This window comes from Gopherus evgoodei, chromosome 21 (assembly GCF_007399415.2).
Source record: "Gopherus evgoodei ecotype Sinaloan lineage chromosome 21, rGopEvg1_v1.p, whole genome shotgun sequence".
NCBI classification, from domain to species: Eukaryota; Metazoa; Chordata; order Testudines; family Testudinidae; genus Gopherus; species Gopherus evgoodei.
The window spans coordinates 12,737,433-12,881,611 of NC_044342.1; the positions used below are offsets into that span (position 1 = coordinate 12,737,433).

At 43.7% G+C, this 144,179-nt stretch overlaps 5 protein-coding genes and 1 pseudogene across 5 annotated transcripts; 4 read left to right on the plus strand and 2 right to left on the minus strand.

The window, feature by feature from the left end:
• The first annotated feature begins 1,836 nt into the window (after positions 1 to 1,836).
• LOC115638281 (cytosolic phospholipase A2 gamma-like) lies at positions 1,837 to 60,529 on the plus strand. The gene is given in 17 exon segments (XM_030539867.1): positions 1,837 to 1,932; positions 12,978 to 13,132; positions 13,453 to 13,569; positions 16,349 to 16,381; positions 16,384 to 16,496; positions 18,146 to 18,344; positions 29,579 to 29,696; positions 30,380 to 30,517; positions 34,045 to 34,098; positions 41,679 to 41,738; positions 44,508 to 44,546; positions 45,218 to 45,340; positions 45,732 to 45,857; positions 49,579 to 49,674; positions 51,328 to 51,482; positions 52,545 to 52,713; positions 60,035 to 60,529. Coding segments are annotated over 16 exon segments (1,728 nt in total). The 5' UTR covers positions 1,837 to 1,932; positions 12,978 to 13,108; the 3' UTR covers positions 60,199 to 60,529.
• A 10,238-nt stretch (positions 60,530 to 70,767) lies between these two features.
• On the plus strand, positions 70,768 to 71,848 carry LOC115638084 (annotated as a pseudogene).
• Positions 71,849 to 73,385: 1,537 nt separating this feature from the next.
• Positions 73,386 to 82,924, plus strand: LOC115638085 (olfactory receptor 10A4-like). Its single transcript, XM_030539672.1, has 2 exons — positions 73,386 to 73,586; positions 81,977 to 82,924. Exons 1-2 carry the CDS (start codon positions 73,386 to 73,388, stop codon positions 82,922 to 82,924), a joined length of 1,149 nt encoding a protein of 382 aa, XP_030395532.1.
• A 16,534-nt stretch (positions 82,925 to 99,458) lies between these two features.
• LOC115638086 (olfactory receptor 11A1-like) lies at positions 99,459 to 100,418 on the plus strand. Its single transcript, XM_030539673.1, has one exon. It carries the CDS (start codon positions 99,459 to 99,461, stop codon positions 100,416 to 100,418), a length of 960 nt encoding a protein of 319 aa, XP_030395533.1.
• A 4,687-nt stretch (positions 100,419 to 105,105) lies between these two features.
• On the minus strand, positions 105,106 to 106,059 carry LOC115638088 (olfactory receptor 11L1-like). The gene has a single exon (XM_030539674.1). It carries the CDS (start codon positions 106,057 to 106,059, stop codon positions 105,106 to 105,108), a length of 954 nt encoding a protein of 317 aa, XP_030395534.1.
• Positions 106,060 to 121,594: 15,535 nt separating this feature from the next.
• LOC115638089 (olfactory receptor 5V1-like) lies at positions 121,595 to 122,557 on the minus strand. Its single transcript, XM_030539675.1, has one exon. The coding sequence runs from the start codon at positions 122,555 to 122,557 to the stop codon at positions 121,595 to 121,597; it is 963 nt and encodes a 320-aa protein (XP_030395535.1).
• Between the last annotated feature and the right edge of the window lie 21,622 nt (positions 122,558 to 144,179).

Below are 144,179 nucleotides of genomic sequence, written 5' to 3' on the forward strand. Positions count from 1 at the left end.
AACCTTTATAACTTACTCTAGATTAATATAACCAAATTTACAGGAAATAGAATGGAATGATACTGTGACAAAGCGGCACTCACCACGGGCTGCTCAATCTAAGATCCTGTTGCTGTTACCCTGGGCTCTTTCCTATTTGACCTTTCTGTCTCCTGGCCCACCTCCAAGTTCACCAGCCTGAGCTTCCTCTACTCCCTGTGTTTATTTCAGCCACCTCTTTCTCACCAGACCCTAGACCTCCTCTTTGTCCTTAGACAACTCCCTTTCTCTCTGGGGAGTGACTGCAGATCTCCTCCTAAAGACCCCACTTGCTCTCAACTTCCTGTCTTACTAGAAACCCAGCCTGGCTCCGTCCAGCTCGGCTTCCTCTTCATTTACACTTTATCAGGCTCCAACTCTCCTCCAGGTGCAGTGTATGAGGTTAATTGACCCTTTTCAAGGTGCTCAGGCCTGCTGGGGCTTGGAGAAGTGAAACATTCAGTGAGAGATGTGGTAAATCTGGATTCCTCACAGTTAGAGCTGTTGAGGGGGATTTTTCTGTGAAAATTTTTGAAAGAAAACAACTGATTTTGTCTGAATTTTTCCACTTGTTTCTCTATTTTTGTTGAAAAAAAATGTTTTCAGTTTTGAGGTATTCCCCCATCCACTTTCACATTTCAGCTTTGCCCGCCTTTTGCCCCTGTCTTTAGGATGGGTCAGCTTGTTCCTTGTTATCTGTGTGGAATGTTCCAGTATCAGAGTGTCCTGGTACCATGTTTATATTTCTAGTATCCAATACACTATATGTTTATGCAACATCAGCCCTATCCTTGCCAGATTCTGTGAGCAGGTCCTGCTTCTGGCTCGCAGCTTCACTTTGCTTTATGCTAGCAAAGTCTTGACTATTACTTTAGATCAGGCCCTGGGCCTCATACCAGGTCTCAGATACCAAGGTTGAGATCTCAGGGCCTCCTCTTACCACAAGTGCTTTGGCTTGCAGAGAGTGCTTCCTCCTTGCAGTCATGGCTTATGACCATTACCTAGCCATATGAAACCCACTCAACTATACGATTATGATGAGTTTCAGGATTTGCCTTCAGCTGGTATATATCTCCTGGGTAACTGGTTTCTCAGCCACTGCTTTAGTAGCGGGGATGGTTCCCCAGCTAAGCTTCTGCAGCCCCAATGTTATTAACAATTTCTTCTGGTGGAAATGATCATTCTGGTCTCCTGCTCCCCGATGTGCCTTGCCCCTTTCCTCTTCATTGTTGTGTCTTACATTCTTATCCACTTGGCCATCCTGCAAATTGCCTCCTCTGCCAGGAGTCAGAAGGCCTTTTCCCCCTGCGCCTCTCACCTGCTGGTGGTCTATAAAACCATGTGTGGAGAAAGTGAATAAGGAACTGTTATTTACCCATTCACATAACACAAGAACCAAGAGTCACCCAATTAAATTAATAGGCAGCAGGTTGAAAACAAACAAAAGGAAGTATTTCTTCACACAACGCACAGTCAACCTGTAGAACTCATTGTCTGGGGATGTTGTGCAGGCCAAAAGTATAACAGGGTTCAAAAAAGAATCAGATCAGTTGATGGAAAATGCTGACGAAAAACAAGACTTACTGTATTTTCAAACTTTTACCACTATTAACCAGTAGTGTGCAGATCATATGGATATCAAGTTGGGGCAGAAAAAATTGTGCAAAAATAGACAGTTGCGGTAAAGCAGCAGATTATGACACTGAGTGCAGCAGCAAGTGCTTAACCACAGTGTTGGCGCATGTCCAAAATCTTAACTATAAAAATAACAAGAGCAAGGAAACCACAGAGCTAAGGAGAGTGTGAGAGAGAAAATACTGCCTGAGAATTGCTAGCAAAACTTTCTCCCCAGAGGACCCGCAGACGACTGGCCATTGGAAGCAGGACATTGCCAATTCAGCTTCACCTCTGATTGTATGTAATTGCGATTCATGGTGTTTCTAGCTAACTGCAATTGGATTTTTTGTGTTAATAAAAAGTGTTGTGTGTTTGAACTCTGATCACCCTACTATAGTGAAACTCTTGGAAGGGTAACAAAGAATATGTCTATCAGTGGCTATTAACCAGGATGATTAGGGATGCAACCGCAAGCTCTGAGTGTCCCTAAACCTCTGTCTGCCAGACGCTGGGAATGGATGACAGGGGATGGATCACTTGATGATTGCCTGTTCCGTTCATTCCCTCTGAAGCACCTGGCATTAGCCACTGTCAGCAGACTGGATACTGGGCTAGATGGACCATTGGTCTGACCCAAATAATGTGAATGGCTGTTCAGATGTCCTTATGTCTCACTACACCTGCAACAGGTGTTAGTCTTGGAGGGAGGGGTTAAGAGGGGAAAGACCAGCTCAACTGGGAGCTCAAAGTGGCGTGCAGATCTCCAGCTCTCACCCTATGAGAGAGATCTAGCTGGGAGCAGGAACTGACTATAGATGGGTTCTGGCCACATCCTCCCTGGGAGAGGTGGGAATGACATGGGCAGAGCTGGCCTAAGGGAAAATGGCACCCTAGGTGAACTTATACTTTGGTGTCCCTGGCCCCTGTAGGTGTTGCCCCATCACCCTTGGCCCTTGTGGCCTCCCTGGGCTCCCTACACCCCATCAACTATGGGCCACACTTCATCCCTGCACCAGTGGTTAATTTGTATTGAAAGGGGTACTGGGGCTCAGCCCCAGCACAAATTGAGCCCTAGCTGGGCAGCTGGAGAGCGGCAGCTGATGGCCAGATGCCCAGCTCTGAGGCGACACTGCTGTCAGCAGCAGCAGCAGCAGCAGCACAGAAGTAAGGGTGGCATGGTATATGTTGTATTGCCACCCTTACTTCTGTGCTGCAGCTGCAGCACATGATGCCTGGTGCTTGGTCTGCCACTCAAGTTGGGCTCCACACTGTCACATACGGGCTGCATCTTGCTGGCAGATGCCAGAGCCATTCCTCAGCATTCCGGCCACTTCTGGCTTACCAGAGGTGCCATTTCAGATTCTGGGAGTTGGGGGCAATTTTAACCATGATTCCAGGGGCTACTTAGGCACCTGAAAACTCTAGTGGTGTTTTTGAAGAAAATAACTTAGAAATTAGTTGAATGGGGCACTGTATCCAATTCCTCATATTTTAAATGTATATGTAAGTTTAGAAGAATCAGGAGATAACATAGCAAGATATTCCCAATCCCAAACCTTGAGGTATCAGTTCTGGAGTTTTATCACAGGGATCAGAAACACAAGTTTGATACCTTATACACTATCTTTAGTAGAGATACATAAAATAAATGAAATCTGCTTAAAATCTGCTTACTTTTTCTAACAGACACACTCTGTGTTACTGTCATTATCTACTCTATATTAGTCACTTGTTTTTTACTCCACTAAAAAGTATTTACTTAATTTTAACATACACAAAGTTTTTTTTCCTCTTTTTTAAGAACAGACATTTATTTTTCTAATTATTTTGACATTTATATTTACCAATCACAATCATGTACATGACTCACTAACATTTGACTCCATCATTACTATTACTATTAGACTTGGAACCACATTTATTTTTGTATGAATTTTAAGCTATTTTACAGATATAACTAAAAATACAATTTGAAAATAAGCAACCTTAATCTGCACAGTGTTGAAAGTTATGTGTTTAGCTATTTTTTTCTTTTTTCAAACTGGCACTGCTAAAGTGAGTACAAGCAAAAGTTACTTTCTAAAAGATAGTTATTTGATTGTACCACTTTAAATAATGAATGACAAAGCACAATAGGATGATAAAAGTAAAAATGATAATTACTCCATCCAGGACAGGTCAGGCATTTTAGAACTCAGAGAATTAAATTTAAGCATAAGAGAGAAACAAAACTATGATATGCCCAGATCAGTCAAAAAACTAAAATAATAGGATCGTAATCCCTAATGAACTCTGAAAGAATACAATTGAAGGGAATGCATTGCACATTTCATAGAATCACAGAATCATAGGGTTAGCCCACGTCCACACTACAGGGTAAAATCGATGTTATTAAAATCGATTTTATAAAGCAGGCTTTATAAAATCGATTTTGCGCGTCCACACTAGGGCTACTTACATCGATGTTGAGCGTCCATGTTCCCTGGCGTCCATCTTTTCCCTGAGCGTTGCACTCTGGGTACCTATCCCACAGTTCCTGCACGGGTCCCTGGCCTTTGGAATTATGGGTTACTACCCCAGTGCATGATGGGATCAAAGTCCCCGTCCTGGGTGGTTCTGGGTACAGCCTCCCCCCCCCCTCCTGTAAACGGCACACAGTCAGTTCGCGCAGTTTTTACTGGCTGCAGTGAGGGAAACGCCATTTTGCAGCAAGCATGGATCCAGGTCTGCTCTTGTCCTTGATCGCGAATACTGTAAATACTTCACGCATTGTCGTTCTATCACTGCTGACCCATGATGCAGAAATGCAAGAGAGAATGCTTGAATGCGGGGACGACAGCGATGACGAACTGGAGAACGATTTTTCTGACACCCTGGGCCCCTGCACGTTGGAGCTCCTGACAGTTATGGGTGAGGTTCTACCTGTTCCGCGCCGCTTTTGGGCACGGGAAACAAGCACTGACTGGTGGGACCGCATAGTCCTGCAGGTGTGGGACGATTCGCAGTGGCTGCGGAACTTTCGCATGCGTAAGAGCACTTTCTTTGAACTTTGTGACTCGCTTTCTCCTGTCCTGAAGCAGCATAATACCAGGATGAGACCAGCCCTCACAGTGGAAAAGCGAGTGGCAATAGCCATATGGAAGCTTGCAACGCCAGACAGCTACCGGTCAGTCGGGAATCAATTTGGAGTGGGCAAATCTACTGTGGGGGCTGCTGTGCTGGAAGTATCCAAAGCAATCATTAAGCTGCTGCTTCGAAAGGTTGTGACTCTGGGAAACGTGCAGGCCATTGTGGATGGCTTTGCTGCAATGGGATTCCCTAACTGTGGGGGGGGCCATAGATGGAACCCATATCCCTATTTTGGCACCGGAACACCAGGGTGCCCAGTACATAAACCGCAAGAGGTACTTTTCGATGGTTCTGCAAGCCCTGGTGGATCACAAGGGACGTTTCACCAACATCCACGTGGGATGGCCAGGAAGGGTTCATGACGCACGTGTCTTCAGGAGCACTACACTGTTTAAACGGCTGCAGCAAGAGACCTACTTCCCTGACCAGAGAATAACAGTTGGAGATGTCCAAATGCCTATAGTTATCCTTGGGGACCCAGCCTACCCCTTGATGCCCTGGCTAATGAAGCCATACACAGGCAGCCTTGACAATGCTCAGGAGTTGTTTAATTACAGGCTGAGCAAGTGCAGAATGGTGGTAGAATGTGCATTTGGCAGGCTGAAGGCGAGATGGCAAACGCTTCTTACTCGTTCAGATCTTAGCCAAACCAATATCCCCTTTGTCATTGCTGCTTGCTGTGTGCTCCACAATCTCTGTGAGAGCAAGGGGAAGGCCTTTATAGCGGGGTGGGAGACTGAGGTAAACCACCTGGTCGCTGATTATGCGCAGCCAGACACCAGGGCAATTAGAAGATCACACCAGGATGCTGTGCGCATCAGAGAAGCACTGAAAAGTAGCTTCCTCATGGGCCAGGGTACAGTTTGAATGCTGATTTTCCTTTCAATTGATTGCTGCCCTCCCCGTCTATGCGGTGTTGCTGCTGCAAGATACTTTCCCTGCAGCATTACTCAATTGTGTGCTTAGGTTACTTGCGAGAGCTGTCCATTGGAAAACATATAATTCTATATTTCCCAATTATTACCTACCTCCACCATTAGCTGCTTCCGTCTGCTGCTAGGCACTGTACCTGCAACCTTCCTTAACTGCTTTTTTATTGAAAAATAAAGTCGCTATTATTTGTTAAAAGAATTGTGCTCTTTATTTAAATCAGACCCTTTCATCAATCAAGCATCATGCTTGTTGTTACAATACTGTGCATGAAATTTCATAACTCAGCGTTCTATGGGGGACGGAGCGAGGGAGGTTTGGAGGAAGGGCAAGGGAGGTTGGAAAGAAGAAAGTGCATCAGAGAAGACAGAACAGGAATTCTCATGGACCAGGGTACGGTATGGCTGCTTTCTTTGTTTTCCCTTTATTACCCATATCCCCAACTGTCAAATCCTGATGCTGATAACTAGCTTCCGTGCAGCTTTCCAAAGCTGCTTGCTTTACTTCATTACCAAGCTACAGTCACACTGCCTTAATAGCATGACCTGAGAGTAAAAAGAGGCAAAGGTGCCATGGGAGAAGTTTGGATCATTAGAGGAGGGAAAAAACAGGACACAAAGGCCTTTTCAATTTAATGAAAGCCTTCTGGTTGGAGTGTCCACAGCGGTGGAGGGGGCTGGTGCAGAGAGCCTTCCCCCACGCGTTCTTACACGCCTGGTTCTGGAAGGTGTGGGACAGGGTGAGTACTGAGGGAGGTTATACACGGGCTGTAGGGGCATTCTGAAACCACGGAGCTCTTGCAGCTTTTGGCGGAGGATGTCAGTCTGATCACGAAGAAGATCCACAGTTGCTGCTCACCAGCGCTGATCTTCCTGCCACCTGACATCATTTTTGGCGTCCCTCCTGTCTTCGCGTTGACTGGCAGCCTCCCTGTACTTTGCGACCAATTGTTTCCAGTCCCCCTGCTGAGCTCTCTCTGTACGGGTTACTGCCATAATTTCTGTGAACATGTCCTCACGCGTCCTCCTTTTCCTCAGTCTTCTTATGATACCCCCCCCACGTAGAGGAGAAGCAAGAGGGAGGCTGGAGAAAAGTGCAGCTGTGTGTGTGGGGGGTGGGGATTGGAAAGAGTGATAAAAGAATCATAAGAGACACATTTCACACAACAATGCATACAGTCTTTCTCCTCACTGACCTCTGCCTGTTATCGAACCTTGAACATTTTACTTTACCACAAGGTCGCCTTAGGATTCCTTTAATACTTATTGCTTGTGGGTGAGGACAAAGATTTCTGCTCAGACGCAGGTCAGGGGAGCACACAGACCGTGTCCCGAGAAAATGGTAAGTTAATAATGGCTAGTAATCCCTGTAGTAGATTGTACTGGTAATCAAGCTGGTCTCCTTCCCTGGTTTGCTCTCGCGTTCCCCGAACAAGCAGGTCTCCTTCCCTGCGGTTTGCTGGGTGGTTCGGGGAACGCGAGAGCAAACCGCGGCGAAGCTGGTCTCCTTTCCCGGTTTGCTCTCGCGTTCCCCGAACAAGCAGGTCTCCTTCCCTGCGGTTTGCTAGGTGGTTCGGGGAACGCGAGAGCAAACTGCGGCGAAGCTGGTCTCCTTTCCCGGTTTGCTCTCGCGTTCCCCGAACAAGCAGGATGAATCCGCCCTGTTACAATGGAGACGTTTCTAAAAACCACCTCATGGGTCACTGTTTTAGGAAAGGTTTTTAATCTACTTGGTCAGTGACTCATAGTACAGGTAGTGATTTGAATCACCCAGTAAAAAAGGCTTACATTAAACCAAAACTTTTATTAAAAGAAATTACACTCACCAGAGGACGGTCCCTCAGCTTCATTTTCTGGAGTACTGCCTTGAGATGGCTGGCAGGGAACCTCAGTAAGGGTGAGGAAAAAATCCTGGCTGTTTGGGGGGATAAAATGCTCTGTGCTCTCTGCTGGAGCCTCCTCCTCTTGGTCCTCATCATACTGATCATCGCCATCAATTAAATCTTCCGTAGTGGCAGGAATCACGACGCCCACCTCTGAATCCACAGACAAGGGGGGGTTCGTCGTTGCGCTGTTCCCCAATATTGCGTTAAGCTCGTCGTAGAACCGGCATGTTTTGGGGGCAGAGCCTGACCTGCCCTTTGCTGCTTTGGTCTTCTGATACGCCTGTCTGAGCTCTTTCACTTTCACTCGGCACTGTAACGAGTCCCTGGTATGTTCCCTCTCCCGCATGGCATTAGAAATTTTTTCAAAGGTTTTCTCATTTCGTCTGCTCGAGCGCAGTTCTGAAAGCACCGACTCTTCGCCCCATACAGCTATCAGATCCTGTAACTCCTGTGTGCTCCATGCTGGAGCTCTTTTCCTATTTTCAGGAGACTGCATTCTTCTCTCTGCTGCTGAGAGCTCCACACTGTGCAAGCAGGAAATGGAATTTCAAAGTTCCCGGGGCTTTTCCTGTTTACCTGGCCAGCAGTAGAGTACCTTTACCTGTGTAGAGCGGCCACTAGAGCACTGTGGGATACGTCCCGGAGGCCATTAACTTCGATGGCCGTCCACACTATCATAAAATCGATTTTAAGAAATCGATTTTGGGTTTACTCCTCTCGTTTAGATGGAGTTCCAAAATCGATTTTAGGGACCCTTAAAATCGATTTTATGCACTCTGTAGTGTGGACGGTTACAGCTTTAAATCGATTTAAAGCTGTTTAAATCGATTTAAAGCTGTAGTCTGGACCTGCCCTTAGAAGGGACCGCTCTCTATACCTACATCCGGGTCATTAATAAAGATGTTAAACGACACAGGACCCAGAACAGATCCCTGTCGAACCTCACTTGAGTCCTCCCTCCAGTCTGACAAAATTCCATTAATAATTACTTTTTGTTTGTGGTGGTTTAACCAATTATGTGTCCACTTAATGGTAGGTCCACCAAGCCCACATGTCTCTAGCTTACTTATCTATGCCAAAATCTTTGCTGAAGTCCAGGTATATTATATCCACTGCATTCCCCCTATCCACCAAATCAGTTATCCTGTCAAAGAGGGAAATCAAGCTGATTTGGCATGACTGGTTCCTGGTAAATCCATGCTGGTTGCTAGCACTCACCCCTTCATCCTCCAGGTATCCACAAATTGAATGTTTTATATGTTGCTCTAGGAACATCCCAGGTACTGAGGTCAGTGTGACTGGTCTCTATTCCCTAGCTTCTCCTTTTCCCCCTTTAAAGTTGGGCACTATGTTAGCCCTTTTGCAGTCTTCTGGGAACTTTCCTTCCATCCATGAGTTTGTAAATATTTTTTGCCAGTGACTCTGAGATTTCTTCAGCTACTTCCTTTAGAATAGTATCCAGCCCCTGTGATTTGAATTCATTGTTTTTATTTTTTTGCAATATAGATGTATCCCCGGAGTCCTTTAAACGTATCAGCCTGTGATGAGTGTGGGAACGATCTGTATAATTTTTAATCTGTATCTTAAAAGGTGGCTTATGTATTCGATTTCTGTGAGGCTATCAGAGGGCAGCAGATAGTTACAGCACACTCATCCACAGGGAGACACAATAATGAATGACAAGTCATTACGGCCAAATGGGTCTAATTAACCAAAAAAGCAAAGCTTTAGATATGGTCTCCCACAGTATTCTTGCCAGCTAGTTAAAGAAGTATGGGTTGGATGAATGGACCATAAGATGGATAGAAAGCTGGCTAAATTGTCAGGCTCAATGGGTAATGATCAACGACTCAGTGTCTAGTTGGCAGCTGGTATCAAGTGAAGTGCCCCAGGGGTCGATCCTGGGGCCAGTTTTGTTCAACATCTTTATTAATGAACTGGATGATGGGATGAATTGCACCTTCTGCAAGTTTGCAGATGACGCTAAACTGGGGGGAGAGGTAGATATGCTGGAGGGTAGGAATAGGATCCAGAGTGACCTAAACAAAAGAACAAGAAGCAATCATCTCAATTTGCAATGGGAGAATTCTAGGTTGGGTATTAGGAAACACTATTTCACTAGGAGGATGGTGAAGCACTGGAATGGGTTACCTAGGGAGGTGGTGAAATGTCCATCCTTAGAGGTTTTTAAGGCCCAGCTTGACAAAGCCCTGGCTGAGATGATTTAGTTGGTGTTGGTCCTGCTTTGAGCAAGGGGTTGGACTAGATGACCTCCTGAGATGTCCTCCAACCCTAAAATTCTATGATCCTATAAACAACTGTCAGAAAGGTTTCCTTACAAAATCTCCACAGCCAAAGAGAAAAGGAACAAAGAATGTTATTAAACTAAAGATCTTAGTATTTTATATTTTAAATGCATAGTGTTTTCTCTTTCTTATTCTGTATCTTTGATAAACGGTTCTAACAATTTTTAATGGTCTGTTTGCCATGGAACTAACCAAGCTGAGGTCTCTGTACTCAAAACTCATACCATGTTTAGCTATTTAGTATCATGCAGCAACAGGATCATGTGAACACCTTTTACTCTCTTGTTCCATTTATTCCAAACAACATTTGTTTCTGGACCATCCTCTTAAGTGTGTCTAACTTAGCGTCTCCCACCACACCTGCAGGGTGATCAGTGATTCCTGTACACAGGGTAGTGTACCTACTCTTGCACCAGGAGGGGAAGAATTGCGCAAGATTCCACCCCAAAACAGGGAAGGGCAAGGGGCCCAACATAGGAGAAATGTGCTTTTGCAGGGTGACAAATGTCATTGCCTTGTTGTGAGACTCATGTGAGGCTTCTTCATCTTGGAAGAAGCCTCACATGAGCCACCTCCCACTATCCATGCTAGTTTTCTACTCTCCTCGTTTCAAACATGTCCCATGCCATTCACCTGGTGTGTACCTTTCTGCAGTACCATGAGCTGGGTAGAGGGAGGTAATTCTGTGTGGCAGAGGATTTAGATACTTCACAATGAGGAACAAACCTACAACATTTCAAAATATTCCAAGGGAGAGAATGGAGTCTAGCTCAGGAGCAGTCTGCGGGGAGGGCTGCCCAAGACCTGCCTACTCTCAGAATCCCGGACCCCCTGCTCCCAGGGGAATCTGCATGGTAGGGTGCCAAGAACCTGGGCCACTGAAGAATGGTGAGCCAGGACTTCCAGGCTGTCATCTCCCTGCTTTCCAACCAGGCAGGATACCTGTGGAGCCAGGACTGTGAAAGGCTGGCCACACAGGTGCCAAATGCTAGGTTGCTACACCACTTTCTGAAATTAGGCCTGGCTGCCACTTTGTCTGTACAAAAGGGTGGCCGAATCAAATTTCAGTGGCATTGCACCCATGCCACCAGAACAGCTGTACTGATTTACTATAGAACCATTGCTTAAAAGTAGTTGGGACATGACCCTTCCCCGACGACCCTGTGGACTATGCAACATTGACCAAATGCAAAAACTTTTTTGGAGGGATCACCATCCCCATTCCCCCCGGTTGGCACACTGGCCCAAATCCCAGATGTAGACCTCACTGAGATTCATAAATCTTCTGCTCAGCACCTACATTTTTGTAGCAGAAGTTCCCTTAGTGCATATATTTCTGCCTCTGGGCATGTGCACAGCTACCTCACTCTGGGTATCAGATGCATATGCCCCAGAGTGATGCAAAACCCTGTGGAAGACAGGTGTTCCTCTGCTTAACTCACTTGAAGGGGAAAATCCAGCAGGTGCACTCTGAGCTTGCCAAACACCACACAAAATATCCCCTAGGGGTAGGAACTCAACTGCTTCCCTCCTCACTTTTAGTCCAGTGGTTCAGGGAGGCACCTGGGATGTGAGAGAGCCCTGTTTAAGTGCCTGCTCCGCCTGAGGGAGAAGGGATTTGCACAGGGCTCTGCTACCTCTTGTCCTAACCACTATAGCACGGGCTGATCTAGGGAATCCTCAATCTCACCTGTTGAAGCTGTTTTACTTTGGATAAATAAAGCAGGTGAGGGGGAAGTAGAGTGAGAGAGAATAACTCTATAGCCTGGTGGCTTGAAAGCGTACCCCTTGCTTTCCGGACAACGTATTCATCCAGAGTGGAACCACTTTAGGCAGGGACCCCCTGCTTCATAATGTCCCATAGCTCAGCAGTTATGGCACTCATGCAGATCCCTTCTTCTCCTCTGGCAGAGGCATTCCTATATCTGAGGTGAGTACCCTAGCTGTGGGGCTAACAAGTATGAGTGAGGCTCATCTCCTCCCCACTTCAACAGCTAGCATGAAATGCCTTAGGCAGAGGACTCCAGGCGAGGGCTCACAGCCGACAGTCTTAAGCTGAAGTGGGCACCGAACTCCTCAGCTTAAGGGGGGGCAGTGTTTCAGATATGATCTCCTATTGGCTATCTTAATGGGCTGGCTTTTGGGGATCCCATTCTGAGGCCTCTCGCTCTCCCCATTCAGGCTTTGTGAATCCCAGTGATTTGTCAGGTGCCTAAAATTGAGGTGTGGTGATGCTCAGTCTCAAGATGACTATGTCCCTTTGTCAAATCTAGCTCCAGGAGCCTCAAGGCCCAGCTCACTCAGCACCATGTTGAGGAGGTGGGTTGGCAAGCTGGCAGGAAGCCAGGAAATTCTAAAAGTTGCGGGCTTTCCCCACGCGTTTATTTTGACAACAGTGGCAAACTTCAGCAAAACACATCTCTCATCACAATTTTAACAACCAGCTCTAGCAGTTCCCCATGCGCTGTGGATGCCATTGCTTGCTCATTATGACTTGCAGTCTTGTATCGTTGGGTTAATAACAATATAAGAGCTACCTAATAGATAACGGACTGGCCCAACCACTACTCAGCATGATATATACTGTGACTCAGCATCTACTCGGGGCTAGAGGGGAACATTCACAAGTGCATCCTCAATGCTGTTAACCACAACCTTGCAACCGTACTGTCTCCAGCTGGTAGACACTGATGAATCTGAGAGTCTGCTTTTCCAATGGCATCTTTTGAAAAGCATCTTAACCACAACAACTGTTTCCATGTTTGGTTATAACTAACTGTATCAGAAGGGCAGGCTGGGGAACCTGAGCCATCATCACATTTGGTTGTAGCAGGAAAGAAATGTTATTTCTAGGTTTTGCCTTTATTTTTTTTTAAATCTGAACCTGATACACCAACCATACTCCCTCTCTTCTTCTTTATATTTGGAATGTGGAATCTCTGAACCACCAAGCTCCATGTTAGCTTACTTTCTTTTACATTTCCAGGCTGATATTCTGTAGGATTTGGGCTCCTAACTCCCTTAGACTCCTTTGCAATTTTCACTCGATATCCCAATGGGGCTATACTAAATGTTCCTTTTCTCTGAAACAGATACAGAAAGAAAAAAAAACTATTAGAGATGACTTGATCCTCCCATCTGTGCGCTCCCTGAAGAGTCCATTTGCCACTGAAGAAAGAATTCCACACCACCAGGAGCTCTACGGGGAAACCTGGGAGAAACTATGGAGAGATCTCAACTGAAACAGGTAATTTATTTGTCATACAGAAACTTGTTTTGTTTGACCCAGTGTGGATTTCTTTCAGTTTAACAGAGTTCATCACAATTTTTGGATTTATTTTGACTCAGTTTCTCAGAACTTCCAGTGAGACAAAAAAATAAGACATTCATCCAGCTCTACTTCTGACTTTGGCTGAGGTTTCTAGGTACAGCCACCATACACATATAAAGAGTGAATCCTGGGTAACCTCTGAGGGACCTGTGATATCTGCACCCAGACCCTACGTCTCCACTCCCTGGCAGCCTTTGGAGAAATGAGATATTTTATTGGCATTTTATTTTTGGCAGGATGATGTACGTGTCCGGCTTTCCCATGAGCTCTCAGAGGGTGAGAAAGAAGCCACTGGGAACAGAAAGGCAAAAGTTCTGGAGTGCCTCAAGAGCCTTGGCATTGCCTGTGATGAGGTAGGGGCCTATGCTGCCCATAGTGCTAAGGAGAACAATCTAGCATGTTAGCCACGTGGATGGTGACTGAGATGCCTGGTACAGTGGGAGGAAATGCCTCCAAAATCCTGCCCATGGAGATAGTCCCCTTGAAATACAACATTCCCAAAGCACCAGAGGGAAACCAATGGACACAGACATACAAACCTTATGACTTTTGACAGGACTCAGACTTGGGGGCCTTCTGTTCTAGAAGCACAAGCTCCCTACCTCTCCGGCTAAAGGAGTAACACCCTTAGAATGCAGTAAGGGACTTGCTGGGGCTAATCTTTAGAGGTCTCTATGCGCACGTGAATTCAGTCAGTGCTTACTACAGCCACTTTGCAGTGTGTCTGTATATACTGCTGTGATTCTGAAGCCAGACAAAGCCTGCAGCAGAGAACAGAGAGGAAGGGGGTATTAGAGCTGTCACTGTAGTGCACAGTTTGCATTCAAACAGTGGTTCTCAACCCCCAACCCAGATAACACATAGAGAGCTGCATATGTGGCCCACAATGGTAAATAGGTTGAGAAACAATGCCTTAGAGGGATAGAGAATTGAGTGAGTTATTGATACTTGTCTGACTTAGTATTAATATCAGTCATGAATAGTGACTGTATAACATACTTCCTACATGTACCACAGCCCCATCTGCTTGTTGAACTGCACAGAAGGTAAAAGCCAACTACTGCTACTCATCCCCTGTGGTTACTCTGTTAACTAGCATGGTGGAGATATGTGAGGAATTTCCCAGGATCGTTGCCCATCATTGAAAAGTGATGGTCCTTGGAGGGATGCAAACTCCTGTAGACGTGACATATTTGGGAACATCTCCCCTCTGAGGGCTTTGCAAATGTCAGTCTCAGAGTCTACCCGTTGCTTCCTCCTGTCATAAACAGATAGCTAAGGGTTAATGTCTCTTTCACCTGAAAAAAAAGTAACCTGAAGCACCTGACCAGAGGACCAATCAGGAAACCGGATTTTTTCAACTCTGGGTGGAGGGAAGTTTGTGTCTGAGTTCTTTGTCTTCTGCCTGAATCTCTCTCAGCTAGAGAAGGATTTTTCTGTTTCCTGCTTTCTAATCTTCTGTTTCCCAGTTGTAAGTACCAAAGATCAGATAGGGGATTTTTATGTTCTTTTGTATTTACATGTCTATAGTTGCTGGAGTGCTTTAAATTGTATTATTTTTAATAAGGCTGTTTATTCATATTTCTTTTAAGCAATTGACCCTGTATTTGTCACCTTAATACAGAGAGACCATTTGTATGTATTTTTCTTTCTTTTTATATAAAGCTTTCTTTTAAGACCTGTTGGAGTTTTTCTTTAGTGAGGAACTTCAGGAAATTGAGTCTGCAGCTCACCAGGGAATTGGTGGGAGGAAGAAGTCAGGGGGGAAATCTGGGTGTGTTAGATTTACTAGCCTGACTTTGCATTCCCTCTGGGTGAAGAGGGAAGTGCTTTTTGTTCCAGGACTGAAATTAAAGAGGGTGGACTCCCTCTGCTTAAATTCACGGAGGTTGCTTCTGTGTATCTCTCCAGGAGCACCTGGAGGGGGGGGAAGGGAAAAGGATTATTTCCCTTTGTTGTGAGACTCAAGGGATTTGGGTCTTGGGAAGGTTTTTGTGGGGATCAGAGTGCCCCAAAACACTCTAAATTTTTGGGTGGTGGCAGCAGTACCAGGTCCAAGCTGGTAACTAAGCTTGGAGGTTTTCATGCTAACCCCCATATTTTGGATGCTAAGGTCCAAATCTGGGACTAGGTTATTGACATGGTGGCAGCGTTTATCCCTTAGCTATCTGTTTATGACACCTCCTCACAATATTCTTCCTTCAGCACTAGGGAGAGTGACATGGGTTTTTTGGTGCTCAAAGTTCAGTCTCCATTGGTGACTCACTTGTCACTAATCTTGTTAGTGCATTAGTACTACAGCGGGCTCAGGTTGCATTCAACGCATTTTAATAAAAAATTGCTATTTTGTGAACACAGAAATGTCCATTCTTAACAAAAAACTCAAAACTTTTTGAAATAAAGAGCACCTAAAAATCTACTGGGGAGTAGACAGGTGATGGGGTGATCATTTTGTGGGGTTTCATGTTTTGGACAGCCCCCACCCCTTAAATTTTTGATGAACAATTTGGTGTCTCCAAAAAAAGAAAGCAATTTTGTATAGGAATAAAAATCATTTCTTGAGCAGCTGCATTTCATAAGTTATGTTTCAGACACAAAGACTAGTCCTCCTACATTACACACATTTGTTCAGACAAACAAACTCACGCCCTTTAATCATGGAGAGTAAGGGGCATGAACACGGAGCACAGTACAGAGCACTAGTAAGTTAAAGTCCTATTTCAAGTCCAATGGAAATTAAAGGGAGTTAGCCACCTAAATTGCTTAGGTGCTTTTGAAATGCCCTCTAGTCCCTTGCCTGCATCTCTTTGAAAATTCTGGTCCTGGTCTCTATGTTGGTGCATAGGATTTTAAGCAAAAAGGCCCAGAGGTTCAAAGAGCCCTAAGGGATTACTGTGCTGCTACTGTGTGATTATGGCTGAAAATGAAGATAAGATGCATTTGCTCTTGGCTCAGGATGGGACTCAGGTCATTGGGCACCCGATAAGGATGCTTCCTAACATCAGGCAAACCAGCCTTGGAACTTGAGGCTTTCTCTCTGAATTTCTTGAATGGACCTGTACCAAGAGCTGCATAACAGAGAGCACTCATCATTCCTAGTTCATTTGTCATTTCCTCTTTTCTCTCCCCCAGGATAACATGCCCAATATCGCTGTCCTAGGATCAGCGGAGGCGGAGGTCTGCGGGCCATGATAGCCCTTCTGGGAACCTCGGTGGAGCTGAAGAATCAGGGCCTGTTGGACGCTGTCATGTACCTGTGTGGGGTATCGGGTTCCACCTGGTAGGTGCATGTCACTAGAAGGGAAAATATTCCAATTTTTCCCAGCTTGTGGTCACTGGGGCATTCTTATTATCAATTAGGTACATTTTGAAGGCATTATGAGTGAGATTTTAAGAAGCACCTAGTTGTATGCCTGCACTGCAATCGGGGGCATGATGTAACAAGCATAGACATACCTGAGCTAGCTTTAACCTTGCTAGCTTGGGAACCAATAGCAGTGAAGCTCTGGTGCTACAACACGGGCTGTACCAGCCTGCTTTGAATCCTGAGTATGTACCCACGCATCTCACCCACATGACATCCATGCTGCTGCAGCTTCACTACAGTTGGCACTTGAGCTAGCTTGATCAAAGCTAGCAAAGGTCTGTCTACACATGCTGCTGTCACACCTCTGAGTGCAGCGCAGACACACCCTCAATGACTCACCCTTTGATTTGCAATGGGATTTGTGTTCGTAAGTCATTTTTGGAAATCCCACCTTTAAGTAGGCAGGAAATGGGTGAGAAATGAAACAGAGGTAAAGTGACACATGCAAGGTCACACAGCAGGTCAGTGGCAGAGCTGGGGCTAGAATGCAGGTGTCTTGAGCCTTAACCCAGTGCCTGCTCGCTGGGCATCTGCCTCCTGGCCAGGCATGGAGATCTGATCCTAGGGACTCAAGGTGCTGGATTACATGGTTAGAAGATGCAGGGACATTCTGGGCAGACTCAAGAGCTGGAGAAGCTCAGTGGAGACTAGAGAAGCAATGTTTACAGCAACCAAGGTGACAGAGGATAGGCTTCCAGCAGTGGGAACAGTGAGAAAAGAGCAATCTGTGGGGGGGTATTAAGGGTTTGGGGTTCTTTGAGGTTTACCAAGAGACGGGGAATGCACAGAGGAAAGGACAGGGAAGAGTGAAACAGATCTCCTGCATTGGGGCTTGGGAGGAAGGAAGAAGAGTGGAGTTGACCATGGAGGAAGAGATGGGAAAGAAAAATCTTCCGACACTTCTAGCTGATCAACCAGGGCCAGAATCAGTTTCTATGCCTGCTGTGTAGCACCTTGTTCTGAGAGTCACCCCATCGAGGTGAGTGAGGGGGGCGGAAAATGGGATAGATGAGTGAGGGTGGCCTAGTGAAATGGGCAGTGTGTGTGTGTGTGTGTGCGTGTGTGTGTGTGTGTGTGTGTGTGTGTTACCATTGTCCTTTTCTGGCTGAGATCTTAACTGCTTCTCTCCATGTCATACACTCTGTACTGCTATGTAGTTTCCCCATTGGCTCAAGAAGGGCCCTGGTGTCTCGTCATACCTATTATGGCTGGATTAGTGCACTCACCACTGCTCTCTGTTAGGTCAAATCAGAATTGCTTAGCTGGATCGCAGGTCCTGGAGAAGCAGATAATGGAGTTTCTCCATAGCTCAGAGTGGCAGGGATCTTGGCTTTCAGCAGACAATCTTAGCTCTATCCCTGTTATTGCCATAAATTTCCCAGTGGACATGGTGACAGACAGCCGTGGATGAAGTCCTTGTTAAGTCACAGATTTGTTACAATGCCAGGATGATAATTAGAATACCTGGCATGAAAAATAAAAGGTGTGAAGATTAAAGGGGAGGGGGAACTCCCCATCCTATTCCCTCAGTCTCAGCCATATCTGTTCTGGTTCATTGAAAGGTGCATGTCTTTCCTCTACCAAGAGAAGGACTGGACAGAGAAAGTGCAGGTCTTGGAAGAATGCCTGTGTGATACACTTTCCAAACCTCCATGTCATATTCAAGAGGAATTTACTATTGCGACACAGGCGGCTGAAGATGAATTCTTCTCTCTGACTGATGTCTGGGCATCTTTCTTTGTCTATCCCGCATTGAAGCTGGTGGGTTGCTGTGTAAATCCAGAGTGGTTCCAGTGAAAAAAAATCACCTCAGGAGCAAAAGAGTGGAAGCATATTAACTCCTGCTAATATTGTAAAGAATGAGGAGTACTTGTGGCACCTTAGAAACTAACAAATGTATTTGGGCATAGCTTTTGTGGGCTAAAACCCACTTCATTGGATGCATGCAGTGGAAAATACAGTAGGAAGATGTATTTACACAGAGAACATGAAAAAATGGGTGTTGCCATACCAACTATAATAAGACTAATCAATTAAGGTGGGCCATTATCAGTAGGAGAAAAAAAAACTTTTGTAGTGATAATTAGGATGGCCCATTTCCAACAGTTAACAAGAAGGTGTGAGTAACAGTAGGGGAAAAATTAGCATAGGAAAATAATTTTTACTTTGTGTAATGACCCATCCTCTTCCAGCCTTTAATCAAGTCTAATTTAATGGTGTCCAGTTTGCAAATTAATTCAAATTATTCAGTTAGTAAGCTTATCAGAATCTGATGAATACCCAGAAGTCACCTACTGCACGACAAACCCAACAAAGAAAGTAACAGAAGGCCACAAGCCATCACCTTCAGGCCCCAACTAAAACCTCTCTAGCACATCATCAAGGATCTACAACCTATCCTGAAGGATGATCTCTCACTCTCACAGATCTTGGGAGACAGACTTGTCCTCACTTACAGACAGCCCCCAAACCTGAAGAAAATACTTACCAGCAACAACACACCACACAACAAAAACACTAACCCAGGAACTATCCTTGCAACAAAGTCTGTTGCCATCTCTGTCCACATATCTATTCAAGGGACCATCATAGGATCTAATCACATCAGCCACACTATCAGAGGCTCGTTCACCTACACATCTACCACTGTGAAATATGCCATGATATGCCAGCAATGCCCCTCTGCCATGAACACTGACCAAACCAGACAGCCTCTACACAAAAGAATAAATGGACACAAATCAGGCGTCAAGAATTATAACATTCAAAAACCAGTCAGAGAACACTTCAACCTCCCTGGTCACTCAATTACAACATAAAAGTTGCAATTCTCCAAGAAAAAAAAACCAGACAAAAACCTCCAAACAGAAACTGCAGATTTGTATCATTTTTCCATGTTCTCTTTGTATATATATCTTCCTACTGTATTTTCCACTGAATGCATCCAATGAAGTGGGTTTTAGCCTGTCAAGGTTCCTTCTCCCCTCTGAACTTTAGGGTACAGATGTGGGGGACCTGCATGAGAAGCTCTAAGCTCAATTAACAGCTTAGATCTGGTCTGGCTGCCAGCACTCCTAACCACTACTTTCCTTCCCTGGGTAGCCTTCAGAGACTTCAACAATTTCCTGGTGAACACAGATCCAAACCCCTTGGATCTTAAAACAAGGAGAAATTAACCATCCCCTCTCCTTTCTTCCACCAACTCCTGGTGGATCCAGATCCAACTCCCTTGGATCTAAAAACAAGGCAAAATCAATCAGGTTATTTAAAAAAGGCTTTTAATTAAAGAAAAGAAAGGTAAAAGAAAACCCTCTAGGAGAGATTAGCATATCAGCTACTCTCACAGACAACAGATTCCAAACACAGAGGATGTTCCCCTGGGCAAAACCTTAGTTACACCAAAAAAAAAATACCCAAATACCCAGTTTGATTCTTCCTCTAATTGCACAAGACAGGTTACAAAGAAATAAACATACACCTATTTATTCCTTTCTAAAACTTACTACTCTGATAAAAGGCTGGTTCCTTGATCTTTTTTTCCTCAGGGTGAAACTGAAACTGATTAAACAAAGGAAAAAACCTTCCTTCCTTTTGAAACATTTTGTTCCCCCATTGGTTCCTCTGGTCAGGTGTCAGCTAGACTTGGTGAACTTCTTAACCCTTTACAGGTAAAAGAGACATTAACCCTTAACTATCTGTTTATGACATAGCCCACAAAAGCTTATGCCCAAATAAATGTGGTAATCTCTAAGATGCTGTCATAAACAGATAGCTAAGGGTTAATGTCTCTTTCACCCGAAACACCTGACCAGAGAACCAATCAGGAAACCGGATGTTTTCAACTTTGGGTGGAGGGAATTGTGTGTGTGAGGTCTTTGTTTTCTCTCTGCCTGCTGTCTCTGAGCTTTGGAGAAGTAGTTCTGCTTTCTAATCTTTTGTTTCTAAGTGTAAGGACAAAGAGATCAGATAGTAAGTTCTATGGTTTTCTTTTCTTTGGTATTTGCATGAATATAAGTGCTGGAGTGCTTTGATTTGTCTTCTTTTTGAATAAGGCTGTTTATTCAATATTCTTTTAAGCAATTGACCCTGTGTTGTATCATCTTAATACAGAGAGCACATTTGTATGTATTTTTCTTTCTTTTTATATAAAACTTTCTTTTAAGATCTGTTGGAGTTTTTCTTTACTTCAGGGAAATTGAGTCTGTACTCACCAGGGAATTGGTGGGAGGAAGAGATCGGGGAGATCTGTGTGTGTGTTGAATTGGCTAGCCTGATTTTGCATTCCCTCTGGGTGAAGAGGAAAGTACTTTTTTGTTCCAGAACTGGGAACAGAGAGGGGAAGTCACTCTGTGTAGTTTCACAGAGCTTGTGTCTGGGTATCTCTCCAGGAGTACCTGGAGGGGGGAAGGGAAAAAGGATTATTTCCCTTTGTTGTGAGACTCAAGGGATTTGGGTCTTGGGGTCCCCAGGGAAGGTTCTTCAGGGGGACCAGAGTGCCCCAAAACACTCTAAATTTTTGGGTGGTGGCAGCAAGTACCAGGTCCAAGCTGGTAGCTAAGCTTGGAGGTTTTCATGCTAACCCCCATATTTTGGACGCTAAGGTCCAGATCTGGGAATAAGGTTATAACATGAGTGGCAGCCGGTGGGATATAGACAGAATCCAGAAGCCAGTAGGAATATTATATTTTTCTTTTCTCTGCTAAGGGCTTTTTAGCAGAGAGAGAAACAGTTGGTTTTAAAAGGGAACCAGAGAGAATTTTTTTTCTGCTCTCTCTGGCAGTTTGTGGCTTGCATAATAAGCAAGAAGCCATTACCAAACTGTTAAGGGTCTTTTGTCATGCAATAGCCCTCCCATTAGGAGGCAAGTACCAGCACTTATATGCATGCAAATAAAGTGGTTTTTCTGGTTTCCCTTCATTGAACATTAGCTAGAGAGAGAAAAGGAAAAAAGCACTGTTCCTAGGCAGACTTCAGGAGGCAACAGAGCCTGCAGTGCAGAAGATAAACACCGGAGGGCACCCCAACACAAGAAAACAGGAACCATGTCTACCAAGACAAAAATGGAGGCCGAAGACCAATTCAAAGAAGCTGAACACAGGCGACAACTGGAAATAAAACAAAAAGAGATGGAGATGAAAGAAAGAGAAGAACAAATCAAACAGGCAGCACACAAAAGAAAACTAGAAGAAGAAGAGGTGGCCTACCGAAGGAAACAAGCAGACGATGAGTTGGCCCACAGAAGACAGATAGAACTCCAGAGGGAAGCCCACCAACAGGCCATGGAATTAGAAAAGGCTAAGCAACAGACTCCAGCCAACCCTAACAACCCGGCGCCAACTATTGCTCCACAGCACAGGAAATATCCCACCTACAAGGCAGGTGATGACACCGAGGCCTTCTTGGAAAATTTTGAAAGAGCCTGTCTTGGGTACAGCATCCCCGAAGACCAGTACATGGTAGAATTAAGGCCACACCTCAGTGGTCCTTTAGCAGAGGTGGCAGCTGAAATGCCTAAGCAGCAAATGAATGACTATAAACTTTTTCAAACCAAGGCCAGATACAGGATTGGGATAACCCCAGATCATGCCCGTCGGCGCTTCAGAACCCAAAAGTGGAAACCAGAGGTGTCATTTCCCAAACACGCCTACTACATTGCAAAAAACTATGAGGCCTGGCTAACAGGAAACAACATTCAAACCTTGGAAGAACTGCACCTCCTCATACAAATGGAGCAGTTCTTGGATGGTGTTCCTGAAGACATCACACGGTACATACAAGATGGAAAACCCAAAGATATCGCTGAGGCGGGGGAGATTGGAGCCAAATGGATGGAACTGGCAGAAAGCAAGAAAGCTACTGTCAAGGGGAACGATTACCACAGGGGGCACACAGACCATAAACCCTACAACCGAGGACAGCCAAAGACCCCACATACCACCCAAGTAAAGCCACAGATACCCTACCCTTCAACCTCACCAGTCTCCAGTAACTCACCTCGGCCCAGTGACCCATCAGATGGAAGATGCTTTAAGTGTAATGAACCGGGACATATCAAGGCCAACTGTCCCAAGAACACCATGCGAGTGCAATTCATTACACCACCATCACACCAAAGATCCCCAGGCCCGGATGCCTCTCAAATACCCTTGGAGCGAAGGGAAAATTTGAGAGTGGGCGGAAAGAAGGTTACTGCGTGGAGAGACACGGGGGCACAAGTGTCAGCTATCCACCAATCCTTCGTTGACCCCAAATTCATCAACCCAAAGGCCAAAGTTACAATTTACCCCTTCATGTCACAAGCTGTAGACTTGCCTACAGCTCAACTGCCTGTCCAGTACAAAGGCTGGTCAGGAATGTGGACTTTTGCAGTCTATGACAATTATCCTATCCCCATGCTACTGGGGGAAGACTTGGCCAACCAGGTGAGGCGGGCCAAGAGAGTGGGAATGGTTACACGTAGCCAAACCAGGCAAGCTTCCAGACCCATTCCTGTTCCTGAGCCGTCCACAGAGGCCCCGTCTGTGTTACCAGAGACCCAGACAGAGGCAGTGGACCCGGATTCCATGCCTACCACTGAAACAGCCACAGCATCTCCAGTCCCAGGCCCGGAACTGGAACAGCAACCAGCACCAGCAAGTGCAACCACATCTTCAAACTCAACGCCAGAGGGCGCCAGCAAGCCAGAACTGGCAGAAGCAAAAGACAGCCATACCCAAAAGGCTCAGCCAGAGCCTGAAATACCCTCAGGTGCACCAGCGGAGAGCGGTTCACCAGCAACGGAAACAACCCCATCACCTACATCGCTTCCAGAGGGACCAAGCCCAAGTCCACAGTCTGAGGAAGAACTGGTGACCCCAGCCTCAAGGGAACAGTTCCAGGCTGAGCAGGAAGCAGATGACAGCCTTCAGAAAGCGTGGGCGGTGGCACGGAGCACCCCACCGCCTCTCAGCTCTCCTAATCGATCCCGGTTTGTTATAGACCAAGGACTTTTATACAAGGAAATTCTTTCTGGTGGACACCGGGAAGAATGGCAGCCGCAAAAACAGTTGGTGGTTCCAACTAAGTACCGGGGGAAGCTCTTAAGCTTAGCCCATGATCATCCCAGTGGCCATGCTGGGGTGAACCGAACCAAGGACCGGTTGGGGAAGTCCTTCCACTGGGAGGGGATGGGCAAGGATGTTGCCAAGTATGTCCGGTCTTGTGAGGTATGCCAAAAAGTGGGTAAGCCTCAAGACCAGGTCAAGGCCCCTATCATAACCTTATTCCCAGATTCTGGACCTTAGCGTCCAAAATTTGGGGGTTAGCATGAAAACCTCCAAGCTTAGTTACCAGCTTGGACCTGGTACTGCTGCCACCACCCAAAAAATTAGAGTGTTTTGGGGCACTCTGGTCCCCCTGAAAAACCTTCCCTGGGGACCACAAGACCCAAATCCCTTGAGTCTCACAACAAAGGGAGATAATCCTGATTCCCTTCCCCCCTCCAGGTGCTCCTGGAGAGATACACAGACACAAGCTCTGTGAAACTACGCAGAGTGAGTCCCCCTCTCCGTTCCCAATCCTGGAACAAAAAGCACTTTCCTCTTCACCCAGAGGAAATGCAAAATCAGGCTAGCAATCCAACACACAGCTTTCCCCTGATTTCTTCCTCCCACCAATTCCCTGGTGAGTACAGACTTAATTTCCCTGAAGTAAAGAAAAACTCCAACAGGTCTTAAAAGAAAACTTTATATAAAAAAGAAAGAAAAAATACAAATGTTCTCTCTGTATTAAGATGATACAACACAGGGTCAATTGCTTAAAAGAATATTGAATAAACAGCCTTATTCAAAAAGAATACAAATCAAAGCATTCCAGCACTTATATTCATGCAAATACCAAAGAAAAGACACCATATACCTTACTATCTGATCTCTTTGTCCTTACTCTTAGAAACAGAAGACTAGAAAGTAGAAAGTACTTCTCCAAAGCTCAGAGAAGCAGGCAGGCAGACAAAAGACTCAGAGACACACTTCCCTCCACCCAAAGTTGAAAAAATCCGGTTTCCTGATTGGTTTTCTGGTCAGGTGTTTCAGGTGAAAGAGACATTAACCCTTAGCTATCTGTTTATGACAATGTCCGGTCTTGTGAGGTATGCCAAAGAGTGGGTAAGCCTCAAGACCAGGTCAAGGCCCCTCTCCAGCCACTCCCCATAATTGAGGTCCCATTTCAGCGAGTAGCTGTGGATATTCTGGGCCCTTTCCCAGAAAAGACGCCCAGAGGAAAGCAGTACGTACTGACTTTAGTGGACTTTGCTACCCGATGGCCAGAAGCAGTAGCTCTAGGCAACACCAGGGCTAACACTGTGTGCCTGGCCCTAACAGACATCTTTGCCAGGGTAGGTTGGCCCTCTGACATCCTTACAGATTCAGGGTCTAATTTCCTGGCAGGGACCATGAAAAAACTGTGGGAAACTCATGGGGTGAATCACTTGGTTGCCACCCCATACCACCATCAAACCAATGGCCTGGTGGAAAGGTTCAATGGAACTTTGGGGGCCATGATACGAAAATTCATCAACGAATTCTCCAATAATTGGGACCTAGTGTTGCAGCAGTTGCTGTTTGCCTACAGGGCTGTACCACATCCCAGTTTAGGGTTTTCACCATTTGAACTTGTGTATGGTCATGAGGTTAAGGGGCCATTACAGTTGGTGAAGCAGCAATGGGAGGGGTTTACGCCTTCTCCAGGAACTAACATTCTGGACTTTGTAAGCAACCTACAAAGCACCCTCCAACACTCTTTAGCCCTTGCTAGAGAGAACCTAAAGGATGCTCAGGAAGAGCAAAAGGCCTGGTATGACAGACATGCCAGAGATCGGTCCTTCAAGGTAGGAGACCAGGTTATGGTCTTGAAGGCGCAACAGGCCCATAAGATGGAAGCATCATGGGAAGGGCCATTCACGGTCCAAGAGCGCCTGGGAACTGTAAACTACCTCATAGCATTTCCCAATTCCCCACTAAAGCCTAAAGTGTACCATGTTAATTCTCTCAAGCCTTTCTATTCCAGAGACTTACAGGTTTGTCAGTTTACAGTCCAGGGAGATGATGCTGAGTGGCCTGACGGTGTCTACTACGACGGGAAAAAAGATGGTGGCGTGGAAGAGGTGAACCTCTCAACCACCCTGGAACGTCTGCAGCGGCAACAAATTAAGGAGCTGTGCACTAGCTTCGCCCCATTGTTCTCAGCCACCCCAGGACGGACTGAACGGGCATACCACTCCATTGATACAGGTAATGCTCACCCAATCAGAACCCCACCCTACCGAGTGTCTCCTCATGCCCAAGCTGCTATAGAACGGGAGATCCAGAACATGCTACAGATGGGTATAATCCGCTCATCTACCAGTGCATGGGCATCTCCAGTGGTTCTGGTACCCAAACCAGATGGGGAAATACGCTTTTGCGTGGACTACCGTAAGCTAAACGCTGTAACTCGTCCGGACAACTATCCAATGCCACGCACCAATGAGCTATTGGAGAAGTTGGGACGTGCCCAGTTCATCTCTACAATAGACTTAACCAAGGGGTACTGGCAAGTACCGCTAGATGAACCTGCCAAGGAGAGGTCAGCATTCGTCACCCATGCGGGGGCGTATGAATTCAATGTCCTTCCTTTCGGCCTTCGAAATGCACCCGCCACCTTCCAGAAGCTGGTAGATGGTCTACTAGCTGGACTGGGAGAATTTGCAGTTGCCTACCTCGATGATGTGGCCATTTTTTCAGACTCCTGGCCCGAACACCTACTCCACCTGGAAAAGGTCTTTGAGCGCATCAGGCAGGCAGGACTAACTGTTAAGGCCAAAAAGTGTCAAATAGGCCAAAACAGAGTGACTTACCTGGGGCACCAGGTGGGTCGAGGAACCATAAACCCCCTACAGGCCAAGGTGGATGCTATCCAAAAGTGCCCTGTCCCAAGGTCAAAGAAACAGGTCCAATCCTTCTTAGGGTTGGCCGAATACTACAGGCGATTTGTACCACACTACAGCCAAATCGCTGCCCCATTGACCGACCTGACCAAAAAGACCCAGCCAAATGCAGTTAAGTGGACTGATGAGTGTCAAAAGGCCTTTACCCAACTTAAGGCAACACTCATGTCTGACCCTGTACTCAGGGCCCCGGATTTTGACAAGCCATTCCTAGTAACCACAGATGCATCTGAGCGTGGTATAGGAGCAGTGCTCATGCAGGAAGCAACAGATCACAACTTCCATCCTGTCGTGTTCCTCAGCAAGAAACTGTCTGACAGGGAAAGTCACTGGTCAGTCAGTGAAAAGGAATGCTATGCCATTGTGTACGCCCTGGAAAAGCTAAGCCCATATGTTTGGGGACGGCGGTTCCAACTACAAACTGACCATGCTGCACTAAAGTGGCTTCATACTGCCAAGGGGAACAACAAGAAACTTCTTCGTTGGAGTTTAGCTCTCCAAGATTTTGATTTTGAAATTCAACACATCACAGGAGCTTCTAACAAAGTTGCTGATGCACTCTCCCGTGAGAGTTTCCCAGAATCCAGTAGTTAAAAAGTGTTCTTAAAATGTAAAAGTCTGTTAGTTATATACTTAGTAGTATATGTAAAGGTGCATGTGTTGTATTAATCTGTTTATTTTCAAGTTCTAGAAGGAAATTGCCGCCAGTGAGCTTCCCCACTGTCTGCAATTTGGGGGGCGTGTCATAAACAGATAGCTAAGGGTTAATGTCTCTTTCACCCGAAACACCTGACCAGAGAACCAATCAGGAAACCGGATGTTTTCAACTTTGGGTGGAGGGAATTGTGTGTGTGAGGTCTTTGTTTTCTCTCTGCCTGCTGTCTCTGAGCTTTGGAGAAGTAGTTCTGCTTTCTAATCTTTTGTTTCTAAGTGTAAGGACAAAGAGATCAGATAGTAAGTTCTATGGTTTTCTTTTCTTTGGTATTTGCATGAATATAAGTGCTGGAGTGCTTTGATTTGTCTTCTTTTTGAATAAGGCTGTTTATTCAATATTCTTTTAAGCAATTGACCCTGTGTTGTATCATCTTAATACAGAGAGCACATTTGTATGTATTTTTCTTTCTTTTTATATAAAACTTTCTTTTAAGATCTGTTGGAGTTTTTCTTTACTTCAGGGAAATTGAGTCTGTACTCACCAGGGAATTGGTGGGAGGAAGAGATCGGGGAGATCTGTGTGTGTGTTGAATTGGCTAGCCTGATTTTGCATTCCCTCTGGGTGAAGAGGAAAGTACTTTTTTGTTCCAGAACTGGGAACAGAGAGGGGAAGTCACTCTGTGTAGTTTCACAGAGCTTGTGTCTGGGTATCTCTCCAGGAGTACCTGGAGGGGGGAAGGGAAAAAGGATTATTTCCCTTTGTTGTGAGACTCAAGGGATTTGGGTCTTGGGATCCCCAGGGAAGGTTCTTCAGGGGGACCAGAGTGCCCCAAAACACTCTAAATTTTTGGGTGGTGGCAGCAAGTACCAGGTCCAAGCTGGTAGCTAAGCTTGGAGGTTTTCATGCTAACCCCCATATTTTGGACGCTAAGGTCCAGATCTGGGAATAAGGTTATAACAGATACCACAAGTACTCCTCGTTCTTTTTGCTGATACAGACTCACCTGGCTACCACTCTAAAATATTTTAAAGCTATCTAAACCTTTTGACAACTTTATATATTTCAACCTCTTACCATGAGCTCTCAAAGACCACTGTGGTATCTGAACATTTCTAAAGTGAGGATTTCAAGGCTGTTTAAGGGTTTTGGATACCCCTTTTCTCTTAAAATTAGTCGGAATTTGGCCTCCAAATCACTTAGGTTGTTTTGAAAATCTCAACCTAGCATCTGATTCCAAAATCCTCCACTCTCCAGAATATGAATTGATAACAGGGAGCTCAAAGGTATGAAAATTTCAATCATGGTCTTGAATTTTTAATAATGGGCTCTTTAATCTAGCACAGAAAAGGTTTAACATGATTCAATGGCTGGAAGTTGAAGTGAGAGAAATTCAGACTGGAAAGAGGTGTATTTTTGCGTATTTTTGACAGTGAGAGTAATTAACTATTGATACAATTTACCAAGGATTGCGGTAGAGTCTTCATTGCTGATAATTTTTAAATAAGTATTGGATGTTTCTCTAAAAGATTATTCAATCCAAAACTATTTTTGGTAGGTTTCAGGTCATTTTCAAGGTTTTATTTGTTTTGGGTTTTTTGTTTTTGTTTTTTTACTTTTTTCAAATGACATACCATTTCAAAACAAAAAAAAGTTAAAATGTTTAATTTCAAAGCAGCTGAAATAAACAATTTAAACTTTTCACAATTTTTTTCTCAGATGAAAGAATTCACCAAATTTGACCTGAATTCACAAATAATTTCAATGCTCTTAAAATGCATTTTTCATTGAATTTACTATTCACTAAAAGCTTTTTGCCTGGCTTTGCTGCTCTCTAATTGCTATTAATTTTGATGGAACTGAGGCTCTGTCTCCACTGGAGCTGGAAGTGTAATTCCCAGCTGGAGGAGACACACCCACGTGAGTTCTGATGGAGACCTAGGTACGACTCAGTGGGGTTACCCCTCCCTCTGCTCCTGCTGCTGCAGTACACCAATATTCATACTGTGCTAATGCGGCTATGTCTCCTCGAGCTGGTAATCTGACCTTCCTTCTCCAAGATAGAAGGCTCTTACCTTGCTTAGTTGCTTTTGAAAAGCCCTTTATGTGTTATCTGCATCTTTAGGTGCCTAAATATTTTTTTAAATCTGTGCCTAATTCCTTTAGGCGCATTTGAAAGTCTCCACCATGGACTGTAAATACTCTGTTGTTTGTCCATACAGTGCACACTAGAATGAGGGAACAATGACAAAGATGATGATGGTCTCAACAAAAATAGTCTTTGTAATTCCTGGCCTGAACTAATTAGTCAGGGACAAATTGCTGGGAACATCACCAAAACTTGTGTCTTTCTGCGCTAATCAATTCTTACCTTTGCAGTATGATGAGACCAAACTATCTGAACATGATGATTCCTCCAAAAATGGGAAAAATCCTTACCCCATCTATGCGGCAATAGAAGCAAACCAATTGGGTAAAGCAAGTGAAAACAGCCCAGGTAAAAAAAAAAAAAGTGTTTTTTTTGGTTTTTTTTTTGCATAAACCTGTCAGCTCTCTTTCTCTTGCTCTCTCTATTTTTCAATCGATTTTTTTATCAATGACTTTACCAAAATGGTTATTGATGTTCATTTTCCAAAAAAAGCCTAGGTTTGTCAATAAATGAAAAAATCCCATAATTGTTTCAGTAGTGACTTTGAAAACGTTTTCAATACAAATGTCTATCAAAAAAGTTTGTGATAGATTGCTCAATAAATTTTAAAAAGGATCAGTTTTGAAAATGAAAAGAACCTGGAAAACTTCAGAAAATGTTGTGAAATTGTTTGCCTTTTTATTTAGCTCTACAGTTAAATTTATTACTTTAGATTTGACTAATTTTTCCTTTATACCTTTGGTCCAAGTTAGGGATGGGTGGTTGGAGGGTGGGTGGAGAGGGGCTGTGGTTGTCACAAGAGGAATTCTGGGTTATCCAAGGACAGCACATGCTGACTTAGGAGTGAAACACCAGATAGAGGAGGTCACTATAAAAAATGGCATGAAAATGACTGTGGATGAAGGTAAAGACTGCAAAATTAGGTGAGATTCACTGGTGGAGCAAACAAATTGAGGGGGTGGGGATTGAGAAGTTATTGCTATCAGCCAAGAAAGGGACAACAAGGAACTGGCTCTATCTATATTTCACAGGAACCTGGTTTGAATTCACCCCCCATGAATCTGGCTTTCCCGGCCTGGGGGCATTTGTGTGCACCGAAGACTTGGGAAAGAAAATCAAGGATGGGAATTCGCAAAGGAGGGATGAGAAAAATATCTGCTACCTGCAAGGTAAGCTTTGAAGCCCCTTCTTCTTAGCTGATTGATATTTATGTATGTAATCCTTCTGCCAGGTGGAGTTGGCAGTAGCAAGGGCTGGGTTCAATATCCAGGGGTCCCTCTTAAAAATATAACACAGAAACTGGCTCAAGCCCCACCCAACAATCTGGGAAAATTACAAACCACTCCTGGGTGCTTCTAAGAGGCAAAATTTCCCCTCCTGCTGGCACCGAGCCTGTATATAGTAGAGAAAACTTTTAGTAAAAGGGGAAAGGATCCCAGCATTAATTTGGGAAAACACCACCACTGTGATTCGAACACATCTGACCATGAGCTAAACTCCCACTCCAGAGTAAATTGGGCAGTGTCCTGAGCCACCGTTTCTCACTTTGCCGTGAACAACAAACAGATGTTCCTTTAACACACCACTGCCCTCTCCCTCCACCTCACACTGCTCACAGCTGCTGTCCTTGGTCCCTGGAGACCCAGACTTCAGAGGTGTGTTCACATGAGCTCACCTCCCAGCCAGGGAGAGAGCAGGGTGGGGAATGTGGAGCAATACCTCAGTTGCTGCTGTCACTGCAACTGACTCACAGTTGCTGCCCTTCACTCTGTGCCCCTGCTGTCATTTCTCATGCCACAGTTCACTGCACCCCTGCCATTGTCTCCTCTGTTGCCGATGGCCCTGCGTCCTCACCTTCTGCCTCCCCACTGTGACCTCTGTGAGTCGGTCTCTTGGGGTTCCACCTGGCTCCCAGTGACTTCAGCAGCTAGTGGGGGAACTTCCCTGCTAGTGCAGACTGGGCCGTCTCTTCCCCCAAACACTGTCCCCTAGCAGCTCTAAGGCTGAGCACTTGACCTGATTATCAGTGATTTAGCTCTAGTGATCACTTACCAAAACAAAACGCTCTCAACTGAGCCTAATCAGCTCTACATTTAAAAAGGGGAGAGGGGCAGGTCAAGTGTTGCCTAGGACTTTTAGACAGAGCCCACCCCTCTAAAGAGAACCACCTGTCCCCCTCCCACACCCTCTCCCCACTGGGATCTGGCATTGGAACTTCTGCTTAGCAAGTGCAGTTCAGTTCATTTGGGCTTGACCCCCGTAATAAGGGCAGGCTAAGCACAGTTCTGCTGCCCTTTACTCATACAATCACGATAACAACATTTCATGACACCTGCATTCAATACTGAAGTGATTTGTAACCCAATACCAAACAAAATTGATCACTTGGGCAGGATACCTTGGCAGATTAGGTGTGTTTATGTCCTGGAACCTTTTCCCTCCAGCTTATCACTTGCTGTCAGGGGAGAGCTCATTCAGACCTTGCTGATAGATAGATAGATAGATAGATAGATAGATAGATAGATAGATAGATAGATAGATAGATATTGCAGGTCCACCCTGTTATTCAAATGCAGCATATTATAGACCTACTTGGAATGTTTCAACCCTGTAGGTCTCATCCCAGTCTCAGAGCTCTCTTCCCAGCTGCTTGTATCTACCCAGCTTTTCTTCCCCTCCATTTTCTTTCTGTACCCTCACCCCTATTTCCACCTCACTCATGACATTCACTCACATGTAACCGCCTTTGCTCACCCTTAGCTTATCTTTTCTTCAACCCAGTTAGCTTCTCCTGAAACATGGTTAGTTTTTGTATAGATAACGTATCCCATCCACAGATCTAAACACACTTTTCAAAAGTTTTGTGAGCATCAACATACCCACTTTACAGAGAAGGAGACTGAGTCATCGAGAGGGGAAATGGCTTTTCTAAGGTCATAAAGTTTGGGAATGGAAGGTAAAGGAATAGAAGTCAGGTTTCCTATGTCTAAGCTACTGTCCTGTCACTAGAGCTGGGATTTTCTAAGATCCCTAGGATAATTAGGAAGCCCAACTTGCATTGAATTCCACTAGAATTTGGACACCTAACTCCCACAGTTTCCTTTGAAAATCCCAGCGAGGAACATTCACCTTCCTATTAGTTAATATCCCTTGTTTGCATGTCTTGGACTTTTATATTTATTTATTTGGATTGGGAATTTCCAAAAGGTTTAAAAGGATTAGGCAATTGTGTTGAGGGGAAGGGGAATTTTCAAAGGGAGAAAGGATAGTTATGTACCCAACTCCTAAACAAATTCCATGGGCTTTGAATTTGTGATTTGCTGAAAGGAGGTAAGTGTTTTAGGAGTATAAGGATCATTTGAAGTCAATGGGTGATGTGTGCTTCTAAGTCAGCTAGGTACTTTTTAAAATCACCTCCCTTATTCACTTTGAAAATTCCAGCTTCATTCATTCATTCATACAAATTTGTACTACACCAATCAAACACAGCCCATCATAGACTCTGCGTACTTTTGACAGTACTTCAAAATGCATCTCCTAATGGAAGACAAATCCAGCAATTAATTATTCTTAGAAAACAAACAAACAGACAAACAAACAAATGACAAACATTCTAACTCTAAGGATAGTGAAGCTCTGGAACAAGTTTCCAAGGGAGTTTGTGGAGCCCCCGTTACTGGAGGTTTTTAAAGAAGTTGGACAAACATCTGTTAGGAATAGTCCAGATTTACTCGGTCATGCCTCAGTGAGGGAGGGTGGACTAGATGACAACTCAAGGTTTCTTCCAGCCCTACATTTCTATGATCCTGAAATAACAGTAAGCCTAGCAGGATTTAATACACCCACTGTCAAGACCACCACTGCCTCTTGAGGCTGCCCTGTCTCACCTAGTTCTCAACTCACTACTGGGCAGGAATGTTCCAAAAATTATCAAAAGCTCTGGGCAAGGACTGTCTTTCTGTCTTGTGTCTGTCCAGCGCCTAGCACAATGGGGTCCTGCTTCATGGCTAGGTCACCTAGGCAGTGTGATACTGCAAATACCAATACTCATAATTAGGATTGGTCAAATGTTGGCATTACCATTCCGCAGGAAATCTGAACATTAGTTTCTATTCCAAATCAGGACTAAAACACACAGTTTCAACCTTTCCCACAAAATGATTTCCATTTCAGGTCAATCGAAATGTTCCATTTCTGTAAAAAATATCAAAATGTTGCCTTCCTATTTCTACTCTTTAAATTTTGTCTGTTATAGTTTCATTTACATTGTATTATACAATCCAATTAATTTGGAAATGAAAGATTATTTCAAAATGAAACATTGAAATGTTCTGTTTTGATAAGGTCAACTTGCCTCATTTCACATTTATTTTTTAAATGAAATTTTGTTAAAAATCAACAAATTCACATAGAAAGTTCAAATTTTGACAAAAGAATGTTTGCTGATACGAAGAATATTACATTTGAAATTTTTGACCACCTCTACTCACAATAAACTTTTTCAGTTATGGATCAATATGTGAACAAAGTTGCAAAAACACATAACCTATGAGAGACTGGCCTGCGAGTGCCTCATTGACTTTTCTGCTAATGGGGCTCCTATCCAGGCAACTCCTTACATTATATTGAAGGGGAAGGCTTTGATGCTTTCTTAGCTGTGCTATGGTAAATAAGGTCTTTTCCTTCTTGTTTTCAGGCTTATGGGGAAGCGCCCTTGGAAGTATGGATGCAAACAGGAAATATTTAATAGGTACTGACATTTCTGTGTGTTGAAGGTAGGGTCATCATTGGAATCGGAACAGGTCCCCAATGGAGGCATCACCACACCATTCTATAGCAATGATTCCAATGCCCGACTCTTTATCACAATGATACTGTCGTGTGTCAAACAGCCACTGTGTTAGCAGTAGCCTAAAGTAGCTCATAGGTGTCTGCCAGTTGTGGGTGGGTTGGATTTTCAAGGGTGCTAAAGGAAGACCGAGCACCCAACTTTCATTTTTTCCTTTCATAATCTCCAGCATTCCAGATAATTGCCAGATTATTATAGCTAGGGCTGAGATTTTCTTAATTGATGAGGGGATTTGGATCCTAATTTCCATTAACGTTGATAAGAGTTGAACATCATCTAATCTCATGCTTTGGGGCTTCAGCCAGCCACTGGCAGCAATCAGGAAGGAATTTCTTCCCTTACGAACAATTGTAATCGGTTTTATTATTTATTTATTTATTTATTTTCCCACCACTAAAGATGCGATACAGGTGAGGTAGATCAATGCTCTGATGTGGTACTGAGAATCCTCTTTTTAAATGCCTGGTTGGTGAGTCGTGTTCAGAGTCCAATTGATCACCAGATTTGGGGTCAGGAAGGAATTTCCCCCCAGGTTACACTGGCAGGACCCATGGGGTTTTCTTAACATTTCTCAGCAACATGGGCTGTGGGTTGCCTGCTGAGGTTATATGAGCACATCTCACCTAATCATTCCCTGCCATTACCAGGACCCCTGCTTCAGGTGCGCCTCAATCTTTCCTGTTCTCTCCCTGTGGCACACAACAGCTCAGTGCCTGAGCAGTGCCTTACTTTAACTGAAATTTCTATGTGAAATTTCATGGCCTCCTGATCTCAAACTATACGAATCCATGGCATTATGAAATTCTTCTTCAAGTGATTGCTCATATCCATTCCAGTTAGGTGTGTGCGCCGCGTGTGCACATTCGTTGGAAAACTTTTACCCTAGCAACTCAGTGGGCCGGCAGGTCGCCCCCTAGAGTGGCGCCGTCATGGTGCTCAATATATACCCCTGCCGGCCCACCCGCTCCTCAGTTCCTTCTTACCACCCGTGTCGGTCGTTGGAACAGTGGAGCGTGGCTTAGCTGACCTCCACTTCCCTAGCTACTCGTAGTTCTCGTATATAGTTACGTTATAATCCTTTTATATATATATATTTGTATAGTTATACGTTTTTTCTTTGCTAACATAGTTAGTTTAGTATAGTTAGCGGGGTTCAGGAAGTAGCCCCTTCCCTGCACCCGGTGCCGGAGCCCATGCACGGCTCACCGGGTTTTAAAATGGGCTCGGCATGCCAGAAGCCGATGCCGACGGGAGATCCACATGACTCCTGTTTGAAGTGCCTCAGGGAATCACACTTGACAGCTAAGTGCCCCATTTGCAAGGCTTTTAAGCCGAGAAAAAGAAGGAGCGGGACTTTCACTTACCCCTCCACCTTTGGCACCGAGCGATGATCAAGCGGCTGGCAGAAGTGCCTCCTCGGCACCGGACCCCGCCGGTACTACTCAGCACCGCTCCCTTCCTCCGAGGTTGAGAAAGCCTACAATTCCCGCTGGTGCCTGACGGCTCCCCGGCACGCACCGTGGTTGAGCCCCCTGCTCCTGCTGCTTCCGTGCCACCCGCATCGCAGCCAGAGAGCTCGTCTAAGTCGGATCGCCCGGCACCGACACCTGCAGAGGCACCGATGACATCGGCACCATCGATCCCGGTCCCACAAGGGCCGTCGAATCCGGTGCCTGACAGCTCCCCGTCACGCGCCATGGTTGAGGCCCCTGCTCCTGCTACTTCCATGCCAACGGCACCGCAGCCAGAGAGCTCGTCTAAGTCGGATCGCCCGGCACCGACACCTGCAGAGGCACCGATGACATCGGCACCATCGATCCCGGTCCCACAAGGGCCGTCGAATCCGGTGCCTGACAGCTCCCCGGCACGCGCCGTGGTTGAGCTTACTGCTCCTGCTGCTTCCGTGCCAACTGCACCGCAGCCAGAGAGCTCGTCTAAGTCGGATCGCCTGGCACCGACACCTGCAGAGGCACCGAAGACATCGGCACCGTCGATTCCAGTCCTACAGGGCCATTGAATCCGGTGCCTGACGGCTCCCCGGCACGCGCCGTGGTTGAGCCCCTGCTCCTGCTGCTTCCGTGCCAACGGCACCGCAGCCAGAGAGCTCGTCTAAGTCGGATCGCCCGGCACCGACACCTGCTGAGGCACCGACGACGTCGGCACCGTTGATCCCGGTCCCACAAGGGCCGTCGAATCCGGTGCCTGACAGCTCCCCAGTAGGCACTGTGGTTGAGCCTGCTGTTCCCTCCACGCCGGAGACATTACCAACGGCGAGGGATCTCATTGCCATGACAGAGTCGATGCTACCTGAGCCCGGCACCGCCGGTGCGGGTAATACAGTCTCTTCATATGACCGTCCTCTGTCAGCACAGCAGAGCGGCACCGTTCATGATCACGGTCCCGCAGACGCTCCAGATCCTGTCGGCACGCCCGACACCACTTGCAGTCCCGGTGCTGTTTTCCTCATCGGTACTGGTCGCACTCGCCGCACCGGTCGGTATCCCGTTCGCCGACCCGCTACTATCGGCACTGTTCCGACTCCCGGCACCGAGACAGGTACCGTGATTCCCGTAGCCTCTCCCCGAGCCTCGAGATCTTGGTCGACCTCCCGGCACCGTTCTGGTTGCAGGTCTGGATCTCGTTCCAGGTACCGGTGCCGGTCCCCGGTGCCAGTCCCCGGTGCCGAGTTGGGCAAGGTCAGATAGAGTCAGAGACTCTGCCAATGCCTTTTTTTAGTACCTCCATGGCCATCTAGACACGCATCCGTGTCATCCCACATGCGCAGATCTTATGCTCAGGACCACGATTCTGATACGCCCCCCGACAACCTGAGGTGGAGGAGGTCCCAGAGATAGAGGACCCGGTATGGTGCCCTCTAAGGGATACGACTACTCATCTGTCTGCTCTCCTCTCTGCTCACTAGTCTTTCAGTCTGTTAAGGAGAGGTAGTGGTATGGCCAGCGGACGCCAGCCCCGAAACCGAAGGAGGCTTGGCGAATGAACCTACTTGGGCGCCAGGTGTGCTCTGCAGAGGCCCTGCAGCTCTGGGTAGCAAAGCAACAAGCCTTGCTTAGCTGCTATAATTATAGCACCTGGGTGAAGGTAGTTTAGTTTCTGGAGTTTCTCCCTCAAAACTCCCGCCAAGAGTTCACTGCCATCTTGGAGGACGGGGGAAAAAGATACCCAGAGCATCCCTCCAGGCCTCGTTGGACGCAGCAGACTCAGCAGCCAGGACTCTGGCCTTTGGTGTCGCCATGAGGTGCATCTCATGGCTTCAGGTTTCAAACCTCCGGCCGGAGCTGCAGTATGCCATTCAGGACTTACCCTTTGTTGGTAAAGGCCTCTTCGCGGCAAAGACAGCCCCAGGCTGCGAAGCCTGATGGACAACAGGGTCCTAATGCGCTCTCTCAGCATGCATATGCCAGCGACCAAACGCAGGCCTTTCTGTCCCCAGCCGCCATGCTCTGTGCCTAGCCAGAGACAGGACTTTGGCAAAAGGCGAGGCCAAGGTGGTCGCAGACAAACGTCAGGACCCCTAAAGAGCCAAGGTCAAGGTCCCTCGCAATTACCACTGGGACCAAAGACGAACCTTCCAAGGTGCGCCTGAGGGCGGTGTACCAGTCACAGGCCGGGATCCCAATTCCGCTTTCTCCTGGCGTGGCCCCAGTTAATTTCAGATCGCTGGGTCCTGCGCACGGTGGAGCATGGATACCACCTCTAATTTGTTCCAACCCTGTCCCTCTTCAGGGACCCCTCTCACGAGCATTTCCTCCTACAAGAGGTGCAGACGCCGATGGACGAAAGGGGCAAGGGGTTTTAGTCCCGTTATGCCCTAGTCCCCCACTCGAACGGAGGTCTCAGACCTTCCTAGTCCTGCGCGGTCTCAACCAGTTTAGGATAAGGTTGGAGTTCCGCATGGTATCCCTGGGAACCATTATCCCATCCTTGCCTCCTGGGGACTGCTATGCTGCCCTCGATATGAAGGACGCGTACTTTCACATCGCCATCTTCCCTCCGCACGGGAGATACCTCCGCTTTCTAGCCAACCGTCAGTACTTCTCGTTTACGATCCTGCTGTTTGGCCTTTCTACAGCCCCACGGGTATTGTCCAAGTGTATGGCCATAGTCGCCGCCTACCTTCGCTGATGTCAGATATGCGTTTTCCATATCTGGATGATTCGCTTATCCAAGGAGACTCCGAGACACAAACCACTCAGCACGTGGTCATCGTCATGGTCTTATTCACAGGTCTAGGCCTGATGATTACTATAGAGCAATCCACTCTGGTTCCCACGCAGATGTTGGACTTCCTAGGCGCTATCCTGGTCTCCGATCTAGCCGGAGCCTGCTTACCACAGCCGCGGTTTTAGGCGATGGCAACAATCATCCGAGGTCTGCAGACTTTCCCAATGACCTCGGCTCGCACTTGTCTCAGTCTCCTGGGTCCATGGCTGCCCGCAAGTTTGTAACCAAACACGCCAAGCTCCGCCTCCGTCCTCTCCAAGTCCGGCTCACCTCGGCGTACTGCCCGGACAGGGAACCAATGGTCATGGTAGTCACCGTTCCCTCGAGCACCTTAGGCTCCCTAGAGTGGTGGCTAACTCCCTCCCTCGTGTGGGCAGGGATGCGGTTCCATCCGCCCCAGCCCTCACTGCCCCTGACGACGGACGCGTCATCTCTCTGCTCGAGTGCTCATGGTCACCTCCAAGCTTAAGGCCTTTGGTCTTCTCGGGAGCTGGCATTCCACATCAATGCCCCAAAAATGAGAGTAGTCCTCCTGGCGTGCCAGGTGTTCCAGCGGCAGCTGCAAGGCTGTGGTATCTCGGTGTTTACAGCCAACGCAACGGCCATGTGCTCCATAAATAACCAGGGAGGGACATGGTCCTCCCCCGCTTTTTGTCAGGATGTCATCCATTTCTGGGACTTTTGCATGGCCCACTCGATGGAGCTGGTGACGTCCTTTCTCCCAGGCATTCGTAACGCCTTGGCGCTTTGACTCAGCAGGTCTTTCCTGTCTTACGAGTGGTGACTCTGCCCCATGTGAGGCGTTCTGCTTTCCGGAAGTGGAAATTTTTCCTCACATAGACCTGTTCGCTCACCGCGAGAGCAGAAAATGCCAGATGTTCTGCTCCTTCCAAGGTCTCTCCTGGGGATCGATCTTGGATGCATTCCTGATGCCGTGGAAAGGCCAACTTCTTTATGCCTTCCCACTGTTCCCACTGGTTCATTAGGTCATACTCAAACTCTGCAGGGGCAGAGCGCGCATCATCATGATCACTCCAGCGTGGTCCAGGAAGCACTGATATATCACGTTGCTCGGCCTGTCAATAACCAACCCAATTACCCTGCCACCCCACCCAGACCTCATCACTCAGGGCCACGACAGGCTTCATCACCCGGACCTGCAGCCTCTTCGCCTCATGGTGTGGCTGCTGCGTAACTGAGCCGGGATGGCAGGAAGCCTTCCACCTGGTCAACGTACCTGGCCGAGTGGACGCGTTTCTTCTACAGGTGCAATACGCTCGATCTTGCTCCTACTGAGGTCTCTATCCCCTCTATTTGGCCTGCCTCTGGCCTTCAGCGGCAGGACCTGGCAGTATCATCGCTGCGGGTACACTTGGCAGCCATCTCTACCTTCCAGCCAGGCTAAGGTGGATGTTCCGTGTTCTCACACTCTATGGGTTTGAGGTCCCTCAAGGGCTTGGAGCGCTTGCACCCTCGGGTGCGCTGCCCAGCCCCGACCTGGGACCTCAACCTAGTTTTAACCAGACTTATGTCTCCCCCATTCGAGCCGTTCGCGACCGGCCCTCTGCTATACCTGTCTTGGATGACAACTTTCCTCGTAGCTGTTACATCGGCCAGACGAGTCTCCGAGCTCAGAGCTCTTACGGTGGTTCCGCCGTACACTAGGTTTCACAAAGACAAGGTGCAGTTATGACCACACCCGGCTTTCCTCCCTAAGGTGGTTTCGGCCTTTCATGTTACCCACAGCTCAATGCAATGGGCGCAACAATTGCACTCCCTGGACATCTGTAGAGTGCTCGCATTTATATTGCGCTGACAGAACCATTTCGTAAGGTGCCCCAGCTCTGTCACGGTAGCGGACCAAAGGGAAGGCTTGCTTGTTTTCCTCTCAGAGGATCTCATCTTGGGTGATGGCATACATCCGCACGTGTTATGATTTGGCTCATATTTCCCCAAGCCACATCCGTGCATTCTACCAGGGCTCAGGCTTCATCTGCCGCCTTGCTGGCTCGTGTTCCTACCCATGAGATCTGTCGTGCAGCTCCATTGGTCCTCGGTCCATACCTTTGCTTCGAGGTTCAACAGTCAAGAGATGCTGTAACCTCTGGCTCAGCAGTTTTCATTCTGCCACATTTCACTCCGACCCCACCGCCTACGTAAGGCTTGGGATTCACCTAACTGGAATGGATATGAGCAATCACTCGAAGAAGAAAAGACGGTTACTCACCTTTGTAACTGTTGTTCTTCTAGATGTGTTGCTCATATCCATTCCACACCCGCCCTCCTTCCCCACTGTCGGAGTAGCCGGCAAGAAGGAACTAAGGAGTGGGTGGGCCGGCAGGGGTATATATCGAGCACCATGACGGCGCCACTCTAGGGGGCGACCTGCCGGCCCACTGAGTTGTTAGGGTAAAAGTTTTCCGACGAATGTGCACGCGCGGCGCACACACCTAACTGGAATGGATATGAGCAACACATCTCGAAGAAAAACAGTTACAAAGGTGAGTAACCGTCTTTTCAACTCCTTTAGGCATCCTTGAAACTCTCAGTTTAGATCAAATCCTGATTTCAAACTTCAATCTGATTTTGCAAAGATTTAGCTTTAGGGCAAATTCTGCCAGTGAAGTCAGCAGAGTTACTTCTGAATACAGCCACATCAAACATTTTGATTAAACAGTTTTCCACCAGAAAATCATATTAAAAAATTTTGTGGGAATGTGTCAATTCCGAGATAACTTTTGATGGAAAATATTCAAAATGCTTCAAAAACCAAAATAGAGTATTTTGTTCTGACCTTATCATTTTATTCAACTTTATCTTTTCATTTGCTTTTAACTTTTATTTATTTTTTTAGCTAGGTAGCTAAAAAATATCATATATTACCTTATATTTTGTATTATATATGTATATCATTTTCTATTACCTTATAATGGTTCACTGTTGTTGAAAGAAAATATTTTAGTAGGGTCATTTTGATAATTCTGAATTGAAATATTTCACAATTTCACTTCTTCAAGATATTTAGATGTTTTGACTTTTCTAAACCAATTTGAGATGAAAACAAATCCCAGAGGTTAGAAATTCTGTTTTCTTACCCACTCTCCTTCTGAGTTACACCAGTTCAAATCATAACAAAATCAGCTTTACATTTTGTAACCCAAATGTGATTTCCTATGGTTAGTGTCCTTAGCTGTGAGAAAAGACTTATAACACGTGTTCTGTTTTCCATTGGCAAGACCATCTTAAGGAAAAATTCCGAAAACTAAGAGAACATCAGTATGCAGTAGGTAAAGCAGGTGGGTCATTGTATTTCTGGAATCATGGGCTGTTTTTTTAAGAACTCACTTTGACTTTATCTTGACATGACTCCAATGATGTGAAAAGAGATAGTTCTGATCTGCACCTCTCTGAGAGGCTACGTCTTCACTACAGCCTCCCTGCCCCCCGCAGTGTGGACACAGCATACACTGACAGAAGGAGTTTTTCTGCCAGTATATGATTAATAGTTCCCCCAACAACATTAGCTACATTGACAAAAGCACTCTTCCATCTTCATAACTGCATCTACACTGAGGTTTTTTTGAGGGGGCGGAATGGAGATGGCATAGCGAAATGTGTGTTTTTTCACTCCCAGGACCAACATAGGTGTGATTTATAAGCTTAGATCAAGCCAGAGGGGAATCAAGCCATATCCATTAATGACATATGTGATTTTCATGGGTCTCATTCCCCCTTTGTAATGAATGTTAACACTCATAGTTTCTGTTTGACAAATGCTTGCTCGGAACAAAATGGCCCTGAAAGCTCATATGTGACCTTCTCTACATGGGAAATTTTACCTGTTACCCAGCTATAGGTATATCAGAATAACCCTCATGTGGACACTCTTGTTCTGGTGTAAGTGTGGTTTTCTCACATTAGCTTAGAGCATTTTCAGTGAGATATAAGCTAAACAAAAAAAAAAGGCAGAAATAAATATCTACAAGAAAGTCATAGACTACATGTCCAGAAGGGACCATTGAGCCCCAGTAATCTGACCTCCAGCATAACAAAGGCAAAAGAAGGTCCCTAAAATAATTACTAGAGCAGTTCTTTTTAGAAAAAAAAATCCAATCTTGATTTAAAAATTTCCAGAGATTGAGAATCCACCGTGACCCTTGGGAAGTTTTTCCTATGGTTACTTACTCTCGCTATTAAAAAATATATATATATGTATTCCTTATTTCCAATGTGAATTTGTCTAGCTTCTATGTCCACCCATTGGATCTTGTTATGCTGTTATAAATATCTATAAGTAACTACATGGGGAGCAATCCCAGATGATTCCCAAAGTTCTCTTATGGCCTGTATTATACTGGAGGTCAGAACAGGTGATCACAATGATCCTTCTGGCCTGAGAAGCTATGAATAGTAATGAAAGAGACCTGCTCTCCTTCAGATACTATCTCGCCCACCTAGTCTCTCTCATATCCTGGGGCCAATGCGGATATAACAATACTGCCAACAACAATGAAGTCTAATGAACATTAATTAATTTATTTGTTTAAATCACACTAGGCACCTATTTTCAAATTTAGGCGTATCAATACCTTAAAAATCCTGGCCAAATGTCCAGTTCCCATTGGTGCCTTTGAAAGTCTTCACCTTAAGTCATTTGGATGTGATTTTCAAACAAGATAAAGAGAGTTAGGTGCCCAAATGCCACTGATTTCCATGGGTACCTAACTCCCTTAGTATTTGTTCTAAATCTCAGCCTATGGTCCAGATTTTTAAAGATATTGTGGCACCAAATGGGATTTTCAAAAGCACCTAGGTGATTATCTTACATTGAAACCCATGATTTTGAGGCAACTAGGTACTTCTGAAAATATCACTAGGTACCTAAATACCTCTATAAATCTGACCCTAACTGACTACCCCAGGGCCAGACAGGGAGTCAGTGGGGAGCCAGGAGAAGAGCCCAAATGTTTTTTCTGATCTCCCTGTGGTGAGAGGTTTGCAAGCAGAAGGCATTCCAAAGATGTCCCTGTGAAGTCCAGCTGGTTAAAACTTTTGCAGAAGGAAAATTCTGACATTTCAAAATTTAATCAGAATGAAACCAAACAATTTCAAAATGTTTGGAAAAAGTATTTTCAGATCAATCAAAGCTTTCCCTTTTGATAAAGTGGACACGATTTGTTTTGGTTTAGACTTTTAAAAAATGTGACCTTATATCCTATATAAAATAAATATTGAGGGCTAAAATTGAAACACTCTATTCTGATAAGGTACATTTTGACCTATCAAAACACTTTGTTTCAATTATCTTTTCACCAAAAAGAAATGTCATCAAAAGCAATATGTTCCAAATTTCAACCAAAATTGATACGTTCCAATTTGTCAAAAATCAACATGTTCTCATGGAAAGTATAAATTTTGACTAAATGGCCATTTTTAATGCAGAATGTGCTGTTAGGAAATTTGTAACCAAGTCTACTGTGAAGTCATGAAGTTCAGGCTTCCTTCCCAGCCCTCATCACCAGCCCTAATCCCAAAATTGAATTTATTAACTTCTACTTTACACACAGCTTGCTGTATTCAATGGAAGACATTTCCTTAGATACACCAAGTGTCCAGAACAGGTGTCTATTGTTCTAAAGGGGGTTCTGGGTGTCTCCTTAGCATGCCCCAGTCCCAAGCAGTTATACCCTGAAGCACAGAGCACTGGAACATGAATAGGAATAACCATTCACTAGCGAGATCCAGCAATTGCAGAACTGGCAGTGTAGTCTGAGCTGTGACTTCTTATGGGCTCCATCCACCATTGCAACCCAACTCCACATGGAGTTTCTTGAACTGGGATCCTGAAACTCTTCTAGGAGTTGGCCAGAGTAGAGTTATGGGCGAGGAAGAGAAATTTAAACTTAATGCAAGGGAGAGCTAAGGGAATTCAAACAGGGTGTTGAACTAATCAGGTGGACAGGTGAGGATGCCTGAATTTTTGATGGGCTGGAGTGTGTGTGAGGTGGTAATCAGAGAGATGGGAATTCAACAATACTAATGGGCTCTTTGTTTGCTTCTTATAGGAGTTCTACAAGGAGTGTTAGCTTCTGTGCCTTTTGGTGGTAGGTGGACTTATCCCAGTAGACAAAGATTGCCTCCTCAGAGCTTAGTCAGTCATAGAACCTTAAACCAGCTAACACTTGTGCATGGGGGAAATTCCCCCTACCCTTCTCTGCTTGTACCTCTGGAGAAGCCAATGACTGCAGGTTTGGCAGCGTGGTTGTAGTTACTTTTCCACCTCCAGTGCCTGACAGATGGAGCTGAACTTTCCTTGAGAGCTGTAGGCCCAGGACCAGATGGGATGATGCTTAGTAGTGGTGGGTGCATTTATCCCAGGAGGCCCAAATGACCTCTTCAGAGCTTAGTCGGCACCAAGCAGCTGAAACCCCAAACCAGTTGCCAATTTGGTTGAACAACCATTTTTCATTCAATAAATTTAAAAAAATTGTGAGAAGCCCACATCAGCCCCAAGTAGCTCACACGGTAAGCCAGGTGTCATTGGGAGGTGAGTTCTAACCACTACCCTCCTCCTTCCACTGGCGTAGGGCCTGACATTCTAGGACAACAGGTACAGACAGATTCCACAGCCAGGTGTCTGACCCTACACTGGCTGTTGCATCTCTGCTCTCAAGAGACTTTGGGCACTGGGGACAAGTCTTTCCTCCTTTCATCCCCAGGGGCTTACAGGACAAACAGCTGCCAGCTGGCCACATTATATTCTTTTTCCTCCAAGGTACCGATTACACTAGTGTACTTCATCGAGGTATCCTCCTCCTGCTCCAGGAGCTTCATGTTCGTGCCTCAGCTGGGGAAGATTGCAAGAGAATCTTAAGGCAGCTGAAGGAAGTCCTGAAAGGCAAGTGAACCAGCAGGATTAAATTTACCTCCTCTCCCTGTGTCTAGTCATTTAGAATGAGATTTTCAAAAGGGGTCCAAAGTCTATTTCCTTTGGTGCCTTCGGTAATGCCAGCTCCCATGAATTGCTGTGAATGAATTGTGGCATGCTCATTTCCATGACAACATCCATGTATTTGCCAATATTTTTACAAATCCTGAGGGCTGTTCCAACACACACAGGCTGGGGAAAAAGAGCCTGCGGGAATTAGGACCCCAAATCCTATTGCTTTTAAATGGACCAGGGCACCAAAACTGCCTTAGGCCCCATTGAACATTCCTGCAACCCTAAACATATCTAATAAACCTTCCACTGCTTGTCCCAAACCTCGTTTCATCCATTATTTATGCAGAGGAGAATAGCAAGTATTCCTACCTGAAGTGCTATGAAGTGAGTGAGACCTTGGATTTGAAGAGCTGGGAAGAGAGAATGTTGGAGTTCGCTGAACTCATCTGTATTTTTGAAAAGGAACTTGGAGGCAAGTTTTATAGAAAATTTCTCAGTTAGATGGGGCCTTCTCAAAGCCTTCCAGCTCATTGACTTTCCAAATTATTGCTCAGATGTGGGAGCAAAGAATCAGATGTGCCCTAAAAGGAAGAAAATCGGTCATTTAACTATTTCCCTCCATAATTCATTATTTCAAGTGTGTCATCTCTTTCTTCTACTATTTCTCCCCTCACATTAAGAGGGAAAACAAAAAATTTATGATAACCAGTATCTGATTAAAGGTTAGGAAACAAAGACTAGGAATAAATAGTCACTTTTCACAATGGAGACAGATAAATAGTGGTGTCCCCCAAGGATCTGTGCTGGGACCAGGGCTGTTGAACATATTCATAAATGATCTGGAGAAAGGGAAAAAAAGTTTAATGGCAAAACTTGCAGATGATACAAATTACTCAAGATAGTTAAGTCCAAATCAGACTTACAAAGGGACCTCACAAAACCAAGTGATAGGACAAGAAAATTACAGATGAAATTCAATGTTGATAAATGCAAAGTAATGCACATTGGAAACATGTTATTCCAACTCTATATGATGGGGTCTAAATTAGCTGTTACCACTCAAGAAAGAGATCTTGGAGTCATTGTGGATAGTTCTCTGAAATCATCCACTCAATGTGCACCGGCACTCAAAAAACAACAACAAAAAAAACAAACAACCCCCCCCCCCCGAGTGTTGGGAATCATTAGGAAAGGGATAGACAATAAGAAAGAAAATATCATATTGCCTCTACATAAATCCATGGTACGCCCACATCTTGAATACTGCATGCAGTTCTGATTGCCCCATCTCAGAAAAGATATATTAGAATTGGAAAAGGTTCAGAAAAGGGCAACATAAATGATTAGGGGTATGGAACAGCTTCCGTATGAAGAGAGATTAAAAAGAGGGGGAAAGTTCCACTTGAAAAAGAGACAAATGAGGGGAGATATGACAGCTCTATAAAGTCATAATTTGTGGGGGACAAAATGGATAGGGAAGTGTTATTTACCATTTCACATAGCACATGAACCAGGCGTCACCCAATGAAATTAATAGGCAGTTGAGTTCAAAAAAGAATTAGAACAGTTCATGGAGGCTAGGTCCATCAATGGCTATTAGGCAAGATGGTCAGGAATACAACCCAATAATCTGGGCATCCCTAAAGCTCTGACTACTAGAAGCTGGGACTGCATGACAGGGGATAGATCAGTCAATAAATTGCCCTGTTCTGTTCATTCCCTCTGTCCATTCATATGCTCTTATGTAAAGACCTCAGGTCCTTTGCCAGTGTCTCCTAACACTGACATTCTAAAAGTTCAAGCTTTGTAGCCATTAACACTAGTTGTCACACCACACGTCAAAATATATAAAGTAAATATACTTAAATCAAACTGGGAATTCCCAGAGTGTTCTTGCCAGCAAGTTAAAGAAGTATGGGCTAGATGAATGGACTATAAGGTGGATAGAAAGCTGGCTAGATTGTTGAGCTTAAAAGGAGTGCTCAGTGGCTCCAAGTCTATTTGGCAGATGGTATCAAGTGGAGTGCCCCAAGGATCGGTCCTGGGGCCAGTTTCGTTCAATATCTTCATTAATGATCTGGAGGATGGCGTGGACTGCATCTCAGCAAGTTTTCAGATGACACTAAACTGGGAGGAGTGGTAGATATGCTGGAGAGTAGGGATAGGATACACAGGGACCTAGACAAATTAGAGGATTTGGCCAAAATAAATCTGATGAGGTTCAACAAGGACAAGTGCAGAGTCCTGCACTTAGGATGAAAGAACCCCATGCATTGCTACAGATTAGGGTCCAAGTGGCTAGGCAGCAGTTCTGCAGAAAACGACCTAGGGGTTACAGTGGATGAGAAGCTGGATATGACTCAACAGTGTGCCTTTGTTGCCAAGAAGGCTAATAGCATTTTGGACTGTATAAATAGGGGTTTTGCCAGCAGATGAAGGGACGTGATCATTCCCCTTTACTAGACATTAGTGAGGCCTCATCTGGAGTACTGTGTCTGGTTTTGGGCCCCACACTACAAGAAGAGTGTGGAAAAATTGGAAAGAATCCAATGGAGGGCAACAAAAATGATTAGGGGCTGGAGCACATGACTTATGAGGAGAGGCAGAGGGAACTGGGATTGTTTAGTCAGCAGAAGAGGAGAATGAGTGGGGATTTGATAGCTGCTTTCAGCTACCTGAAAGGGGGTTCCAAAGAGGATGGATCTAGGCTGTTCTCAGAGGTAGCAGATGACAGAACAAGGAGTAATGATCTCAAGTTGCAGTGAGGGAGGTTTAGGTTGGATATTAGGAAAAACTTTTGCACTAGGAGGGTGGTGATGCACTGGAATGGCTTACCTAGGGAGGTGGTTGAATCTCCCTCCTTAGAGGTTTTTAAGGCCCTGCTTGACAAAGCCCTGTCTGGGATGATTTAGCTGGGAATTGGTCCTGCTTTGAGCAGGGGATTGGACTAGATGACCTCCTGAAGTCCCTTCCAAACATCATATTCTATGATTCTATGAAACTCAAATGAGTTCTCAAGCAGTATTCTTCATGTTTTTGCCTCTCTGTAAATTTCTGTTATCGTAGATGGGATTTTTTGTATTCACGTGAGTGTCCTATGAAATTGACATTTATTGATAAAAATCCAATCCTTCCAAGCCTAATAATAGTTTAGAAATAAGTAATCCCACAAAAGACATAGAGACGTTGAATAAGAGTGCTTAACAGTTTCAGGGCCAAATTTTTAAAGGCATTTAAGCCTGGAGTGGGATGTCTAAAAGTGTCTAGGCACCTAACTCCCACTGATTTAAAAATCCCACTAGGTGCTTAAATATTACTTTTAAAATCTGGCCTGGAGGGACTTTGCTGTAATTTAAGAGAACATAAGGGCATTTAGAACTTATCCTGAAGTCATACAATATTGAAGGAGTGTGGCCCTTAAGTATCTAGCAGCCTTAGAGGTCTTTGAGTAAACAAAAGCTAGTCCTACTTTTGGAGAAAGTAAATTCAGTTACCAACTTTTTATTAATGATCAACAGAATTGTTGACAGTACAATTTATTTTTTTATTTATTTTTTACAAGCATAGTAAGAAGCACAATGTCAGGTGTTCTAGGTCTGGTAATTCAACCAAGTTAAAGAGTTATTTCTAAAAGAGAATATTTGTCATCAGTTAATCCATTTTGTTCTTGATTCAGAACAAACCCCAACATTTCAAATTTCTCTGTGAAAAGACCTTGGAGTTGTGGGTTCCCCTGATCCCAAGCAGTCTTCTGGCCAGCCTGTTCACTCCCAACCCACTGCTCTCTCCTCAAACCCCAGCCCCATTCCAAGTCCTGTCATACCAAAACTAGTCCTCAGTAATGCCTGCGAAAATGCAAAGAAACATCCATTGTCAGTGGGGGCTGCACCTACTCCTAACAGCCCAGCAAGTGAGAGTCCCTGCATCCTGGCAGCATAGTGTCAGTCAGTTGGTCTGGGAGCTAGAAAATCAGACAGGCTGAGTCCAGCTGCCCCGAAGCAGAATAACGTCTGTGTGTATTGCCCTGCAAGGAGCACTATGCTACCTGAGTCCCTTTTTATTAACAAATATCTGTCTCTGCCCCTACTCACACCTACTAGCAACTGAGAGGAAGAAAGAAATTCAGTCTGCAGACTATTTCATTGTATTTATTTTCAGCTTTGATTTTTATTGTGATTTTTCTTGCCTAATAGAATATGTATGGAGTGTATGGCAATTGTTATGGAAAACCGTGACCTGTATCTGCTACTGGATATGGGGATACACCAACAATTTTCTGTACACAGATAGTAAGCAAAATCCATTTGAATTCCACTTTCCCCATTTGTTTCAACATCTGCAGTATGAATTTTCCTGTTTTTCAAGGTTCTGGTTTGACAGAGAATAGATTAAATAGAAAGTAATGAGAAAAAGGCAGCCGTGTTGTATAATGGGAATAGAAGGCAGCAGAGCGTGAGAGACAGGAAAGGGACAGCTATACTGTGTAATGGGTTGCAAGGGGCAGCAGAGAGTTGTGGAATGAAACAATTTTAAAATTTCAACTCTTTTTTTTGTGGCAGGGGGGCAGATATTTTTCATTTTATGACCAACTCCAATTGCCTTTTTGAGTGTTCATGGGAAGTAAATAAAGGAGACTTCATATGAAACCTGAAGGGAATGTGGGGCTTTTGTTTGACAGATAATTGTCAGTGGGCTGTTGCTGTGTTTGCTCCACTCTGTTGTGAGCTAGTGTATTTTACTCTTGTAAAGTAAAAAAAATCAAACAGTAGAAGTGCTGGGTATTAATATGATTTGGAATTTGCCCTGAGTCAGAACTTCTTTGTAAGGCAGCCGGGATTCTCCTAAAATGGAGACTTACCAAACACTGGCTCAAATATGTGTTTGTTGTTGATGCCCATGTGTCACTGAGCTGGTTTAGATACTAATTTCACAAAAGTAGAGCTGAGGTTTTTCAAGGAGCCTGAGGGCAAGGTTTTGGTGCCTAAAGATATTGATAGACATCTGGGGTTAATGAGATTCAGACACCGAGGCCCAGATTGTTAAAGGTATTTAGGCATTGATGTGGTCAGCACTGCAACACCAAACTGATTTAGGACTATAGACGGCCAATGGGATTTTGGCTCCTAAGTACTCAAATCCCTTTGAAAATCTCCAAAATCTGTTAAGTGCTGAGGGCAGAAGTACATAAATACCTTTATCAATCTGGGCCCTCGGAGCTTCTGAATACCCACTAGGCCTCCCTCTGTATCTTTAGGCAGCAGCCCACCTTTGCAAGTCTGGCCCTTTGTGGTAATTACAGAAGCACGCATGCAGGGTAACTCCCACTAGTTTCAAATGGAATTCGGTGCCTGACAGTGACCATGATGGGGGACTTCATGCCTAACAGCTAGAGCAGGAGTCATACCAAGTGGTGACAGAAGGCATCAGTAGCCAGGAATTGGAGCCAAAGGTCAGTGCCAGAGTCAAATGCAGGGAGCCAGTGCCGAGGGTCAAATGCAAAGTCAGAAGCCAGGAACCAGAGCCAGTTACCTGGAGCAAGGCAAGGTGGGAGCAAGGCTGGGCACAGGACAGGAGCAAGTGCTCTCCCAGCCAGGGGTGAATGCTTTGAGCTGCCAGCACCCTGCCACTGGTCATAAGAGCAAGTCTGCAGATCCACACAGCCAGTTGGGTGCTTGGGCTAATCAGGCGACTCAGCGAGGGCCCAGTTGTGCTGGTTAGACTGCTGTGGGGGAGAGAGGGGGCATTAAGCTAGCTTGTAAGCAGGCTAGCTCTGGGTCCTTACTCTTGACAGAAGTGCATTAGAAAATCCCACTAGGAGTTTATCTGCCAGCTTAGGTGCCTTTGAAAATGCACATGGAATTCAGGGGGATTTGGGTACCTCACTAATTGTGACCCCTTGGAAAAATCACAGCCTAAAACAATATGTGGATGCACTTTTGCAGGTAAAGCCCAATCTACTGGATTGACCAACAAAGAATTCATCCACTTGATCGATGCCGGCATTGCCATAAATTCCGCCTACCCCCTCGTTCTGCGCCCAGAGAGGAAAGTGAAACTGATCCTCTCCTTCGACTTCAGCGACGGGGATCCTTTCGAGGTAACTTTTGTTATTTATTGTGTTGTCTCCCAACACCACAATCAGGATCAATCACTGCACAAATACCCAGGACTTGGCCTATGACCCAGTGAGGTTACACTGTTGTTAGCAGCAGTCATTTGGATTCCCGGAAGGTGCTGTGGGGATCACAATTTGAGATGTGTGGGCGTATAGGAACCACTGGGAATATTTACCTTATTCTCTGCAAGATCGCTTGGGTTTGGGATAAGGGCATGTGACCAGTCATGACCTCTCTTTCCCTTTGTATATCAAGGAAGAAGAGGAAATTCCCTGAAGTTCAGTTTTACTCTGTGTAAAAATGGCAACTGCTTACTCCACAGATACGCTCCTGTGTGTATCACAGTCCTAGCTGATGTGCTAAGTGACAGTCATTAGATCTGACCAATTTTTATTTCTGTTAGCACCAAAGAGCCAAGAGCACTCTAGCAGGAAGAGACAGGGTCAGTAAAAGTGTGAACTAAGTTCCAATAACTCAGTTAGAACTCTGCAAACTCGCTCACCTCAGCCTCACATATCGCCAATGCTCCATAGGTGATATTGTCTCCCTCTAGTGGCTGCAGCTACTATAACACTTTGCTACTTTGATTACATGAAACAAGAGTTTTCCTATAGGTGAATTTGTAAAAAACAAAACAAAACAAAACAAAAATCAAACTTGTACTTTTGGAGCTGAAGTTCTGGGTTTTGATTTCTGTTCATTACCATGGGCTGAAGTTTTCAAAGCCACCTAAAGGATTAACTTTAATGGGAACTGGACATCCAGATCCCTTAGGAGCTTTTGAAAACCTCAGCCACAATATATGCTTTGCTATACAAAGATTCTCATTACAGAGATATGGCAACAGGGTCCCGTCTGGTTTCCATGGAGGCCCTCGATTAGTCAGTTCCTTAGAGACTCCTTGGAATGTTTGTACACTGTAGGTTAGGGGTATTTTTAAAACTCTAGCCTGGCCATATTAGTGACATCATGTTTTATTAGTGGGAATGATCATTTCATTTATTTATTTATTTATTTTAAAATCACTTTCCCCTCCTTCCCAGACCATTGAGAAAACTGCCAAGTACTGTGAGGCAAATAACATCCCATTTCCCGAGATAAACACAGAAGAGATTAAGGACATTGATAACCCCTCTGACTGCTACATCTTCAAAGGAAAAGATGTTCCTACCATCATGCACTTCCCTCTCTTCAACAATAAAAATTGTCCAGGTACTTTAATTGTACACCTCTCTTCTAAAACTCTATGGGCTAGATTCACAAAGGGACTTTGGTGCCTCATTGCTGGTTTAGCTACCTAAATGTCAGGATCAGGCCTCAGCGGGAATCACAAAACTGCTGCTTAGCTGCCACCAGACTCTGTAGGAATCTACACTTGTTCAAGGCCTAAGATTTGCAGAAAAGTTCTCTCAGTGTATGTGTTTCTGTCTCTGGGCATGTCCACTGCTGCCCCATCCCAGGCTTCCAGATGCACAAAGAACAGCATTTCTCTGCCTCACTTGGCTGTGGCAGACATGCTGAGGCATGGCTTGCAGGATCAGGCCCCTGTGTGCTCTCTCTCAGGTGAATGCCAAAACCACTGGGCAGGGGGATATTGTGATGTGGGAATCCCTCAGTATCTCCTGTTGTAGCTGTTCCAGTTTGGATAAATAATTGGAGAGTCAGTGGAGCAGGGGGACTGGATGCTGGGGCCCCCACAACCCGTGTAAGTGTTGTAACCACCAGACTATAGAGTGTCTTTCATCACAGCTGAGAACCCCAAGCAGAGACAAGCGCCTTCCTCCAGCCTGGACTTGAGTGCTGAGTTTGTGGATCACTTTCCCAGGAACCTGTCGTTCTTTGTTCTTTGCACCAGGAGCCTGGGCACCTAACTCAGCCTGTCTGAATCCCAGTGATTTTATAGGGGTCTAAAATTTTATAGGCACCATGACTCTCAGTAACTCAACACCTGAGTTCTGCTGTGAACCTCATCCCATGTGTCTGGTCGGAGCTCACTGACTGAAATGGAGTTTCTCCTGGCTGACACTAGTGGACATGAGCAGAGGAGCTCAGGTATTGCCACTGTCTACCAGAGCAGGGTCCATCTAGCTCTCTGTCCTGACTCTGACAGTGTCCAACATGACATGAGTCACAAGGAAGGGCACAAAACCCCATAATAAAAAATTACAAATAAACCTTTCCCAGGGAAATAGTTTTCGTATGGGCTAATGCAGGCAGGTTTATACCTTTTGCATTCTCTTTTAATCCATGGATGTTTGCATAATATCCAACACTTCCTACAATCCTATTGTGACCGGCCATGGTAATCCCTGCAACAATGAGTTCCACAAGTCACTTGTGTGTTCAGCAAAATAATCCCACCTGTTTTAAATGTGCTGCTTTTTAATTCATTGAGTTACCCTGTGGTCATAAACTAGGCCTGCTGGTTCATGCTAATCAAGACAAAGGTGCAAGTTCTTACTGATCAATGTTTTAAATTTTTTTATATATATTTTACTGAAATAGAATGGATTTCTCTAGATTTCCACTCTCTGTAACTGAGAGGAGATGTGGCAGAACAGGCCACCTTCAGTGGGGAGTGGAAAGGGGACCTAACTGGTATCACTTAGACTTCCTCTTGCCTGTCAACATGTGCATTACATGAGATACAGACTCCCTTGTACTCATTGGACAGATTCAGCTTTGACCTGCTACACTGGTCATGTAATTGCAGATCCTCACAAGGACTTGGGCACCTAACTCCCATCAATATTCCAGCTGCCCAGCAAACAAAAGTGTCTGGAAAATCTTTGTTTTTTCCTGTTTTGCAAAGGGAAGGGAAATAAAATAGACAAACTGAGGAGGGTAGAATCATTGAATATCAGGGTTGGAAGAGATCTCAGGAGGTCATCTAGTCCAAAACCCTGCTCAAAGCAGGACCAATTCCCAACTAAATCATCCCAGCCAGGGCTTTGTCAAGCAGGGCCTAAAAAACCTCTAAGGAAGGAGATTCCACCACCTCCCTAGGTAACCCATTCCAGTGCTTCACCACTCTCCGAGTGAAAAAGTTTTTCCTAATATCCAACCTAGACCTCTCCCACTGAAACTTGAGACCATTACTCCTTGTTCTGTCATCAGGTACCACTGAGAACAGTCTAGATCCATCCTCTTCAGAACCCCCTTTCAGGTAGTTGAAAGCAGCTATCAAATCCCCCCCTCATTCTTCTCTTCTGCAGACTAAACAATCCCAGTTCCCTCAGCCTCTCCTTATAAGACATGTGCTCCAGCCCCCTAATCATTTTTGTTGCCCTCCGCTGGACTCTTTCCAATTTTTCCACCGCCTTCTTGTAGTGTGACGAATAGAGGGGAATGATCACGTCCCTCGATCTGCTGGCATTGCCCCTACTTATGCAGCCCAAAATGTAGGGAAGATGGGGACAAGAACTCATCTGTAGAGCATCTTCTTATGGCCAGGTGTGAGCATAATGTCTCTTTCCCCATCTGGAGCCCCCAGCGGATGGTCACCTTGGTGGACCACCTTTCTCAGGGCTCAGCCTTTGGGTTAGGTCATAATTTAAATCCCCCCATTCCAGTGTACCAGGGTCCCAGAAAAAAAGTCTAGTGTCCTTATATCAGGTCTCTGGCAACAACTCTAGTCCTAGGGAGCTTGAGCAACTTTACCACATGGCTTCCAGTCATCCTTGGCCCTTTTCAAGGAATTCATGCCCTTCTCCTGTGGCTGGTAGGGGAACCCTGGCCCACACACTGCACCGGTTTGCAGCCTAGGGGCCCTATAACCAACAATCACGGTCTGATCCTTTCACAGGCCTTCTTCTTCCAAACCTCTCTAGGTTCAGCCTTCTTTCAGGGGCAGGCTCTCCCCTGGAATCCCTTAACAAAAATCCCAAGACAAAAGGATGAACTGAAGCCGATTTCTACCCTCCTCAGGCTTGGCCTCTCATCCTTCCCTGCTGCTTTGTTCCTCTGCTGAGCAGCTCCCAGGGCTCTTTCCCTGATTCTCCAAATCCTGCCCTTTGTTCAGGGCTTAGTACTGGAGCCAGCTTTGTTCCAGTAGTTGCTATCTCTCACTGCCTCTTGCCAGATTTCCAATCTCAGGAGACCATCCCTGGGGCCAAATCTCTTCCATATCTCTCCACTCCCTAACTCAGAGAGAGGTGCTTCTTGCAGCCCCCTTCTTCGCTGAAACTCCTGCCTTCATGGAGCTCACCTAGCACCTTCCTCAGCTGGCACTCACCTTCAGTTAAGTCTGGTTCTCTCTTCACATGCAGCCAGGTAACATAATTGGCCCAAGTTAACCCTTTCAGGACCTTTTTGGGCTACATAGTCAATCACACCAGTGTAGATAGATAGATAGATAGATAGATAGATAGATAGATAGATAGATAGATAGATAGGCTATCCCAATACAATCTATCTATCTTTCTGGCTAGCTAGCTAGCTAAGCTTTCTTAAAAGCATGAGATGGGCTTAAAATCATGAAATTGTTAAGAAAACACTAAATGCCTGGTTATTTGTATTTGTTTTCTGGTTTCTGCACCTTTACGGTACATTAGTGTCACATTTTCAGGTTTTTCTCTGAAACCTAAGGACTGGAAACTTACTTTTGAAAATATAAAGAACAGCTGCGATCCTCATCTAATCCTGATAACAGTCTTCAAATATGTTAAGGGCTTTATAAAGAGATTGGGATCAACTATTCTCAATGTCCATTGAAGAAAGGACAAGAAGTCATGGGCTTAATATGGCCCATGACTTCTATAAGGTTAGAAGGGACCACAAGGGTCATCTAGTCTAACCCCAGCCAAGATTCAGGATTTATTCTATCTAAACCATCCTGGACAGATGGCTACCCAGCCTCCTTTTGAAAATCTCCAGTGAAGGAGATTCCATGACCTCCCTAAGCAGTTTATTCCATTGTCCTACCATTCTTACAGTTAGGATTTTTTCCTGAGATTCAATCTAAATCTTTTGTGCTGTAGTTTTAACCCATTGCCTCTTATCCAGCCCTCTGTGGCAAGAGAGAACAACTTTGCTCCATCTTTTTTCATGGCAGCTGCTAGGGTTCCCTCCCCACTCTGAACTCTGGGTACAGATGTGGGGACCAGCCTGAAAGACCCCCTTAGTTTATATTCCAACAGCTTAGGTTAAAAACTTCCCCAAGGCAAAAATTCCTTTTCTTGTACTTGGACAGTATTGCTGCCACCACCAAGTGATTTAAACAAACATTTAGAGAGGGTCCAGTTGGAGCCCTACCTTCTCCAAATATCCCACCAAGCCCCTTCACCCCTTTTCCTAGGGAGGCTTGAGTATTATATACTAACCAAATAGGTAAACAAAATGAGCACAGACTAAATCCCTGGTTTTTAGGACACTGAAAATTAATCAGGTTCGTAAACAAAGAATTTTATTAAAAAAAATAATAAAAGAATCACACCTGCAAAATCAGGATGGAAGATACCTTTACAGGTTAAATAAAAAGATTTAAACCACAGAGGATTCCCCTCTGACTCTGCTTCTCAGTTACAAAACAGGAATAAAATTACCTCTTAGCATAGGGAAAATTCACAAGCTAAAACAAAAGCTAATCTAATGCATTTCCTTGCTATTACTTACAATTTCTGTAATTTTAGATGTATAATTTCAGGATCTTGTTAGGAGCTGGTTTTCCTATTTGGTCTCTCTCTTTGTCCCAAGAGGGAACCAACACAGAGAGCACAATAAAACCCTCCCCCAGACCATTTGAAAGTATCTTTTTTTCCACATTGTTCCTTCTGGTCAGGTGCCAACTAAGTTAAATGACCTGATTAACCCCTTACAGGTAAGGGGATTCTGTACCTCTGGCCAGGAAGGAGGTTATGTTACTGCATACATAAGGGTTGTTACCCTTCCCTTTATATTTATGACAGCAGCCTTTTAAGTATTTGAAGACTGATATCATGCCCCACTCAATCTCCTCTTTTCCAAACTAAACATACCCAGTTCCTTCAGCCTTTGCTCATAGGGATTGCATTCCATCCTGTACCTATTGGGTTTCTGGGAACTGGGAAGGCGGAAGCCCACCCATTGCTCATAGATCCCCCCTCCACCCCCCGCCTAAGGGGAGGATCTACAGGACCTCAGAACCCCACTGATTCTGGGGGACAACTAATAAAAGAACAGACACAGGAGTGAGGTCAAAGGGTCATAAGAAGGGAGCCTGATGGGAACACCGAGAAGAGAACCCCGGACAGCATCCAGTGCTCCTCGAAGGGGTCAAGGGCCTTCTATCGTGTAGCAGAGTGGATCCATGCTCCTGCCCTGAAGGGATTAAACACAGCCCTGGGAAGGGGCTGTGGCTGGAGAAAGCAGCCTTTAGGCTGGGCTGATTTGGGGAAGTGGCTGCAGCTGGGGCCATGACCCAAACTGAGCAACAAGACCTTATAAGAAGGCCAGGGAAGCCAGAAGCCAAGGGGAAGTCTCTGTCTGTTTGTAGATGGAGAAGGGCCTGGCTGCAGGGAGCTAGACACAAGATACCTGAGTGAAGCAGGGCTGGGGAAAGGCAGAGGAGCTGGGGAGCTCCAGCCTGGAAAGCCCCAGGCTGCAGTCTAGCATTCGGCTAATAGGTACTGGGGGTTGCAGAGGGCAGCCCAGGGGTAGACCAAGGCAGCAGGTCCAAACCTTCCTTGCCAGTGAAGAGTAGGTTGATACTGCAGTCTGCCCCAGGGCGTGGGGCTAGACAATGACTGGCAATAGCCATATACTGAAGCAAGGTGGGGATAGAGGGTAGGGGTTCCTGAGGAGGGGAGACCTTGAGAGAAAGGGGTTACTGCCAGGGGCAGTACCCCGTGTAAAAGGGCACTGGGGTCTAGAGAGGGACACGAGGGCCAGAGGACAGATGGATCACTGGCCTGCAGAGGGCACTCTGGAGCTGGAACCAAACTAATTCCAGAAGTCACCAGCAGGAGGCGCTGCAGGGGCGAGTCCACCCTTCTACACATCCCTTTGATCATCTTTGTTGCTCACCTCTGGAGCCTTTCCAGTTTCTGTATATCCTTTCTATATATTAGTGACCAAAATTAGTACTCCAGATGAGGTCTATCCAGCGCTGAGTACAGTGGTACTATCACCTCCTGTGACTTGCATACTATGCCTCTGTTAATTCAGCCTAAAATTGCATTTGCTTTCTTTGCAACAACATCACATTGCTGACTCATATTGAGGTTGTGATCCACCACAACTCCCACATCCTTCTCAGAAGTGCTGCTGCCAAGCCAGTTACCCCTTATTCTGTATTTGTGTATTTGGTTTTTCTTCCCTAAGTGCAGAACTTTACATTTGTCTTTGTTGAATTTCATTTTGTTGTCTATAGCCCAGTGCTCCAATTTATGAAGATCCCTTTGAATGTTAGCTCTATCCCCCAAAGTGTTGGCAACCCCTCAGCTTTGTGTCATCTGAAAACTAGATAAATATATTCTCTAGTTCTACATCCAGGTCATTAATTAAGATGTTAAACAACATTTAACACAGAACAGATCCCTGTGGAACCCCACTTGAGAACTCCCTCCAATCTACAACATTCCATTAATAGTTACTCTTTTTTTTGAGGTTCTTTAACCAATTATATATCTGCTTAATGATAGTTCTACCAAGTCTGCATTTCTCCAGCTTACTTATCTGAATGTCATGTAGGACTGTGTCAAAACCCTTGCTGATGTCCAGCTATATCATGTCCACTGCATTCCCCCTATCCACCAAATCAGTTACTCTTCCAAAGAAGGAAATCAAGCTGGTTTGGCATGATTTCTTCTTGGTAAATCCATGCAGGCTGTTAGTGATCACCTCTTTGTCTTCCAGGTATTTGTAAATTTAATGTTTTAGACATTGTTCTAGTAGGTTCTCAAGTTCTGTGGCTCTCCCTTTCCCCTCTTTTTAAAGATGAGCTTGTCTCCAGCCTTCCAGGACCTCTCCTATCATCCATGAGTTCATAAATATTATTGCCAGTGACTCCGAGATTTCTTCAGCTAATTCCTTCAGTACCATTGGGTAAATAGCATCAGGCCCTGATGATTTGAATTCATTCAAACTGGTCAGAAAATCTTTGATGTGTTTTTTACTTATGCAGATTTCCATCCTTCCCCTTTATTGTCTATGTTGCTAGTCATCTGGTCATAGTTTTTTTTTAGTGTGTGTGTCTGGGGGTGGGGAACTAGGAAAAACTTTCTAATTCTCAGGGTAGTTACACTCTGGAATAGGCTTCTATGGGACATGGTAGAATCCTCAATTGAAGATTTTAGGAGCAGCTTGGGCAAACAAATGTCAGGGATGGTCTATATTCACTTGGTCCTGCCTCAGCACAGGAAATTGGACTTAGTGACATCTTGAGATCCCTTTCAGCCCCTCATTTCTGTGATTCTACGTAAACCTCAGGAGTTGGCCATGTTGTTCCCCTGCCTCTTTCGGTACCTGGATTCTATGGTTCTGGGAGCAGTCAAATTGTAAAAGCAGAACCATTGTTTCCCTATATTTGGCACTTATGCACCTATTTTATTCCTAGATAAAATAAAGGACTTCAGAGACACGTTTACCACCTTTACTTCATCCTACTCAGAAGACAATGTCAAAGTACTCCTCAAAAAAGCCAAGATGAATGTATCCAACAACAAGGATAGGATTCTGAAGGAGATCCAGCAGATTGTGTCCTCTCCCAAGGAGTTTTAAAACCACATTTCTGTTTGGTTACTGATCATGAAGATCAGAAATTCTGTGCCTGGCTCTGACTTACATTTCCCGAGAGGCTGTTCACTGTGACCACTTAGAACCTAAGTGCAGCAGGGAGGAGTTAGTTTCACTGTGTTGGGGTTTGTCTACATTACCCACTGGATCCATGGGTAGCAATTAATCCAGTGGGGGGGTCGATTTATTGTGTCTAGTCTCGAAGCGATAAATCAACTGCCGAATGCTTTCCTGTCGACTCCGGTACTCTACCAGGGCAAGAGGCACAGTCGGAGTCAACGACAGACTGTCAGCCATCAACTTACCACAGTGAAGACACCATGACAAATAGATCTAAGTACGCCAACTTCAGCTACGTTATTCACGTAGCTGAAGTTGCATAACTTAGATCGACCCCCTCCCTAGTATGGACCAGGCCTTCAATTCACAAAGGGATTTAGGCACCTAAATGCCCCTGTAGGTGCCTGATTCCTAGATTTCATCATCCCTGAGATTCACAAAACTCTTGCTCAACTGCCGCAGAACCCTGTAGTGTCTATACTCTCTCAGCACCTAGTTGTTTCAGTGACATTTCCCTGTGTGTCCATGTTTCAGCCTTGGGGCATGTGCACTGCAGCTGCCATCTTTTGTCCAAAACATGGGTGTTAACTGAGATAAGACATCTACAGGATTCAGCAACATCTGAGTGGGGGTCTGGTGACCCCTAGTGGGGCCTGATGCTGGACTTCTGGTGTGTAATATAGCAGCTAGGAGCCAACTCCTTTTGTGAATGTAGCCCTGGCTACAGGATGATGAATTTGGCTAAATGTTCCTAGAAAGATAGATAGAAAGCTAGATAGTGATGCTTATTAGACACATAAGTAGATATACAGTAGATAATGACGTAGCTAGATAGATTTATATACAATAGCTTGTGATGATAGATAATTCATATACAATAGGTTATGATAGATAGAATTTGAAGACACATCCATACATGTTGGTTTGCCAGTGCTCACATGGCACCATTCTAGGTTGACCAGACATCCCAATATTATTGGGACTATTCCAATATTAGGGACTTTGTCTTATATACAGAACTATACCCCCTCCCCACCAAAAAAAAATGTTCCAATTTTTCACACTTGCTATCTGGTCACTCTACACAGTATCACACAGAACTTACACTGTGCAGAATGATATTACAGCTTCCTGGCACACAAATGTGTCTGCAAGTTTTCTTTGTCAGTTCTGCTAGTTTAGAAAAGGAATGGAAGTAAGAAAGGAATTTTCTCCTGAGCTGTGATCCATGATACAATCTCATTTACACCTCTGATAAGAGTGGAGTAACTTTACTGAAGCTGATGATGTTACTTCACTTTTACACGGACGTTAAAATATGGCCCGTTATTTATAATGGTGAATTTCTTATTGCTTCTTAATTTCCAAATGTTTCTTGTGCTGTGTGTGACAATACATTTTACAACCCTCTTTCCTTCTGTGATGAATATTACATAAACAAACAATAATTTCCCATCATTTTTCATCTCGTGTGCCTCAGTACTAGAAATAGCCTGGCTTTGTTTCACCATTCTGATTGTTCCACAGTAAGTGAGAGTGCAAAGGACTAAATTCACAAAGGGACGTAAGATATGTCAGCACTTACAATGCTACGGCAGCACAGCTGTAGCTCTTTAGTGTGGATGCTCACTGCAGTGGTGGGAGGGGTTCTGTAGGTAATTCCCCCACCCGCACCCCGAGGCAGTAGCTACGTCACTGGAGGAATTCTTCTGTTGACCTATAGCTGTTTGCACTAGGGGTTAGCTTGGCTACACCTGAGAGTCATAGTGCTGCCGATGTATGTTTTCAGTGTAGACCACCCATTAGGCGCTGAGCATCCCCACTCCTAACTCTTAGGTGCCTAGAAAATCATTGAGTTCCACAAAGCCTGAGTGAGGTGCTCAGGCTTCTATGCAATAAATGAGGAGGTATGGATGCCTAAGAATGGGATCCATAAAAGCCAGCCCTTGCTGGGAGGTGACCAAGCTAGCCCATGGGAGATGCCAAGGAAGGGGCTGTGTGCTAAGCCCTGCCCCTCTTGCCTCTTTGTGAGAAAAAATTACTTGCCTGAGTAAGGGCCAGCTTTGGATTCTCTTGCTCACACTGAGTTGTACTTTACACCGTAAGTCATTTCAATGCACTCTATGTAGAGCAGCATGCTGCTCAATGACAGCAAGGGGATCAGATGTCTGTTGGAACTGTAACAAACAAACAAGGGTCCAGCACTCATGCAGCTGTTGAAAGAGGTGGACACTTCTTTTTTATTACTCCCCTCACTCCCCGCCCCAGATATGCTATGTCTATGTAGCATTGTCTGCCTTTGTATTGTCTCACCTGGCTGCTTCGAAACGTTGTAAAATTGTGTAATCCCATAGTTCTACAGGAGTAGAGCCCTTTGCCTGACCCAAACCTGATGGGACACGACTACAGGTATTGGATTCGGGATGCTTTGGGTACAGTACCCAAGGATAAGTGTCAGGTTTGGGTTGGGGATGAAAATCACACTCATGAGATCTGCACCTCCTCCAGTCCTGCTCAGTATTGGGGAGAGGGGTGCCAGGACGTGGGGTCTGGAGCTGGGTTGGGTGGCAAAAGGGTGGCCTGGCAGGGCCATGTCATTTTGGACAAGGGTAAGAGAGCTGTTTCTCCTCCAGGAAACAAAATGCTATTGGTTATGTAAAAGTAGCTGCAGACACAGGCAGGGAGTCAGGCTGCTGGTTTTGTTGGGCAGGGTGCAGGAGCAGCTTCCCTGACCATGCTGCTCACTCAGTCTATCATGTGTCTCTGAGGCTAAGGTGGGGCGATCATCCCTCTCACCTCCTCCACATCCACTGCCCAACCTCCCTCTGCACCCCAGACTCCTCAGCACACACCCACAGTCCCAAACTGCAGTGCACCATTCAAGGCAACCTGAACCCGTTATTAGGACAGTGCCTTTTAAGTGCCTATCTGCAGTCACCAAGGCTGGTGACTGCAGATAGGAGGGCTGACAGGTGGCAAACTGCTTTGGGAGTGTTTGAAAATCTAAGCTGCTGGAGCTCAGAAGCTGCAGGGATACAGACTGTTCCTCCCAGAGCAAGAAGTGGGATCTCTGGATAAGTTAATCCAACTCAACTTCAAGTAAAGCAGCTGAATATTGGCTGTTTGCTTTGGGAACAAAACCCCATTGTTGTGGTGTGCTTTGATTCCTACTGTTGAGATTAAATGATACTTGCTTTCAAAAAGTCTGGTTTGGGGGCAATATGTTCACGCCTGGTCACAGCTCCCTGTCATAAACAGATAGCTAAGGGTTAATGTTCTTTTACCTGTAAAGGGTTTAAAAAAAGGGAACCTGAAACACCTGACCAGAGGACCAATCAGGAAACAAGACTTTTTCAAATCTGGGTGGATGGAAGTTTTGGGTGTGAGTTCTTTGTCCTTTGTCTTGTGTCTGGCCCTCTTGGCTCTGAGAGTGATCTTTCTGTCTCCTGGCTTTCTAATCTTCTGTTTCCAAGTTGTAAGTACAAGGATAGTAAGACGATAGGTTTATATTGGTTTTTTTGTATTTACATGTGTGTAGTTGCTGGAGTGTATTCTTTTTGGATAAGGCTGTTTATTCATTTTTCTTTTAAGCAATTGACCCTGTATATTGTCACCTGGATACAGAGACTATGTTTAATGTCTTTTTCTTTCCTTTTTATATAAAGCTTTCTTTTTAAGACCTGTTGGAGTTTTTCTTTAGTGGGGACTCCAGGGAATTGAGTCTGCAGCTCACCAGGGAATTGGCGGGAGGAAGAAGTCAGGGGGAAAATCTCTTTGTGTTAGATTTACTAAGCCTGACTTTGCATACCCTCTGGGTGAGGGGTGGGGAGAGAGATTAGCTCTCTTGGTACTTGTGTTTCCAGGACTGGAAGCAGGGAATCTCTTAGGGTCATCCAGGGAGGGGACTGGGAGGAAGTAACCAGGAAACAAGGGGAGGGGGTTATTTCCCTTTGTTGTAGGACTCAAGGCATCTGAGTCTGGGGGTCCCCCAGGAAAGGTATTGGGGAGACCACAGTGAGCTAGGCACTGTATAATTCCTGGCTGGTGGCAGCTTTACCAGGTCCAAGCTGGTAACTAAGCTTGGAGGTTTTCATGCTAACACCCATATTTTGGACGCTAAGGTCCAGATCTGGGAAAAATGTTATGACACTCCCCATGAGAAATTTTGCAAAAAGTTGAACCTGGCTGAGCCTGCTGGCAAACTGGGGACTGGGTCTAAGGGCTGGGAGAATTTACCCAAATAATGGGAGTTGCAGTGCCTCCTGGGAGTTGTAGTTTGTTCCAAGTGTCCCCATTCTCCCCTAGAGGCTGGGCTTCCTCATCCATCCCTCATAATGCATCCTGGTCTCATCTCTCCAGGAAGTTTTTGGAGAGTGTTGGGGACAACTTCCTGGTACAAGTGCTGGAGCAACCAACTAGGGGCCATGCTCCTCTTGACCTGCTGCTTACAAACAGGGAAGAATTGGTAGGGGAAATAGAAGTGGGTGGCAATCTAGGCAGCAATGACCAATGAAATGGTTGAGTTCAGGATCCTCACAAAAGGAAGAAAGGAGAGTAGCAAAATATGGGACTTGGATTTAGACTCCCTTAGGGAACTAATGGACAGGATCCCCTAGGAAGCTAATATGAGGGGGCAAGGAGTCCAGGAGAGCTGGCTGTATTTTAAAGAAGCCTTATTAAGAGTGCAGGAACAAACCATCCCGAAGTGCTGAAAGAATAGCATATATGGCAGGTGACCAGCTTGGCTTAACAATGAAATCTTTGGTGAGCTTACACTTAAAAGGAATCTTAAAAAAAGTGGAAATTTGGACAGATGACTAGGAAGAAGTATAAAAATATTGCTAGAGCATGAAGGGGTGTAATCAGGAAGGCCAAAGCACAATTGGAGTTGCAGCTAGCAAGAGATTTGAAGGGTAACAAGAAGGGTTTCTATAGGTATGTTAGGAACAAGAAGGAGGTCAGGGAAAGTGGGGGACCCTTACTAAATGGGGGAGGCAACCTAGTGACACGGTGTGGAAAAATCTGAAGTAGTCAGTGCTTCACAAACTGCTGCACTGGGCAACACAATATGGGGAGAAGAGAGCAACCCTCAGTGGTGAAAGAACAGATTAAAGACTATTTAGAAAAGTTAGACATGCACAAGTCCATGGGTCCAGATCTCATGCATCCAAGGGTGCTCTTGTGATTGCACAGCCATTGGCCATTATCTTTGAAAATTAGTGGCTATAAGGGAGGTCCCAGATGATTTGAAAAAGGCAAATATATTGCCTATATTTTAGAAAGGGAAGAAAGAGAACCTGGGGAACTACAGAGCGGTCAGCCTTACTTCAGTCCCAAGCAAAATCATGGAGCCGGTCGTCAAGGAATCCATTTTGAAGCACTTGGAGGAGAAGAAGGTGATCAGGAAGAGTCAGCATGGATTCACCAAGGGCAAGTCATCCCTGACCAAGCTGATTGCCTTCTATGATGATATTAGGGTTCCCTCCCCACTCTGAGGTACTGTAGACATGCAGACTCACCCCTGGGGCACCTCCAACTGGTTGTCCTTGGGAATTAGCTCATTGCCAGTCAGAAGCACCCTCTGCAGGCCAGTGATCCACCTGTCCTCTTGGCCCCTGTGTCCCTCCCTGGACCCTGGTGCCCTTTTAACTGGGGTGCTGCCCCCAGGGAACCCCCCAACCCACTATCCCCACTTTGCCTCTGTTTTTACTACCGCCCAATTTCCATCTAGCCCCCATTCACTGGGGCAGACTGCAATATCAGCCCCTCATCATAGGCAAAGGAGTTTGGTTTTGGACCTGCTGCCTTTGCCTACCCGTGGGCTATCCTCTGCAACCCCCAGTACCTGTTGTCTTATACTAGGCTGCAGCCTGGGGATTTCCAGGCTAGAGCTCCCAGCCCTGCTTCACTCAGGTACCCTGTCTCTAACTCCCTACAACCAGACCCTTCTCTCTCTACAGGCAAAGAGAGACTGCTCCTGGCTTCCCTGGCCGCCTTATACAGGCCAGTCGTGGCCTGATTGGGCTGTGGCCCAGCTGCGGCCACTTCCCCAATCAGCCCAGCTTATAGAGCTGCAGTTTTCAAGCCCTCTCAGGCTGCTTTTTAAACCCTTCAGGACAGGAACAGATAACCACTCTGCTACAGGTGCAAATGTGGGGACCCTCATGAAAGACCCCCTAAGCTTATATTCCACCAGCTTAGGTTAAAAACTTCCCTAAGGCATAAATTCCTTCCTTGTCCTTGGATGGTATTGCTGCCACCACCAAGTGATTTAAACAAATATTCAGGGAGGGGCCACTTGGAGCCCTATCCCCCTCCCAAATATCCCCCCAAACCCCTTCACCCCTTTTCCTGGGAAGTCTTGAAAATAATCTACCAACCAAATAGATTAACAAGGTGAGCACAGACCAGACCCTTGGATTTTTAGGACACTAAAAACCAATGAGATTCTTAAAAGAAGAACTTTATTATAAAGAAAAAAGTAAAAGAAGCACATCTCTAAAATCAGGATGGAAGGTAATTTTACAGGGTAATAAAAAGACTTAAAACACAGAGCATTCCCCTCTGACTCTGCTTCCCAGTTACAAAGCAGGAATAATATTACCTCCAGCATAGATGTATCATTTTAATAGGAGCTGGATTATCCGCTTGGTCTCCCTCTTTGTCTCAAGAGGGAACAAAACAAAGAGCACTAACAACCCCCGCCCCCATATTTGAAAGTATCTTTTTTCCCCATTGGTCCTTCTGGTCAGGTGCAAGCTAGGCAAATTGAACTGATTAACCCCATACAGGTAAGTGATTCTGTACCTCTGGTCAGTAGGGATTTGATGTTACTGCATACATAAAGGCAGGGCCGGTGCAAGGAAGTTTCGTGCCCTAGGCAAAACTTCCACCTTGCGCCCCCCCAAGCCCTGCAGCAGCTCCCCGCCGCCCCCACCCTGAAGTGTGCCGCCTGCCCCCGTGGCAGCTCCCCGTGGCAGCTCCCCACCCCCTGGCCTGAGGAGCCCTACGGTACCTCCCCACCCCAGCTCACCTCTGCTCTGCATCCTCTCCAAGCAGGACTGTGCAGTGGAACCCCTGGTCTGGCGGCTGCTGGCAGTGGCGTGCTGATCCAGGGGACCTCCCTGGGTTGCCAGCGGCGTGCTAGGGCAGCCCAGAGGATTCTGGGGGCCTGGGGTCTTCGGCGGCTGGGGGCCCCCGCTTTGGCAGTAATTCGGCGGCAGGGGGCCCTTCCTCTCCTGTACCTGCCACCGAAGTGTCCCGGAGACCCGCCGAGGGGCCCCTCCACCGCTGAATTACCACCGAAGCGGGACCAGCTGCCGAAGTGCAGTTGGGTCTTCAGCGGTAATTCTGTGGCGGAGGGCCCCCGCTGCGGGTCTTTGGAGCACTTCGGTGACTGGTCCCAGAGCGGAAGGGCCCCCCACCACCGAATTACCACTGAAGACCGGGCTGCATGTCCGCAGCGGGTCCCACTTCGGCGGTAATTCACCGGTGGAGGGTCCTTCTGCCCCGGAGCGGAAGGACCCCCCGCCAGTGAGGATCGGGAGCAGAAGAAGCTCCAGGGGCCCGGGCCCCATGAGAGTTTTCCGGGGCTCCTGGAGCGAGTCAAGGACCCCGCTCCAGGGGCCTCAAAAAACTCTCGTGGGGGCCTCTGCGGGGTCTGGGGCAAATTGCCCCTCTTGCCTCCCTCTCTGGGCGGCCCTGCTGGCGCGCTGACCCAGAGGAAGCCCTGGGCTGCTGGCAATGGCGCCATGACCCGGGGAACCCCCTGGGCCACCGGCTGCCGCGGCGGAGCCCTGACCTGGGAAACCCCCTGGGCTGCCGGCTGCCACGGCAGCGCCCTGACCTGGGGGACCCCTGGGCTGCTGGCTGCCACGGCAGCGCCCTGACCTGGGGGACCCCTGGGCTGCCGCGGTGGTGCCCTGGGCTGACCTGACCTGGGCTGCCAGCTGCCACGGTGGTGCCCTGACCCGTGGGACACCCTGGGCTGCCGGCTGTCGCCGGCAGCTCAAACTCCCTCTCTGTCCCAGCAGCAGCGACTGCTCAACCATTTAAAAAAAAAATTGGGTGGTGCTTTTTGGCACCCCCAAATCTCGGCGCCCTAGGCAACTGCCTAGTCTGCCTAAATGGTTGCACTGGCCCTGCCTAAAGGTTGTTACCCTTCTCTTTATATTTATGAAAGATAAGTTAACTGGCTCTATGGATATGTGAAAAGTAGTGGATGTGATATATCTTGACTTTAGCAAAGCTTTTGATACAGTCTCCCACAGTATTCTTGCCAGCAAGTTAAAGAAGTATAGACTGGATGAATGGACTATAATGTGGATAGAAAGCTGGCTAGATTTTTGGGCTCAACGGGTAGTGATCAATGGCTCGATGTCTAGTTGACAGCCGGTAACAAGTAGAGTGCCCCAGGGGTCAGTCCTGGGGCTGGTTTTGTTCAACATCTTTGTCAATGATCTGGATGACGGGATTAATTGCATCCTCAGCAATTTCACAGATGACACTAAGCTGATAGGAGAGATAGATATGCTGGAAGGTAGGGGTAGGGTCCATAGTGACTTAGACAAATTGGAGGATTGGGCCAAAAGAAACCCGATGAAGTTCAACAAGGACAAGTGCAGAGTCCTGCACTTAGGACTGAAGAATCCCAGGCACCACTACAGGCTGGGGCTGACTAGCTAAGCAGCAGTTCTGCAGACAAGTATCTGGGGATTACAGTGGGTGAGAAGCTGGACATGAATCAGCAATATGACCTTGTTGCCAAGAAGGCCAATGGCATATTGGGTTGTATTAGTAGGAGCATGGCCAGCAGATTGAGGGACGGGTTCATTCATCTCTATTCGGCATTGGTGAGACCTAATCTGATGTATTTTGGGCCCCACACTACAAGAAGGATGTGGACAAATTGGAGAGAGTCCAGGGGAGGACAACAGAATTGTTAGGGGGCTGGGTCACATGAATTACGAGGAGAGGCAGAGGGAACTGGGGTTCTTTAGTCTGCAGAAGAGAACAATGAGCGGGGATTTGATAGCAGCCTTCAATTACCTGAAGGCAGGTTCCACAGAGGATGGAGCTAGGCTGTTCTCAGTGGTGGCAGATGACAGAACAAGAAGCAATTTCTCAAGTTGCAGTGAGGGAGGTCTAGGTTGGACATTAGGAAACACTATTTCACTAGGAGGGTGGTGAAGCACTGAAAAGGATTACCTAGGGAAGTGGTGGAATCTCCATCCTTAGAGATTTTTAAGGTGTGGCTTGACAAAGTTTTGGCTGGGATGATTTAGTTGGTGTTGGTCCTGCTTTGAGCAGGGGATTGGACTAGATGACCTCCTGCGGTCATTTCCAATCCTAATTTTATATGATTCTATGATTCTGTGATCTTAGTGAGAGGTAGCTTTGCAATATGGAGTCCCTGTTCCTGCTGCATTATGGAAGATGTAGTCCAGATGGGGGATCCCAGCTTCTTGAGAATGGAGACATGAGGTGCAAACTACATATCCCAGGAGGCACTGCAACTCCAATTTTTGGGCAAAATCTCTCTTTTCAAGTTTTTTGGCTAAAAACTTTAAAATTTCCATTGAAAAAAAATGTTTTGGATCAATTCCACTAAGACCCCATTATGCCAATACAATGGGAGTGGAGTGAGAATCTCATCCATATGTGCTATGTTTGTTGCTGAAGAAATTATAGGTTAGTCACTCTGGGTTTTGCTGACATATGCCTCTGTTATTTTTTTCTCTTTACAGAGGTAACAAAAAGTGCCCTTCTGTCAAGTTCTGTTATCATGTTGGCAGATATACTGTAGTGTTATGAAAACTCATATGTCATCAGTTCAGGTGAAAAAGTATTATACACTAAGGGCCAGATTTTCAAAGGTATTTATATGCCTAAAGATGCAGAGACGTTCCTAGATGGATTTGCTAATGCTCTTAAAAAGGTTATGGGCCAGATTTTTGAAGGTATTTAGAGCCTAGTGGGATTTTCAAAAGCATCTTGTCACGTAAAATCTGTTGAAATCAATAAATTTAGGTACTGAGGTGTTGTAAAATCCCACTAGGTGCCTAACTGAGGCTATGTCTATGCTGCACACCTTAAAACGGTGCAGCGGTGCCGCTGCAACTGCATCATTGTAAGGTAAGCAGTGTAGCTGCCCCTGTCACTGGGAGAGTTCTCTCTCGGTGACAAAATAAGCCCTCCCTCCCATGAGGAGCGGTTGCTTCGTTGACGAAAGAGCAGCTTCCAAGAAAGTGCTGTCCGCACCGGCACTTTTCATCGTTAAAACTTTTGTCATTCAGGAGGATGTTTTGTTCACACCCCTGTGCGACAAAAGTTTTAATGACAAAAGTGCAATGTAGAGAAACACTCAATCTTTTGAAAATCACTTCTTAAATAAATATTGAATAAAGTTAAAAGGGATGGTAGAACAAGGACATATCTGGAGATCTGGGGAGAGACAATCTTTCTTTCTTTCTTTCCAGAGAACACATGGGACACATGCAATGGAAGAATGAAACATCCATCACCAAGTTCATTCTGCTGGGATTCAGGAACCTGGATGAAGTTCAGATTCTACATTTGTGCTGTTTCTAGTGATCTACATTGTGATCATGGCTGGGATCCTTCTCACTGTTGTGCTAGTTGTAGCTGATCAGCAGCTTCACACCCCCATGTACTTCTTTCTGGGGAACTTGTCCTTCCTGGACACCTGCTACACCTCAGTCATTGTCCCCAGGTTGCTGGCTGGATTCTTGGCAGAGGACAAGACAATGTCCTTCAGGGACTGCATCACACAGTTGTTCTTCTTCAGTGCTTTGGCTTGCATTGAGTGTTTCCTACTTGCAGTCATGGCTTATGACCATTATCTAGCCAGATGCAACCCACTCAGCGATAATGTTAACCTCAGGGTCTGCCTTCAGCTGGTATCTGCCTCCTGAATAACTGGTTTCTCAGTCAGTGCATTAGCAGTGGGGATGGTTCCCCAGCAAAGCTTCTGTGGCCTTAATGAAATTAATAATTTGTTCTGTGACATGGAGGAGCTGCTCAAATTGTCCTGCACAAAAAGCCCCATGGCGGAAATGATTATTCTGGTCTCCTGCTCCCTGGTATTCCTGGTCTCCTTCCTCTTCTTTGTTGTGTCTTACATTTTTATCCTCTCAGCCATCCTGCAAATTGCCTTCTCTGCCAGGAGGCAAAAGGACTTTTCCACTTGCTCCTCTCACCTGCTGGTGATGAGTCTGTAATTCAGGACTATCATTATCATGTATGTCAAGTAACCGAGGGGTAGCCGTGTTAGTCTGGATCTGTAAAAAGCAACAAAGAGTCCAGTGGCACCCTTCAGACTAATAGATGTATTGGACATAAGCTTTCGTGGGTGAATACCATATCATCATTGGCTGAGCGGTCCCTAGCCTTTCATAAAGCTCTGTCTCTCATGTATGCAATCATCACCCCAATGTTCAACCCCATCATCTACAGTCTGAGGAACAAAGAGGTGAAGGGAGCCTTAAGGAAAGCTGTGCTGCAGAACTTCGGCATATTTAGCCTGTCATTTTCAGAACAGCCTATGGAGGTTTAGCATCCAACTCCTATTGGCAGATTAGTGCCTAATTCCTTTAGGCCACTGTAAATAACCTAGCACAGAACTCAATATAATTTGGTTATATAAGTTATTTACATACTGTGATGCAAAGCCACACTGGCCAGGAAGAGGATAATGAGCTGCTGTGGGTTAAGTCACCTCTGTTTCACTCCATTGTGACTATTTAAATCCATGGCACATCCACACCTTGAATACTGTGTGCAGTTCTGGTCATTTCATTCTATAAAATCATGACTGGCGTGGAGAAAGTGAAAAAGGAAGTGTTACTTACCCCTTCACATAACACAAGAAAGGAGATTTAAAACAAGCAAACAAACAAACAAAAAGCATATCTTCACACAATACATAGTCAACCAGTGGACCTCATTGTCAGGGATGTTGTGAGAAGGCCAAAATTATAACTGGGCAGAAAAAAAACTAGATTAGTTGGGGGATGATAATGGAAAACAAGCATTACTGCTTTTTGAAAGCTTTACCACCATTAAGTGAAAGTGTGCAAGTGGAAAAATAACAAAAAGTGGTAAAGCAGCAGGTCATGATATGGAGCACAGCAGCAAGTGGTTAACCACAAAATTAGCACATGTCCAAAGTCTTAACTATAAAGATAAACAAGAGGCAGGGAACCAAAGCAGGAGAGAGGGGAGCGAGAGAGAAGACACTAATTGAGAACTGCTAGCAAGAGCTGTGGTCACAAATCATTCTCCCCCGATGACCTGCAGACAACTGGCCATCAGAAGCGGGAAGCTACCTATTCAGGATCACCTCTGATTGTATGTCACTGCGGTTCGAGGTGCTTCTTGCTAACTGCAATAGGGATTTTTGTGTTTTTGAACTGCTTGTGTCAGTCACTTATTGGACAAAGATGTCGTGTCCTCAGGGAATTCCTGAAATCACCCCAACACAGTGAAACCCTGGAAGGGTAACAGAGCATGGGGTCCATCAATGGCTATCAGCCAGGATGGTCAGAGATGCAAGCCCATGCTTTGAGTGTCCCTAAACTTCTGACTGCCAGAAGACTGGACAACGAGGGATGGTTCACTCAGTGATTATCTGTTCTGTTCATTCCCTCTGAAGCACTTGGCATTGGCCACTGTTGGAAGACAGGATACTGGGCTAGATGAACCATTGGTCTGACCTAGTGTGGCTGTTCTTATGTTCCTATGCCCCATTACTGGAGGGAGGGGCTAGCAGGGGAAAGCCCAGCTCATTTGGGGGTTGGCAGGGAGCAGGGACCGATCTCCAGCTCTGACTCTATGAAAAAGGTCTGGCTCAGAGCAGGAACTGACTACAGATGGGTGCAGACCAGTCCCTTCCTGAGGGAAGGTGGGTGTGATACAGGACTATTGTTTTAATTTGCTCCTGCAGTAGAAAGAGAAAACCTGAGACATAAGGCCTGGTATGAGGGGCCTGGTATGAAGACTAAGGCCTGAAATAAAGTAATCAGGCCCTGCTGATATAAAGCAAAGTTAGCAAGAGTCAGGCTATAGGCAGAAGTCAGGCCCTGTTACAAAACATGGCTGCCTGCACGTTCACAGAAATTGACAAGAACAGGGCTGGTATTGCAAAAGGAGACACATTGCTGAGAAGTGCTAGGTACAGGGAACTCAGGAAAACACATTCCAGAAGCATGGTACCAGAACACCCCAATACCTTTGATGGTAGGAACACACTCTTGGAAGATAACAGGTACACACTGACCCTGCCTAAAGATAAGGTCAGTATGACAGTGTGATGGCTAGAGATATTTTGATGGAACCAACTAGGACAAGGTAGAGGGTGGTAACTCATCACATCAGAGGGGCAATATGTAACCTGTTTGTATCAGTGCATCAAAAGAGGTCGCAGAAGGGGTGTCTTGGTTCAGCCGAGGGGAAAGTGGAAAATCACACTTCTCACTGAGCCGAGTCCATTGTAATGAGCATACATATGCTCCTGTACCTGCCATACATATAGGGCACTACAGCCATGCTTCGTTAACAGGGACGGCTCCAGGCCCCAGTACGCCCAGTGCATGCTTGGGGCGGCATGCCGCTGCGGGGTGCTCTGCCGGTCACCGGGAGGGCGGCAGATGGCTCCAGTGGATCTCCCGCAGGCATGCCTGCAGAAGGTCCTCTGGTCCCGCGACTCCGGTGGACCTCCCACAGATGTGCCTGCGGAGAGTCAGCTGGTACCACGACTCCAGTGGACATCGTGCAGATGTGCCTGCGGAGGGTCCGCTGGTCCCACGGCTCCGGTGGACATCGCGCAGACGTGCCTGAGGAGAGTCCGCTGGTCCCGCAGCTCCAGTGAACCTCCCGCAGGCAAGTCTGCAGGAGGTCCACCGGAGCCGTGGGACCGGTGACCTGCAGAGCGCTTTCTGCAGTGTGTCGCCGTGCTTGGGGCGGCAAAATGGCTAGGGCCGCCCCGTTCATTGATAAACCTGGCTGAGCGCCTTCACCACTGAACTGAGTGTGACAGACTACCCAGAGGTGCAACTTGGAACTGAGGTACCACTGAGCCTTCTGTCTCACCAGCCTGGACTCCCTTACTCACTGTGATGCTGTGACAAGCTGCAGTCCTCTCCTAGTCATGCACTCACACAAGCATTTACACAGGCAGGAACACACCTGGCTGCAGCTACATGAATGCCTTTGCTAATTACTCAACCATAGAGTAACTTCAGCCCCCACCCTAGGACTCCAGAGCTATTCAGTCTTGTCCTGGTCAAAACCCTTACCAGTGTAAGTTTGTTACCCACTCCGCCCCTCCCTCAGTGCAGAGAGGACAATGCACCAGCCCCTGTTCCTGATCAGATTTCCCTTTGCACTTAAAATTAAACACGGTTTTAGGTAAAAAAAATATAAAACAGATTTATTAACTAGGTGACCTTGGTGACAGATGCTTAATTTTTTCTTGTGTGTTCTCTGAAAGAAAGAAAGAAAGTATCTTTCCCCAGATCTCCAAATACTTCCTTGTTATTCCACCCCTTTTAACTTTATTCAATATTTACTTAAGACCAGATTTTCAAATAAATTTAAGTCCCTAAAGATTCAGTTAGGCACCTAGTGGGATTTTATAACTCCTCAGTACCTAAAATTAATTGATTTCAACAAATATTAGGAGCCAATTTATGTTTGAAAAGCACACTAGGCACCTATCTGCATCTTTAGGCACCTAAAGGTCTTTAAAAATCTGGCCTTTAGTGTGTAATACTTTTTTCACCTGAGCTGATGAAATATGACAGTTGTTACAACACTACAATATATCTGCTAATATGACCGCCAAACTTCACAGAAGGGAAATTTCTGGTTACCTCTGTAAAGAGAAGAAAAAAAAATAACACAGGCGTGTGTCAGCAAAGCCCAGAGTGGTCTACCTATAATTTCTTCAGCAACATACATAGCACATATGTGCTAAGATTCTCACTCCACACTCATTGTACTATCATAATAGGATCTTAATGGAAACAGTCCAAAACATTCTTTTCCCATGGAAATGTTTAAGTTTTCAGCCAAAAAAATCCAAAAGAGAGATTTTGGCCAAAAATTGGAGTTGCAGAGCCTTCTCCCATTCCCCGCCATGTTCACCCTAAATAGCTGCCCACCTGGATCCCTGTTGCCTGTATCTGAAGCTGCTTTTACACAACTGGGAGCATCTCTTGCACTGGAGGGGAAACAGCCCTCCTCCCACTACCCAAAATGACATGGCTGTGTCTGGCCATCCCTTCACCACCCAACCCAGCTTCAGCCCCCACTTCCAGGCATCTCTTTTCCCCATCACTGAAAGGGTCTGGAGGAGGTGCAGGGTCTGGACTGCTCCATCTCACGAGTGTGAATTTTCATTGTCAATCCAAACCTGACTCTTGTTGTTGGGTTCTGTACCCAATGCATCCTGAACCCAATGCTTGTAGTCAAGTCCCATCAGGTTTGGGTCAGGCACAGGGCTCCACTCCAGTAGAACTATGAGATTACACAATTTTACAACTTCTCAAAGCAACCAGGTGAGACAATACAAAGACGCACAATGCTACACAGACATAGCATATTTGGGGGTTGTGGCAGTAATAAAAGAGGACAAGACACAAATGAATAGAGAAAGGTGGGAAGGAGATGACCGGGGATGGGGAAGGGGAAAAGAGGAGGGGGCAAGCAGAAGGGAGGTCATGCATTCTTTGAAACATTTCAGTGTTTTTAACCAAACATATCTAGTGAGTCCAAATTTCTTCAAATACATCTAATTGCTTTCTATGACAATAGGTTATTCTTTCTGCAGCTGTTAACTCAGACAGGTGTGAATATCACTGGCCTAGTCTTGCATTTTTGCAAAACCCTCTGTGTGGTGATCATTGCAGCCCACAAGAACCAAAGTCTGTGTGGTGAGGTTAAACCCAGCCTAGCAGGTGAATAACCCAAGCTACATTCCATTTACCCACATTTACCCTCAAATACACAGCAGGTAAGAGGCAAAATCTGGCCTAGGAATAGTCTTATTTGTTACTCATGTCTCATTTTGACTACTGTTCTGATTATATTATATTTATTATAAAATGTTTTGGCTGTGGTATAATATAATATATAAACTTTGGGCCCTAAATGACTTGCCCCAGGTCCCACAGGAAGTATCTGGCAGAACCAGGAACTGAACCAGGCTGTATTAAGTCCCAATCACTGGCTGTCCTACCACATCAGACTATTCCCTGAGCTCAGTATGAGGCAGAACACTTGCTTCTATTGCTACCCATATGTTGCCTTGTGCTCTCAATGCAATACATGAAAAAAAAACCATAGAAATGTCAGGCTAGAAGGGACTTCAGAACACCATTGAATTCACACACACACACACGCACCGAGTACCCCTACACCATCCCTGACAAGTGTTTGTCTAACCTGCTCTTAAAAATCCTCCATGAGTGGGGATTTCACAACTTTCTTGGTAACCTTTTGGTAAAATGTCTTATGGTAAAACTACAACAAATCTAAACCTGGTGAGGCAGACTCTTGAACCCTCGTTGATCTCTGTGCATGGAACTCCATTAAAGCAATGACCTGTATACATCAGACAGAAAACAGCTCCTCAGCTTGGGATTTCCAAAGGCAGTTCTAGGCATTAGGCAGCTGCCTCTCCTTGGGAGCCAACCCAAAGGGACATGCTGATCTAACACCCTATTCCTCAGAGGAAGTGTCTGTGAGTTTCAGCTGATGAGTCCTCCTGGGCAGGGGAAGAGAGCTGAAATACTCTGGTTCTATCCACAGGCAAGACCTTAGCCAGCCAGGAGAATGGTGCCTTTCTCAGAGGTAAGCCCCAGAATCCAAGCTGGTTTGACTTCTAAACAAGTGTGACAAGGGAAGAGCTAGGAGTAGAATGGGATGGTGCTCACCCCACTTAATGTGAAACTTCTTCGGTGCATCATGGGGTGAAAAGCAGGGTAGAATTTGTGGCAATACGTTTGATTAGCAGGGACAATTCCTGGGATACTGTGTACACTGGTGGTCTCCGCACCTCAAAAAGGGTGTTGAAAACTTGGAGATGGTTCAGAGAAGAGCCACCAAAAATATGTGAAGTTTGGAAAACCTTTCTTTCAGTGAGACATGAAGGAAACTTCATCTGTTTAGCTAATGCTCAAGGAGGATAAGAGGTGACTTGCTTATGGGCTGAAAGGATTTCTGATAGTAAAGGGCTCCCTAGAAGCCAAAGATCCAATGGCTGTAAATTGAGGCTGGACACATCCAGGGTAGAAATACGCCACAAGTTTTAAACAGGGAGGGTAATTAAACATTAGAAACATTCAACAAAGGATGTGGTAAATCCTCCTTCTCTTGGAGTCTTTACATCAAGATCTGATATCTTTCTAAAATATATTTTCTAGTACTCGCACAGGGTTCCTGTTCCACGACTAGGGCTCCTACACACTACCATAAATAACAGTAGCTCATCCTCATTGTACTGGGGATGCAACTCTCTGGTCTGTGTTTTCAGACTGGGTGCTCACAGTGGTTTCTTCTGGTCTTAATATCCATGAAATATGTATATAGTAGGGAAGTGTTGAAAACAGCCTTGCTGACACTTAGGGCATGCTTCAGAGAGGATCTATGTGACAGGAAGTTTGGAAAAGGGAGAGGGAAGGGGCCCGGTGGTGGAATGTATTGTATTTGTAGACTGAGTTAATTTATTTTACCACATGGATTTCTCTCTCAACTGCTGGGCAGTTCCTCCTTTGTGGATTGTGAGTTCAGTGTCAGGGCACCTAAATCCAGATTTTTAAAGCTATTTAGGCACCTAGTTGAATTTTCAAAAATATCTTGGTTCCTCAATCAAATTGATTTCAGTGGGTTTTAGATATCTAACTACTTTAAAAATTTGATCTTATTTATGAGTAACCCCCCATTTGAATTTCAAAAAAAATAATAATAAACATTAGACTTCAGTGGAAATGCTGTTTCATCTGGACTGAAAAAAGTTCATTCAGTGAATTCATTTCAATGAAATTTCTGTTGTTTGTTTGTTTGTTTTTTCTTTGCCAGAATGGAGTATTCTGATAAGGTCACTATGGAATGTTTCAGTTCTCCATTTTGGAATGACTTTTTCATTTCAGTTTTTGTATCTGATATGATGTGAGATGATACAGTTGAAATCAGAATGAAATGTTTCATTTTCATCCAAATGAAGCATTTCAATTGACCTACAATAGATAATTTTTTTTTCAAAATTTTGTTTCATGGAAAATTTCAACTTTTTTTTCTGATCCATTTTGGAATGGAAACATTTGCAAAATGCAGAATTTCCCATGAAACAAAACCTTGGATTCCTGCACAGCTCACAGAAATGTAACTAACACCCACTTGCTAAATTCCTTCCATTTGTTGATGACATTAGGACTGGAGTTAATCCAGAGGTAGAAGTAAAAGATTTGGAGGTGATACAGAGCCAGTCAACCTATCACTGCCTAGAGCTCTTGGTCCATTAGTATCTAGGTTTAATCAACTCCAGGGCACACCACAAGATTTATTTATTATCCCAGACTTTTTCATAATGCCACTGTTGCTACAGAAAAGAATGTGCTCTAGTAAGTAGAGCACTGGACTAGCATCCAGGAGACCTGAATCCTGTTCCCAACTCTGTCTCTGGCCTGCTGGGTGATGATGGGCAAACCACTAGCTCACTCTATGCCTCAGTTTCCCCACCTATAAAATGGGGGTGATGACAGAGACCTCCTTTATAAAACACTTTGAGATCAACTGATTCCAAGTGCTATAGAAGAGCTCAGTTGTGTTATTATTAATACAATATCTGGAGCACTGGACTGGAGGAGAGGAGACCACGGGGGGCTGGAGCAGGGGTTTCTCACTAGCTGCTCTGTGTCCCAAGCCTGCACAGATCATTGTGAGGCCTGAGTGTCTATGTTTCCTTACTTGCCGGTCTGTAAAGCACAGAGCAGAAAGGTTTTTGATTCCATCCATTGAGAACTTGAAGGCCTCAAGCCATAGTCAGGTGAACAGAGGCCAGTGTGATGGGACAATGACTACTACTACTACAACTAATAATGTCAAAGTTCTATTCTATATAGATTTGTATACTGTGCTGAACACCATAGTACCAAGTGTCTATATAATGCTTATTCATTTGCTATTAGTGTGACTTGCTAATGATGAATTCTTACTTTGGTGTACAGTGGCAATATCTAGGGGGATGGGTTCTTTGTAATATCATTTGGGACTCACCAAGACACAGGCAGCTGTGTAAATGCCTTTGAAAAATCCTAGGTGTTACACAGAACACCTCTGTAACCAATGCCAAGATTCATTGGCCAGATCATCAACTGCTTTATCTTCCAAGTTAGCCAGAAAATCAGAGGGAAATCTCTGTAATAAAGCCAGAGTGTCTGCCAGAGTCAGTGTCTCAGTGGGTAGCAGGAGGGACATGACCCAGCATCTGGCACCAAGAATCCCGCTGTCAGGCATGACTCAGAGAGGGGAAACTTTATGGGCCTTAACATCAATGGGGACAGGGAAAGAGCTACCTGGTAGATACAGACAGCCAAGCGCTGCTCCTGCCCGAAGCAATGATGCAGTTTCACACTTCCCAAATGTGAAAATTGCATATTTGGGATGTTAGATGATAACAGATCTCTGCTGATGGACACAATGCATAAACAGAAGGAAAGCAAGAAAGCTCTTCAGTGTAATTGCATCTTCTCTGTCCTTTGTGCTCCTCTCTGCTGCCCATTCTCTTATTCTCAATTAAAATTACAGCAGTCAGAAGAACTAAATGTTGCTAAAGATTTTCTCCATCTGATCTGTTTGCTGCTTCGTTAAACAGTGGCTAATAGCTGAGAATGTGCCATGGATCTTTGAATGCTTGCTCATTTCCACTCAGACAGGGAGCAAATGTCGAGCCACTGAATGGTGCAACAATTTCCCCAGCATTCATTCCCACTGAATTCAGTCCAAAGGCACAGTACAAGGACAGAGAAGATGCATTTCTTCTGGCTCCACGTGCTAGTTCATCTGGTCCCACGTCTCAAAAGATTGTAAAGCTTTTCATCCTCTAAACCGATTGTTGCTGGCTGAAATCTATCTCCAGTGACCAGCAGATGAAAATAATTAGCATCAGTTGTCTGGTTGTTAGCAGGTATAAAATGATTTGGTTGGTCTTAGTAAAATGTTCCAAATACCTTGTCGGTAAAAACTATTAAGCACTGAATTGGTCAAACACAAAGCATCATGATCTGATTCAGACACTGGTTATGACATTTTGAACTGCAGTGCAAATAATAGATTTTTGAAGTTCTGGCTGTTCCAAAACAAGAAAACAAATTTTGGATAACTTGAAAACGTTATTTGAAATGTTTTTTGCAAACCAAAAAGACAAATGTGTTGTATTGACCAAAATGTTTAGTTTGACCTGAAATAAAATGTTTTGTTTTGATTTCAAGCATTTTTGTACATTTCTGATTTTTTTCTTAATTGAAGAAAATTCCAAAACAAAAATTCATGTTGACCCAAAAAATCAAAATCTTTCATTTTGGAAATCTCAGAATAAAACATTTTGATTCTTTTCTTTTCTTTTCTTTTTTTCTTTTCTTTTCAAGATGAACAGTTCGGCAAAACAGACATGAATTTGCTAAATGTTTCTGCATTTCTGTATCTTATCTGCATTTTTAAACCTTCTCACTGCCCCAAGGAAAAAAAGTTTTGGCTGAAAAATGTCACACATCTCTGTTAGGAATGAGCAAATTTAGAGGGTAGTGTAGAAAATTTTACACTGTGTTTGCCCATTGAAACCAAAATACAGGACTTCAGCCTCTCATGAACTATCTTTAAACCATGTATTTCTATACTTTAGTTTAAATCTGGCTACCCTCTGAGACAGGTTGTACCCTCAGCTACACAGGTTATAATAAGATCCAATGAGATAGAAAGGTCTGATTTTAAGACCATAAGGGTCCATTATGGCCTGTGTTATGCAGGACAGATGAAATGATCCAATCTAGCCTTCTGGCCTTTGAAGCTAGGAATAAAATCTATGAATTAAAATAACTGAGTCAGGACTCCTCCATAATACAAGGCAGATAATTTTTCCCAGTGATTCTTGAATTTATCCCAGTAACTAGCCACGAGTAAGAGCATTTTCCATTAAAACATATTTTTTGTAGAAAATGGCTTTATCATAGTTTGTGAGTTTTCTCAGTAGAATTACAGTTTTTATAGAAAATATTCAGGATTGTGTAGAAAATGTGAAAAATTAAAATCATTTTTCTCTTTTTGGCCACTGAAAAGTGAAAAAAAAATCTGGATTTTGGACTTCCAATTTTTATTTTTTTCTGGAAAAAAAGATTATTTCCCAGCCAGTTCTACTAATAACTTGTGATTGAATTAGGTCATAATGTTGGAGGCCTTAGTAGATGAATCCATGGTATGGCTTCCATTTTCTGGATATCCAAATCCTAATAATTTTAATGGCAATTGAGCATCCAGCCTCCTTGGCTGGTTTGCAAGCACTTTGCCTAAATTTTCAGTCTCAGTTGGATGTATTTTTGCATTTATCAAAAAAGGTAAATAAATGACTTTCATGCTTTCTCCTCCCTGATGCATGTGACTTTGTTCACTCCCTCTGCCATTGAAATAGGCCAAGCCATTGGACAAGGGAAATCAGACCGCAGTGACTGAGTTCATCTTCGTGGGATTCTCCTGGCTGATGGAGCTGCAGGCGCTGCTCTTTGCAATAGTTCTGTCCATGTATGCGGTGTCCCTGACTGGGAACATTCTCATCACAGCCATCATAAAAGCCAACCAGTCCCTCCACACGCCTATGTATTTTTTTCTTACCAACCTGTCCCTGCTGGAGATCTGCTACACAACATCCATTGTGCCCAAGATGCTGGTGAGCCTGGTGTCAGAAAACAGAAGGATCTCACTATGGGGTTGTGCCACGCAGATGTATTTTTTCACCCTCTTTGGCATCACTGAGTGCTGCCTCCTGGCTGCCATGGCCTACGATCGCTATGTGGCCATCTGCAACCCGCTGCGCTACACCCTTGTCATGAGAAAGGGGGCCTGCGCCCAACTGGCCATAGCCTCCTGGATGGTGGGGATGCTAGTGGGCTTGAGCCAGACCAGCTATGTCTTCAGTCTGACATACTGTGGGCCCAACAGGATCAACCACTTCTTCTGTGACATCCCGCCCCTCCTGAAGCTGGCTTGCGGGGACACCTCCATGAATGTGTTGGCCGTGTACCTGGTGGCTCTTCTTTTCATAACCTCCCCATTCATGCTCATCCTGGCCTCCTACCTCTTCATCATTGCCTCTGTCCTGAGGATGCCATCAGCTGAGGGGAAGCACAAGGCCTTCTCCACCTGCTCGTCCCACCTCATCGTCGTCTTGCTCTTCTATGGCTCCGGCATCATTACCTACCTCAGACCCAAGTCCAGCTACTCAATGGAGAGCGACAAGCTTCTGGCCCTTTTCTACACGGTGGTGACGTCCATGCTCAACCCCATTGTCTACAGCCTGAGGAACAAGGAGGTCAAGGAGGCCCTGAGGAGGGTGCTCCATGGGATGACATGCCCTCGGTGAACGTAGGGTATGGTTTCCCAAGGGCACAAATGAATTCCAGTGTGGCTTGGGGAGATGTAAGTGTGTCCAAGGGTGGGTTTATTTAAAAAAAAACAGTGCAACCCACATTTCCAGTCAAGACAGACTGGTCTTGCCTGGCCCGTCCTACAGCCCTTGCACACGCAGCAGGACTCTTCAGCCAGGCCTCCCAGCTGGCGGGTGTGGAGAGACCTCTAAGTCCCTTCTCCTGGGTCTCTCTCCCTAAATGAGCTGGCCTCTTACCTATGGAGCAAGCAACCTGCAGGCTGTCACCTGATCCCTGGCCTGAGATCCATCCTCTGGAAGGCTGAGCATTAGTCATAGGTAGCACTTAGTCACCTCCCTTCAACAGCCAAACCCCCTTGTTACAGGCACCCAATCACCCTCTGCACTTTCAGAAATCTGCCCCATAAATGTTTTAATGTCAACAAAATTCCAAACATCCTGCAGAGTCTCTTCCCTCAGGAGGTCATGACAGTCATGGGCAACCATGAGTTGTCATCCAATCTTGATTTTAAAATTGTCAGTGATGGAGAATCCACCACAACCCTTGGTAAATTGTTCAAATTGTTAATTACACTCAATGTTAAAAAACTTGTGCCATATTTCCTGTCTGAATTTGTCTAGCTTCAACTTCCAGCCTTTGGATCATGTTAGACCTTTGTCTGATAGATTGAAAAGCCCAATATCCTTTTTTAGTTCCCCATGTAGGTACTTATAAAAGAAGATCTAGTCATACCTTAATGCTATCTTTGCTAAGCTAACCAGATTGTGCTCCTGGAATCTATCACTAGAAGTCATGTTTTCCAATCCTTTAATCATTCTCTGGCTCTTCTCTGAGCCCTCTCCAATTTACTAACAAACTTCTTGAATTCTGGGCACCAGAAATGGACACCATATTCCAGCAGCAGTCACACCAATGCCAAATACAGACGGACAATAACTTCTCTGCTCCTATTTAAGCTTCCCAGGATCATATTAGCCTTTTTGGCCACAGCATCACACTGGGAGCACATGTTCCGCTGAGCTGAATTATATGTTATCATAGAGAAGTATAAAAGGTAATAAATTAATTAATTAAATAAAAAAATCCCAAATCCCACCATGCTCAGCAGTTGGTCAGTCCATAATTCTCCAGCCTTGAATGTGATCTTTAACTCTGTTATGACTATCTTGACATCTATTATCTTTCCCATAGACAACTAACAAGCATATAGTCTCCAGGTGAGATTTTCCAAGCTTTCTAGGAGATTTAGACAAACAATTCCCATTGGTTTTAATGGGAACAAGGTGATAAAAACCCTTAAGCAGCTTTGGAAACCTCAGCCTCTGTCTAAATGAGATTGTATTTTATATGAAAGGTTAACCCTGAGAGAGGAACAAACAAGAGGAAAAGCACAGTGTGTGCATCTCCTCATTACCTGTTTGTATCGGAAGTGAGTGCAAGATGGCAGCTGTGCCAAGCAAACTTCAAGCACTTTAGTCCCCAATTCAGACAAAGATTGAACATGTGTTTAATTTTAAATGTGAGAATTCCTATTGAGTTCCATGGCACTAAGAATATGCTGAAAAAACTAGACATGTGCTAAAGGTACTTTGCTGAATTGGGGCCTTAAAGAACAACACACAGACAAGGTCAGTAGTGGATTGAGGTGGACTAGGACCTGGATTCCATCCAGCCACAGGACCATCAACAAAGCAAAAAGTTTATGATATTTCTGGCTCAACAGTCTGCCAGTGCTGTCCCCTTAGCAGATTCCAATAGTCTCTGGCAGTAGGCAACCTCCGTTAAAGCTCAGGGGATTTGCCCAGTGTAGGCACTGGATTCATGGATCCTGTCTTAATCCAGGCCTGATTGCAAAGCCATATACACCAGAGCTACTATGGGACTTTTTCCAGTCAAGGAGCAAGGGCCTTTTCCTCAGCATGACAAGTGATGTGCTACATTTTCCACAACTTTGAATCTTAGAATCTACATTAGTGACGTGACCAAATCCCACTGGAATTCAGTCAGAGTCAGACACTAATTCCTTCCAGGTCTCTTGAAAATACCAGCCTAAACCAAGACCCGACGCCTTTCTGAACAAAGCATTCAAGTTCAACCATAATTTGCTGGGCTGGAGGCAGGAATCACTGGATGAAGTCCACTGCCCTGTGTTATGCCAAAGGTCAGATGAAATAAACCTCAAAATATATGGTGGATTTTGCAGACTTTTATTCATTGTCTTTAATGGGTCCTGCTCACCTGAGAAAGCACCACTCGAGAAAGGATGGAAGGACTTGCAGAAAAGGAGTCCTAAGTAACGACATCAGAACTGGATGTTAATAGTGTGATTCAACGAAGTGTTGGAGGCTTATAGGCCATTGTTGCTCAGCTCCTTGCTTAATGGTAGCTGCCCCGGGCAGACTTTGAGGCCAAATGTTGCAAGGAGACCATGAAATTGGGGTACCTCAGTTTAATTTCAGCCAATCTGGACCTTTTTCTCCAAAAGTGCTGAACACCGACAACCCCAGCCATGATCACTGAGGGTATTCAGCAAAAACAAAACAAAACAAACCAGGTCAAACGCTCACAAATGAGGCATAAAAAAGAAGAGAGACTCAAATTTAGTGGACACTTTGGTAAAAATTGGCTTTGGGGTTTGATTTGTTTTTCAGATATTCTGAGCATCTGCCGGCCTCATTGGCTTCTTGTGGAGTTGAGTGCAATCAGCAATCTAGAAATCAGGCCCAAGGTATCTCAAAGCCAGAGGACACTTTTGAAGATGATGGCCTAAGATATTCATTGTTCTTACTTTTCATAGATCCATAGGGTTTATGGCCAGAAGGGATCATTAGATGAGCTAGTGTGACTTCCTGTATAGCCCAGGCCAGAGAACCTTGCCCAATTACTACTGGATTAATCCCAATAACTTGTTTTGAGTAAAGCATCTTCAAGACAAGTATCCATGTGATGAAATTAGAATGGCTCTGTAATAATTTCTGCACACAGTGTTTTGACCTGGTCATTGGGCCATTTACAAATATTCAGATTTAACCTAATTAAGGGGCAGTAAGGGTAATCAATCAGGAAAGGAAAAAGAATGGCTCATGATAAGCCACTTCTCAGCAAACGCCTGAGATCTGATACTGAAAATGCGAGGATAGGTAAAGGCTTGGGAACCAGAGAATCAAACATATGATTGCAAAATTATAAAACAAGTTGTCTAGGGGAGCCAAGTAAAGGAAGCATAGAGACAGGATCCCACTGGGGTGCCTGAAGAAGCCAGGTCATTAGTTAAGCTAGATTATGTGTTGTTTTAAAATTAATATGTTTTCCTTCTAAATGCCTTGTTCCTAGTTGTCATAGGTCTCATCCCCACTCTGAACTTTAGGGTACAGGCGTGGGGACCTGCATGGACACTTCTAAGCTTAACTACCAGCTTAGATCTGGTCCGGCTGCCACCACTCGCAAGCACTACTTTCCTTCACTGGGTAGCCTTGAGAGACTTTAACAATTTCCTAGTGAACACAGATCCAAACCCCTTGGATCTTAAAACAAGGGGAAATTAACCATCCTCCCTCCTTTCTCCCACTAACTTCTGGTAGATCCAGATTCAATTCCCTTGGATCTTAAAACAAGGAAAAATCAATCAGATATTAAGAAAAAGGCTTTTAATTAAAGAAAAGAAAGGTAAAAGAAAACTCTCTGGGAGAGATTAGCATACCAGCGACTCTCACAGACAACAGATTTCAAACACAGAGGATCTTCCTCTGGGCAAAAACATAGTTACAAAAAAAATACCCAAATACTCAATTTGACTATTCCTCTAATTGCACAAGACAGGTTACGAAGAAACAAATATAAACCTATTTATTTCCTTCACTAATACTCACTACTTAATAAGAGGCTGAATTCTGTGGGGAATTTTCTGGGATGGGAAACAGTATCCTTAAGCAACACCAGTGCTAAAAATGTGTGCCAGGCATTAGCAGACATTTTTGCCAGGGTAGGTTGGCCCTCTGACATCCTTATCAATTCGGGAACTAATTTCCTGGTAGAAACCATAAAAAACCTGTGGGAAGCTCATAGAGTGAATCACTTGGTTGCCATCTCTTACCACCATCAAACCAATGGCCTGGTGGAGAGGTTTAATGGAACTTTGGGGGCCATGATACGTAAATTCGTAAATGAACACTCCAACAATTGGCACCTAGTGTTGCTGCAGTTGCTTTTTGCCTACAGGGTTGTACCACATCCAAGTTTAGGGTTTTCATCATTTGAACTTGTGTATGGCCATGAGGGTAGTTGGTGAAGCAGCAGTGGGAGGGGTTTATGCCTTCTCCAGGAATTAACATTCTAGACTTTGTAAGCAACCTACAAAACACCCTCTGACACTCTTTACCCTTGCTAAAGAAAACCTAAAGGATGCTCAGGAAGAGCAAAAGGCCTGGTATAATAAACATTCCAGAGAACGGTCCTTCAAAGTAGGAGACCATGTCATGGTCTTAAAGGCGCTCCAGGCCCATAAAATGGAAGCCTTGTGGGAAGGATCTTTCACGGTCCAGGAGCGCTTAGGAACCGTTACCTATCTCATAGCATTCCCCACCTCCAACATAAAGCCTAAAGTATACCATGTTAATTCTCTTAAGCCCTTTTATTCCAGAGAATTAAAGGTTTTCCAGTTTACAGCCCAGAAAACAGATGACACGGAGGGGTCTGAAGGTGTCTACTATGAAGGAAAAAGTGACGGTGGCGTGGAAGAGGTGACCCTCTCCACGACCCTTGGGCGTCTGCAGTTTATTTCCTTCACTAATACTAATATTCACTACTTAATAAGAGGCTGAATTCTGGAGCTTTCCCACTTTGGTTCAAAGCGAAACTGACTCAGACAAAGGGAATTTCCCTCCTCCCTTTTGAACCATCTTGTCCTTCCATTGGTTCCTCTGGTGTCAGCTATGCTAGGTGAATTCTTAACCCTTAACTATCTGTTTATGACACTAGTGTTAAAAGAAACCAAACTTTGGTTTCAGAAGGTTGTCTGATTCTATTCATCACTGGTCACAGTGGCAAGTTGATACACAGTAAAGCTTCATATAACACTAATCTCCAAGGCAGTTTGTGTTTAGAATCCACCCTCATTTCCTGCTGACTTCGCAAGCTGCACGGAGCTCCGAGTTAATTCAGTTTAATTAATGTGGAGCCGATCGTGAATTTTGTGGGCTTGGTTCTGCCAAACTTACTCACCGAAGTAACCAGCACTCACTCAAGTGACCATGTCAACTTTGAGATGGCAAATTGCCTGAGTAACTGATACTTATATGAATGAGGGCTTCAGGAGGAGGTCACATTTGCAACAAAACTCTACGGAAGATCTGATGGACTTAAGAAAACCCTTCAGACTCAATTCTTCAACTTTTATCCACTCAAGCAATGACTAATCTTTGCGGATGCAGGAAGGAGCACTCTTGGACTTATTACTAGAGCAGGATTGCTCACAAGGGCATTGAAAGATTGGTTGCTGATTTTAAGCTTCATGGATCCCCACCTACTAAGTTTGGTGTTCAAGACATGGGGATTCTGTGGTAGTCTTTCTGACTACTGTGAGATCATTCGTACAGGCTTGTGCCCCTACATATGTTCTTTGGTTCATACTTTCAGAAGCCTGACAAGCTACCAAAGAAAGCTACCTTTGTTCTCAAGTAGGTGAGATTCTCTTGATTTTATTAGAGAACTGAGGCTGGATGACACATAAAACTTAGCTACGTTACTCAGGTGTCTGAAAAATTCACATTGCTGAGAGACATAGTTAAGCTGATGTAAACCCTGGTATAGACACTGCTAGATCAATGGGAGAATTCTTCTATCAACCCCTTGGTAGAATTACCTTTCATCACTAGAGCAAATATCCCTACTGCAGTGTTACAGTGGCACAGCTAGGGTACTATAGTATCTGTAGAGTAGACAAGATGATATTGTAGATAATATTATTCCTTGTTAGGAAGACCTTATTGACTTAGCTAATCATGACGAAGGAGGATGCTCTGGGAGAAAATAACAGGCAAAGGGTGTAGATGGACTGGGAACAGAATGCACAGAATTAGGCTATCGTGTTTGCGTGTTCAATAAGCAATAGTTTTTCTTTCTTTCTTTCTTTTGGATTAATTAGCAAATTGTTGTTGAGATGGTGTACAGAAACAAGATGCATCTCCAGATTTTGGGGAGCACCATGGGAGAAAGGATGAAGGGACTAGTGGGCAAAGGGAACAAAGGAAGCGCAGAGTTGGATGGGACAGGCAAACCCTGGAGAGCAGAGTGTTAGGTGACCATGTAGCATAGGTTTCTGGAGTGGTTGGAGAGGGATGTGGGAGGTGACAATGTGCTGCTGATATTAAAGAGGCAGCTGCCAGAAGAACTTTCACTAGTGCCTGTGTGACTGAGGTGGCAATAAGGAGGGACTGGGGATTCAGATCCTTTGTCTCATCAATCATAGGGATGTTTTCCCACAGTCACAGAATCATAGAAAAGTAGGACTAGAAGAGACATCGACAGGGCTTCTAATCCAGTGCCCTGCACAGAGGCAGGGCTAGGTATTATCTACACCATCCCTGACAGGTGTTTGTCTAACCTGCTCTTAAAAATCTCCAGTGATGGAGATTCCACAACCTTCCTAGGGAATTTGTTCCAGTGTTGAACCACCCGGACAGGAAGTTTTTCCTAATTTCTAACTTACATTTTCCTTGAATAATTCAAACCCATTGCTTCTTGTGCTGTCCTCAGTAGTTAACAAGAACAATGTATCACCCTCTTCTCTATAACACATTTTTACATACTTGATGACTGTTACACGTCTCCTCTTCTCAAGACTAAATAAACTGAATTTTGTCAATCTTTCCTCGTAGTTCATGCCTTCTAGATCTTTAATCATGTTTGTTGCTCTCCTCTGAATTTTCTCCAGTTTGTCCACATCTTTCCTGAAGTGTGGTGACCAGAACTGGACATAGTGCTCCATCTGAAGCCATATCAGTGCTGAGTAGAGTGGATAAATTACTTCTGTCTTGCTCACAACACTCCTGCTAATACATCCCAAAATTATATGTGTTTTTTTGTTTTGTTTTTGTTTTTTGCAACAGTATTACATTGTTGATTCATATTTAGTTTGTGATCTACTGTGTCCCCCAGATCCTTTTCTGCAATACTATGTCATAGGCAGTCATTTCCCATTTAGTATTTGTGCAATTGATTATTCCTTCCTCAGTATAGAACGTTGCATTTGTCCTTATTGAATTTCATCCTGTTTACTTGAGAGACCATTTCTTCAGTTTGTCCAGATCATTTTGAATTATAATCTTGTCCTACAATCACTTGCAACCCCTCCCAGCTTGGTATCATCTGTAAACATTGTAAGTGTGCTTTCTATTGCATTATCCACATCATATATGAAGATATTCAATAGAACTGGACCCAAGAAAGATCCCTGCAGGACATGCCTGTCCAGCTCGATAGTGAACCATTGATAACTACTTTCTGAGTATGGCTTTTCAGCCAGTTCTGCACCCTCTTACAGTATATTTGTCTAGTTCAGTGGTTTTCAACCTGTGGTCCACAGATCCTTGGGGGTCTGCAGTCTATGTCTAAGATTTCCAGATGGGTTGGTGTGATGAGTTGGATCACAGAAACCCCCTTTGGGACTGCCACCTGATGTACCTAGACTACCTCTCAGCTTGGAAAAGAGGAGACTAAGAGGGGATATGATAGAGGCATATAAAATCATGAGTGATGTAGAGAAAGTAGATAAGGAAAAGTTATTTACTTATTCCCATAATTCAAGAACTAGGGGTCACCAAATGAAATTAATGGACAGCAGGTTTAAAACAAATAAAAGGGAGTTCTTCTTCACACAGCACACAGTCAACCTGTGGAAATCCTTGCCTGAGGAGGTTGTGAAGACTAGGACTATAACAGTGTTTAAAAGAGAATTGGATACATTCATGGAAGTTAAGTCCATCAATGGCTATTAGCCAGGATGGGTAAGGAATGGTGTCCCTTGACTTTGTTTGTCAGAGGGTGTAGATGGATGGCAGGAGAGAGACCATCTGTTAGGTTCACTCCTTCTGGGGCACCTGGCATTGGCCATTATTGGTAGACAGGATACTAGGCTAGATGGACCTCTGGTCTGACCTAGTATGGTCATTCTTATGTTCTGATGAGCCTGTTTTCCCTGCCAGCTTGGGACTTCAGTCCTTTGCTTGTTTGAGACAGACACACTTGCCTGCTGCAAACACAAGTCTAGGTCTGAACCACATCCCCCACAAGCTGCAGGCTTAACTGCAAACAGTTTAAGAAGTACTCCTGTCTCCAGCACTCAGATACCCAACTCCCAGTGGGGTCCAAACCCCAAATAAATCCATTTTACCATGTATAAGGCTTATACAGATGTAATCCTTTTGCCAGACTGAGTTGATAGCAGCAAGGGCTTGGTTTAGTACCTAGGGATTCTCTTTCAACAACGCAACACATGCAAATTGGCTTTAGCCCCTGTCATGGCATATTTCCTCAGTCTGAACCTTAGAGTCCAAAAAATGGGGTACCAGTATGAATTCCTCTAAGCTTAATTACCAGCTTAGATCTTTTAGCGCTGCCACCAACCAGAAATTCCAGTGCCTGGTACACTCTGGTCCCCTCTAAACCTTCCCCGGGAACCCCCAAGACCCAGACCCTCTGGATCTTAACACAAGGAAAGTAAACACTTTCCCTCACCGTTGCTTCTCCCAGGCTTCCCCTCCCTGGGTTACCCTGGAAGATTGCTGTGATTCAAACTCCTTGTATCACAACACAGAGAAATCAGGTTTGTTTCCCCCACTTCCCTTTCCTTCTCAGGCTTTCCCTTCCTGGGCTATCATGGAGAGATAGACAGACTTAAGCTCCGTGAATCTAAAACAAAGGGATTCCACCCTTCTCCCCGCCCTTCTCCTTCCCTGTTAAGTACAGACTCAATTCCCTTGAGCCTCAACAAGGGGAAAAAATCAAATAGGTCTAAAAAAGCAAAACTTTTAATAAAAAGAAAGAAAAAAAAGTAAAAGGTGTCTCTGTAATTTAGATGGTAAAAGTTACAGGGTCTTTCAGCTTATAAACACTAGAAAGAAAAGCCTCCTCCCAGCAAAATATACATTTGCAAATACAGAAAACAATCAAAAGACTATAACCGCCTTTCTACTTAATACTCACTATTCTGAATATATAAGAGACTGTAGCAGGGAGATTGGCAAGAAACCTGGTTGCACATCTAGTCCCTTTCAGGACCCAGAGAGAACAAAGCAAAACCCAAAAAACACAAACAAAGGCTTCCCTCCACCGAGACTTGAAAGTATCTTGTTTCCTGATTGGTCCTCTGGTCAGGTGTTTTTGGTTCCCTGTTTGTTAACCCTTTACAGGTAAAAGAGACATTAACCCTTAACTATCTGTTTATGACACGCCCCCCCAAATCACAGACAGTGGGGAACCTCACTGGCGGTGATTTCTTTCTAGAACTTTAGAATAAACAAATTAATACAACACATGCACCTTTACATGTACTACTAAGTAAGCAAACTACAAGACTTTCTACATTTTAAGGACAAATTTTAACCAGTGGATTCTGGGAAACTTTCACGAGAGAGTGCATCAGCTACTTTGTTAGAAGCCCCTGAAATGTGTTGAATATCAAAATCAAAATCTTGGAGAGCTAAACTCCATCGAAGCACTTTTTTGTTGTTCCCCTTGGCAGTATGAAGCCACTTTAGCGCAGCATGGTTGGTTTGTAGCTGGAACCGCCGTCCCCAAACGTATGGGCGTAGCTTTTCCAGGGCGTACACAATGGCGTAGCATTGCTTTTCACTGACTGACCAGTGACTTTCCCTCTCAGACAGTTTCTTGCTGAGAAACATGACAGGATGCAAGTTGTGATCCGGTCCTTCCTGCATGAGAACTGCTCCTATACCACGCTCAGATGCATCGGTGGTTACTAGGAATGGTTTGTCAAAGTCCGGGGCCCTTAGCACAGGGTCAGACGTGAGTGTCGCCTTAAGCTGGGTAAAGGCCTTCTGACACTCATTAATCCATTTAACTGCATTCAGCTGGGTCTTTTTGGTCAGGTCAGTCAGTGGGGCAGCGATTTGGCTGTAGTGTGGTACAAATAGTCTGTAATACCCAGCCAAGCCTAAGAAGGATTGGACCTGTTTCTTTGACTATGGGACAGGCCGCTTTTGGATAGCATCCACCTTGGCCTGTAGGGGGTTTATGATTCCTCGACCCACCTGGTGTCCCAAGTAAGTCACTCTGTTTTGGCCTGTTTGACACTTTTTGGCCTTAACAGTTAGTCCTGCCTGACTGATGTGCTCAAAGACCTTTTCCAGGTGTTCTAGGTGTTCGGGCCAGGAGTCAGAAAAAATGGCCACATTATTGAGGTAGGCAACTGCATATTCTCCCAGTCCTGCTAGTAGACCATCTACCAGCCTCTGGAAGGTAGCGGGTGCATTTCGCAGCCCCAAAGGAAGCACATTAAATTCATACACTCCCACATGGGTGATGTATGCTGACCTCTCTTTGGCAGGTTTGTTTAGCGGTACTTGCCAGTACCCCTTGGTTAAGTCTATTTTAGATATGAATTGGGCACGTCCCAACTTCTCCAATAGCTCGTTGGTGCGTGGCATTGGATAGTTGTCTGAACGAGTTACCGCATTTAGCTTACAGTAGTCCACGCAAAAGCGTATTTCCCCATCTGGTCTGGGTACCAGAACCACTGGAGATGCCCATGCACTGGTAGATGGGCGGATTATACCCATCTGTAGCATGTTTTGGATCTCCCGTTCTATAGCAGCTTGGGCGTGAGGAGACACTCTTCTAATTGGGTGAGCATTACCTGTGTCAATGGAGTGGTATGCCCGTTCAGTCCGTCCTGGGGTGGCGGGGGAGACTGTGTGAACTATGGTAGAGCTATGGAATAGCTACTCACAGTGCAACGCTCCGGAAATCAACGCTAGCCTCAGACCATGGACGCACGCTGCCGAATTAATGTGCTTAGTGTGGCCACGTGCACTAGACTTTATACAATCTGTTTTACAAAACCAGTTTATGTAAAATCGGACTAATCCCGTAGTGTAGACGTATCCAAAGTTCCACTACTGCAGGCCAGCAGACAAGCTCTGATTCGGCCAGTGCCCAGCATTTGCACAGGGGTGTTTCACTGAGTCAATCATTGTCCTCTGACCAGGAAACAAGAGATGAAAAGGAAGAGTAGCTCACCATGGGGTGTGGTGGATTTTCCAAAGGGCGTAGTGGATTTTCCTTCAGTTGGAGTCTTTAAGTCAAGACTGGACATTTCTTCCTAGAAGATACAACCAGAAGTGATGTGCTTGGTGCAGGAATCATGGGGTGGGAATCTCTGTTCTGTGTTGTGCAAAGGTTTGGCAGAATTCATTTTTCTAAATAGTTCTGAGGGATGATATCAATGCTTTCTAAAGCATTTTTTAGATTGTTATTAATTGAAATTTTCACAGTTGTGTGAAATTATGGAGGGGTGGTTTATGCCTTATGTCCCTTGCAGTTCATGTTTCAGGATTTCAGCCAGCTGCCTCCAAGGGTTAGTAAAGGATTTTCTCTCTCTCTCTCTCAGGTACTGGGCTGGCTGATTCATGCTCACATGACTTAAGGGATGGCTTTCCATTGAATGTGCTGGTGCCTTGTCATGACCATACAGGCAGTGTACCCAAACAGTGTCTGGAATGCTCATAAAGTGCTTTGTAGATAATAAACCTGGACAAACAATATTCAAGGTTCCATCTAGATCTGGTCAAAATTGATAAGTATTTTCCATAGGGGCAAACAAGCAAATTAAATATTCTTTTTTTTAATATATATTGTCAAGTTCTTGGATGATAGAAAAATGCCTTTTTGTTTGTTTGTTTTTCCATTTTGAATATGTTTCCTACTCTTTTCCCCTTTCTACAGTAAAAGAAGGAAGTGAGAGGAAAAGGGGAGAAAAGAATCAAGAACAAAAAAGAAAATCTGGATTTCTTTTCATTTGTATAATTAAAAAAAATAATTTAAGAAAGAAAGAAAGAAAGAAAGAAAGAAAGAAAGAAAGAAAGAAAGAAAGAAAGAAATCATTTCACATGCACACAGAAAATATTTTCATTCTGTTAACATTTTTTCATGGATTTTTTCTGGTGTTTTTACACAGCTTTCACTGAAAAAAGATGAGATAGAAGAAAAAAACTGATTTCATTTTTCAGGTTTGAAAACAAAATAAAACATTTTCAGTTTTAATTTAATCAATGAAAAGCCAATGCCCCACAACATTTCTATTTATTTTTTAAGATAAAAAAAATCAATTTTTCATGAGAAGAAATGTTTGTTGAAAAACACAACCAAATCAACAAAAATGCCTGCCTCTGGGTATTGAGTGAATGTTGGCACAGAATACCTGCCAATCTGAGCTTGCTACTACTGCCATCTTCACCTCACGGCCCCTGCAAACCAGCTAGTGCTCATTACACACACACAGGGCACATGTGGCCAGTCACAAACAATGATGTCTTCACACTTCACAAGGAACTTTGTTATATGGGCTAAACCCAGCTGATAAGGACCAGATTGGGCCAGGCAACAGCACCAGGCTCACAGGGCCCTTGGAGGTGGGGAAGTTGGACAAACACAAAGAAATGAACCCAGAGCCCCAGTCAACAGGGACAGTCCTCACCCATCTGGGGGTTTGATAGTGCGCTGGGAGATGTGTACTCATAGAACAGAGGCCATTCTTGGGGATGGCCTGTGAAATGGTCACCGCAAAGGGACTCAGCATATGGCAGCCTCGGAGAGAATCTGCTTTGCTGCTACTAACAATACAGAACAGTATGAAGGCAGGGAGCTGCTACAGTGAGTGTCCCCACAAATGATAGCAGAATCAGGGACTGCACCATCAGTCTCTGGGTGGCATAGACAGCCCTTGAGATGCCTTGAAGCTTTGGCAAATGAGGGGAATGATTAGAAAATGGTTATGGAGGTAGTCACCAGGTGGCGCTGTTAAATATTGTTTTAAAAGTTTTTTATTTGCCTTTGTGAGTCTCTGAAGAAGTGCTGTAGGGCTCTTCAGTTTGTGACTCAGTTTCTTTTGCGGTGACCTGTTGCAAACTGCAGAAGAGTTTGCTTCCTGTCATAATGTCCATAAATAGAGTCAAATATTGGGATAGAGCTGCTTCTTTGGAACAGACCTAGGTGCATGGGTCAAGAGCCCTAAAAGAAGGAATTTCACGCATGTTGTTTCTTTCCACCTCTGTTCCAGGACAGGTTCATGTAGTGTCAAGTTACACTAAAAAGTAATCCAGACTTCACATCACTGGATTCTCCTCCAATGGGAAACCAATCACCAAGTCCTGGTTTCTGCTATCATTCAGAAGAGGACAGAGAATATTGTCAAACAAATAAAGATGAATAATTAATAATCATATCAAAGTTCCTTGGGGTAAATATTTCCATTGGGATTGGATGTGTGTATTTTGAATGTGTGTGTGTGACAGAGAGATTTCCTTTCAAACAAAGCCTTCACTTGCAAACTACAGATTAAATTAACACTCTGTACCCTTTGTTTTTACTAAACTGCATGACCTGAAAAACCAGTCTGACAAGCTTCACTTTTCTTAGCCATTCTTACATATGAAGTTTCTCCACTGAAGACAAAGCGACAACTGACATGCATAAAGATTACTCAGCAGTGTCAGTGGCTGCAGGACCAGGCACTCCATGAGCAATGTGTTACATTTCAACCATGCAGAGCAATGATCTCCTACTGCTGGGATCAGAAAGGGAAGTTCTCTGGGTGTGGGCAATTGGTTGCATTAGGACAGTTGTTTGTACTGACTGCACAGAACACACAGCACTAACTCCCCAGGCTCAGCCCCTTTGGAGGTGGAACCAGGGGAAACTCAGCCTGCTGTGGAGAAGGATACAAATATGTGGTAACCTCTGCACTGTGCAAATAGAGAGGAAATAGCATGTTCTAACACAGCACACGGCAGCTGCTTGTCCATTCAGGTAGATGCAGGTGTCTTTGCTGAAAAGATCCAGATTTTGCACAGAGAGAGAGACAAGAACTTCATCTTATGAATCTATGTCCTGGCTGCTGAACACAGAGAAACAAGCTAGCTTCAAGCTTCAGCTGTCCTGTGGTTACAGGTGAGCACCATCTTCCTGAGTGCATTTCTGTCCCACCTTCCAGACAGGGGCATGAATGGGCTTTGTGAATATAAACAGTCTTAGCCTCACCTTCCCACAGAAGTGACAGTCAGTGTTCATAGCACCATTTAACAATGAGAAAATTGAGATACACGTCTTGCGAAAGGTCCTCAGCTAGTGATCTGGTCCACTGAGTCCAATGGAGTTACGGTTCATTCACTCCAGCCAGGGCTCTGGGTCAGTGTGACTAGGCCAAAGCCTGGAGTATCATAGTGGGAATCCAAACAAAGTGAAGCAGAAAGAAAGGACCATAATAACAACATGTAAAATGTAAGGAGGAAATTAGCAGGATGGCAAAGGGTGGCTTGGCCTTTGAAGAGAGCTGGGCTCTGCCCCCACCTCTGCCTTGTCCTCTGAAGCCAGCCTTTGAGTTTAGGTTTGGGTGACAAGACAGTAGCTCGGGGTGGGGCTTCCTAAAAGAGGGAGGCAGCTGAGCTCCCCTGATCAGACAGACGTGGGGAGCTGTCAGAGAGCTGGGCTTGACACTCAAGGAAAGAGGAGAGGGCTGCAAGGTGTTTTCTGCAGGGGATCCAGACGGGAAGCAGAGTCAGAAAGGAGTGGGAAAGAAACTCTGTCTAGCAACAGTGAGGTGTAGGAGCAAATCCTGGACAGGGAATGAGAGGATAAGGAGAGGCTTGCTGGGAGATTCTAGCTCTGAGTGAAACCCTTATTTCATATCAATAGAGAAGACCACAGAAGGAGAGGGTAATTCAAAGGCACCAACAGTGGAAGTTGGTTTGATGGAGGGATGAGGGGGGGAGCGGAGGCAGCAGCAGGATCTGGTAAGAGAAAAAGTTCGACTGCCAGAGGGAATTTGAAGAACAAGTGGTCTGAGTTAAAAGCAAGCAGCAAACTCTTTCAGTTTGTCTGAAGCAGGAAACTACAAGACTCTGTGGATCCACTGAACTCTCAGGGAATAATGATAAGGACTAGAGTTGGTAGGAAATTTTCCAACACTCAGTTTCATCAGAAAATGGCAATTCGTCAGAATGAAATGTTTCATAGAATCATAGAAGTGTTGGGCTGGAAGGGACATCAAGGGATCAGCTAGGCTAGCCCCCTGCACCTAGACAGGACCAAGTAAACCTAGCCCCTCCCTGACAGATGTTTGGCCAACCTGGTCCTAAAAACCTCCAGTGATGGGGAGTCCACAACTGCCCTTGGAAGCCTAGTCCACAGCTTAACAACCCTTAGAGAGAGAAAGATTTTCCTAACATCTGACCTAAATCACCCTTAAAGCAGACTAAGCCCGTTACTTCTTGTCCTACCTTCCGTGGACATAGAGAACAATTTTTTCCCATCTTATTTATAACAACCCTTAACCTATGTGTAGACTATTATCATGTCCCGCCTCAATCTTCTGTTCTCACCTTTCTTCATGGGTGAAGTTTCCTAAACTCTTTATCATTTTTGTTGCTCTCCTTTGGACTCTTCTCATAGTTCTCCACATCTTTCCTAATACGTGGTGCTCAGAATTGTACCCCTTACTCCAGCTAAGTCCTCAGCATCACCACATAGGGTGAGACAATTACCTCTTGTGTCTTACATATGACATTCTTGTTAATACTCCTAATCATTTTCACTGTCCTTCTATGCACCTTTTCCAGTTCTAATCTATCTTTTTTTTTTGAGATATGGCAACCAGAACTGCTCTTAGTGTTCAAGGTGTGGGTGTACCATGGATTGATATATTAGCAAAATAATATATTCTGTTGTGTTATCTATGCCTTTCCTTATGGTTCCTAACATTCTGTTTGCTTTTTTGACTGCTGCCGCAGATTGAGTGGATGTTTCAGAGAACTATTCACAATGACTCCAAGATCTTTCTTGAGCGGTAACCGCTAACTTTGACCCTCATTTTGTGTGTATATTTGGGATGATGTTTTCCAAAGTACAATATTTTGCATTTATCAACATTGAATTTTATCTGCCATTTTGTTTCCAGTCAGTAATTTTAGTCAGATCCCTTTGTAACTCTTCTGACATCTGTTGTCTCTATCATCATTATTTTCCTGAGAACCCCTCCACTGCAGAGAGACAGAAATAATTTTCCAGTGCTCCTCTCACAGTGTGCATGAGACACCTGCCCCGATGTCTAAGTTTAGACAATCATGTAAGACCTGGTCACCAGGAGAGGGAAAGGAGGTTTTGCATCTTTATGGAATTAACTGATGACGTTTGATGAACTGTTAACACTGTGTTCTTCTGATTTGATGGCAAAGTTTTTTTTGTTTGGTTGTTTTTTTGTGTTCCTAATGTCAACCCATGGCCGACACAGAATGGAGAAATCAAACGACCATCACAGAATTTATCTTCCTGGGATTTGGGGATCTCCCTGAGTTGCAGATCCTTCTCTTCCTGCTGTTTCTAGTGTTCTACATTGCAACCATGGCTGGCAACGTCCTCATTGTTGTGCTAGTTGTGACTGATCAGCACCTTCACACCTCCATGTACTTCTTCCTGGGGAACTTGTCCTTCTTGGAAACCTGCTACACCTCCACCATCCTGCCCAAGATGCTGGCCAGTCTCCTGACTGGGGATCGGACCATTTCAGTCAGTGGCTGCCTTGCACAACTGTTCTTCTTTGGTTCCCTGGCAGGTACAGAATGCTGTCTTCTAGCAGTGATGTCTTATGATCGGTATTTAGCGATATGTAAACCCCTGCACTATTCAGTTCTGATGAATATCAGGCTTTGTCTCCAGTTGGCTGCTGGGTCATGGTTCAATGGTTCTTTGGCTACTACCATCTTTATATTATTCATGTCACAGTTCATATTCTGTGGCCTGAATGAAATTGACCATTTCTACTGTGATTCCGGCCTATTGGTAAATCTTGCTTGTGGAGACACACACCTTATGGCATTGTTGCCTTCTGTCCTAGCCTGTGTATTCACTCTGCCTCCATTTCTACTAACCTTGACATCCTACGTGTGTATCATCACCACCATCCTGAGAATCCCTTCCATCACTGGGAGGCAGAAAGCCTTTTCCACCTGCTCCTCTCACCTAATTGTGGTGACAATTTTCTATGGGACCATAATGATTGTCTACATGCTCCCAAAACGTGATACACCACGAGTGCTAAAGAAAGTGCTCTCTCTTTGCTACACAGTCCTCACTCCTCTGGTAAACCCTCTGATCTACAGCCTGAGAAACAGAGACTTCAAGGAAGCCTTGAGCCAAGCAGTCATTAAATACATTCACAAAGAATGTAGAGACGGGTAGATAATAGCTAAGGGCCAATTTTTCAAGGTGTTTAGACACCAAGTGAGATTTTGAAATCAAGATACTTTTGAAACTCCCATGAGGCACCTTTGGAATACCTTTGGAATTCTGGCCTTTAGCACGAGGTTTTAAAAGCTTCCTGGGTGATTTGGGCAAAAAGCCTCTACTGAAATTAATTTGAAAACTCCCATTGAAAATCTCAGAACACATCTTAAAAAAATAAATGCAGATAATCTTCCTGGATCTACTGAGCTTTTATGGTCCCTCCCTTTGTCCATTTAACAGAGGGCACAAGCAAGTGAGGTTGTGGACAGCTCTGTCAGCCTCTCATGTTCGGCACTGACACATACAGGATGATGGTGTCTTTTCTCTTTTGGAGTGACTAAACATTCACACTGGGTGAGGTGTGTATGTGGCGTCTGAGAATGCACAGAGCTGACAAGTCATATAAGCGACACTAACCACTAAATATCAAAGCAAATCCCTGGCTGTACCCCCAGCTGTACATTGTTTCTCTGTTGTTTGCAGTGTTGTTGTAACCATGTTGTTTCCAGATAATGTTTCTCTGTGTTCCATAATAAAAGCTTGTAATCAATGCCAGAGAATGTCATGCAAATAAAACATAAGGAATGATGTTATCATCAGGTTGGTTGCTTCAAATGATATCTTATGCCTCTAAAGACACAATAGGGTATCCAAACGGAGCTCAAGCCTGTGTTGTCCAGTTAAGGCAAAGGACCAGGCTTGGAGATGGCCAGACATTTTTCCCCACCATGGAGGTTTAAGTAGGCACCAATCATTGTGAATAGAAAATTTCCACAACATTTTTATTGCCAGGAAAAAAAAAGTGCATATTTCACCAAAATAAATAATTGGGCAAAATAAAAAAAATGAACCATTTCTAGATGTAATATATTCACCACCAGCTCCCTTGACTCTTTGGAAGGCAGGAGAAAGGTTCACTCATCCTTTCCTCAGGCCACAGACTGAAAGATGCTGTTTTGTTGGAAAATTGACCTACATTTGAATTTAGACATATGGTCTGAATTCCTGGAGTCACATGACCGGGTATTTTTTAGATGAAGTTTCTAGGTCTTTTTTAGATACAAGGAAAAGCTTGAAAATGGATCTCAAGTGTAACTGGGACAGTGATATCTACCTGAGTGTGCAGAGAGCCTGAGACAATAGCTCTCCAAGGACGGAGTTGACCGGAGTGTAATCAATGCAGCATCTCCTGTCTGAGTCAGTGGAGAGACTGAGACAATCCCTCTTTGGGGAGGGGAGAAGCTGTCTTAAATGTAACCAACACAGCAATATTGGCCTGAGTGTGCAGAGAGCCTGAGATAATAGCTTTCAACTGGGGGAACTGCACCACTCATGTCAATGGAGTGTTGGACCCAGTAACCTTGAGAGGACCCCACCAACCATATCTCAGCACAGGACACTGTGAGTGTAGAAGGAGGTGAAGATCACAGTGGGCCCAGCCTCACACACATCCCTCCAAGGCCAGTGGGTCCAACACTCCATTGAGATAAATGGTGCAGTTCTCCCCACTGAGAGCTATTGTCTCAGCTCTCTGCACACTCAGGCAAAAAACACTGTGTCAGTTACACTTGGGAGCCATCCTCGAGCTTTCCACTATAACTTAAAAACCTAGAAACGTGTTCTTAAATTAAAGCTGAGATTCTGCTGTAACCATGTCCTTTGGAAATTAGTGCTTTTATCTCAATCAAGTGTAGATTAACCCCCCTAAGCCAAGAAGCAGCTATCCATTTGAGGCCCAAGGAAATTGGAGGGAACGATGAGTGAGTCTTTCCTCTGCCTTCCCATAGGGCCAAGGGAGCTGGTGGATGGATGATCTGCACATTTAGGTCTGACCTCTCAGACCAGGATGGAGAGGCAGAGCAGAGGAAGAATGTCTGCAGTTAGACACGTGTGACTGGCCTATGCCAGCTGACCTGGACTCATGGGGTTTAGGCTGTGGTGGTGTTTCATCGTAGAGTAGACTTCTGGGCTTAGGCTGGAGTCTGGGTTCTAGGCTCCTGTGAGGTGGGAGGGTCCCAAAGGAGGGACTGCAGCCCAAGCATGGAAGTCTGCACTGCAATTAAATAGCCCAGCAGCAAGTGTCAGCTGGCACCTTCCAGCCATGAGTGTCTAACTGCAGTGTAGACATACTCTCAGGGAGCAGTCAGCCAGGTCAGCCAAACCTAGGAGGGTAAAGGAAGGGCACAAACTAAGGGCCATATTATCCAAATCTCTCATGTGGCGGGTGACGAGCTGTGTCAAAAATCTGACGCAGGAGCTGCTGGCTGATCGGTGTTTTTGAAAACCTGTCTCTTTTCCTTGCCAAAATGGGAGTGAAGCTTTTTTGGGAAATCTGTCCTCAGCTGTAGGTGCCAAGCTGCTGGAAATCAGGCCTTCCAGGTGGCATTTTCAAAAGCACCTGTGTGGTTTAAAAGCCTAACTCCCATTTCTAAAGTCATTGCGATTTGGGCTCCTAAACAGCTTAGTGGCTTTTGGAAAATCCCACTTCATCTAACAAGCTCAGTGCTGAAACATCCCAGTCCAGGAGATGTGCCAGGGAACATAAGGGGGTGCAGAATTCTGTCTCTGTGTAGGTGCCCTCATGACTGTCTGAGCATCTCCCAAACGTTAATGGATTTTCTTCACACAACCCCCCTGTGAGGTCGGAGAGGATTATGCTCATTTTCCAGATAAGGATTGAGGGCATAGGGAAGATTGAGGGACTTTCCTAAAATCATACAGGATATTTGTAGCTGAGTTGGGCACAGAACTCAAGCCTCTTTAATCCCCACTTAAGCTTAAACCCAGTCCAGGTCAACATCCACTTGACCAGTCCAATAGGAAAAGATGCAATAAATTCAAGGTGAAGAAACCGTAGTATAGCACACATCATCAAACAGCTCAATCCTAGACAGAGCTAGGTGTGAGGCAGAGAATATTCATTTGTTTTCCCCACCCACACTTGCCTCCCCTTCCAAACTCAGCCAGAAAGTCTGCCACACCTGGGCCTGAAACGAGGGCCAGTTTCTTGAAGTTTCCTTCTCAAGGAAAAGAAAAAAATGGGTTAGAATGAAAACAAACATGTAGAACTGCTCAAATTTTTCATTTGGAAGCGGAAACAATGTTGGAAAATGGCCTTTTTAAAATGGAAACCTTTCATTGAAATTGTAGATTTTGAATGAAATATTCTGCTTTTATCATTGAAAATGCATTATTTTTATTGTTGTTGTTGTTATGTTTGTTTTCCCCAATCTCTCCATCCCCATCCCTCTTTATCCATGATGTCCATTGGGAGTGACAGGAGTGCATTTATCTCATTGAGAACTGATTTTTTCATTGCAGAAGATTCTCAAAAAAACCTAAAATTGAGGTGGAAAAGGCTGTGAAACACCCCCAGACAAGAATGACACAAAATGAGCATATTAATTGAATTAGTATTCTTGTATTGTCATTTTTAATCAAAATATTTTAATGTATCTATAGAAACTGATAACATTCACTTTAATTTTTATTGTATGTTTAAAATTCATTGACCCTGGAATTGTTTTTGCAAGTTCTTTTCCTGCCAGCACAATCTTAGCTCTCTGTACTGAATCTTGTTCTGATGTCTCAAAATCTGACATAGACATCACGTGCGTCACACTTATTATCAAACCCTTAAAAATGAGTACAAAATTTCATTCTAGTAGCATCCTGAGCTTCAGTGAAACTGCAAATATTAGTCCTGAAACCGAGTGACAGATAGAACAGCCAGTGTGTCCCTGATTCACAAAGTGTTTCTCAGGCTGTTAAGGAGGGAGTTAGTACACAGAAGCAGACAGAAAACACTTTGTTGAGGTGTCTGAAAAAAACGGTTAATTTAAGCACACAATTCATCCCATTGTAGTCAAGTGCTTAAAATCAACTGTTTTCTTTACCTTCCTGTATAATGGATTACATATTCAATGATCCCCTCAATTTTTCCAAATAATGGCCAACTAGAACCTGCTTCACAGAATCAATAAATCAGCTTAGATTCCCCCCAGTCAGAGCTGCTGAGGGGGATTTTTCTGTGAAAATTGTTGAAAGAAAACAAACTTCTGATTTTGTCTGAATATTTCGATTTGTTTCCGTATTGTTGGTTGATTTTTTTTTTCAGTTTTGGGGTATTCCCCCATCCACTTTCACATTTCACTTTGCCCACATTTTTTCCTAGTGAAAAAAACCTACACTTTGAGTTTTTACTTCTATCCCCTGGAAACGTGCATTAATAATGGCAAGGTGAGGACAAAGTGTTACTTTCCCTCCCTTTCATTTTTTTCATTTTCATTTCAATATTTTTCTGGTGGAAAAAAAGGTCTGGTTTTCCATCTTTCTCTGTAATTTATTATTGTCAGAAAAGTGAGATACAAGTCTGTTCCTTTTCCAGTAAGAAGAAATATTTTCTCTCAGCTTTAAATCTTTTTACTTTTTTCACATTCTTACAGGCTAAGAAATAGAAGTAAAATGGGGGGAAAAAGTCTCCCGCTTGTTTAATTTTTTCCATTCAAAAAGTGGGGAGAAGAGTAAAAATAAAGGCAAAGCTCCATCTTTTTCACTTTCCTTATTCAATTAAAACATTAAAATGTTTCCAAAAGTGTCCCCTTCCCCCATTTTCTCTCTAAGGTGGAACAAGCAGGTCAGACTATCTCAAATCCTGTGAAAATACAAATGTATTCACTGCTTTTTGCAAGGCCTTCTTGACCTCTCTGTTTCTCAGGCTGTAGATGAGTGGATTGACCAGGGGGGTCAGAACAGTGTAGAAGACTGAGAACACTTTGTTCAGGGCTTTCAGTGTGTTGGTTTTGGGGAGCAGATACACAATAATTATGGTCCCATAGAAAATTGTCACCACGATGAGGTGAGAGGAGCAGGTGGAAAAGGCCTTTTGCCTGCCGGTGGTGGAAGGGATTCTCAGGATACTGAGAATGATATAAACATAGGACTTCAGGGTAAGGAATGGGAGCTGGGTGAATATCGAGGCCAGAATGAGGATGGCGAGTTCAGCCAGATGCGTGTCACTGCAGGACAGTTTTATTATTGGGTTGAAATCACAAAAGAAATGATCAATTTCATTGGGGCCGCAGAAAATGAATTGGGATATCAGGGAGGTGATTATGGTGCTAGCCAGAAACCCACTTACCCAAGAAGCAGCTGCTAGCATGGCACAGACATTGCCATTCATAAGGGCTGCATAACGCAATGCTTTGCAGATGGCTAAATACTGATCATAAGACATCACAGATAAGAGATAACACTCAGCAAGTACCAGGAAAGCAAAGAAATAATATTGCAAGAAGCAGTTTCTGATTGAAATGGTTCTGTCCCCAGTCAGGAGACTGGCCAGCATCCTGGGCAGGATGGTGGAGGTGTAGCAGATCTCAAAGCAGGACAAATTCCCCAGGAAGAAGTACATGGGGGTGTGAAGGTGCTGATCAGCCATAACTACCATAACAATGAGGATGTTCCCTGCCATGGTCACAATATAGATCACTAGAAAGAGCAGGAAGAGAAGGGTCTGTAATTCAGAGATATTATTGAATCCCAGGAGGATGAACTCTGTGACGGATGTTTGGTTTCCCTGATCTCTATTCACCATGGTTTTATCTAGGGTAAAGGCAATACATGATCAAAAAATAAAGATTATGATTTACTTTAAATTTTCTTTCTCGTCGCTTCCCCTCCCATCATTTACCTTTCTTGTGTATTTAGATTTAGAAGGTGAATAACCTCTAGGGCCTCTGCCAATCTGCCCTGGAGGAAAATTCCTTCCCAACCCGAAATATGGCAATCAGCTAAAGTCTGAATACGTGGGCAAGACTCACCAGCCAGCACCCAGGAAGGAATTACCTGTAGTAACTCAGATTCCACCCCATCTAACATCCCATCACAGACCACTAGATATATTTACCTGCTAATAATCAAAGATCAATTAATTGCCAAAATTAGGCTAGCCCATCATACCATCCCCTCCATAAAATTATCAAGCTTAGCCTTTTGCCCCCACTACTCCCCTTGGAAAGCAGTTTGCAGTCACTACCATCATCCTGGTCAGGTTGTCAGTAATAGATCCCCACTGCTATAGTCTTATTATTTGAGCATGGAATTACTATCCATAGAGATTCTATGATACAGTTTGGTTCGTTTAAGATTTTTTCCTTCATTTAATTCTATGCTTTTTTTCACATATAGTGCCACTCCCACAACAGCACCATCTGTTCTGTCCTTCAGTATATTTTGTATTCTGGTATTACTGTGTCTTATTGATTATCCACATTCCTTCAGGTTTCTCTGATGCCTATCATATCAATATCCTCATTTAATACAAGGCACTCTAGTTCACCCATCTTATTATTTAGACTTCTAGCATTTGTATGTAAGCACTTTAAGATTTTATCACTTTTTTAGCTGTCTGCCATTACATGATGTAATTGAATGAGAGTCTTTTCATTTGACTGTTCCTACCTGTATTTTGTCATCTTCCATCCCCTCCTCCTTACTAGGACATAGAGAATATCCATTAATAGATCCTCCCCTAAGGCATGTCTCTGTCTGAACCACTTGCTCCTCCATACCTGTTGGCTTTTCCTCAGCCCTTAGTTTAAAAGCTGCTTTACAACCTTTTTAATGTTAAGTGCCAGCAATCTGGTTCCATTATGGTTTAGGTGATGCCCATCCTTCCTGGATAGGCTCCCCCCATCCCAAAAGGTTCCCCAGTTCCTAATAAATCTAAACCCCCTCCTCCCTACACCATTGTCTCATCCAAACATTGAGATCCTGCAGTTCTGTCGCTGAATCTGAGACTGGAAGCATTTCAGGGAATGCTACCATGGAGGTCCTGGGCTTTAATCTCTTAACTAGCAGCCTAAATTTGGCCTCCTTGATCTCTGTTATATCCTTCCCTATGTTATTGGTACCTACATATACCACGACCACCAGCTCCTCCCCAGCACTACACATAAGTCACATGAGTTAGTCATGTTGTATCACAGGGCTTCCTTCATTTGAGAAGAGAAGTTATGTCTTGATATGGTGGATATAGGTAAAATCACATCAGCCATGATCTTTCCCCTTTCTACTAGGCTTAACCATGACCAGCAAACATGTTAGAAGGTGTTGCTAAGGTTCACATTCAAACATGCGTTATTGAACGAGAATCTGATATTCCCAGTTTAGCCAAATATCTACACTGATCAGTTTCACATAAGCCCCTTCCATATGTCTTTGAGGTGTCTTCCTTATAAGACTCGTTAATATCTCATATCCAATGTTTGGTGGGAGTTTTGCCATTGACTTAGAAATTTAGGTCACAGGATTGAAAGGGCCCTACTGAGTCATGGAGCCCATTCCCCCTGCTCTCACTGGCAATCCCTTCACGTAATCCCATTCATAAATTTATCAAATCTCATCTCAAAACTAGTTAAGATGTTTGCCCCTGTTAACTCCTGTTGGAGGCTTTCCCAGAACCTCCCTCTTCTGATTGTTAGAAATCTTTGTCTAAGGGCTTGTCTTGGTGAACAACTAGTTCACAGCAAGTTGGTGCAAATCTACTACACACTAGCCTGCTGTGGACTAGCTATCCAAGTGGACCTTGCTGACAGGCATCTAATCCCTTTTCCTAGCACAGTAATGAACTGTTAGTGAATGTCAGCAAGGTCCACAGGGACAGTTAGTCTATGGAAGGGTAGTTTGGGGTAATTCACACCCAACTTGCCATGAACTCAATATTTATATAGACAATATAAGTCATAAATCCAGACTACATTTATTCCTGGCCTGTTTATCCCCATTTGTTACACTGTATTTACCTCCCTGATGTAGTTATGAAGAGAAATATCAACCTTTGTTTTATTAGGTTTAACAAGCCAAGATCTTTTAATAGGCTCTGTTCAACAAGGCTGTGATTTCACACAGTAGTTTTAATATTGTTTTCACTTATTTTTTCGCTCTAGGAAATTATTGACATATAACAAAACATTTCTTAAATATGGAAGATGATGCTTACCTGAAATGCCAGAATATTTCAAGTTTGGAGCAACAGTCTCTCATTGTCCTGGGATTCTTATTCCACTCTCTCTTTTCTCACACATTTAATTACTCATTGAAGAGAAATGTAGGTGCCGGAATCACCCAATCTGTCCTGCATCATGAGCTCCCCCTTGTATTTCTAAGATGCAGATGCCCCTTCATTCAGAAAGGAAATAAGGCATACATTTACCACTGGAGCAATATACGAATGGTTGTGGTAGATACTCCATCACTGGCAATTTATAAATCAAAATAAAGTAAATAAATGGAAGTGAAGTCTGGGATCTTCAAAATCACACAGGGGATTCACATGACCAGATCTCAATAACTTCGGGGAAAATTTGGCATCTGTATAACTTAACTAGCTGTCAAATCTCAGCTGAAGAGATGCTTTGACTATGAATTCTTATGTGACTTTGGTGATCAACTGGACCTGGTGGAACTGTTCAGCTTAGAAAGACATGGCTAAGCAGGGATCTGATGGAGGTAAATAAAATCATGAATAGTGTGCAGAAAGTGAATAGAAAAGTAATATTTACCCCTTCCTGTAATACAAAATCCAGGGGTCACCCAATGACATTAGTAGACAGCAGGTTTAAAACAAAAAATAGGAAGTATTTTTTTCCCCACAGAAAATACAATTAGCATCTGGAACCCATTGCCACAGGATGTTGTGATGATCAAAAGTATGACTGGGTTCAAAAATGAACTAGATAAGCTCATGGATGACAGGTCCATCAATGGCTATTAGCCAAGATTTTCAGGGATGCAACCCTATGCATTGGGTGACCCTGAACCTCTGACTTGCAGAAGCCAGGAAGGAAAGACAGGGGAGGACCACACCAGAATTATCCTATTCTGTGTGCTCCCCCTGAAGCACTTGGCATTGTCAGAAGACAGAATACTGGGCTAGATGGACCTTTCGTCTGACCCACTATGGCCATTCTTATTTGCTGCTTATCTATGATAGGAGATGCCGTGAATGTTGGTGTTCACATCTGTGGATTCAAATCCCTCAAGTCCCTGCAGTGTACTAGGACAGAGGAATGTACATAAGTCTGGGGCTCGACAGTAAAATTTCTTCTGCCTATTATAGAGTGTCCTGCACAGCTGAGGCTGGTAGTCACAACAGTGGCATCTGGAAGATAAATCTCCATCTTTCAATTGCTCTCCAGCTAGCTTGGTTTGTGCTAATAATAAGGTTTCATTGACGGGAACTTCACAATGTATATTTGTTAACAGCTTACTAGTTAGTCAAAAGTTTTTAATTGAAATATCTTAAATGATAAATGGGTTTTTGACAGAAGGAATATTTTCAAGGGAAATTATTCATTTTTCTTAAAAATCATTTTTGTTGAAAACAATCAAAATTTTGGGTTTTTTTTTCTTTTTTCATTAAAATATTCAATATCTCAGTTCAGTTTTCAGTTAAAAAAATGCTTTTTGAAAACCAGACATCTACGGAAACCTGATTATTTCTAACCAAAGATGGATTTAAAAAAAAATTTTATGGGAAATTTGGGAAAACAATGGAGGAGAAAATTGAAATTTCCAGAACAAAAATATTTCACATTTTTCAGTTAGCTTATTACTGACAAATTCCTGAAAAATATAATCAGCCCTTACAGTGGGAAAAACTTGCATTTCAGTACGGTGAATAGAAAAATTAAACAAACATACATCTTTCTTTCTCTTTCTTTCTTTCTTTCTTTCTTTCTTTCTTTCTTTCTTTCTTTCTTTCTTTCTTTCTTTCTTTCTTTCTTATCAAATCCAAATCTGGTGCAAGGAAGGAGACCCTGAGGTAACAGTGAAGGAGATATTGAGTGGGGGCTGCTGTGGGGAAGTGTCCTAGGGAATTATACATGTCCTGTTTCCAAAAAGTCAGCTACCATAGCTGCTACTGTTAGGGTCCCTGGGCTGGAGCCCAGAGTTGAGGTTGGGCCTGGGTTCCCCCATCCCCTCCCCAATTAATAACTGAGACTTGGCGACAACAGACACTGTGCAAGGAAGGGTTGCTTCTCCTCACCTCCCTTGCTGGCTTATGATGAAAATGGCTCAATAGGCTGTGACCCTTGCCTTTAGATAGAGAAGCCTAGGTGGAGGGTTACAGTGAGCCTCTGAGGCTAGCAAAATTCACCAGAATGGATGGGACCCACTGAGAGAAGGACAGAGATTTGTCACACATATTACAAATATTCAAGTTCTTTGTGAGGGAGGTGCCGTATAGCAGGAAAAATTCTGCATTGGACAGGGCAGGTGAACATGGTAATTGAATGGAAATTTCCTATTTCCTTACCAGCTGATATCATTTTAAAAATAAAGATTGCCAAAGATTACTTTACCTTTAAGTACTTGACACAAGTTTGAGCAGGATATGCATCCAACCCTTGCCCTTCTTCTTTTAGTGGACTTCTGTTCCCCCAGTAAGAGCTCTGATTCTGGTGTCATGCCTGGTACCCCAGTATCAACTACCAAAGCCAGCTATGTCTCCTGAGTCATTATTTATCTTTTATGTGAGAAAGCAAAATACCCTTTGACATTTCCACTAATGGGCCTTTGAGATCACTGAGAAGGAATAAGAAAATTATATGTTCTCTGAACACTGCAAGCAGCACTGGGAATGGAGTCAAATTCTAACCTCCAAGGACATCTCTCTCTTGGCAAGGTTTTTGGGAGTTTGCTCCTAAAAAGATTTAACCTGTGTTCAGAACCTGGGGTGAAGGGGAGGCTGGGTAGATTCTCAGGATGTTTCAGATGAAGAAAGCAAACTCTTGTCCATGGTAGCTTTTCAATATCTGCATCCTCTGGGAAGGTTGTGAGCTTCCTGGTCAGTTGGGGACCTCACTACCTGCTATCCATGCTTGTTTCACATACCGATTGGCTAGCCACAATGCTATCTGTATGAGACTGCTCCTGCAGTCTACTTAGAAGCTGAAGATAATTCATAATGCAAGGCAAAATTTGATAAATGGAATACATGACACCAGGTTCATGTGCTCTTGAATGACTACCAGCTGGCTTCCAGGTGGAATTTATGGAACTGTTTCTGATTGATAAAGCGTATGTCTACACTGCATCTATAAACATGCCTCCTAGTATGGGTGACTTTTCTTGAGCTAATGCATTAAAATAGCAGTCTGGATATTTCCACCCAGCGCAGTGGATCTGAGCTCAGGTGGATAGCCCAAGCCGCTGCCTGTCATGCATTGTCCACATGGCTGTATTTAGCATGCTAACTTAAGTCTGTCTCCCTGCACTGGGAGGTGCTGTGTAGATGTACCCAAAGTGGCCTTCAGACTTGCACAGTGACTCTCGATGAGTGAAATTCTCCCCTGAGCTTTGGAGCAGCACAAGGTCTAAGGACTACAACATGGGTTTAGAATAAATCTAAGGGGTGCCAGTGTGACAAGCATCATCTTAATTGACAACAAGAATGGCACCTGAGACCTCCACGGCTGAAAGCAGAAATTTCTGTAGCAGGAAAGCTAAAGAGCCAGACTCTTCAACCAGAACTGTAAGTGGGGAGAAAGAACCTCCCTAACCTTCAAAGTGAATTAGCCAGAGGTCATATTTCCATTCCATCATAATTATCAATTCCAATAGAAGAATAACACTGAATATGACTGGGAGGGAGAATAAGTAGTTTCCAGTTGGTGCATATCCAATTAAGGGGAAAGAGCCAGGAATAGCTGAAGCAGTGTTGTGGTCTCCAAACTGCCTTTTAACATCCTAGCTCTCAAGGGTGTTGTGAAGAGGGTACATTAAAGACTATAAGGTGCTCAGATACTATGGTGATTTTTTTTCAACAGTGTGCAATTGGCCAGATGTGGGCAGGGGAGAGGGGAAAGCAAGGTTGCCTTCCTCTGAAGCCTCAGGGATGGGCCAGAGCTGGAGGTGCGACATGGAATGGGGTGGGAAGGAACTCTGAGCTGGTTCAGAGAATAGTCATTCTAGAAGACTGGTTGGTGGGACTTGCTCACATCCTCAGGGCCTAACAAATCACCAGATATGGGATGGAGAAGGAATTTTTCCTCTAGCTTGTATTGGGCAGGGATCTTCAGGGTTTTCACCTTCCTTTGCAGCATGAGGCATGGAGCACCTGCTGGGATCATCTGGGCAATCAATTCCATGCCATTGCAGGGATCTTGGGTATTGGTGAATCCTTGGTCTCTCCTTTTATGCCTGGGCTCACAACAGTTTAGTCTCCAGAAGCCTGAAAGGCTTTAGTCTACCTATTTTATATGAGTGAGCAACAACCTGTGCCAGGGGATTCAAATGTTTACCCAGTTACTAAGGTCAATAATGCTCCTCTGAAGTCTATGGAGAAGTTTTGCTACACAAGATGTATGCTGTTGCTATCACAGCATCCCACTACTGATGATACAATTACTCACTGCATTGCAAAGGCCAGATCTGCCTTTGAAATGTTGTCACACCACCTACGAAATGATAAACAGCAAGCTAAATGTGTACTGAGAAGTTGTGCCTACAATGGTTCTAAATCTACCTCCACTGGAGTCAATGGAGCCAGATCTGCATCTGGTGTAAGTCAGGCATAGCACCAGGAATGTCAATGGGGCCAGATTCCCAAAAGTTGTAAAACACTTTTGCACACGTGATGTCACTGGAAATACAGTGAATTTGCACCAGCTGAGGATCTGTTCCTTTGTGTAACTGAGCACAATGTCAGTTTGTGACACCACGGTTAATGGGGGCTCCATAGACAATCTGGTTTTCTGAGATGTGCTATTTCATATGATCACTATACTTCTCTCCTTTACCAGTTTATGTAGGACTAGCTGAGTCATGCCTTTCCCCCTTAGAGACAAAGAGGAATCATCACCAAGGGAGGCACAAGTTCCCTGGAGAACGGGGAAGGTATTTAGCCACAAGGCTTTCCTGCTTGAATGTGGTCATAATTGTGACCATAACCAGTTCATAGATATTACTCCATCACCCAGTAAATACAGAATTATTTCTTTGAGTGTTTGTTTTAATGATTTACTTTATTTATTTATTCTAACTCTCAGGCCATGTGGTCTCTGTGTACTCACTTGTTCCCTCCTCACCCATTCTATTGTCCCTTATTTCCTTCCCAGTGCCAGGGGTTCTGTATGCCCCTTCATCCCCTCACACTTATTCCAGGGCCCTCCACTCTGCTCCCAGGCCAGGGTCTTTTTGTGTCCCTCCCATTTCTACCTTCAACACACATAGACCATGAGTCCCAGTTGGGGCTCTGTGCATCCTCCATTTCCGTTGTGGCTGCTCCTGTCTTAAACTAGTCGTGTTTCAAAACCACTTCCTTATTGGATAGCAGAGACTTTCCATTAAAATATTTGTTTAATCAGCCCCCAATTTTCAGTCCAAAGGGAATTTCAGCAGACCATTTTTTACCAGCCCTGTGTTCAGATTAATTGGTAGAAATTCATTGACTTCATTGGACTTTCGATCAAATCCCTTATTGTATCAATAATCTTCCTTTTCTACTATTGTACTAGTGTTGCCTGGTAAAATAGGTAAGTCGAGGACTTTTCTTCTTCCCTCTAAAGTTAGAATTTTATGTCAGAACTAGGGCTGTTAAATTATTAAAAACATACACAAAATTAATCACAAGATTAAAAACAATTGCAATTAATCACAGTTTTAATTATACTGTTAATAATACAACACCAACTGAAATTTATTATACATACTTTGGATGTTTTTCTACATTTTCAAATATTTTGATTTCAATAATTACTACACAAATATAAACTGTACATTATTATTTTTCATTACACATATTTGCACAGTAAAAAAGATAAAAGAAATATTATTTTTCAGTTCACCTGATACTGTAGTGCCATCTCCTCACCACTATAGGTGCCAAAATCCCAGCATCAGGATCCAGTCGGATTCTCTAAACCTCCACTCAGCTTCTCCCAGACTCTGTAGGCATCTAAACTCAACTTGCAGCCTACTTTTTGCAGTGAAATTCCATAGGGTGTCTAGGTTTCTGTCTCTGGGCATGCACAAGCCTCAAACCAGGCATCCAGACACATACAACCCATAGTTCCTCCAGCTAACTCACCTAAGGAGCTCACATAAAAAGTTTAGGTGGAAGGAGGGAATCCTTTATCACTTTTAGCACAATGTTTAGGGTACTCAGTTGGGATATTGGTTGAGGGTAGGGATAGGGTCAAGTGTGACCTAGACAAATTGGAGGATTAGGCCAAAAGAAATCAGATGAGGTTCAACAAGGACAAGTGCAGAATCCTGCACTTATGAAGGAAGAATCCTATACATCACTACAGGCTGGGGACCTGCAGAAAAGGACCTCGGGATTACAGTGGACAAGAAGCAGAATATAAGTCAGCAGTGTGCTCTTGTTGCCAAGAAGGTCAACAGCATATTGGGCTTTATTAGTAGGAACATTGACAACAGATCACGGTAAGTGATTATTCCCCTCTATTCAGCACTTTAATACTCACCTGGAATATTAAAGAGTCCTGTGTCACCTTATAGACTAACAGGCGTATTGGAGCATGAGCTTTTGTGGGTGAATATCCACTTCGTCGGATGCATGCATTGAAGTGGGTTTTCACCCACTAAAGCTCAGGCTCCAATACGTCTGTTAGTCTATAAGGTGCCACAGGAATCTTTGCTGCTTTTAAAGATACAGACTAACAAGGCTACCCCTCCTTCTCAATGGAAAGACACAAAATTAAAGATGGATTACAGTTCAGGTGACATGTTCACATGTCACAGCAAGACTTCAAGATTTCATTCCTCCCAGCTTGACTCACAGGAAGGCCTCCCTGCAAACAGAGACATCCACAGTCAATTGTCCTGGCTGAAGGGAACCATCAAGATTCCCAACCACCAATAACGGCCTATAGTTTGCATAATTACAATAGGCCCTCAGAGTTATATTTCATATTTCTAGTTTCAGATACAAGAGTGATACATTTATACAAATAGGATGACAACACTCAGTAGATTATAAGATTTGTAATGAGGCCTTACAAGAGACCTTTTGGATGAAGCATATTCCAGATACATTACATTCACTCATTAGCATACATTTATAAAATCATTTAGCGTACAACATCACACCCTTGTTGTCAAGAAGGATAACGGCATTTTGGGCTGCATCAGGAGGTCCATTACCAGCAGATCGAGGGACTTGATCATTCCCCTTTATTCAGCATTGGTGAGGCCTCATCTGCAGTACTGTGTCCAGTTTTGGACTCCACACTACAAGAAGGATTTGGAAAAATTGGAAAGAGTCCAGTGGAGGGCAATAAAAATGATTAAGGTGCTGGAGCACATGACTTATTAGAAGAGGCTGAGGAATCTGGAATTATTTAGTCTGCAGAAGAGAAGACTGAGGCGGGATTTGAGAGCTGCTTTCATCTACCTGAAAGGGGTTTCCAAAGAGGATGGATCTAGACTGTTCTCAGTGGTACCAGATGACAGAACAAGGAGTAATGCTCTCAAGTTGATGTGGGGGAGCTTTAGGTTGGATAATAGGAAAAACTTTTTCACTAGGAGGGTGGTGATGCACTAGAATGGGTTAACTAGGGAAGTGGTGGAATATCCTTCCTTAGAGGTTTCTGTGGTCAAGCTTGACAAAGGCCTGGCTAGGATGATTTTGTTGGGAATTGGTTCTGCTTTGAGCAGGGAGTGGGACTTGATGACCTCCTCAGGTCCCTTCTCTGCTGAAGAAGTAGAGTTAAGTGTTCCTAGAAAGATTTACAATCCTGGATTCATGATATTTAGTTTCCTATATTAGCATTTGGCTGTGGAAATTAACTTTGGAAATCCATATTTAAAAATGTTTCACCTGAATTCATGACACTGTTTTCATTGGTTCACATTGAATTTGTCAGCTACTTCTGATAGTTACAGAGGTGGAGATGTGCACACTATAGTTTATCACATATTGAAGGATCTTCATAAGGCAAATCATCACATCATCCTCATTTTCTACCATCATAACCTGATTAAACAAGAGGAAAACCATAAAGAAGTTAGAAGCCATTAAGCCATACCCCTCTGATTCATTAAACCCTCAGAACTTATCCTCCTTTATTTCAAATAAATTTAAAGAAATCATTCACATGGATTCTCTGAATTTATGTGCATGGCACAAGTTTACCCACAGAATTACTCAGGGACTCCTTTACCTTTGTGTTTTGCAGGCTGTAGAAAAGGGGACTGAACAGGGGAGTCAAGAATGTTTAGAAGGGACGGAACCCCTTGTTCAGGTCTCTCAGTGAGTTGGAGTTTGATAACATGTAGACAATAATCAAAGTCCCATAGAACAGGTGGGAGGTGGGAGGAACAGTGGAAAAGGCCTTTTGTCTCTTGGTGGTGGAAGGGATTAGGAGGGTGATGGAGATGTGGCATGTTAAAGTTAAGAGAAAAAGGGGCAGAGTGAAAATATAGGCAAATGTTACTTTATTTCTTAGAATTCAGACCCATACGATGCAAAAACACAAAACTGCGGGACAAAGCAGGCTGCTTCCTAAAACAGAGAGGCCTTACTCTAGCCTGGATGGATGTAGAAATACTCACAACAACCAGAGCATATCGTGGTGGGTTCGGTCCCAGAGACCCCCCTTGGGACTGTCACCTGATGTGCTGAAATACCTCTAAGCCCTTTTTACCTGCCAGCTTGGGATTCCAGAACCCTGACTTGTTGAGCCAGACACACTAGCCTGCTGCAACACAGACCCAGGGTGTGGGCCACACCCCCAATGTTGCAGACTTAAACCAAAAACAGCTCAGCAGCTTACCTCTCCAGTGCTGAGACACTCAGTTCCCAATGGGATCCAAACCCCAAATACACCCATTTTGCTCTTTATAACACTTATACAGGGTAAACTCATAAATTGTCTGCCCTCTAGAACAGTGATAAAGAGATGCATAGCTGCTTGCTTCCCAAGGTATTAGTCACTTACTCTGGGTTCATTAATAAACAAAAGTGATTTTATTAAGTATAAAAAGTAGGATTTAAGTGATTTCAAGTAATAACTGACAGAACAAAGCAAGTCACTAAGCAAAATGAAGCAAGAACATGCAAGTCTAAGCCTAGTACATTAAGAAACTGATTACAGGTAAGGTCTCACCCTTAGAGATGGTCCAATAAGCCTCTTTCACAGACTAGACTCCTTCCTAGTCTGGGCCCAATCCTTTCCCAGGTATAGTCCTTGTCAGTTCCAGCAGACATCTTAGGTGGTAAACAGGGGCTTTCTCATGACTTACTGCCTTGTCCTGTTCCACCCTCTTTTATAGCTTTGGCACAAGGAGGGAATCTTTTGTCTCTCTGGGTCTCCACCTCTCCTAATCGGAAAAGTAACAGATTTAAGATAGATTCTGTATCATGTTTCATGGTCACACGTCCCGTGAGATCCTAGCCTCCATTCTTTCTGGGCTGGCCCACACATAGTTGAGAATTGGTCCTGCTTTAAGCAGGGGGTTGGACTTGATGACCTCATCAGGTCCCTTCCAATCCTGATATGCTATGATTCTATGATACAAAGAAAGTATTGCAAGTAAACTGAAAAAAAGAACAGGAGTACTTGTGGCACCTTAGAGACTAACAAATTTATTAGAACATAAGCTTTCGTTGGCTACAGCCCAGTTCATTGGATGCATGTATGGGGAAATGCATGTATTGGGAAATAGTTTTAGTTTGTGTAATGGCCCATAGTAAAACTATTTTCCCATACTTTCCTCCCCCCGCCCAGAATTTCTTACATCTCTTTTTCAATTGCTGGAAAAGGGGCATTTTTATTACCATTACAAAGAGTTTTTCTCTCTTGGTGATAATAGCTCACCTTAACTGATCGCTTTCCTGATAGTGTGTATAGTAACACCCATTGATTCATGTTCTCTTTGTGTATAGTAAATCTGTTAGTCTCTAAGGTGCCAGAAGTACTCTTATTCTTTTTGCGGCTATAGACTAACAGGGCTGCTACTCTGAAACAAGTAAACTGAGTCATTTACAGTTCATTGATTCTGAAGTACCTGTAATTGCTTCCACTTAATATATTGATATCAGTAATAAAAGGTTTTGTCTTATTATATTACTACAGACATAGAGATAATACATGCAAACAAATAGAATGAACACTCTCAGTAGATTATAGGCTTTGTAATGATACCTTACAAGACACTTTTTTGCCAAAAAGCACATTCCAGTTACATCATATTCACATTCATAAGCATATTTTCATAAAGCATATGGAGTGCAACGTCACACATATGTTTCTGTACACACATCTCCAGTCTGCAAGTGGGACCAGAAAATCCCCTTACACTCAGAGTGACAGCTTGTAATTTAAATGCAATTTTCAATATGCCACACTCTGAATAAGGATGAATAAGTTTGTGACAAAGTTTCTGGCCTACAGGGAGCAAATATCAGATTTAGGAAGAGAAATGAAGAGTCGAGATTCTCAGACCTACATCTTAACCAAAAGACACCCAACATTTGATGGGTAACCCATTCAGTGTGTATTTCAGTCCTGCCAGATGTTCTGTGGCAGAAGATGAAAATTAGAGCTCAGTGACCACTGTTTTTTCATTTCTCTGACAGTTCTGGAAAATGAAAGCTTTACCACCAAGCTATGAGTCATTCTCACTTACTTTTCGTATCCCAATAACTATTAATTGTCATTCACAATAAGAATCAATAGTCTTTGGGCTAAAAAGCAAGTAGTCTGGTAGTTAAGAAACACATTTTGGCTGCAGGAGATCGAAATTCAACTCCCTAGTTCAATGCCTATTTAATTATTTATACCCAACGGTACCACTTTAACAGGAAAGAGGAAAAGAGCTTCTGTGGAGATAATTCCATAGGCCAGTGCACTTGTTTGCAATGTCAGAGAATGAAGACTTCCCCCCACCTCCATCAGGCAGGGGGGATATTGAACATGGGTGTTACACACACACACACACACACACACTCCACATGAGTGCTCTAACCACAAGTTTAAATGTTGTAATGGGGGCAGGTTGCTGTCCTGCATCAAAGTCCTGAAAGATTTTGATTGCCTTTTTATGAAAATATCTAGCTAATTTGAGTTAAATTCATGAATCACTTCTGGCTGACCAAATCAACAATTCATCCAAACAAAGCCTGATCCATGAGGCCACAAACTACATATATCTGCCTCTATGAATATGGGTGGGTGGTCAGGGGAGCAATGGGCACCTAACCAGTTACAAAGAGAAAGGGGGATTATGATATATTTTGGCCCAAAAATGTGTCGAAGAACAAAAACACCAGAGAGACTTAGTGACATTTTAGTCTTTAATTTTTTTGTCAAACTTTGGTGGTAAAGGTTTTTATGCGAATAGCGCATTTCTGTCTGTTGTGAGGGAGGCCCATGTTACACTATATAGGTTGAGATTTGAAAAGTTGCTTAGTGCTTTTTGGTGCTCATTTTCTATTCCTTTTAATTCATTCATTTCTTTTTATTTACATGGGAGAGAGAGCTTTGAAAATATTGGTAATACATCTTACCTTTGCATTTTATTTATCTCTATCAATATTTATATCAATATAGAAATAGATATTTTAATGTTGCTTTTAGCTGTGCAAAGATGTATGAACAGGCGGGAAATTTCACATGGCAGGGCACTGAGACTCCCAACCCTTCAAGGACTTTCATTTTTTGTTTACCCAGCTACAGAGCTGCATAGAATACTGCTCAATCGAAGTTCTCCACTCACTGTGGTGGCAACATTTTTCACACACATTTCAGAGGCATCTGTCATGGTATAATTCCCCACTCTGAACCTTAGAGTCCAAAAGATGGGGTACCAGCATGAATTCCTCTAAGCTCAGTTACCAGCTTAGTACTTGTAGCGCTGCCACCAACCAGGAATTCCAGTGCCTGGTACACTCTGGTCCCCCCAAAACCTGGCCTGGGGACCCCCAAGACCCAGACCCTCTGGATCTTAACACAAGGAAAGTAAACCCTTTCATTCACCGTTGCCTCTCCCAGACTTCCCCTCTCTGGGTTACCCTGGAAGATCACTGTCATTCAAACTCCTTTAATCTTAAAACAGAGAGGAAAATCCACCTTCCTCCCTCCTTCTCTCTCCCCCTCCCTGACTCTCCCTGAGAGAGAAAGTAATCCTAACACAGAGAGAAAATAACCTTTCTCTCCCCCTTCCCTCCTTTCTCCCACCAATTCCCTGGTGGATCCAGACCCAGTCTCCTGGGGTCTCACCAGAATAAAAAAACAATCAGGTTCTTAAACAAGAAAAGCTTTTAATTAAAGAAGGAAAAAACAGTAAAAATAATCTTTGTAAATTTAAGATGGAATATGTTACAGGGTCTTTCAGCTATAAACACTGGGAATACCCTCCCAGCCCAAGTATACAAGTACAAATTAAAATCCTTTCAGCAAAATACACATTTGAACTCTTCCCAGCCAAATACACATTTGCAAATAAAGAAAAGAAACATAAGTCTAACTCGCTTTATCTACCTAGTACTTACTATTCTGGACATCAGACTGCATCAGAGAGATTGGAGAGAAACCTGGCCGCACGCCCGGCCACCCCCAGAACCCAGAGAGAACAACAACCAAACACCAACAGCACACACAAAAACTTCCCTCCCTCAAGACCCGAAAGCACCCTGTCCCCTGACCAGTCCCCCGGCCAGGCGACAGCCAGGCCCACCGACCCCGTCAACCCCCTACAGGCAAAAGAGATATAAAGCACCTCCGCTCTACCAACTCCCACTATCTGTTTATGACAGCATCATTGACAGAGGATCCTAATCAGTGGAGAATGAATGTCATTGGTTTCAGAGAGATTAGAAGAGATCCAGAACCATTGAAAAGATGTTTAAGCTCCTTGTAGAATTTGGGCACTAGTGTTCATATACGGATGATGGAAACCAAGTGCTTTACTGAAACATGAGTCTGGAAAAAAGCACACTTTCCTAAAGAAAGAAAGAAAGAAAGAAAGAAAGAAAGAAAGAAAGAAAGAAAGAAAGAAAGTCAATAAGGGGTAACCCTGTCCTCAAGGACTGAAATGGGCCATGTCTAAGAAATTATATCAGTTCATCTCTATTTTACTATATGCTAAATTTTGTCCTTTCAGATTCTATGCCTGTTTCTGACAGCAACTAGTTTATGAAAAGCTTTTCTCAAGGAGTCATTGACCTCCTTGTTTCTCAGGCTGTAAATGATAGGATTGATCATGGGAGTCAGGACTGCATAGAAGACAGGGAATATTTTCTGTAGGACCTTGGGAGTGTTGGCTGTTGGAACCACATAGACAATAATCAGGGTCCCATAGAAAACTGTAACCACAATGAGATGAGAGGAGCAGGTGGAAAAGGTCTTTTGTCTCCCAGTGGCGGAAGGGATTCTCAGGATGGTGGTTATAATACAAATGTAGGATGTCAGAGTCAGTAGAAAGGGCACAAATGTACCTATGGCAGCGATAGTAAATGTCACTAGTTGCAGAGTCTGGTTGTGGCCACAGGACAGCTTTATCATAGGCGAAAAATCACAAAAGAAATGGTCAATTTCTTTTGAATCACAGAACGTTGATTGGAACAAGAAAATATTTACTATGGTGCATCCCAGAAAGCTACTTATCCATGACCCTGCCACTAGCTGGAAACATACCCTGGCATTCATCAGAGCAGCATAACGGAGTGGATTGCATATCGCTAAATACCGGTCATAAGACATTGCCGTGAGCAGCAGACACTCTGTAGCTGACAGGATACCAAAGAAATATAATTGTGCAATGCAGCCCTTAACAGAAATGGTTCTTTCCCCAGTCAGTAGACCGGTCAGCAGCCTGGGGAGGATAGTTGATGTGTAAAAGGCCTCCAAGCAGGACAAATTCCCCAGGAAGAAGTACATGGGGGTGTGAAGGTGCTGATCAGTCATTACCAGCGCTATGATGAGGATGTTCCCAGAGACAGTCACAATGTAGATCACAAGAAACACGAGGAAGAGAAGGGGCTGCATTTCAGGGACATTCCCAAATCCTAAGAGGATGAATTCCATGATGGGTGTTTGGTTTCTTCCTTCCGCTTTCTCCATAACCTAGAAACAGAAAACCATTAAATATTGATGGAGTACACACAGTCAGGTTGTGCTGTCGGATACATTGGGGTATGTAACCCCGTATCTCTGCATCTCTCCACTGCAAGAATGAAATTGTCAATAAACAGAGTAACACACACTCAGAGGCTAAGCTTTCCATTTACACAAATCAAAATGATTGGAACCCTATTGAATTACAGAAATGTCCCATCTAACTCCCTTAATCTCTCTTGAACTTTAAATAAAGACTTTTAGGCTGGGATTTTGAAATATCTTTAGCATATCAGTGTCATATCAACAAACTTAGATGACATAAACAAAAATCACTAGACTGAAAATGAAAGATATTTAGAGTTCAACCACTGGTATGTCTACCCTGCATCTGGGAGGTGTAATTCCCAGCTTGGGTAGACATACATAGACTAGCTTTGGTTAAGCTAGCAGGATAAAATTAGCAGTGAAAACACGGCAGCACAGGCAGTGGCTTGAGATAGCCACCTGTGTACGTACCTAGATTTCCGTTACGCTACAATTGGGCTTGGGCAGCTAGTCTGTGCTGCCGAGGCTACACCGCTATTTTTAGCACAATAGCTCAGTCAAAGATACAGTGTATAGATCTACTGGAGCAGGGAATTACACTGCCCAGATGCAGTATAGTCTTAACCCATAAGGCACATACCGAAACCTCAAAGGGGTAGAGGTTTTTATGAAGGCCTAGCCAGTTGCCCTCTATCACAGCAGATGCAAAGGAAAATTTTCACCATTTGATAAATGCTGACTGAGAAACAGACAAAGACACACGCACAAAACCCTAAACAGAGACCCTGGGCTGTTACCTGATCTCAGTTACACCAGGGTAAATTGCACCAGCTTTATGTGGATTTACACAGGTGCAACTGAGATTGGACTCCAACCCCATATAAAGAAATGTAAGTGAAATAAAAATAAAAATTCATTAAGATAAAAATAAGTGTCATTTTTTTATCCAAAAGGGAGAATGTGCCTGGAGAAAAGTGAAAAACTGGAGAAAAGAGGAATAGATATATAGACAGAATGAGATAAAAATACTGAGAGAGAGAGAGAGAGAGAGATTGTTTATTTCTCCAAATATATGAGCAATAAAATACATATATGTTTAAAAAGAAGTATCACTTCCTTGCTGTTAAAGCAAAGATATCAGAGCCAATAACTCCAAAATCTCTTCAGTAGTTAACCCTCCAAAATCTCTTCAGTAGTTAACCCCTCGATATATTCCTCACCCTAGACTTTTTGACATGTTTCCACACTGCATTTCGGGTTCATGTCCAGCCCTCTGTTCCCACTTTCTGTGGGGTACAGGTTTGTCACTGTCGTCAATATTGAAAAAAAAATGTATTTTTTATTATTTTTTATTTTGGGGCAGGGGAATGTTGTATGGTTTTATTTTGTCACATTTGGCTGATTTTTTAGAAAAAAAGGAAGGGTTAGTTTGAAAGCACAGAATGAGCTTAAAGAAAAGGAGTTTTTAAAAAAGAAAGATTGGTTAGGTTTAGTAAGGAGAGAGGTTTTTAAAGAAAAAAGTTTGAAAGAATAGAAATAGAGGATTTAAACAAAAGGAGTTATAAAAAAATAAATGATTGGTTAGGTTTAGTAAGGAGAGAGGATGATTATTAAAGAAAAGAAATACTTTTGGTTAGGCTTATTAAAGAGATAAGGTTTTAAAGACAAAGGTTTGAAATAAATGTTATTAAATAGAACATTTTTTAAACAAAAAAGAGAAATATAAAGGTGGGTGTAGAGAGGAGCTAATATATTTTCAAAAAGCAAAAAGGTTATTAAATAAAATAGAACAATATATAGTTGGATTGAGAGAGAAGCATCTAAAAGGAGTTATTTTAAAATAAAAGAGGAAAATATAAAGATAGATTCTGGGAGGAGCAATAAGGGTTTTGAAACTAAATATTAAATAAAAGGGGAAAAATGGATTGAGAGAGGAGCACGTGGCAGAAAAAAGGGAATTTTAATAATTAGCTAGAGATCCTGTGTTCAGTGACACATGGCTGTGTGAAAGAGGTAAAGTATAGAAAATAACAAGAGAAAGAAGAAGAGAGAGAGAGAGACAGAGAGAGAGAGAGAGAGAAGTATAGAAAGTAGCAGCAAGAGCCAAGCAGAAAGCTTACGCAGGGGCTGTTCCTAGAGAAATGGTAACTATACTGAGGGCTGGGAGCCTAGGGAGCAAATCCTGCCTGACCAATCAGAAGTTGTTCTACAGCCCACTGCCTCCTCCTTTCCCTTCCCTCAGAACCCCTCCTGAGATAAGGCCTTCATGAAGCATATTTCTGCAAACTTTTATTTACTTACAATTTTACTGAAAATTGATTTTTAATTTTTGTAAAGGAATAAACACTTAAAAGACAGGTCTATTTGGAGAAACATTTCCCCAACATCTTTTCCTTCATTTTGAACTTTTACATGTGTGTTTCAGTTTTAAAATATGAGCATGAAGACACATTTCCAGGTTTAAAACCACCAACTCTAAATAACAACCAGTTTTTAAAAGTGGTAAAATGTTTCCTCGCTATGTTTTAAACTAACATTGCTTATTTATTAGTTAGGACAATTTGAAGCTGCAGTACAAGCAGTTACCAAAAGCAAATTTATTAAGTGATAAGAAGACTATTCTATGACCAGAACATAATATTAAACCTTAGCCTCTGTTTTAAAAGATTTTCCTAGTCTTAATATTATTTACAGTATAACAAAATATTTTATTAGAAATAGTGCTCTGTAAAATACAGATGACTTGTAGAGTCACTTTACATATTTCTTTAATTAACTTAAGGGCATCCTAACACAACTTTAGATTTATAAAAAAACATACAAGAAAACCAGCTTATGTGAAAAAGTTAACACTGGTTAACATGGGCCTGATTTTTAAGTCTCACAAGCCTGAGATGGGTTCAAAGCAGTGTCAAAAGTGGAAGTGCACACTGCCAAGCGTGTGTGCATATGCAAACCTGTCTGGGGGTAGGAAAACCAGATCATGCATATGCACTGAATAAAGAAACATAATCAATATTGTTATAGCCAAAACAGATTGCAAACCAGGCAAGAAAGAAAGAAACTTAGATCACCCTTGTGCACATGAAAGACAAGTTCAGTAGGTTTGCTGCTTTTTATCTCCTTTCAAATGCCTTTTAGAAGAGTATACTCTTTTTTTATTGCTGTTCAGTGCTTTGGTAAGTAATGGCCTCCTGATGTTAGTTAAACATTAAGAACTTTTAGGTAAATTGAGTAAACATTTTCATTTACTGACAATTCTGTCATCGAGAACTATAAATTCTAGCTCCTTGTATAGAAGAAATTACTGTAAACCGATTCAAAACTCACAATAACATAATCATGCAGTTTAGAGATAGCAGGTTTCACAGCCCAGGCTTAATAAATCTTTTGGGGATTCAGGAGAGTTGTGCACTGGGATTTCAAAAGCTAAGAATAAACTTACAAAAAAAGGATTTACAATAGACATATCTGTAAACGGGGGTTGGGGAAGGAGAGCGGCTGGGTTTCTACATAATTTTCTCCTTTATTGTAAAACAACTTTTTCAGCACTTATTTTATATTAAAAACTGTACCAAATACATTATAAAGGGTAATATTGCTATTTCTTTATAATTGACATGTCTGTAAACAGGGGTTGATCTTACTAAATTAAAATCTTTGTGTGTTTAGTAAAACTTGGCAGTCCTTTAGGCTTACAGCAATTTTTTATTGATAGTTTTCATATTTTACTCAGATCTTGTTCTGATCATTTAAAAACATTTAGGGTAGGCTAGTGTAGCTCACACTTTTTTATGTCACAAAGCTTTTACAAACATTAAAAAAATATAGCCTTTCACTTTCTCAGCATAAAATTGCGAAACAGTTTTATATCAAATCCATTTAAACAGTTAAAAAACTTTCTAAATGGTAATATTGTTACTTTTTACTATTAACATGTTTGTAATCAGAAAGTTTTGAAATCTACACCCTTTAATTAACTTCATGACCAGGGCTACTGGTTATAACTAAACAGATTTTTAATACAAGGTTGCTGGCTCAAATAGGCCTCATTCAAATTTATTTTTTTATTTTTATTTTTTTTAAACTAGGGCCATGTGGTTTTAACCTTGGGATGTTTCCTCTCACCATATTTTACATTGTTAATAAGTTAAAAAAGGTGTCTCTTTAGATAGCACTTTAAAAAGCACACTGCTGTGGGTTTTAAACCCTACACCTTTGTTTCCTGAATCAAATTAATATGTAAAAGAACTATACAAGTCTTCTGTATTTTACACGGCAACCGTGATTGGGTCCCTGGCTACTCTAATTAGTCTTATGTGGTTTTAAAATGTAGAGAGAGCAACAGCTCCATTCTGTGATATAACATTTTAATAAAATTTAAAAACCCAAAACAAACACAAGATTTGTGACCTGTGTCTCAACACATGGGCTGCAAACATTTGCTCTAACTTTTGATAATGCAACTAAAAAATTGCAACCACAATCCCTAAGTAAATGAAAGATTAATATAACTTGTCACTTGCATTTCTTCAAAAGTTAAAAATTTGGTGGGTTGGCGTTGTATGAGAGAGAAGGTGTCCTCTTAGCTGTAACAAAAACTGCTTTTGGTAACTGCGCTTTTGCTGCAACTTCAAATTGCCCGTACTAAAAAATTACCAATGTTAGCAAAAACATAGAGGGAAAGCATTCGTATCGCTTTTGTAAACCAAGCTTCATGCTGTCACAAAGCAATGGCTTCTTTACATAAAAAAGAAAGATGTTTCTCTCACTACTTTATGCAGTTTTTGAATATGACATTCCTAAAGCAAGTTTGTTTGTCCGTGGTTTAAAATTAAAAAAGAAAAATGTGTGTATGTTTGTGGTGGGAAAAAGAGACTCCTTATCTCTGAATTAACTTTTTGACATAAGCTGATTTTCTTGGGTGTTTTTAATAAATCTAAAGTTGTGTTAGCATGACCGGCATTTAATTAAAGCAATATGAAAGCAAATATATGTCTTTTTAAAATTTTATTTTTCATAGCATTATTTCTAATACAAATAATTTGTTATATTTTAAATAATATTCAGCCTTTACATAGCTAAGGAAAACAAGATTTTTATATATATGGTAAAAAGGGTTGAATCAGCCTCTGTGTGCTTTGTATAAATCTAAACCTTTAGGCAAAACTAATGCCTTTAAAAAGTGAGAAAAAATTGAAAAAGAAAAACCTTCTCTCTCATCCACTGGTTTATAAAATAAGGGAAATATTTGTCTTACTCATTTGTATTGCAAATAATGTTCACCCTTTACAAATCTGGAGAAAAAAAATTCTTATCTCTGGCAAAAAAAGGTGAACTCTATTAAGATCACCTGTGCTTTGTATAATTTCTTTACAAAAGTTTTACTTTGAGAAAATCTTTTAAAAGCAATTCTAGGGGTTCATATTATGTTATGCTTTTCTAACAGTTTTCTTATCTCTTAAAAAAGTTGCTTTTGGTAACTGCTTTTGCTACAGCTTCAAATTGTCCTCACTAAAAAATAACTAGTTTTAGTCTAACAAAGATGGATCTCTCTATCTCTTTCTGTTTTCTATACTTTACCACTTTCAAACCTCCCTATGTTTTGCTCGTTGACAAAAAAGGATCTTTTCCTCTTACTGTTTTCTATACTTTATCTCCTTCACACAGCCTTTTGTCACTGAACAAAGGCTCTCCAGCTAATTTTTGAAATTCTATTTTTCTCTCATGTGCTTTCTTTCAACCTAATTCTTTGTTATCATTATATTTTCCTCTTTTGTTTCTAAATAACTTTTTAAAATGCTTCTCTCTAAGCCCAACTTTATATTCTCCTCTTTTATTTTAAAATAACTCTTTCTAAATACTCCTCTCTAAAACTAACTTTATATTTTAAATATTTTCTATTGTATAATAACCTTTCTTGCAAACTTTTTTGTTTAAAGCACTCTCTCCTTAATAAAGCTAAATAAAAATCTTTCTTCTCTTTAATAACCTACCTCTCTCCTTACTAAACCTAAGCAGTCTTTCTTTTATTAAACACTTTTTAATTCTCTCTTTCTATTCATTCAGATTAACTGGTACTTTTTCTAAAAAAGTCAGCCAAATGTGTCAAAAGTAAAGCACACAACATTTCCGTCCAAACATTTTTTTCAAAATGGCTGACAATGCCAAACCAGTGCACCACTGAAAATGAGAACAGAGGGCGGGATGTAAACCTGAAATGGGGTGGAAATCTTCAAAAAGAATATCGTGAAGAATACTCCCTTCCTTGCTTTCCCCCTACGCTTTTCTTGAGATATCCTATCTTCTAATTGCTTCATCAACTAATTCACCATTCACCCATATAAACTAGGTCTATACTGGGAATGGCAATGGTACATTGAGAATGGTGCAACATAAATGTATGACAAAAAAATGGAAATCCAGTAAAATACACACACACGACTAGTTTTCTGTTTCAAAATTTTTACAAGCGATAAAACTCACATTTGAGAAAAAGAATCAGAGTCTTGTGGTGAAAAATAAAATACACACACGAGGAGCCAATAAACTGGATAAGTTCATGGAGAATAGGTCCATCAATGGCTGTTAGCCAGGATGGACATGGATGGCATCCCTAGCCTCTGTTTGCCAAGGGATGGATCACTTGATGATTACCTGTTCTGTTCATTCCCTCTTGTTCACCTGGCATTGGCAACTGTAAGAAAACAGGAACGTGAGAAAGATGGATCTTCAATCTGACCAAATATGGCCGTTTTTATATTCTAAATCTGAAAGTCACTCATTGATCTTTTTTAGGCATGTTTTTCTATAACCCATCAACCTTCATTTACTTTCCCACTGGATTGAACAAGCAATCACACTCTTTCTGACATTGTGGATATCTGAGTAGATATTTTAATTTTTTAAATCAGATTATTTCATTTTAACTGAGCTGCTATACTTCTCTTATTGATAATCTATTGCCAGCTGCCCCCTAACTCTAACCCTTCCTTCAGATTTTCTGAGATGAGCTTATAGACTTTGAACTACATATTCCATTCTCTTCTACTATTGATATTTTTCAATTATCGCAGTAAACTGAGCGTTGGGTTTCTACCTGGATGTCTGGATCCTAAAGCACTTCTTGGTATATTGAGTTTTTATTCCCTTTCACAGAAATGTATGCCTCTCCTGGTTTGTCATTTCTCTTTCATGTGAGATGATGCAATCTCCCTTGATATGTCTGCTGGTGGGAATTTGAAATTATTGCATAGAGGACAGTTAATATTTGTTTTTAGAAAGGAAAAACAATGGTACAAGAACAGTCTTATTACTAACCTCAAAGGGGACTTGATGGAAAACAACTAATTCAAAAGGGAAAATAACAGAGATAGGAGAACTGTTGACCGAAAAGACAAAACAATAGTAAGAGAATGTCTCATTTCTGACTCATCAGTCTGGGCCCCCCCTCTCACATTGTGCAAGAAGCAGACCTGATCTCAGTCTTACACTTCCTCCTGCATTCACACAGGCAGGGGCACACCCAGCTTCAGTTACATGCAGGCTCTTGCCAGCCACTGCTTGAACCAATAATAGAGAAGCTACAGTCAAGATATTCACCAGCTCCCCAGCCTAGGACCCCAGAGTTGTATCAAAACACAGACTGGTATGAATTTATCCCCCAGGTCACCTCTTCCTGAATGTGGAGAGTAATATACACACTTGGGGTAACCAAGTTGAGATTTTTCCCCAGATACTTCACTGAAAAGCACACCCGTTTAGGTTCAAATATAAACAAGTTTATTAAGTATAAAAGATAAATTTTAAGTGATTAGAAGGATAGAAAATAGATCAAAGGATATTACCAAGGAAATAAACAAAAATGCAATCTAGGCTTAACACATTAGTTAGATTGACTATGAATTAGCAGTTTCTCACCCTGACATGATACCAGCAGTACGGCAGATTCTCAAGGCAGAAGCTGCATTTGCTTTGTACCTTGGGTTTCTCCAGTTTCCATACACAGGTTGGAAATCTTTAGCCTGGATCCAGCACTTCCCCCAGTTCAGTCGTTTTTCCTCAGGTCTTTCCAGGAGTCCTCTCGTGTGGGGAGTGAATAACAACTGATGATGTAATTCCCCGCCTTATATAGCTTTAGGATAGGACAAGAACCCTTTGTTTCAAAACTTGGTTCTCAGAGCAGTCTATGAAGGAATACCAATATCCCAATGCGGAGTACAGAGTCATGTGGCCTTGTCACTTGCACCTGCCCTTGGAGACAGTCTGGAGCATTGTCAGGATGGCTCATCAGGTGGGAGATAAACTTCTTCTAAGACCAATTTTTCCCCAATGTCTCATTACCCTGAACAGGCCTTTCCCAAACACCTATTTAGACTGAAAGCATCTTGCCTAGTGGGCATTACCCAGATCTAAATAAATTTGACATTTAGATACATAGTCAATATTCATAACTTCAAATACAAAAATGATATATGCATACGAATAGGACAATCATATTCAGCAAATCTTAACTTTTTCAATGACATCTTAAAAGACCTTTCTTGCACAAAATGCATCAGAATTATGTTATAATCACATCATAATAATATCACTATGAAAAATATAGGGTGCCGTGTCACACTATCTACCTTCATTTACCTTCTCCCTGGATTGAAAAAGCAATCATAATCTTTCTGACATGGTGGATGTCTGAGCAAGTTCGTTTTCTTTTCTAAATCAGATTTTTGTATTTTAACTGTGCTGCTTTACCTTTTACCTTGGTGATCTGTTGCCAGCTTCACTCTACCCCTTTTAAACTTACTTCTTCCTTCAGATCTTCTGAAATAAGATTATAGTCTTTTCATTCCATTTTCCATTCTATTCTAATATTGATAGTCTTCAATTATCTCAGCAAACTGAGCTTTGGGTTCCTACCTGGATGTCTGGATCCTACAGTGCTCCTTGGGGTATTTCATTGTTTTTCCTTTTCACAGAAATTAATGTCTCTCCTGTTTGGTAATTTCTCCTTCAGATCAGATGATGTAATCTCCCTTGATATGTCTGCTGGTGGGAATTTGAAAATATTGCATAGAGGACAATTAATATTTAGTTTTAGAAAGGAAAACAAATGGTACAAAGACAGTCTTATTACTAACCTCAAAGGGGAAGTCATGAAAAACAACTGATTCCAAAGGGAAAATAAGGGAGACAGGAGAGCTGTTGATCCAAAGATAAAGCAATTAAAAAAAAGGGAATGTCTGATTTCAAAGGAAATGAATTCAGAGAGAACTTCCAATGTCAATTGAAATCTCTGTTCATCTAATGTATTAGATGAGTGGATCTGCTGGAATAATAGAGACAATAGAGAAAAAGGAACCAATGTCAATTCTATTTTATAACAAGAAGAAAATTAAATGATCCTAAATTAAAAAATTCTTGGCTAAAGCTCTCAGGTCAGTTTGATCTCTGGACCTCAAACTTCAAACCCAGGTCTGGAAGACCCCTAATTTGCCACATGAAGAAAGTTTAAATCTCCTTGTTGATATTGTCTGTGATTTTTAAAGAAATCTAAGGGAGTTAGGCACCCAACAGCCTTTGAATGTCAAAGGGAGTTAGGCACCTAACCTTTCTATGCTCCTTTGAGAATCCCTACTTGGAAGCCTTATGGCCTAATTTGCACCCATCCTTCTGGTCTTTGATGAAAGAGCGAGGGACTCCTCCTCTAACAGTGTGAGGGAATATGCTGTGTATGTGGGATGGATAAAGTGGAGGTGGATTGCTGGATTGTAAAGTGAGAATGTAATCTGTGACTGTATATTGCCACGGGATAAGAGGGAAGGTGCTCTCATGAATTGGTAGCTGGTTAAAAGATAAACTTTTCATTTCCCTTTTGTACCTTTTAAAAATCAACACGTATTGTTTTATGTGCTGATTGTGACGTCTTTTCAAGTTTCAACCACTTTCCAACCCTGGGGCTCATATCTAGGGTAGGCCTAGCAGGTCCCAATTACAGTGCAACTGATATGGTCTTAGGAAACCAAGACACTTCTAGGATCCAGCCTGGTCTCAGTTTGTCTCTGAAAGTCTGTCTCTCCTCTCTCAAGAAAACTTTTTTTAAAGCCCTGGGCCAGTTCCCATGTTGCTCAGTGGAGTCTGTTACAGTACCTAGGTATGAGGTCTTCCTTCTGCCTAAGGCCTGTTCTACATCTAAAAACTTAGGTTGACCTAGCTTTGTCGGTCAGAGCTGTGAAAAAATTTACACTCTGTGTGACACAATTGGTTAGAGCTAACCCCTGGTGTACACACAGCTTGACTGATGGAAGGATTCTTTCATTGACCTAGGAACCATCTCTCAGAGAGGAAGATTACTTGCATCCATTGAAACAAAACATTATATTGACATAGGAATCCTTTAAACTACAGTACTACAAGAGGTGCAGCTGAAGCACTGCAGCTTTGCTGCTGTAGAATAGACATCTCCTCACTCCGTCATTCCAGTCAATCCAGAGAATCAAGCCATCTGGTTGCTCTATTGTTTAGCTAGTTAGATCCATTTGGCCTTAATGACTTGTCATTCATTACCCTGTCTCCCTGTGGGTGAGAGTGCTGGCGGATATGATTGCAGAGCCATTGGCCATTATCTTTGAAAACTCATGGCGATCAGGAGAGATTCTGGAGGACTGGAAAAAGGCTAATTTAGGGCCCATCTTTAAAAAAGGGATGGAGGAGGATCCAGGGAACTACAGGCCAATCAGCCTCACCTTAGTCCCTGGAAAATATCATAGAGCAGGTCCTCAAGAAATCAATTTTGAAGTATTTAGAGGAGAGGAAAGTGATCAGGAACAGTCAGCATGGATTCACCAAGAGCAAGTCATGCCTGACTAACCTATTTGCCTTCTATGATGAGATAACTGGGTCTGTGATATGGTCTCCCACAGTATTCTTGCCAGCAAGTTAAAGAAGTATGGGTTGGATGAATGGACTATAAGATGGATAGAAAGCTAGCTAGATCACAGGACTCAGTAGGCAGTGATCAATGGCTCCATGTCTAGTTGGCAGCTGGGGCCGGTTTTGTTCTATATCTTCAATAATGATCTAGAGGATCACGTGGATTGCACCTTCAGCAAAGTTGCAGATGACACTAAACTAGGAAGAGTTGTAGATACACTGGAGCGTAGGGATAGGATACTGATGGACCTAGAAAAATTAGAGGATTGGGCTAAATGAAACCTGATGAGGTTCAACACAGACAAGTGCAGAGTCCTTCATTTAGAACGGAAGAACCCTATTATTCACTGCTACAGACTAGGGACCAAATGGCTAGGCAGCAGTTCTGCAGAAAAGGACCTAAGGGTTACAGTGGACGAGAAGCTGGATATGAGTCAACAGTGTGCCCCTGTTGCCAAGAAGGCTAATGGCATTTTGGGCTGTATAATTAGGGGCATTGCCAGTGGATCGAGGGACGTGATCATTCCCCTCTATTAGACATTGGTGAGGCCTCATCCGGAGTACTTTGTCCAGTTTTGGGCCTCACACTACAAGAAGCATGTGGAAAAATTGGAAAGAGTCCAGCAGAGGGCAACAAAAATGATTAGGGGGCTGGAGCACATGACTTATGAGGAGAGGCTGAGGGAACCAGGATTGTTTAATCTGCAGAAGAAAAGATTGAGGGGGAATTTAATAGCTACTTTCAACTACCTAAAAGGGGGTTCCAAAGAAGATGGATCTAGACTGTTCTCAGTGGTAGCAGATGACAGAACAAGGAGTAATGGTCTCAATTTGCAGTGGGAGAGGTTTAGGTTGGATATTAGGAAAAAACTTTTTCACTGTGAGGGTGTTGAAGCACTGGAATGGGTTACCTAGGGAGGTGGTGGAATCTCCTTCCTTAGATGTTTTTAAGGTCAGGCTTCACAAAGCCCTGGCTAGGATGAATTAATTGGGGATTGGTCCTGCTTTGAGTGGGTGATTGAACTAGATGACCTCCTGAAGTCCCTTCCAATCCTGATATTCTATGATTATCTACAAAGCACTTTATCAGCATTCCAAACACTGCCTGGGTACACTGCCTGTATACTCCTGACAAGGCACCGGCACATTCAATAGAAAGTCATCCCTTAAGCCAGTACAAAGAATGAAGTAGTGATACCTCCATACTTATGGGGTGAAACGAGCAACTTAAGTACCACCTTACAGGCTGCATCTGTTTTTTACCTCCCCTTGAACGTTATTCATGATGTCCGGGATGGGGGTTGGGTGGGGTGTTGTTGTTTTTCTACCTTTTTTTCCTCTCTTCCTCCCAACTCTACTTGTCCCCACTTATGTCCTCTTTCCATTTTGACACAAACATCAGGAGACAAGGGGTGAAAATGGAGAAAAGAATGGAAAGGTAAGGGGTGGGGAATAAAAACTAAAAAGTTAAAAACAAAAAAACTCCAAAAAAACTTTCATTTTAAGGTTCCATCAAAAAAAATGGAAACATAATAAAAAAATATAATTTCTATACAAATTTCAACAGACAGCAGAGATTTCCATGAACAAAAAATATTAAAAAATATTGCACCAATACCTGCTCTGCCAAAATGTTAGAGGATGTCAGACATTCTCAGTATGTCATCACTTCCTCACATGCTGTTTCAACCGGCTTGAAACAGGGGAAGTCAGGTGAAATCCAGCCCTTGTTAAAGTCAAGGTGAGATTCACCACTGATGTCAAGTGGGCCAAGATTTCACAGTATGGATGCTATTTCTGTGACTGAGTAAATCATCTCAGATCATCTTCATTTCTTTTCAGCCTAAAACAATTTTCCAGGGATGTGGGAACTCTTGAGAAAGCCACAAACTCACCGAGGGCTTTTCTCACCACATTGACTTCCTTGTTTCTCAGGATATATCTGAGAGGGTTGATCAGCAAGGTCAGGATTGCACTGAATACCTGGCACTATTTTGGGGGGGGGGTCTCAGTGCATTGCTGTGCATGCACTGCAAATATCTTCCAATGTGTCTCCATCCCTCATGAGTGAGGGCCCCCTGTAGCTTCATTCCAGTTGATGGTAACATGGTGACAGAGTAAAATAGCACCATTCCATTCCTCGCTACCAGTCAAATGCAGGGATAGGGGCCTCAATTCTTGGGCGTGAGAGAGAAAGTGGTGCCAATCCCCTAACCTTGTTTCTCACTAGCCTGCTACCCCTATAAAACACCAGGCCTCTGAATTTGATAAGTTGCGTTGCAGTTTCTCTGTGTCAGAGGATGCTACCTTGATAGCAAATCCATGGAAAAATAAAGAGAAGTTAGTTTATCCAAAAGTCTGCATTTTTATGGAGGTTGTGCACAAAAATCTTGCCTTGTGCCATTAAAAAAACATTTTCAAAAGAACTCACAGCCTGCAGTGGACCTTGGGCGGGGGAGAGGGGTTCAGATGGTGACAGACAGGGTCTGGGGACAAGTGTTTTTCTATCCATGGAGCATTTAGATAGATACAAACCTGTGGAGAGACTCCAGTCTCTTGACCTCAAACAGTAGCCATAGTAATGAGATGAAAAATTAGGGCTTCACCCCAAAGGGGCGCTGTCTGTGATCCCAAGCCACTAGCACAAGGATGGAGAACACTGGACATCCTCTTCCTTTCATGCCCCGCCAGATTGGTGGTAGAGCTAGGAAACAAATTCATTTCTCCAGTGCCAGGTCCACCACACCTGCTGCCCTCAGCCTGAGATCGAAGGAGATAGGGCAGCTATGCTATCTAAATGCTGCTGCATGACTGCAAGGGTTACAGATGAGAACTTAGCAATTGTACTGTACTGCAAGACTGATATGAGAAAGGAGCAGCTACTTTGCATAATGGTGCTCAGATGTTGGCAGAAGCTCTGGGTGGGAAAGGAGTCGCTATACTATATACAGACCTCTACATGGTTGTAGGAAATAAGGGATAAGAAAGGGGGCCACCATAGGGCTAGACTCTGAGTTCTAGTAAACCCATAGCTCTGTTTACTTTAATGGGGCTACACCAATTTGCATCAGTGAGGGTCTGGCCCTTTGACTCCAATGGAGCTATGGATCCACTCCACCAGCTGAGGATCAGGCCCACTGTTCCAGTGGAGCTACATCAGTTTACATCAGAGGAACATGTTGTCTACCGACTCCAGTGCAGATACATTGGTTTACTCCAGGTGAGGATCTGGCCCATTGACATGGAGGGTGTTAAGTCAGTGTAAACCAGCTGACAATCTGGCCCACAGTCATTGCTCCAAAAGGTAAACTAGTGCTTCATCATGATGTGAAAGATTTCTTCCTAGAGACTCATTAGGCTATTTCATTTAATGCAATTACACTAGGAGAAAAACAAGTCAAGTCACAGCGGGCATTATCAAAAACGAAGCTTTGGAGTTATCAAAGCTTAATGGTGATAGATTGAAGTGAGACTATATAAAGTTTTGGGACTCGATTGTACTTATTAAAAACTTTGAAATGGATGGTGATGCTTAAATGCAATGGTTATATTAAGTACACCAGAAGGTTTACATTCATTGGTGTGTGTACACACACAAATGGTCATGTGTGTCCATCTGCACAAACCACTGACCAATTCTGCATGGCTTTAGATCATCTTAACTCTGCTCTTTTTTACTCTCCATAGAACAAATTCTCTTGAGCTCCAATAATGGCCAGTACTTCCATAATCTATGATAGCCCTGGTGTGTGGCAACAAGGAAGATTGGGATTTGCAAAGGAAGGAAGCTAAGGGAATTAAGCACTCAAATCATATTTGGATACGGTGCCTATCTCCATGCAGAGAAGCCTTATACCCTTCGACGTCAATAGTAAATCTCCCCTTAATTTCAACAGGGTCCAGATTTCAACAAGTCTCCTCTGTTTCTGGTCAGGTGAAACAACACGTGCGAAAATGATGACATGCTGAGCATTTCTGACATCTGCTCACTTTTTGGCAGAGCAGTAGAAGTTTTTAAATGCATTTTTTTTTGTTCAGGGAAAGGTTGGCTGTTTTTGAAATGTGTATAGAAAAATATTTTTATTATGTTTCAATTTTTTTGATGACACCCCAAAATGAAATTTATTCAGTTTGGAGTTTTTCATTGTTTAGATGTTTATTTGCTTTTTTTTCTTTTCCTTCCACTTCTCCATTTTCACCCTCTTTCCCATGATTTTTGTGGCAAAAGGGAAAGAGGACAAAAGTGAAGGGGGAAAAGTTGGTAGGGGGAAAGAGAAAAAAGAAGGAAAAACAAACAAAAAAAATGAAAAAAACCTTCAAATATTCAAAAAAATTGCCAAGATGTTTCAAATACATGAAAATAACTTCTTTTGCAAAGCTGCAGAATGAAAGTTATTTCAGAATTTTCACCAACAATTTCTTTACTATTTTCCAAAGAGCTCTAGCTTTGAGACTTATCAGTTTCTATTCTTTTTCTTGGTGCTGGTTGGAAATTCAGACAATGAAACATCATGCAGGACAGAGCCATTAAATTCTGAGCGTTTTCAAACCAAGATGATAGAATGGGACGATGTATATCAGAGATCCTTAAATTCAAAGGAAAATTTCTGTGCATTCTTCCTGTCACATGTTAATATTTCTCTGCTACCAAATTCTAAATATTAAATAAAAATGGGCTGCATGATCCTAAAGGGTGCAAGCACACCTCTTAATGTTGTGCTTCCTTTTGCACTTGGACAGGATATCATTATTAGAGTTCAGGACAGTAATGTCTAGTTGAACTTGTCCTGCTGGGAATGCCAGGATGGGAGTTTTGGCCACAAGTGAATTGACAACCATGCAAGCTTCATGGCACCGTTTAGATATTGTCAAAATTGCTCTGTATTTGCCATAGGAAAAAAAATCAAATTAAATCTTTTTTTGAAAAATATATTGATATTTGATTAAACAAAAAGTTTTTGATTTGTTTTATGTATTTTTTTTATTTAGAGGATTGCTTTTCCTTCTTTTTTTTCCCTTTCCACTGGAAAAGAAGAGTGGAGGAGAAAAAAAGCAGAAAAAATGGTTTCTTTATCATTTCTAAAGTAAAAATAAAATCATTTAACTGAGAAAGAAAGAAAGATTTTTTTAATGGAATATTTCTAGTGTTTTTACCGTTTTTTCATTGGAAAAGGAGGGGATGGAAATAAAACAAACCACCTAAATGAGGGGATTGAGAAAAAACACCCAAACTAGTTTTGTAGTTTTTGAAAACAAAACTAAATATAAAATGTGTTTTCTTATAATGAAAAAAAAACATGACAATGCCCCACCACACTTTTATTTATTTTTTATGATAAAAATCCATTTGTTGTCAGTTGGTGTGTGTGCTCGCTCCGTTTCCTGTCCCAGCCCTGCGCAGACATTCGGCTCGGCAGACCTCCATGGTACTACCCGGAAAGATCACAGGCTCAGTTCGGTGCCGATGGTGCTCAGCCCGGGTTCTTGCCAATGAAGCATGATCCTAGTGCCCTGTAGGAGCTGCAGGTACATCAACCAGCTCAGTCAGCAGCAGGAGTATTTGCTGCCCCCTCACCTGGAGAAAGGGGCTCTTCTATGTCTTCTCTTTTATACATTGATAAAAACAAGTTATGTATCACACTCCACACATGGGTAGTTACAGACCCTACACCTTGTACCTGCAGGTTCGAACAAAACATTCCCAGCCATTTTTCTGTCCTCCCATCCTTGCCTTCCTGGGGCTAGTGTGTTCCTGCACCATCTCCAGGAATGTGGTGGTATGAACACCCAGTACCGAGTACTTAGGAGTGCCTGTCTTTTAGCAATGCCAGACGTATCTTTGCCAAGTTGATGCACTGGAGGGTGACCTCATAAGCGAGCGTCTGCTTTCTGACAGGGCCTGACTTTGGCTCCTAGCATGGCCTGGCTTTGCTGACTGTGATTCAGGCCTTAGGTCGTGCACCAGGCCCCATGCTCCAGGCTCCCTCTCACTACTACAACTACCTTGGAGGAACCTGTCAGTGAACTTAAGCACTGAAAATCTTCACATCTGCAATTGTGTCCATCAGGCCAGCTGGACTCCACTTGGTCATTATTACTTATGGAATATTTCCACTGAAGACAATGGAACAACTGACATGAGTAAAGACTTCTCAGTAGAGTCAATGTCTGCAGGGCCATGCACTGGCTGGGCGCTGCATTACAGTTTAGCCATGTAGAGCAATGACCACCTATGGCTGGGAGCAGAAAGGTGAGTCCTCTGGGCATGGGAGGTTGGTTGCATCAGGATATTTGTTTGTACCATCTCCACAGAAAACACTGCACTAACTCAGCAGGCTCAGCCCCTTTGGAGGTGGAATCAAGAGAGACACAGGCTGCCACGGAGAAGGATACAAGTATGAGGTTGTTGGTGTCACTAAGTAAAAATCTCCTGGCTAAAGGCCTATGTCAGGGGCTAGGTGAACCAAAGTACCTCCATGTTAAAGGCCTCAATGTTAGCCTCACTAAACTTGTGTGACCTAGTGTAACCTAATGTACTAATAGCTGCAAAAATGTAGTATTAGCAGTTAGCTTTTAATTGTAACAGCCAGTTCTCTGCTGTAACACATTGAAGCTAGGCTAAAGCATGCTCAAGGTCATTTTAAGATACTGTATACATATCTCAGCAGCGAAAAGGGGGAAGAGAAGGGGGGGAAACAAAAGACTGACTGAGAAAGGATACTGAAGCTGGATGGGAAAGTACAGGGGAGTAAAAGATCAGCTAGTCAGCATCAGAAAAGGAATACAAGAAGAAGGTATAAATATTCCTGCCCTTCCTGTGTACTGTGTGCAGGATCTGAGGTTGTTATTTCTCCCTGGCACCTTATTTGAGCTCAAATAAATTTGGTTGTTTGCTTCTCCACCCTAGTGTGTTTATTGGCGCTTAAGCACTCTAGGCAACGAACCACTGTTGCTTGCCTCTGGCACTGCTGTGTCTGCAACAGTTTTTGGCGTCCCTGGGTGGGCTGAGGAGAAAATTAGCCTTGCCTGGATCCCTTCTGGAGGTCAACGGATCGCGGTGACGACCGACGCCCAGTGCACACCGGTGACTTCATCGGGGGCCTCGGCGGAGACGTGATCTGGCTGACCTCGGAGGGCACAACGGTGCAATGCGCTCGAGTAGTGGAGAAGCAGTTGTGGGCGACGGTGTGGAACCGGTCCCGGGCGACGGTGAGGAACCGGTCCCTTGGATAAGGTAGGAAAAGTCCAGTTGTCTGGACTCTCTCTGTTAGGATCTGGGGACGCCCAGCATCTACCTGCGACATGGGGCAGGGGCAGAGCAAGGTGGGGAAGGCAAGGTGCTCCCCCCTAGAATGCATTCTGGAGAATTGGAAGGTGTTTGGATCGGATCCGTTATCCAAAAATAGATTACAGAGGTTTTGTACAGTAGACTGGCCCCAGTATCAGTTGGGGGGTCAAGAGAGGTGGCCACCTGAAGGATCAGTGAATTACAGTGCAATCCTTCAGTTACTGTTGTTTTGCCATCGAACAGGTAAATGGAATGAACTTATGTATGCACAGTTGTTTATGATGTTAAGAAGTAGGTCAGATCTTTTGTTAAGGTGCAATATAACCCCGACTGTAAGGTATAATGCAGCCCCAACAGGATCAGTAGTAACTAATGTTAGTTTCCCGAACCCCTCCCCAGTTGTAATGGCAGAACCGATGTCCCCTTTGGCCACAGCACTCCCACCATATAGAGAAAAGGTGCCCTCAGCCCCAGAGATTGCTCCCACAGTAGGAGTCTATCCACTACTTACAGAGACTAGGATATCTCGCCATGCAGCGCAGGACCGTGTTGCAGAAACTGTGCAATTGTACAACCATGTTCCTTTTGATCCTTTGGCTCTAGCAGCCTTTAAAGCACAGGCTGGAGAATTTTCCACGAACCCAAGCCGTTTTATCTCAGTCTTTGAGGGATGCCTAGTGAGTCACAAGCCCGACTGGGATGATTGTCAGATTCTTTTAAGAACTTTACTTTCTGAGGTTGAGCGGAATCAGGTACTGGCAAAAGGTAGGGAGGAGGCAGAGCGAAGACATGAGGCAGACTCGGAACATGTCCCTGAGGCAAAAGATCAAGTTCCCTTTAGAAACCCTCAGTGGGATCCTAATAATCAGCATCACTTTGCCCACCTAGCTGCTTATAAGGACTTGATTTTACATGGTCTCAGGCACTCGGTGGTCAGATATAATAACTGGGCCAAGCCCTATGAAATTGTGCAGGAGCCAAAAGAAACTCCAAGTGCCTTTTTGTAGCGCATTCGAGACACTATTCGGCAGAATACTAGTGCAGACCCCGATGATCAGGCAACTGAAGCAATAATAAAGGGCATTTTCCTTAGCCGTGCAGCTTGTGATATCAAAAGGAAATTACAGAAAAAGGAGAATTTAATGGGCATGACTATGGCACAGGTTTTGGAAATTGCAAATAAGGCTTATAGCCTTAAAGAGGGAGAAAAGGAGAAAAAGCAAGTAAAAATGATGGTAGCGGCAGTGCAGGCTGGCACTGGAAGAGGTGAAAAAGGAAGGGGAATAAGGGGCCGTGGACGGGGACGTCCTGGCTCACAAGAAAGACGTTTGGGTCCCAATCAGTGTGCTATCTGTCGGCAGGAGGGACATTGGAAAAATGAATGCCCTAACAGAAAAAGTACCCACATGATGGCGGCAGAGGATAATGACTAGAGGTGTCAGGGGAAACGGACCATCCTGCCCCCGGAGCCCCGAGTAAAAATGAGGGTGGGAAATTCAGAAATAGACTTTTTAGTAGACTCTGGAGCAGCACGAACTGCTGTAAACCAGCCCCTCCAGCTACCGGTGGCAGATTCCCTTACTGTGGTGGGTGCCACAGGCAAAGGAACCAAGTGTCCAGTATATGCCCCAGCGGAATGTGCTTTGGGAAACAGAACTATATCCCACAAGCTGCTTTACCTTCCAAATTGCCCAACACCTTTGTTAGGGCGAGACCTACTTTGCCGTTTAGGTGCCACTTTGCATTTTACTCAAGATGAAATAACCCTTACCTTACCACCTGAGAATGCATGGATAATGACCCTCGCAGCTGAACCCTCAGCCATGCAAGCCCCAGAGTGGAGCCAGTGGGAAGATCAAATATACCCTCTGGTATGGGCATCAGAGATCCCAGGAAAAGCCACACACCAAACCCCTGTTAAAATTCAGCTTTTGCCAGGAAAAGGCCCAGTGCAAATTAAACAGTATCCAATCAAGAGGGAAGCCAGAGAAGGGTTACAGGGAACTATAGACCGATTCCTACAATAAGGTGTACTTCGAGAATGCCAGTCAGCTTGGAACACCCCTATTTTGCCAGTGCAAAAGCCTAATGGCACGTACCGGCTGGTGCAGGACCTAAGGGCGGTTAATGAACGGGTTAAAACTTTGCACCCCCTCATTTCAAACCCATATACCTTGTTGGCCTCAGTGGGGGGGCAGTACACCCATTTTTCAGTTTTGGATTTAAAGGATGCTTTCTTTACAATTCCGGTTGATACACCATCTCAAGAGATTTTCTCCTTCGAGTGGGAGGACCAAAGGAGGGTTAAAAGGCAGCTTTGCTGGACTGTGTTGGCCCAGGGATTTAAAAACTCTCCCACCCTTTTTGGCCAGGCCCTGGCCAGGGACTTGGAGGAATGGGATAATGAGGACACGGTCCTCCTTCTGCAATATGTGGATGACTTGCTAATTGCAGCTGTGGGTCTGACCCCTTGCCTTAAAGCCACCACAAGCCTCCTAAGCTTTATTGGACTCCGAGGATACAGAGTAGCACGAAATAAAGCTCAGATTGCTCTCCCAGAAGTACGGTACCTGGGATTCCACATCAGGCAGGGGGAGCGCCAGCTTTCTAATGAAAGAAAAGAAGCTATATGCCAAGTTCCTATCCCAAGCAATCGTAAACGGCTCAGGGCATTTTTGGGAATGGTGGGCTTTTGCAGAATATGGATCCCAGAATTTGGATTGTGGGCTAAACCATTGTATGAATGTGTCAAGGGAACAGATCACGACCCTTTTCACTGGACACCAGAAGCTGACAGGGCATTTAAGATCTTAAAAAGAAAATTGATGGAAGCCCCAGCCCTGGGTTTACCCGACCTTTCAAAGCCATTTCAATTGTATGTACATGAACGGAAAGGAGTGGCTCTGGGCATGCTTACCCAGTTATTAGGCACCTGGAAATGTCCCATAGCCTATTTTTCTAAACAACTAGATCAAGTTGCAAAGGGATGGCCAGCATGTTTAAGGGCGGTTGCAGCTACTGCTCTGGTATTAGAGGAAGCTGAAAAACTAACGCTGGGGGGGGTTGTCCAAGTTTATACACCCCATCTGGTTAGGGCTTTGCTGGACACCAAGGGTGGTCTTTGGCTCACTCAGGCTCGAGTAGCTCGGTATCAAGCTAAACTTCTGGAAAACCCTGAAGTTACCCTGTAGCCCTGCCCTTCCCTTAACCCAGCTACCTTGTTGCCTGAAACAGAGGAACAGGAACTTGACTGTTTAAATGTAATCGATGCCCAGTATTCCAGTCGTCCAGACTTAAAAGATCAGCCACTTCCAAATGCAGATTATGAATGGTATACTGATGGCAGCAGTGCTGTTATTAATG

Coding starts and splice junctions, on each gene's coding strand:
- LOC115638085 (XM_030539672.1), top strand. CDS start 73,386: ATGGCTGCCTGCACGTTCACAGAAATTGACAAGAACAGGGCTGGTATT. Junction 73,587..81,976: donor TGACCCTGCCTAAAGATAAG/GTCAGTATGACA, acceptor CCATTGAAATAG/GCCAAGCCATTGGACAAGGG.
- LOC115638086 (XM_030539673.1), top strand. CDS start 99,459: ATGGCCGACACAGAATGGAGAAATCAAACGACCATCACAGAATTTATC.
- LOC115638088 (XM_030539674.1), bottom strand. CDS start 106,059: ATGGTGAATAGAGATCAGGGAAACCAAACATCCGTCACAGAGTTCATC.
- LOC115638089 (XM_030539675.1), bottom strand. CDS start 122,557: ATGGAGAAAGCGGAAGGAAGAAACCAAACACCCATCATGGAATTCATC.